This window comes from Polyodon spathula, chromosome 7 (assembly GCF_017654505.1).
Source record: "Polyodon spathula isolate WHYD16114869_AA chromosome 7, ASM1765450v1, whole genome shotgun sequence".
Classification (NCBI taxonomy): domain Eukaryota; kingdom Metazoa; phylum Chordata; class Actinopteri; order Acipenseriformes; family Polyodontidae; genus Polyodon; species Polyodon spathula.
The window spans coordinates 38,512,589-38,656,767 of record NC_054540.1 but is presented as its reverse complement, the minus strand read 5'-3'; the positions used below and the strand labels follow the sequence as shown (position 1 = coordinate 38,656,767).

The following is a 144,179-nucleotide window of genomic DNA, read 5'->3' as shown; positions in this document are numbered from 1 at the left end:
AGACAACGGTCTTTTCGTTCACATAAAGTCAGAAAAAAAAACAACATATGAATCCAAATTAACATGTATTTATACTAAAGTAATACAAAAATGACTACAAAAGATTTGGAAGTGAGTAGTTTTTCGAGATTTATGATTATACTGTAAATCCCTTTCACTAATCAGCCCCCAAATGTAGTCTCCCATCATGTTTTCGTTATACTGTCCTTGGTAGCGACGTTCAAAGTCCAGTATATCCTGGTGGAAGCGTTCCCATGTTCTCCTTGAATTTATCAAGATGAGCATCAAAGATATGGACTTTGAGGGACATCCTACAGCCCACCGTAGTTCTTCATCAGAGTCTCAACCAGCTCCACATAGTTTTCGGCCTTGTGATTGCCCAGGAAGCCCCAAACCACTGCGACAAAGCTGTTCCAAGCCGCTTTCTCCTCACTAGTGAGCTTCTTAGGAAATTCATTGCACTCCAGGATCTTCTTTATCTGTGGTCCGACGAAGACACAGGCTTTGACCTTTGCCTCAGACAGCTTAGGGAAGAAGTCTTGAAGGTACTTGAAGGCTGCCGACTCCTTATCTAGAGCTCTGACAAATTGTTTCATGAGGCCCAATTTGATGTGCAGTGGTGGCATCAGCACCTTCCGGGGGTCCACCAGTGGCTCGCACTTGACGTTGTTCCTCCCCACAGAGAACTTGGTCCGCTGTGGCCAGTCCCGCCTGTGGTAGTGAGCCTTGGTGTTTCTGCTGTCCCAAAGGCAAAGATAGCAGGAAAATTTGGTAAAACAGCCTTGGAGACCCATCAGGAATGCCACCATTTTGAAGTCTCCTATCACCTCCCAGCCGTTCTCATCATACTTCAAGGCGTCCAGCAAGGTCTTGATGCTGTTGTAATCCTCTTTGAGGTGCACCGAGTGAGCCAGGGGAAGAGACAGGTACTTGTTACCATTATGGAGCAGCACGGCTTTGAGGGTCCTGGATGATCTGTCAATGAAGAGGCGCCATTCATTCTAGTTACAGGCGATTTGACCAGCCTTGAACAGACTGGTCACATTGTGGCAGAAGCAGAGCCCATCTTGACAGGTGAAGAAGCTGGAAAAAGGTTGGTGGTGCTTCCTCTGATCTGCAACTTGCACACTTTCATCCAACAAGTTCCACTGCTTGAGCCTAGACGTCAAAAGCTCGGCATTGGACTTGGTGAGACCAAGATCTCTAATCAAGTCGTTGAGGTTTTTTTGGTTGGGGTAGTATGGGTTTCTCTCCTCAGCTCCACCTCTGAAATTGTCATCTGGATCTACAACATCTTCCTCGCTCTCTGACTTGCTGCTTTCTTCTAAAGACGGCTGCTCTCTCTCCGGAGGAGTGGGTACGGGGAGCTCATGGCAGTGTGGCACTAGGGGGATGGATGAAGCAAAGTCTGGATACGTTATAGCAGGTGCATTCTTGCCAGTCCGACGTTTGGAAGGGTCCACCATGCAGAAGTAGCAGTTGCTTGAGTGGTCAGTGGGTTCCCACCAAATTCTTGGTAGCGAACTTCATGGCTCTCTTTTCCCCTCTGTACCATCCTACAAAAATGCATTTATTTCACCCATGACTAATGTGTAAGTGATTCTCGCAACATTTTTCACATATGATATATTTTTTCAATAACATTGAAAATTGTAAAACATTTTAAAGTTAAAAACTTTTACAATTTTAAAAATTTTAACAAAAATTATAACATAAAATTCCGAGCAACAGTTGTCCATCTTACCTTCCAGAGTTTTTTTGCAGTGCTCGCAGGTGAAATGAGGTGCCCAGGATTTGTCTTGATCCCCGACAGGTGTTGGAAAACATGGATTGAGAATTGATTAGCAGTTTGCTACGCATGTGGACTGGCAGAGCTATACTGGTGTTTTTTTCTGAAAAGAGACTAATATTGCAGATAGCAGACTGTTTGGTTCAAATTGCATGTACTGCTTACAATTGATAGAGACCTTGTGTCTACAAGTTTCTTGCCCAGCATTGACTGCAAGCTAAAAAGATAACAATGCTGTGGACCAGAAGGGGCCAGGCTGTAAGACTTTGGAATGCAAAGCATAAAGGGGCTAAAAGGCTCCCAGGGACTGGCATTGGACCCAGAGGTTCTCAGAGAGATCGAAAGAGATAATGCCACTGGGATCAAAGGGGCAGATTTATGGACCTTTTTTCTCCAGGAGTGTGAAGAATGCAATGAGTTCAGAAGTTGTCACACTAGACTACACACACACACACACACACTAAATTAACAGAATAATATGTTGTACCTTGACCATTGGTTAAGTGTCAGAGAAAGGGGAGGTGGACCATCTATACAGATGGGTATTTAATGTCATGCAAACATTGTAATGATGAGTATTCTGTTTGTCCTGTACCTGGGACCAGACTCCCTGCATATCTCAATAAACCTGGCAACTGACTGAAGAAAAGGACTCTGTGCATTTTCTTGAATCTACTTACTCACCATCTATTTTTTGTAAGTTACTTCAACAGGCATGCCGAAATATGCCTTGTAGGCCTCACGCATCTTAGCAGATGCTTTCACGGAGTACTTTTTCACTCTTGTCTTGACAAATTGGCCACAGACATAGCAAAATGCGTCTGCCGGATGCTTGCATCCTCTTGATGCCATCTCAGAAAAATGCAGATATGTATCCACTTAGGCAGCTGGAACTAAACTGAACTGGTGGGCTTAAGGCCCCTGTATGTATACTACTATTTATATTACTGGAAAGTTCTAGAAGTTACTCCAAGTTTAGTCGGCACTGAATCTATCTGGAATGTTCTGGAAAATAGCTCAATTTCAAAATATCACTGTCCTGGTAACAAAAGCAAAGTTTGTGGGGAATAATAGCCATTTTCTATACTTCTGAGGCATAAACAATTAGGAAAAAACACTTACTACCCAGGAATCAAAAAAAAAATTAAAAAAAAATTATTACATATTGTTATTAAATCAGCCAAATTCAGAGTTGAAAGCACAAAGCAATTTGTAACCTGTCTCAGTGAAGTGAGAGAGAAAATGGCGATATGCTACTGTGTACTATGAGGACTTCCCTCTTCAGCAGGAGGTGAGAGGGACTTCCTCCTCACAGTAGGGCCCTGATAGGGCAGCTTTTTTATATATGTTCAGTCATTGGCAGTCAGAGAGGGCTTTTCCCGTTCGGTAATGGTTGTCATTCTATTAAAAGGGAACCATTCATGATATGTGGTATTGTGATATTGTGGTGGGGTGACCAGGGGTAACCGTAGTAAACCTGCTTTTAGAATTTGTAATGACTACACCACATTGGGTTTGGCAAGGACAAGGACCTTGATGACCTAGTAGTTAATAATGTCCCTATGCAGGTTCTTTTTATCCCTGGGTTCCAGTAGATGCTTGGATAGATAAAAACAATTTGTTATTGTTTCTCAATAGGGTTAAAATAGAATATTAAAAACCACACAACAACAAGTTTAAAAAACAAAAGATAGGGAAAGCTACAAAAAATAAAAACCACACCAGACAGTCCCCTCCTGTTGGTAGTTGGTAAACCCAGCATGTCTCCTTTCTATCTCACCGCTGTTCCTGGAACCTCGCTGTGGCACACTGGAGACTGGTGCTGGACCTCGACCCTCCACCCTAACTGATATCTCCAAACCAAGATGCTGGACCTTGAAAGTTGGGACAATTGTAAGTAGAACATTGGCGGACCTTGAGTGTGTCCTGACAGGACTACAAAGAGATCGCTCAGCGTAGGTAAGTACAAAGTACAAAAATAAAGTTAAAACAGTTCTGGAAAGGATTAAAGTGCAAATGACCCTTGGCCATCTCCCGAGACCACGACCTTGACCTTATGGAGAATGGATTTTCCAAGGAGTGCCAACCAGAAACAGCAAGGCAGTTACCTAAAATAAAAATCTATTTGTGAACCAAAAAATGTCTTCAGTGTCAATAATTCTCTAGCCCGTTACTACACCTGTGCAGCATAAGGAGCTTGCTGCCTGCTGCACTTAATTGTGTGGCAGAAAATGCCTCTGGGCCTCGTCTCACCTAGCCGTTCTTGATTTCCTCTGGGACTATTATTCAACCAATCTATTTGTCCAAAGGGAAATCTTTTGTTGGGTGGAACCCTGACTGAAGCTGCATCATTTCCTGAACTCTGGGTGAGACATTACCAATTTAATATTTTCTGCTGCTGGTTTAATTTTTTTCGTGCCCTGGGCAAGGACAATTTCAATAACAACATTTTTTTCTTTTTTCTTTTTGGACATTTGTATTGTTTTTGGATGAATTCTGCCCTGTGGAGAAGGCCTCTAATTGGACTTTTTTCATATCTGTTGCACATATTTATTGTTTTGTTGTTCTAATTGTGGATGTGTTTTTCTTTATTTGTTTCTTTGGCAGACTCAAAACTAGTATTTCAATTTTGTTTTCTCCACGCCTCAATTCACATTTATTACGGTGATTACTGTCTTACCCTGCAATTTTGTTCTTAGTTTCTGGCACTCAGCTCGCCTACTTTTTAATTTTTTGTAATTATAGGTAGAAATACAGTTTCTATCAACTAGTTAAAATAATTAATTTTCTGTTACAATTCAGATTGTTACAACACAAATCCAAAGAAATAAAAATATCCCAACCAAGTCCCACTACAACAACATCCCAAATTAGAAAAAACAAAAACTTTAAACCCATCAATTTGTTTCTGCAGTCAACCTTAGACTGTTCCCAATAGTGTTCTCTATGCTGCTGTTCCTTTCCAATACTGCTGTCTTCTCATTATTGTGTGCTTCTTCCCAAAACACTTCTCTCCTCCTGGTCCCTGTTCCTCCCTTTTTATAGTCAGTCCATGTCTATCATTGGCTGGACTGGCAGGTAAGGTGGGACAGTGCTTAACACAAACGTCAGTCACAGTGCACAAGAGAATTAACAGCAGTTTAAAAACAGACCCAATAAAAAAACACACAAAAAATACAGGCAGTTAAAATCCGTCACTTGTAACACTTGTTGCTATGTTTGTTTGTTTTTTATGCAGAACTAAAACCATGTTTGCACATTTTGAAAAGAGTTTTGCACTATTTTGAAAAGAGCTTTGAAAGTGCAGACAGCTTTAAAGTTCTAAGTGTAAAAAGTTGCCCAGGATTTTTACAATGAAAAGAAAAATTACAGGCAGGGCAGATGCCAGGTTTTTGTGGGCCCCAGGTAATGGACCTACAGTAGTCTCACCCCCCACCACCTTCACCCCCAAATCAAAAATATTTGTAAGTATGAAAAAGGTTTTCATAATCAGTGAGACAGCAACAAGATCTTGAGGAACTGCTAACCCACAACATTCAGGACAACCCATAACAGAGTGCTGACCAGGGAGCAAAAGGTCAAATGACATGCAATCCGTCCAACCCAAACTATTGGTTCAAGAAAGGGGACGTGTTGTAGCGGGCGTAATTGACTTCAAATCGTGTGAAGGCGTAAACTGCGGCCCAGAAAAATGGTGAGCCATTGTTTGACTAAAACCTTATCTGTCTGGTTTTATTTTCTCTCGACATGTATTTTCTTTTTGTGTTTGTCAGAACATATGACGTGGAACGTTTAAGGTATTCCATGTGGGTGAACAACGTCTGACCACTGTGCACCCGAATTGGAATAGAACAGCAGTAACCTGTGACAAGATTAATGTTTTGTTTCAAAAATCACTTTTTTCTGAACGGCCCTTGTAACACTTAATGAGAAACACAGCAAGTTCAATTCGCAACTTGACCCCCTTACTACAACAGTGTGAATCCTTCCGGGAGCCTCGGTCAAGCAAAAACTGAAAACGTGGACAGGCTCCTAGAAATAACAGGAGACGACACAGTAGTAGACATCCACCGCAGTACAAACTAAAGAGTTTTTTATAGCCCTAGTCCCATGGCGATTTTTATAAAACAATTATAGTTTTCTTTTTTTGGCAAATATTCGTTTGAATCCCAACCGTGGAGGGTCCAAAAAAAAAGTCCTACTGGGTCAGTTAAAAGAGGATCCGTTCACAAAAGGAATTAGTCTATTTGTGGGATTTCTAACTGCTTCCTAACACAATTTTTGAAGGCACCCACTAGAGGGGAGGCATGCCTTGATTTATTCTTGTCAAATAACAAAGAATTTTGTCCTGGTCTCTTGGTGAAAGTGGAAAAACTAGTTATGGACAGTAGTCAAAGTAAAAAATTTAGATTTTCTTTTCTGCAGTAATTTCAACTCTTGTCCGATAGCGACTGTATTGGAGGGGTCTTAAAACAGGTTGTTTCATTATGCTCCGCAGTTTTGTTAACTGGAGGGATTCCATCAGCTTTTTTTTTACATTCGAGGTAACGGTAACGGACAACATGTACTTGTGTTTAATTTTCAACTTCCCCCAAATAAAATGGGAAAACCCGGTGGAGAGCACGATGGATGAAATTTAAATGGTGGAGAATGACAAAATACTGCTTCAGAACTGCAAATTGCAAGGCACTGAACAAGGCCAAGAGACGAAGATAGAATGTCTGAAACATTGGTCAGGAACGACTAAAACTATTTGTGGCAAACATTGTCTCATTCACAATTTCTAAGAGGACAAATTTAGAAAAGTAAACCATGAAGCTATACATAAGAAACAGTCTTTAATGCATTGGTGTTAAACACTGGACAAAGAAAAAAAAATTTCTTCAAATATGTTATAGCCCTATCCTGAGGCTGATTTTTAGAAGACTGATCTAAAACCCCAGTGCACATTTTGAAAAGAGTTTTGAATCAGACTTTAAAGTTATAAGTCTAAAAAGTTGTCAGGATATTAACAATGAAAAGAAAAATTACAGGCAGGGCAGATGCCAGGTTTTTGTGGGCCCCAGGTAATGGACCTACAGTAGTCTCACCCCCCACCACCTTCACCCCCAAATCAATTTTCTATGAAAAAGGTTTTCATAATCCTATATCAGTCCCGTGCTAACCCGAACATTCAGGAGACATGAATTGTCTGACTTAAAAAAAAACAAAATCTGTACAGTAGGCCTCTATAAAAATCTAATGAATACCTGTAGCACACTTTCTTTTTACTTTAGCCTACCTGTAGCATAAAATAAATCATGCTGCTGCATTTTCCACATTATTGGACTGTATGAAAATAGTAAATTAATATTTTTAATTAAAACAAAATGATTTTAGTGCTTTTTTTATTGTAACCTACTTGATACACAATTAACAGAAAACAGAACACACACTTTACAGAAAAAAAATATTTTTTTAATTTACATAGAACATTTGACAACATACTTATTGCATTTTTTTTTTTTTCATTTTTTATAGTCTTTTCCTTTTGTTTTTGACATCCATATTTCTTATTTGGAAGTTCCAGAAGTTCAGCAGGTTTCATTTTTAATGATTTAAAATCGTATAATTATAATAGCCGTTCAGGCGTTAAGATGATAATAACAGACATTATGATAATGAGGCTCGACAAAACACTTGTCAAATGAAACTCTTGATTGTTGGAAAGTATGATGGAAATGTACAAATTATAGATTGTCTTTAATTGCCACATTGTATAATTAGATGTGGAGATCAGCCACTAGCTTTCGGCTATACAAAGAACTGGAGTGGACGAAAGACAATAGGGAGTGAGGAGAGGTGGGACAAAAGGTTGGGTCATACTTCACTTGCAGATAAAAGCCGTACATCAGCTGCAAACACTTCTACGGGTGCACCAGGAGGACTGACACACCCCCGAGTTCACAGACTTTTTGACACAGCAAAGTGCACTGCACAAAAAGTATGGTTTAACAATAGAGTAAACATATTGTAAACACATACAAACATATGGTTTCATAAATTTGCAAAGGGTGCAAACGGTTTGTAAAATTACTGTTTACAAATGGTTTACAGAGACTACAAACCAAATTAAGGTCTTCATGTCCATTTGGACATCAGGTTTACACATTTGTAAAACATTGGTTTACAATCTGTGCAATCATTAGCGCATATCCTGTTTACAAAGATTTACATGATTTGAAGTAAACCAGTTTTGGTTGTTTAAATAAGGTTTACAAACAGCAGGTAAACGTATTGTGCAGTACAGATTACAAGATTGCAAACATGTTTTTGTGAATGGTTTACACATACCTTTTAGGAGCAGGTAAACATATTGTGCAATACAGTTTACAAGATTGCAAACTTGTGTTTAGAAAAAGTTCAAACTGTTTAAAAATTGTGTTAACGTAATTGTATTTCAAATAATAACAAACATTTTTATTGTATTTCAAATATACTTTATTAGTGTTAAAAAAACAACACTAAAAGAACATTTAAACAACATTAAATAACATTTAGGATTTAAGAAAAACTTTGCCAAATAAAAGTAATAAAAAAGATGAAATACAAATGTGGTTGCATTAAACAGAAAAGTCAGTTGTTGCAGTTTACCCAATTCTTTTATTTTTTTATTTATTTATTTTTTTAATCAAATTAGCCAACCATGAGAATTCGTCAGGTAAATCTGGCCTATTATACTTTGAAAAAGAACCTCTTTTCGAGGAAGTTTACATTTTCTTTTCTTTTTGATCATGCTGTTTGCTAGATCACATGCGTTTTTTTTACTCTCTAAACCTTCCGGTATGGAGGATAATTTGTGCCAAAATTAAAAAATGAATTAATAAATAAAAAACGAAATAAAATTTGAAATAACTAAATAAAAAAAGAAATAAATAAAAATATAAATATTAAACGAAATAAATGGATAGAAATTGAAATATATTTATTTATTTTGTGATTTATTTATGTATTTATTTTGTTTTTTATTTATGTATTTAGTTTTTTATTTCATTTTTATTTTGTTTTTTATTTCTTTATTTCATTTTTTAATTTTGGCAATATTTTTGTCTTTTAATTTTGGCACAATCTTTTCACGCTTGTATTTTGAGCTAGCATCAATCATTCTCGATGAACGGGACAACAAGTGAATCGGTGATCTACTAACTTTGCCTGGTCGTGGTGCTTTTGTTTTTACGGAATTTACTTTTCTCTGTACTGTCAATGTCATAATGTTTGTATTGTTAAGAAAGGCTCAGACATCTATTATGACAATTTTATTTATGTTTTTCAAATAATGTATACATCATCATTGCGTTCTAAATAAACCATTTAACCATCATTACATATAGAAAGCAGTAGTTAATGTGCTTACGTTTCCATATAATATAACAAAAGCAGCAATCGTTAACTATTTGCGGTATGTAATGTATGTAAAAAAAAAAAAAAAAAAAAAGGCAATCTGCAAGCATTGTTGGGAATGGTATTGATGTCATCGTATTTAAAAAATACTGCTTGATACTCTCTGATTAATATACTGCCCTCCGCTTCTTTGGAAACTGTCCAGTTTGTTTCCATTACAACAATACTGTTAACGGAACGGTATCTGTGAAAGTACAATTGTATCGTAAAATATATGAATCCTACACAATTCCCTGTGTTACAATAATGCTGTACAACCATAATAATAATAGTATAGCTACACTATAAAACCGTGGTACATTTTTATAGGGATAGAGCTTCAAACAATCTACATTTACTCAATTGTATTAGTTCAATTTAGAACAACGTGTGTCATTGTCATCTTATTTACAATAAAATTGACATGCTTACATGTCTGTACAGGTTAGCCTAGGTATACGCAATAAAATATAGGAAGCTGAATTCAGGTAGTTTAGTCACTCATACTATTTGCATCCCAGTTTTTTGTTCTGTCCTTTAAGATGATAAACCAATTGATTGATCAAAGTTGGATGATTATACCTTTGTTTAAGTCCCTTTGGTTATATCATTTTGACCTGATTTTTGTCTGTGAGTATCCCACAAGAATCATCCCTTCTACAATTGCATGTAGCTTGGCCCAACATGGATTTGTGTGGCACATATGGCAATGGAGTTTGTACGTTATAGCTAAATATCCCTGTGCCATGTATTTACATATCCTAAATGAAATACAAACTGAAATTAGAATTTCAGTGTAGATGTAAAATAAAAATTCAGGCTTGCATAAACCATTGTGCAATCAGTTTTATATATACTGGTCAGTTTAAAGGGCTAGCACAAGGGCTGGAGAGAGTTGTGAAGAGTTGGGTGGCCGAGACCAGAGGCCGACCTCTGCGCCATGCCCCAGTGGTCCAGTACCATTGTGGAAGCGCGGAGAAGAGAAGGCCGTGCAACTAGACCTCAACGGAATCAATGGGACGTGCAAGGTAGGCCAATTTTTCGTCACTGTAATATGAGTGGACATATGGAATGGCAGTGTGAGAGATGGGGACCTGAGCAGGCTTTAAACTAGAGCAACCTTCCACTGTGGGCCAAGTGGTGGGTAACTCTGGATTGCGCCCCTTTGAACTTGCCCCCAGGTCGAAATTATTATAGTACCCACTTGCTCTGCGTTACTGGGGATGAATGTGATCACCGCCTTGGAATGAGCTGTAACTTACGAAAGGCTTGACCGGACATTAGGGCGAAGTTGATACCTATCCAAACCACTGCCCCATTGTAGGTAGTAGCAATGGACTTTTTATCTCTGAGTAGACCCATGGATGCTTGTCTGTATATTTTACTTGTTACTGATTTATTTACTAGCACACTCCTCTCTTTCTAATGTTTGGGAGACAGTCCCACCTTCCTACTGACGTGCTGCTTGGTGTCCCTGAAATAGAGGTCCAGGGAAATCAGAATGAATGGGTTAAAGTCCATCACACAAAATTGCTGGGTGCTTACCAGAAAGCAGGGAAGCAGTCAGAATTAGCTGCCAATAGGTCCAAGAGAAGGTATGACCATACTGCCAGGGATGCCTCATTGTTGTCTGGGGAACATGTGTGGTTGTTATATAAACGAAGGAGAGACAGGGGAAAGTTGACTAACCGGTGGGAGGTAGAACCATACGAGGTCTTAGGGCAGACGGACCTCCTTGTTCCCGTGTATAGGGTGAAACCAGTTGTTAGGGAGGGTGCTGTCAGGGTGTTGCATCGAAATATGTTAAGGTCTTGTATTTAGAATCCTGAGGATGGACCAGAGAGTAGGTCGCCTCCATTAGTGCCATGAGCCATAGAGCCCCCATTAATTTCTCCTCAACCTATGTGGGGTTATTTTTCCCCCCCGAGATATGGGAGAAGCTGCACCCCCATTGCGTAGGTCGACCTGGGAAAATTAAGGAAGACCACCAGCCAGGTATCAAGAGTAAGCACCCTGATGATGGTGGTATATGTTACTGTGGTCAGTGACAAAATTATCAGGGAAGTGTGTGACGGGTTTATTTGATATTTGTGCTCCTTTTTTTTGTGTGATGATAGGTATGATTTGCCATGTTTTTGTTTTCACCCAGCGCACGCACGTAGAACAGAGCGGTAAGAACCGGAACGCTAATAAATGAATGCAAATTGTTTGCAGGTAATTGAACTATTGCATATAAACGCTACATATGCAGAGACACAGAGAGAATTTGGGGACTCAGAGATTCACAGACCCAGAGACAGATTTACAGATCCAGAGTTCAGGGAGGCACACAGAAGAAAGGAAAGCAGATTCTAAGAGGCAGATTGGCGAGGAGATTTGGAAATAGAGAAAGACCAAGGAGAACCTGGAAACGAACAGAGCTGGGAGGCTAAAGACAGAGTGATTTAAAACAAGAGGGAGAGAGCCAACTGGATGAAAGTGGAGTGAACGTGTAACAGCTGGGATCAGTAAGTAGAATAAAGAGACGAGGTGTGTCAGAGAGACGAGAACAGGAGAACTATAACTGTAACCGAAAGGTGGACGGGCAGCAGTGGACGTTATAGCAGATAAAAATAGCTGGTTAAATAAGAGGTTAATTACATTGCAACTTTACTACTTTTGTGTACTGATAGATTGCTGAGGAGATCCTTGATTACACTGTGGGTTGTTGCATATGAATGTGCTCCCTGTCAGCGTTACGTACCCTGTTGATGGAAGCACTAATTACATCAATACGAGTGGCTTTATATGTGTGATGTATTTTGTTAGTGAAGGAATTTAAGCAACTTGCACTTTAGTTAGACGGCGCTGATTTGTACAACCATATTGACCCTTGGTTTTTTTATGTGCACCCGACCTTGTTTTATATTAGTGTTGATTTGAAATATTCTAGTTGTTTTTTTTTATCCATGAATGTACTATATCCAGAAAACTGATGATTTTAGTGTTATTGTGATTAGTTCTAGGGGTATTTTGTTGTTATGTATATTGTTTGATGTGTATAAGGTTAATAATGATAAGTTGGCTTAGCACTTCTTAGACATAGTCTTTCTTAATAAGAGCACGGATTTTAATAGTACGAACTACTGTTATTTATTTTGAGTTGGAGGGCCAGACTGGGAAAACCATCCCCCAATACTTGAGGCGGCATCGAAACATTGCTAGTGTGCTGTGTGCAACAAAGCCCTACCGTGTTAAAAGCTGACTGGTGGAAGGCGTCAGCAGCACCAACAGAAGACTGTCCATTTAGACCACCTTAGTCTTTAAGTTGGGCTCTGTGGTGGTGTGGCACCCCTTGTTGTGGGTGAGGTTAATTTGAGTGAATTGATTTCTAAATTGGGAACAGGAGATTGGAACCACGTCCAGTATCAATGACCTGGCTAGGAGAATTGGTTATAGAAATTATAGTTATCTGATTCTTAATTATTTAGATTCCTTTTATCATTATCGTATGCCAAATAAACATAATTGATTACTTACCTGATTGTCTTGTCTAGTGTGTTCTGCTGTTGGTCCCCTCTGTGAATATTTCGACCCTGTGTGACTAAAGAAAGTGTGTTAAATAAAATAATAAATATTGTCCTGTTGCTATTTGCACAGGACTGGTGTAGTTGGACTACATTTTATAGTGCCTGAAGGTGTTGGACCGTGGTCCTCCTTAGAGGACCTGTGACAATTATTTTCCTGTAACTCACTGTAGCCAATCCTATTCTATATATTTATATATTTCACAAATACATTTTAGGTTTTTTACCTAACAGTAACTTAAAAACCCAAACATGCACAAGCATGCTCTCAAATCCTAATAAAAAATAAAAAGTTAGCTGAACTTTTATTCTTTTACATGTTTTACAAACAGTTCACAAACTATGTTCACTTTGCACTGAAGAACAGTTCCATGTAAGTAGATGTTTTCTTAGTATTGAGATATTATTACTATTGGAAATACCCACAAAGTGACATAGTCCAGCACCGGGACTTTTTGGTGGGCCTTACCAGATAGTAAAGGCCTCTTTTGGTTCTATTGCATAAGTAATGACTAATGCAGCGAATTATTGGTGTACCTTCCCCCCCCCCCCCCCCCCCCCCCCCAAAAAAAAAAAAAAAAAAATAATAATTTAAATACATTTTAAAATGTGTTGTATATTTTATACTGTATCTTGGACTGGAAAGCATTAGGCTATCTGAGATTTAAAGTCTCAAGAAAAGTTCAGTTGCAGTTAGAGGACTTCTACCAGTATAATAACTATTCGATTTACTAAGATCTGTTTTAGTTTACTGGTTCATTTCACCTGGAGAGTGAAATTGTCCCCAACCATTGGCCTTTCCTGACAGTGACCAACCAGCTGCTTCCCATGATGACTGTCATGCTTTGCAAACAGGAAGATGCTTTGACCCCAATGGCACTGCTGGGGTGAAATGACCAAGGAAGTAAGTGAGCAACAGACATGGCTTGAAAACACATTTCTTTAACCAAGTGTAGTACAGTAATGCTGAAATATCAACATAGATGAGAGAAATTAACCCACAACCTGTATTCCTCCAATAAGAATTTCAAAGTCAGTTCAGTAGTCATCCTTTAAAAACAACTCGTGCTGTTGTAAACGTCACCTTTTTGAACTTAGCTGATTTAACACTATTTATGTAATTGTAACATTCATAGACATGGTAATCACAGTACAACAAACTCATTGCTCTTACTCATTACTATACTGCAGTGGAATTAACTACTCATTTTCTTCTATATGGATTCATATAATATAGGACAAAGTACAAGAATCAGGATATGCTGCAATTAACCCAATTTTAAACCTCAGCACAGATCTCCCTTGAATGAAACTGACACCAACTGAGATTTTTTAAAGGTAAGTTGAAAATTTGTTGCTGTAACTTTAGGGCTGGTTGAACATGAGGAACAAGTCTCCCACCTTGTTATATATGCTATAGCTATGCATTATCAAAAACAAAACTTAATAAATATCTGCCATTTTTTTATTTAATGGAACCCCCAGAAGCTCTCTGAGTAGCAATCACTGCTTTTCCTATGACAGATGTGTTTTCAGTGTAGTCCTGCAACTTCTTGAGTAGCAATCACTGTGACAGATGTATTTTCAGTGTAGTCCTTTGTCACGTTCGTGCCTCAAAGGGGTGGCATGTATCCTGCTGGGTTAGGTGAATGATATATTCATGCTCTAGGCCTGAGTTAAGTGAATTTAAGCAACCCAATAAACCTTTTAAGAGGAGAAAAAACTCACCGTTGTTAAGAACAAATTCTCAATTTAAAAATTATAATCCTATCTTTTAGGAGAGTCATCCATTTTAAGCATTTAGGAAAAGAGAAGAGTAGCTTCGTTCAGAGAGATCATGTATATCAAGAGTACAAGCCCTCAATTAAAAAAAACAAAAAAAAAACTTACAATATAATCTTATCTTTCAGGAGCTTAATTCTATTTGAATAGCTTATAACTGTAACAGGAGAGATGCCCTATGTGTATTAAGAGTCCAAGTTCTCAATCCAAAAACATTCAGTTTACATCATAATCCTATCTTTCAGGAGCGCAATCCTATTTTAATGCTCAAGTACTATGTTGTTCAGACATACAAATCAATCTTATCCACCCCTCTAAAACTAACAGTGTAAGCATATTCTACTTATAGAAGATATCTACTTTTCAAGCAGATAATTTGTGCTTACCCTTTTAAGGAGTAATTAATACAGAGCTGTCAGGTAATGTCAAGTAGGTGAGAGTTTTCAGGCACAGTTTTCTATTCGGGATTCAAACTGCAAAGGTTGCGTTCATCAAGTCACAATCAGGTTGAGTTAGGAGATTGAGAGAACAATTTAGTTTGACTCTGTCTGAGTATTTATCTCTGAAAGCTGTCAACTCATCGTAATTGACGTCACTACATCCTTCCATGCTATGTGGTTACAATGTGTTGAAAGTTGATATACCTGTAATGCATTACTGAAATCATGCTAAAAATACATATTGCATTTAAGTAAAACTGCTTATGATGTGTTAACTAAAGATGCATACAATGCATTAGCTTGTTTATATGAATAATATGCTTTTCTTCAACATTTTAACAACAATAATCATTTTAGCAGTCTGACATCTTAGCACTAGAACAGCTATGGCAGTCATTTTGACGGTTTTCACTTTTAATTTAAGTGAAATTACTCTGCTTGTGTGAAAGATATGTGGTTGTCCGTTCTTGACTTTTCCTAAATATATGCGTATATCGGGCTTCTGTCTCTGTATGTGATTACATCAACTACTAGCCCTGTTGCTGCCTTCCCCCATGCAGGCTACACTCTCCCCTGCCAGCCTCAAGTCTGCCCCGGACTTGCTCACCAGGCTACAGTCCAACGAGTGCATGCCGGGGTACCTGCGTCCACTTCTGACACCCATGTAGCGATCTCGGTTCCCACAGGCAGGCGCATAACACAGGGCGAGGCAATCCACACACAGGAGGAGGGCCGATGCTGTTGTACAGCAGTATTGATGCTATGCTTCAGTGCAAGAGGTCCTGGGTTCGCGCCTGCCCTCCACCTGTGTGTGTTTTGCCTGCCTGTGGGAACTGGGATTGCTACAATATATGTATATATATATATATATATACACACACACACACACACACACACACACAGTGGTTCTCAAAAGTATTCACTCCCTTGGACTTTTCCACATTTTATTGTGTTACAACATGGAATCAAATGGATTTAATTAGGATTTTTTGCCACTGATCAACACAAGAAAAGTCCAGAATGTCAAAGTGAAAAATAAAAGCTACAAATTGTTCTAAATTAATTACAAATATAAAACAGAAAATAACGAAACGATAGCAATACATTTTTTACTTCAGCAATTGGTTTATTATCAGATGAGCAATAGCAACTGAACAATGCAGATAAATAAACTTAGAAAAAAAAACATCTTACAGATGCACAAGACAGCACAAGAAGTTATAAAAAAAAAAAAAACTATAAATAATGCACTCTCCACGCCGCCTTTCTGCACAGGGCACAGCTGTCCGAAGTTTAATTTTTATTGCACTTACCAACCTGGCATTAGCGTCTCTTGAGGCTCTCAATGGGCTCTGCAGCTGTGGGTACATGCTTGGCAGTCTCCCTCTGTATCAAATGCTTCTTGCGAAGTTTATGTGCTAACTGTAAACTATATTCTCTCCTTGGTAAAGTCTTCTCTGTCCATTCTTTGTAAAGTACCCAGGAGTTGATGGCTGCTAGTTCCAATACATTGTAAAACACCTTAACAGACCACCGCCGGGAGCCAGCTTTCATGGAATACTTCTGTGCCATCTGATCCAAAACATCAACTCCATGTTTTGTTGCTTTGTAAAACTCCACAGTCTCTGGTATTTATTTTCACTAGTCCTGATGCTAACTGACTGACCAAAGCATCGCAGCTGGCAAGCAGGCACCGGCCTTCAGTAGGCTGATTGAAAACAATAGTCAGTTATTCTTTCAGGCAGAGAGTAGAGACTAATCTGATTACAGTTAAACACATTGTGGACTGGTAAATAAAAAAAAAATATAAAAAAAAAATAATATATATATATATATATATATATATATATATATATATATATATATATATATATATATATATATAATATACCTTCTTTATTTCTGCACTCCCGCATTTCATGCTTTGTGAGAATATTTAATACATACAGACAGAGAGGTACATGAACGCGCAATCCTGTGTGTGTTACACGACTGGAGAAAATTACATTTTAAAACCAAAAACCTCCAAAATGACCGCCGCGGGGCTTCTCGTGTTAAAAACTAGCAATTTGGAGCAACATTATTTGACTGTGCATGGGAAACTTAATGAAAAATATCCACCTGGTAGCAAAATCAACCAGCTTGTCAGATCATTGAAAAAACAACAGAAAGTGAACTGTTAGCTCGGTTGTAGAATGTCTGACAGAGGCATTCTTTGAAATTGCCTGGATATTGCACGCCACAGAAAGGCTTTTATAGATGCAGAAGGAATGTTTTGTGGCTCCCGGTAAAATTTTATATGCAATTTTCCCCAACAGAAAATTAGGGGGCTACAGTTATCTGATACTACATTGACGAGGAACGTTGAAGCGATTGGCCAAGACATCCGACAACAAGTCATTTCAGACGTTTCAACAGCCCCTTGTTTTAGTCTTGCTCTTGATGACAGCACTGACATATGCTGTGTATCACAATTATGTGTGTGACCTTGTTTCCCCAAAGATGAATGCTTCTGTGAGGAACTCCTGGGTTTGATTCCACTAAAAATGGAAACAAGGGGTGAAGATTATTATTATTATTATTATTATTATTATTATTATTATTATTATTATTATTATTATTATTATTATTATTATTATTATTATTTCTTAACAGACTCCCTTAACCAGGGTGACTTACAGTATACAAAAAATACATATCAAGAATTACAGTACAGTTACAGTATAGACTCCAGTCCTAATAAGAGCAAATATAAAACACAGTACAATTTGATACTGGGGCAGTGCAAAAGCAGATAAGTGTTGATAGTTACATTAGGGTTAGACAAGAGTGCAAGTGAAATACAAAATACTACAGATTGTGTTAAGTGCCAGATTAAGTACAGTAAAATAGGGAACAGATAAGTACAAGTTAAAGTGCATTAAAGGCAGAGTGCTATATTGTCCAAAAGGGAAGGGTTGAGTTTTCCATGTGTTGTCTGAAAAGATGTGTCTTGAGGAGGCGCCAGAAGGTGCTCAAGGACTGGGCAGTCCTGACATCTGTAAGAAGGTTGTTCCACCACTGCGGGGCGAGGGTGGAGAAGGAGCAGGCTCTGGAGGCAAGGGAGCATAGAGGAGGTACAGCCAGTCTTCTAGTGCAGGTTGAGCGGAGAGGTCTGGTGGGGGTGTAGGTAGATGGGTGCAGTCTAGTCAAGGCATCAGTAGGTGAGTACAAGAGTCTTGAACTGGATGCAAGTGGTGATCAGAAGCCAGTGGAGTAGAGTGGGAGAAGCGAGGCAGAGAGAACACCAGGTGAGCAGAGGAGTGGCGGATGCATGGAGGCCAGTCATGAGGGAGTTGCTGTAGTCTAGGTGGGCCAGTACCAGGGCCTGGACGAGGAGTTGTGTGGAGTAGTTTGTGAGGAAGGGTCAGATTCTTCGTATGTTGCTCAGGAAGAAGTGGCAGGTGTGTGCTAGAGTGGAGATGTGCTGGGAGTAGGAGAGGCAGGGGTCCAGGGTTACTGCAAGGTTCTTGGCTGAGGAGGGAGAGACCGTGATAGATTCCAGATGAATGGAGACAGAGAGATCAGAGGAGGGGGAAGATGAGGAGGGGAAGAAAAGGAGGCCAGATTCAGAGAGGTTGAGTTTCAAGTGATGCAAGTGCATCCAGGAGGAGATAGCAGACAGACAGATGAAGATACAGGAGGGGGTGTTGGGGTCAGAGGGGGGGAAAGAGAGAAAGATCTGAGCATCATCAGCATAGAAATGGTATAAGAAACCATACGATGGGATCAGGGGGCCCAAGGAGTGGGCGTAGGGAGAGAAGAGGAGAGGATTGTCTGTTGAGAGGGGGTGTGGAGTTGAGCCGCACCAGGTTACCTGGCAGGTGCGGTCAGAGAGATAGAAGGAGAACCTGGCCAGAGCAGTGCCAGAAATTCCCAGGTCAGTGAGAGAAGATATGAGAATAGAGTGATCGACAGTGTCAAAGGCAACAGAGAGATCAAGGAGAATTAGAACAGAGGAGAGAGAGGCAGCACAGGAAGAGTTTAACAAATTAGTGACAAACAGGGGAGCAGTTTCAGCGGAGTGAGCAGAGTGGAAACCAGATTGGAGATGGTCGAACAGAGAGGGGCAGTGTAGATGAAAGCAGAGCTGGCGGTGTACTGGTCGCTTGAGGGTTTTAGAGAGGAAGGGTAAGAGGGAGACAGGTATTTCTGGAGGGAGGTAGGGTTGAGGGGTTTTTTTTAGGAGGGGGATGATATAGGCTTGTTTAAAGGCAGAGGGAAAGATGCCAGAGAGAAGAGATGTGTCGAGAAGGGAGGAGATGAAGGGGAGTAGAGCAGAAGCTTGAAAGGGGTGAGTGGGGAGGGGGTCCAGGGTGAATGTGATGGGCTTTTGGCCCTGGAGGAGGGAGGAGAGGTCACAGTCTGAGGGGATAGGAGGAGGAGAAGGAGGGTGAGTTAATAGGAGAGGCAGAGGGTATTTGGGTTGGAGTGGAGAGGGTGAGTTTGCCGATATCAGAGATTTTAGAGGAGAAGAAAAAGGCAAATTTGTCAAAGGAGGGAGGGAGGAGAAGGTAGAGAATAGTTTCCGGGGGTTGTTAGTGGAGGATTGGATAATAGACTGGGAATATAAATGCACATTATGAATGTACTTCAATTATTTATTTATTTATTTTTATCAGAGTGGCCTGTCTTGCAAGAAACTCGTATCTGTGTGTACTGACGGTGCCCCAAGTATAAGAGGCAAAGAAAAAGATTTGTTGTGTCTAATGAAAAAAAAAGAGGGAATTCCACGTTTTTTGTGTTTCACTGCATAATTCACCAAGAAGCTCTTGTGAGCAAGGTGAAAAATGGCGAAATGCGAAAAATTATGCAGGTTGTCACCAATTTTGTGAATTTCATTGTTTCAAAAGCCCTGAACCACCATCAGTTCAGAGAATGATTGAGGAGTTTGAAACGGAGTACGACGGTCTGGTTATACACAGCAAAGTCAGGTGGTTTTTTCAAAGATGAGTGCTGGAACAGTTTCTCAGCCTACTTCCTGTAATTTGCAACCTCCTTGAAAGTAAGGGAAAAGAAGAAAAGGAACTTGATGATCCAGACTGGCTAATAAAGCTGGCTTTTTTTACTGACATTACAAACTCACTCAGTGTTCTCAACCTACAATTACAAGGCAAGCAAAAAATACCAACTGACATGCTCCATGTTGTAATGGCGTTTCAGAGCAAAATAAGAACATTGTTTGTTCTTGAGTTACAAAGTGCTACCTTTCTGCATTTTCCACAATTATCTTTCACATCAGATAATACAGGCCTACTGAATCATTATATAGCTGATTTTCTTTTTTTTTTTTGTACTTCTTTTGGACAAACTACAGAAAGAATTTCAGTCCAGATTTGAAGATATCATGGGTCTGAAAGAACTTTTTATTTTGTTGAGAACTCTTTTTCTTGCAAGTGTTTTATCCATATCACCTGCTCTCACAGACCTAGAAGCAGACCAAGCAGTAGTGGAAAATGACATTTTGAAAGCAGAGCTGAGGAAAGGAGTTTATGATTTTTGGAATGTTGTCTCTGATTTGCGCTATCCAGTCCTGAGACAAAGTGCTCAAATGGTGCTGTCTTTTTTATTAGCACATACACCCTCAAATCAACTTTCTCCACAATGAACACTGTAAAGGTATAAACTGACACAAGAATATTTGGACAGTCTTACAAGGATTGCAGTAACTGAACACAAACACTGCAGACAGAAGGTCAATGAGCAGCAGGCACACTTCCACTCTTTCTCCTATATATATATTTTTTAAATTGGCCCCTCATGAAAAAACAGTGAAACAGTTGTAAAGTACAAGAAGTTCCAGATGTTGTTAATTAGAGAGTACAAGAAATTCCTTTATTAGTTTATAAAATGTTCAGTGTGTGGTCAGGCTCATAAAAAGTGTTATTTTATAAGCAAGCAGGCTCTTTTCTTCTGGGTCAAGCAGGACCCCATCTGCTTCTGAGAACCCCATGTTGTTCATACAGTTAGGGTAAGTAAGTCTTGCTTCAGATCCCTTCTTTTCCAAGGCAGTGTAGCAGAACTGTCCCCTGCAATGTATTAAAATGTCCATTGTGTTCTCTCTATGCTTTATGCGCACCACGTAATTAGACAGAAATCCTGCCTGAACATCTGTATATTTTTCACATCTGGCCAGTCCTAAGGATCTTAACCAGCTCTGTGACACCTTCATGCGACATTGAATTTTCTGCTTTGAGTAGCAATCACTGTGACAGGTGTATTTTCAGTGTAGTTCATGTGACCGGAAGTACAGCACAATTACCATTGCAAAATCGAAATCACCTATAGCATAATGTGCACATGCAGGAGATGTAAATGGTTATGGCAGTACATATCAGGTAAGATTTAATTGAATTATTTTGTTGTTACTCTTTTTCTGAACAGTATGTATCCTTGCAATATATATTTCAAATAATTTGCTGCAGCGTTTCTGGTTTAAAATGTCTAAAGATACTCAGCATGATAGTAAGGCAGAGCAGATATACTGTATTAATACATCAGCTGGATATGACATTCTGCTAAAGAGCTTCCTGGTTTGAGCCAACTCTCTACAAACACTCTCAGTTCGATTTCATTTCACAGTTGATTAATGACCCAGGATATGTGAACAATAAACATCAAAGCAATCATGATTATTTTAAATGACATAGTGGAAATAGGTACAGTGCAGGAACCAGATAAGGTAAATAATGATTTTGTTGTAAATGTTACACGGTCAATTATCCTCGTTTCGGCACTAGAGTAAATTATTTTTTAAAATTTATTTAGAATACAATCCAGTACTGCAGTTTACATTCTAACAATATGTGATCTTTCAAGACAAAATCCATGGTAAATTATAAAAAATAACACTATGTGGAATACCATTAATGGTATTTCTTGTTGTAGTCTTCTCAATTAATTGATCCACATACTGTAATACAATAACAAAGCTGCAGTGCACCCTGTGGTTTTAAGATTCTGTCGGAGAGGAAAATAATAGGGGAAAAAGACTATACTTTTCATTTTTAGGGTGTTGTAAAAAAAAATAAAATAAAAAATAAAAAAACAACAACACAACACTAATGTGTAAAGGTCGTAAAAATGTCTACTTTATTGTAGTAATAGAATACAAACAGAGCAGTGAGCTCCGGTCTCAGTGGAATGTACCTGAGCTCCAGATGCTGGGTTGCATCATCCATTATACATAAAAGAGTTTCATTCCTCAATCACAAGACATGCACAGCATTTGAAATGCAAATAATTTCCATATATGACTGTTAATAAGTAGTTTAATTAATTTTTGCATGTAGCTCTCAGAAATATGTTATTATTAAGCAGATTATATGCATATAAGAAGCAGATAATATACAGTGAGAATGGAAGACAGGACGGCACAGCTCTGGTTGTTTTCGTCTTTGCACAATAAGTTTTCACCGGTGTTCTGGGTTATTGTTAGATTCTGTGGAATTCTGTCTCTGCTCATCCCATGCCCTGAACATTGTCAAAACTGCACTCACCCCTGACACACAAGAATAAGAAAAGACAGAAATAGATGCAAAAATCCTCCACTGTTCTGGGCTTTTATATAAACCCTTTATAGTACAGCATATGCTTTAATAAAGATTTTAAAATAATCTAACAGTGCTGATTCATAAAATGGTGTGACACAAATAAAAGTTCTGGTTGGAAATCTCCCTCCTGACCTATGAGGGTGCTAAATAGCGAAAGGGGAAGTCTTTGGATGGGCTGAGCTGACACTTCATTTCCTGGGTCGGGAAGTCGGTCAGCCTGGAAGGAGGCCAGACTCTGTTGCAGGAATGTATTGACCCGGAAGGTAAACGAGGTACCAGCTGTAAGCAATGGACACAGCTGCAATCGCTTACCAAGGGGTCATGCGTGATAGCATAAAGGGGCCGGAGAAACGTAAATCTTTTCCTTCGCTTGGTTTGTATTAAGGAACTGAAGGACCGTGAGAGACACAGAGAATGCTTTGTGAAAGTATTTGTGAGTGTTTTTTTTTTTTTTCATGTTATTAGTAATTGTCTTGTTTGTATCATTAGACGGCTAAAAGTGAATCCGGAGCTGTTGCCAAGGGCCAGCAAAAACCGGATCAACACAGCACTACTGTCATGATTAACATTGTTAGCACTAATTGTACTGCACCACAAGCACTGAGAGCACTCACTTTAGACTTTGTGAACGCGTGTGTCTAACTGTTCGTTAAAACATACGTCTGCAACCCCGTTTTTCATTGTGCAATACATGTTGGTGTGTATTGCAAAAGCTTTATTATTTACTGGCTGGTCATCAGACCATTGGATTTAAAAACAAATAAAACAATCTATTTCACCCATACTTTGTTGTCTGTTTGTTATTTGGGATTACTGCACCAGCACTGCACCTGCTATACACCTGCTACTAATTGCCACTTTGCCACACGTGGTGTCAGAACACGGGATGGATTGCAACATATTTACGGAGCTGCTGGAGGTGTTAGAGCACAGACAGGACATAGAGGAGAGAAGGTGAGAGGAGCGCTACACTGCGTTCACTGAACGGATAGGTCTGTTATTTTCCACAGTGTCAGCCCCTACCATACATAAGAACATAAGAACATAAGAAAGTTTACAAACGAGAGGAGGCCATTCGGCCCATCTTGCTCGTTTGGTTGTTAGTAGCTTATTGATCCCAGAATCTCATCAAGCAGCTTCTTGAAGGATCCCAGGGTGTCAGCACCAGTAATGTCGGCAGTGAAGGCGGAGGACGAACCAGAGGCATACTTGATGGCGTTTGATGGGCTGGCTACCACAGCGGCTTGGCCACAGGAGTTCTGGGCAAGCCAGCTGGGACCCTGCCTGATTGAAGAAGCTTAGGCAGCCTACCAAGCGATGAGCAACCTCAACACCACCAGCTACGACCTGGTCAAACAGGCCATTCTCTGCCACCTCAACATAATGGCAGAAACCCACCGGGTTTGGTTTAGGGAGTACCGAAGATCCCCGGAGACACACCACAGGGTGGTTGCACAACAGTTGTGTGACAACATGGTGCACTGGCTGACCCCCAAGAAGAAAACTAATGTGCAAATGGGGGAAGCAATAGTGGTGGAGCAGTTCTACCATGTGGACAGCACCGATACCCAGGTTTGGATACAATGCCACAACCCCGACACCCTGGAGGACGCCATGAAACTGGTAGAGCACTTCGAGGGCTCCCTAGTTTCTGCCCGGACCATTATACTGTCAACTCCTGTCCTTTGGACCAACCGACCCTCACCCGTCTCTCCTCCAACACCACCAACCCCCCGGGACCCAGACTCAGAGGCTCAGGACCCCAATGGGCTCCCTTGCCTCCCCTCCATGGAGACCAAGGTTGGCCACCAGCTAAGGTAGAGATGCTGCCCTGTTGTCATACCAGCAACAAGACTAATATTTAACCATTGTTCCCTCTGTCCCACCAACTTGTTTTAGGTGCAACCTACCGGGACATAGGGTCAGGTCATGCCCCACTGCTATGGAGTGTGACATGGTCTCATATAATTGGGCACCTGCGATAGGTAAGCGCTGGGAAAATGGTCAGGAGGGGACTTGTATGACTGATGTGGTTTTAGGCAATGTGAAAACCCAAGCATTAGTGGACACAGGATGTGAGCAAAACTTAATCAGAACAGCTCTCTTGGGCAGTGTGTCGTGGTGGCCACGAGGCCAGGTAGCCATCTCCTGTATCCATGGAGACATTGCAGCATACCCCACCCTAAAATTATATTTATTGGTAGGACCGATAAAACGTCACCTGGTAGTAGGGGTGGTGGAAAGGTTGCCACATCCAATTATTCTGGGCAGAGACTGGCCAAAATTTAAAGAATTAATGCAAATAATTGCAGTCTCAGCCGCAAATGTAAAAGTGGCAGAAAAAAAGATAAAGGAACAAATTGGTGATGTGTTTCCTTTTCAAGACGAAATATTTTCTCTTATTTTCCATCCTAGAAAAACAAATAAAGAGAGAAAGACCACAAAATGGGAGGTAGCATCACTGAGACAATGCTGGGGTCTGGTGGGAGAGTGCTTGAATAGTAACAAACGTCAGTCAAAGGGAGTCAGATCGCAGTGTGAACAAGAGGGCAAGGTTACTGGGCCATTCAGGGCAGATGCTACTCCAGCCCTGCTCAATATACCAGACATGTGGTACTCAAGCGTGGACATAGAGTGGGGCCAACATAGTGACCCGTCACTAGTGCACGCTTGGGGGCAGGTTCAGTCTATTGATGGTAAGGATGTTGATGGTGCTGGGGCGCTAGTATATCCACACTTCAGTATCAAGGGGCAATTACTGTATAGGGTAAACCTAGTCGCGGGCACAGGACAGCCTGTAACACAATTGGTTGGTTTCCCCATCTTGTCGGATCGAGGTCATGAGGCTGGCGCATCATATCCCTTTTGCAGGACCCCTCGGAGCTGACAAGACAAGGGGGCGGATATTGGCTCGATTCTATTGGGTAGGTCTTCATACTGATGTGTTGAAATATTAGACACATGCCCAGACTGCCACCGAGTAGCATCGGGTCGAGTGCACCCCGTCCCTTTGGTTCCATGACCGATTATCTCCACTCCTTTTGAACTCATTGCAATGGACATAGTGGGCCCTTTGCTACCTTCTGACTCTGGGTATATGCATATAATCCATTTCACCTGTACTTTGTTGTCCTGTTTGGTCTTTGGGATTACTGCACCAACACTGTACCTGCTATACAAGTGCTACTAACTGCCACTTTGCCACAAATGGGTATGCTTATTTAAATTTTAATCAATCTCCACCACACTTTTATTAAGAATATAAGAACATACGAAATTTTACAAACGAGAGGAGGCCTTTCGACCCATCTTGCTCGTTTGGTTGTTAGTAGCTTATTGATCCAGAATCTCATCAAACAGCTTCTTGAAGGATCCCAGGGTGTCAGCTTCAACAACATTACTAGGGAGTTGATTCCAGACCCTCATGCTTCTCTGTGTAAAAAAGTGCCTTTTGTGTAAATTTGTGACCCCTGGTCCTTGTTTCTTTTTTCAGGTCGAAAAAGTCCCTTGGGTCGACATTGTCAACACCTTTTAGAATTTTGAATGCTTGAATTAGGTCACCACATAGACTTATTTGTTCAAGACTGAACAGATTCAATTCTTTTGGCCTATCTGCATATGACATGCCTTTTAAACCTGGAATAATTCTGGTCGCTCTTCTTTGCACTGTTTCTAGAGCAGCAATATCTTTTTTATAGCAAGGTGACCAGAACTGAACACAATATTCAAGATGAGGTCTTACTAATGCATTGTAAAGTTTTAAATTAAACACTTTTCACAATGTATCCAAGCATCTTGTTAGCCTTTTTTATAGCTTCCCCACATTGTCTAGATGAAGACATTTCTGAGTCAACAAAAACTCCTAGGTCTTTTTCATAGATTCCTTCTCCAATTTCAGTATCTCCCATATGATATTTATAATGCACATTTTTATTTCCTGCGTGCAGTACCTTACACTTTTCTCTATTAAATGTCATTTGCCATGTGTCTGCCCAGTTCTGAATCTTGTCTAGATCATTTTGAATGACCTTTGCTGCTGCAACAGTGTTTGCCACTCCACCTATTTTTGTGTCGTCTGCGAATTTAACAAGTTTGCTTACTATACCAGAATCGAAATCATTAATGTAGATTTGGAATAGCAGAGGACACAATACTGATCCCTGTGGTATTCCACTTGTTACCATATTATACACTTAGAGCCTCCTGTAGATGTTGCGGATAATAATTCAATAAACTCTTGATTTGATACAAATATCTGTCATGTACTGTGTGATTATTGCGTGATTGTGAGGCCCCTTTGTAGTTATTCTCCTTCGCTGTTCATGTATTGTTGCAGGATTGCAATAACAGGATCTTGCCTATTTGGCTGACATACCACAAAACTTTTAGTTCCTCTATTGTTTGTTCTCACCCCTGTAGCATCAGAGTAGGTCATAATATCATTCTGTGTGTGAAAGTAATAGAACTGAAAAATACAGAAGGGGAATCTTAAACAATTCTCTGTGTCTTCTTGGTTTCTGGTCACAAACTCCCCCACTGACAAAGAATGCTTTTTAAAAGAGCCGTAAACTAAATACTGGACAAATGGCTTATCTTCACGATCACTGAATTACTTTTTCAGTGCCGTAACCCAGACAGATCTGGATGCTTTGAAACCTAAGACAGGAACCAGTCCATCACATAAATCCAGCTGTCTAAAGACATCTAAAATCCTAAAAGTACTTGTAATCAAATTTCTAACTTAGTCTTGATTGATCACCAGAGAAAGACTTGGATGAATATTTGAATATTCAATTTATTGAGCAAGCAGTGGCAGAGTTTGAGATGGAATATCCCAGACATAACTGGACAAAGAGTGTAACTTATTGGTGGAGGAATTGCTGTTTCAGTGGAAAACCTAAATAAATAATAAATTTACAGTATAATCGTAAATCTCGAAAAACTACTCACTTCTAAATCTTTTGTAGTCATTTTGTATTACTTTAGTATAAATACATGTTAATTTGGATTCATGTGTTGTTTTTTTCTGACTTTATGTGAACGAAAAGACACAAAAGCACCTATTTTCTCATTGGAAATAGTGATATTTTGAAGTTGACCTGTCCTGATCACAAAAGCAAAGTTTGTGGAGAATAATAGCCATTTTCTAAACTTTTGAGGCATAAGCAATTAGGAAAAAACATTTACTACCCAGGAACAAAAATTGTGTTACATAGTGTAATCTTTATTTTTATATAGCACCTTTCATAGTAGACAGCCATCATAGAGAGCTTTAGAAGATACAAGACTAGGGTGTGTGAACTACACATCAGTTGCAGACTCACTTACAACAACATTTCACCTGAAAGACAGAACACAAGGCGGTTAAGTGACTTGCTCAGGGTCACACAATGAGTCTATGGCTGAGCTGGGATGCAAACTGGGGTCCTCCTGGTTACAAGCTGGTTTCTTTAACCACTGGACCATACAGCCTCCTGTGACTCTTGTTCTTTGCAAAGACATTTCTTTTGTACCCTGGAGTAAAGACAAAATGATAGGAAGGCAGACCCTGGAACCTGGACCTGTCCTTGCCAGCAGGAGAGCCTTCGAATGCCTGTATTGTTGAAGACAAAGAACATCTGGAGGAGAGAACGCACGTCCATTAAGTATTCAACGAGTAGTATTTTAATCCTGTTATGAACTTGAGAATAAGCAGACCTTAAAGTAAAGTTAATGTTTTGTTTTAAGTGGAATGTAAGAAAAGTACTATTGCTTTCAGTTCATGCTTTGAGTTAATGAACACTATAGCATGTGTTTGTATGTGAATTATACAAATTGATGTGGGTTTTACAAGGCAACTGTCATTCTGCGTTAGAAGCTAGAATCCAAATTTAGCTGTACTGATAATAGATAATTCTCGATAGGTTGTCTTCACGCAAAGAGCGTCTTTATCTTGCAAGAGTGAGAATTGTTTTCTGAACCAAAACTATATATATATATGAAACTGATTTAACAATGCTTTGATTATGAAATATTAATGAAAATAAATATTTGTGTTACTAAAGATACCCCTGTTAAGACTAACCTTCATCTTAAGTAGCTGTCAGGAATGTAGTTGTAACCTTTAAGAGAATCTCCCATAGATTGAGTTGGATCGCTGATCAACCAGTGGGAGTGGGGTGTGTTGTTTAAGCTTTCTTTAATGTACTGTTTAGTTTAGTTATTTCTTCCTTTCTGTGTTATTTTAGTTTAGTTGTTGCACCTTTTAATTTTTCCTTTATTTTTATTTTTAATTAAACTGTTCCTTTGTTTTCACTGGAAATGTTTTCTAGTCTGATTATTTCGATAAAAGTCGAGTTCACATGGCTTGAATTCAAAACAAGATATTTTGTTATTACAATTTAAACTAGTCCAAATACAAATATACCTTTACATACAAATATACACCCCCGACAATTACTCTGCCGCTGCCATTAGAGCCAGAATCACAGTCTTGTAAGTTATAACAATAGATGTACGCAGGGGTTCATTGTGCCTAATTGCATTGGATCCCAAATCCAGTACCTTTTCATTTGTCAAATGAGAATTATACGATTTGCAAAAGATGTACCGTATGAAAAAAAAAAAAGTATTTATTGTCTCAGAACAGAATTGCAATAAAAACACACACTTTCCTGTTCCATGTATTGAATGACAAAAGCATACCAGTTAGGATGCAACACCAAAAAATGTTTGGTAGAAATTATGACAAAAAAACTTTATATATTTCAATTTATAGTAATTATTCAAACAATTGGGTTGTCAGTACATTTTATCTCACTGTCTCAATGTATGAATCCTTGAATCTGATTTTTTTTTTTTTTATAGACATCAGTTTACAGAAAAAAATAGTGTAATTTTAATTTGATATCCGAGTGGAGAACAATGCTTTGCGTTCTGTTTTATAAGGCATGGTGTTATGGAATTGTATCTGGCCACCTGCATATTTCTATGTTGCCACTCCCAGAGGTATAAATTTGATACAACAATAGGAGTCCTTCTTTATAGCAAAGCCTCGTGTACCACACTCTATAATAAAAAGGTAACAGTGTTCTGTATACTAATAGATCAAGTTTAAATACATAACTGGGAAATAAAATGGCTTGTGAAAGTATTGACCCCCCTTGGCATTTTTCCTATTTTGTTGCCTTACAACCTGGAATTAAAATTGATTTTTTAGGGGGTTTGTATCATTTGATTTACACAACATGCCTACCACTTTGAAGATGCAAAATTGTTTTTATTGTGAAACAAACAAGAAATAAGACAAAAAAACAGAAAACTTGAGCGTGCATAAGTATTCACCCCCCCCCCCCCCCCCCCCCCCCCCCAAGTCAATACTTTGTAGAGCCACCTTTTGCAGCAATTACAGCTGCAAGTCTCTTGGGGTATGTATCTATAAGCTTGGCACATCTAGCCACTGGGATTTATGTCCATTCTTCAAGGCAAAACTGCTCCAGCTCCTTCAAGTTGGATGGGCTCCGCTGGTGTACAGCAATTTTTAAGTCATACCACAGATTCTCAATTGGATTGAGGTCCGGGCTTTGACTAGGCCATTCCAAGACATTTAAATGTTTCCCCTTAAACCACTCGAGTGTTGCTTTAGCAGTATGCTTAGGGTCATTGTCCTGCTGGAAGGTGAACCTCCGTCCCAGTCTCAAATCTCTGGAAGACTGAAACAGGTTTCCCTCAAGAATTTCCCTGTATTTAGCGCCATCCATCATTCCTTCAATTCTGACCAGTTTCCCAGTCCCTGCCGATGAAAAACATCCCCACAGCATGATGCTGCCACCACCATGCTTCACTGTGGGGACGGTGTTCTCGGGGTGATGAGAGGTGTTGGGTTTGCGCCAGACATAGCGTTTTCCTTGATGGCCAAAAAGCTCAATTTTAGTCTCATCTGACCAGACTACCTTCTTCCATATATTTGGGGAGTCTCCCACATGCCTTTTGGCAAACACCAAATGTGTTTGCTTATTTTTTCTTTAAACAATGGCTTTTTTCTGGCCACTCTTCTGTAAAGCCCAGCTCTGTGGAGTGTACGGCTTAAAGTGGTCCTATGGACAGATAATCCAATCTCCGCTGTGGAGCTTTGCAGCTCCTTCAGGGTTTTCTTTGGTCTCTTTGTTGCCTCTCTGATTAATGCCCTACTTGCCTGGTCCGTGAGTTTTGGTGGGTGGCCCTCTCTTGCCAGGTTTGTTGTGGTGTCATATTCTTTCCATTTTTTATTAATGGCTTTAATGGTGCTCCGTGGGATGTTCAAAGTTTTGGATTTTTTTTTAAAACCCAACCCTGATCTGTACTTCTCCACAACTTTGTCCCTGACCTGTTTGGAGAGCTCTTTGGTCTTCATGGTGCCGCTTGCTTGGTGGTGCCCCTTGCTTAGTGGTGTTGCAGACTCTGGGGCCTTTCAGAACAGGTGTATATATACTGAGATCACGTGACAGATCATGTGACACTTAGATTGCACACAGGTGGACTTTATTTAACTAATTATGCGACTTCTGAAGGTAATTGGTTGCACCAGATCTTATTTAGAGGCTTAATAGCAAAGGGGGTGAATCCATACGCAAGCACCACTTTTTCGTTATTTATTTTTTAGAATTTTTTTAAACAAGTTATTATTTTCATTTCACTTCACCAATTTGGACTATTTTGTGTATGTCCATTACATGAAATCCAAATAAAAATCCATTTTAATTCCATGTTGTAAGGCAACAAAATAGGAAAAATGCCAAGGGGGGGGCCAATACTTTCGCAAGCCACTGTACCTGTAGTTGTAAACTACATCTGAGTCTTTTTAAGAAAAAAAGGATAAAAAAACTATAATAGCCAAGTGAACCTACTGCCAGTGATAATGGCGCCACTGCCAGTAGCAGCAGCCAGCTGTGTGCCACATCAAAAAACTAAAAAATATGACATTGAAAAAAGGAGGGGGGTGGGCAAGTAGATTTTTAAATTGGACAAGAGGGTTTTGCTAGCATTTTGTCCCTTGGAGAAGACATTTTTTCCTAATCTCACCTGAAAGATCCTCCAAATTAACTTTTAAGCACAATAGCTGCTCAGGTTGCTAGGATATGCTCTGCCTGGCCTCACGTTCAGGAGTGTGATCTGAGATGAATGAACTCAATGGCCTACTTATATTTTCTTCTATATTGTATCTATAACAAAAACATTGTCATTGTAAAAAAACAAGTTAGAAAAGCGCAACAGTCATTTAAAGTGGTGATATCAAACACAAAGCAACAAGCAAATAGGCACAATTGGACAGGTGCTGGGGCCCAACGTTCACACAATTGTTGCTTCTAACTTGGCATCTTTTTCGTTATAGATATCACTTCTTTTTTAATTCATCAAATAATGAATAAAGCGAGGGAAAGATATTCGAGAATGTGTATGGTAAATAGACAGACAGACAAGACAAGAAAGTAATAAGTAGAGTAATATAAGAGAAATGAGAAAAGATTTGAAAGTAAAATAATGGTAGAGGGGACTTTTGGACAGTATTGAAAGTGTAAACATTGTATTCTTTTAGTTGCAAATGTACATCCATCAGTGGTGAAATCAATATGTCTGTTTTGGTAGGTATTAATATATTGATATTTACATAGGTACAAAACTACAATGTTATGAATGGTTAAAAAGGTACATATGCATGTCAGTGCTAAAGGGTAGTATTCTAACACATTTTAATGCTAAAAACATTCTCCTTGTTATAGAGGTGTTATGAACTTAGGCCAATTTAAGGCATTTGTAAAGCATTAGATCATACATTAAATGCATGTACCCATTTTCCAGTAGCACCCACAGCAAGGAGACACACACACACACACACACACACACACACACACAAAGAACACGCTGTCCAGTGGCCATGCCCCCCTGCTTGTGCCACAGTTCTGACTGAGGTCGCAACTGTCAGTCTCACGCGCAGGAACACCCAGAGTATGAGCATAGCGGAGCGAGCCAATTGTATATGGAGCGGGGGAGTGAGCGGTGTAGTTCCTTGAGCGGACGTTTCCGGCCCTCTCCTTTATAGCACTGAGAAGAACTGAGCATGGTTTTATTTTTCTTAAATATATGTTTGGCCATGGATTTTGGACAAAAGAATTACACAAAAAAGGTGACAAATACAGATGCAGTCACTTTACAGTATTTTCCATCATGCCTGTGCATGGTAACCATTCATTTTCCAGTTTCAAACCACAATTAGGCACTTTTATGTTTTACAGACTTGAGAATTGCATTTTTTTTTAAACTTTTATTTTTCTTTTATATTCAATTTGATTGACGTGGCACTTTATTAATTATGATTGATATATATGATTGATGTACAGTGCCGATAAAAAGTTTGTGAACCCCTTAGGATTTTCACATATTTCACATATTTCAAACCTAAAATGTTATTAGATCTTAACCTATGTCCTAATAATAGATAAAAATAATCTGATTAAACAAATGACACAAAAACATCATACTTTTTCAGCATTTATTTATACACAAATGATTCAACGTTCAATATCCATGTGTGAAAAAGTATGTGAACCTTTAGATTCAGTAACTGGTGGCACCCCCTTGAGCAGCAATGACTTCAACTAAGCGTTTCCTGTATCTGTTGGTCAGCTCTTGTTCAGTCTTTTTCTGATAGTTGAGTCATGAACACTCACATTAGCTAAGGCGGGAGTGGCCTGCTGATTCTTGGACGTTTCTCTGGCGTTCTTTGTGACTTCCTTGATGATTTTCCGATTTGTTCTTGGAGAGATTTTGGTAGGATGATCGCTCTCCTAGGTAGAGTGACTGTGGTCTTGAACTTTCTCCATTTGTATACTATCTGTCTGACAGTGGATTGGTGGAGTGCCATCCCCTATCCTATACCAACCAGGCCTGAAAATTATTATTTTATTTCTTAGCAGACACCCTTATTCATCATCATCATCATCATCATCATCATCATCAAAGAATTATTTTACCTTAGTTTGATGACTTATATCTCATTGTGTATAAGATGTATTTATGTTTTTATTTTTACATTTGATGTAACAAAGTTTCATACTTTTGGTACTGGTATAAATAGCAATTCTAAGTGATTTAGTTTTGCCGCTGCAACATGTTGAAAACAGTTAAACTCTTGGAGCTGTGTAGAGACTCTCTGTAGTTTCAAACAAGTTTTTCTAACTTGTATGTGGAACTACCGTTCCTCTCAATACAGTAAATTTAATACGAAGACTGCTCTGGTTGTGAGCTGAGGTCAGAACCACTGTTCGATTGTCATCTCGTGCTCTGTTCCTAACCAGAAGCCTGGATTCTAAACGGTCATTTCGAACTGTCATTCCAGCATTTTGTGTAGTAAGCAAAACGGGAACTGTCTTTAACCTAGTATAGACGTAGATATCATGTTTAAAAATTAAAATACATGTTTGCTAAAAAAAAAAAAAAAAAAAGTATGGAATATAGGTTAGCTGCAATTACTTTAGTAGCCATTGGATGGATTTTTGCCTGTTTTGTTCACTCACATTTACAATATATAAAGCTGTATGGAAAAAAGGCATTCCGTGTTAAAAGCCTCCAGCTTCAATAAAACTACACATTCAAACAAGAAAACATTGCACTGTGCATTCAGCTTAGACACAGCACAAAAAATAAATATTTACAGTTCTGGACTGCTTATTTATCCTACTTAAAAAGCACCTGAAGGCAAAATACAAAAAGTTTGGCAAATGTACTGTACTAGTTTTCTCTTTAGAAATCCACTCGAGTTGCTTTGGTAGAACATATCAATATTTAACTGTATGGATTTGTAGTACCTTTGGCTACCAACACAAGAGAAATTAAATCAATAAAGTAAAGTAATATGTCCTTTTGTGAAGCTACGTACTGAAAAACATAGCCGCAGCTTGTCTGAAAAGCAGGAGTTATGCAGATCTCTGTGAATGTACCTTAACTTAGTACTTTAATTCCGCTTCTGGGAAAATAGATGTGTAGGCAATGTGCTGTGCTGTATATAAAGGTTGTTTTAGTTAAAAAGGATTGTGAATATACAGCAGTACTTCTTATTTATCTTTGTGCCGGATTACACAAGGTCAAAGTAGGACAGCACGGTATTATTTTGGTAGTCCCATAGAGCCTCTGAGACGGGATGATTCAAACAGAGAGAGAAAAAAAGCTGAGAGCAAACACACAGCAGAGCTGGAGGTGGGAGGGCATTGCAGAGGGTCCCCTCCGAATGAAAGCCTGCTGCTGTTGAGTTCTGATTCACGCCTGCATTGTAACCGTTAGAAGGCTTCACACTGGGGCCTATGAAACTAGAGATCATCTGAGATGGAAAATCAGGGTTCATTGCAACAGGAGGCAAAGGATGTGAATGTGGGTTTTGTTCGGGATTCTCAGTGGGAAGCTGTCCCTGACAGAAATCTCTGGCAGCTAAGGAATACATTGAACTTAAAGCCCCTGTTTCCCACCATTTGCTGGCTGACTGACACTTGTGGAGACAAGCGTGACACCAATATACAACAAAACACATGGACACTCAGAGAAGCACACACATTTTTGGTTTGTTAGTTACTGGACCTGATTCATTAAACAGGGTTGAACTAAAATTTTGGAAAATATGTATAGCATTCTTTAAAGTGCAGGCATGAGACCTGTGTATAATAAGATAAGTTATAATAAGATTGCCTGTGTTGGAAAGTTCGGCTCGTGATCAGGTGAAACAAGCAGCCGTTGAAATAGTGATCCTCTTAAGCACTTTTATTTAATAAAAATAAACAAATCATTTTTAAACAAATAATAACAATACACAGTTCTAGTTTTGACAGAACCCCCACTGGCGCTTGTTTCTCAGCCCCAGTCTCTACAGGGCTGATCTTACAGACCAGGGGCAGCCTTTTATACACACACGCCTGCATCATTGAAACCAAACTGAATAATTCATTCATTCATTGGCCCACCAATCAAGGCTCACATTTGACACCACATTTTCACATGGAAAACAAGGCTAAAATGAACCTTTTCCTGGATTCAGAGACCACCCACAAATTTAACAGTATTAAACATTTCTAAAGTAACACAGTTAACACATTTAAATATGAAAATAAAGACAATACTGTTATTGATGTAGCTGGTGCAATAATATGCGTTTATACTGTAGAATATGGCAATGAGAGGAAACAAGTAGTGGTACATTTTATAAGGAAAGCAATAAATCAGAAAAATACACAAATTTACAACTGACGGTTCTCAGAAAGCAGAGGCCCTTGAGTGACAAGGAACTGGGGTTAAAACCCCATCCCTAGTACCCTCGTGGAAATGTGGCTGGAGTCTTAAAGTAATTATTTTATCAAAATTAGGTAATTAAGGCTCCAGCCACAAACTATAAAAAGACGCACTCCAGGCTTATTAGGAGGAGTGTATCAGAAGAGAGACGTAAGTCTGTGGGAAAAAGGAACTAAACAACTACTATGTATGCTGGTTTTGCAACCTGCATACTATTTATTTACTGTTTGTTTGGCCCTTGTACCCTTTTTGCTTACTGTTTTTGTACATTTATTTTACTTTTTATTTAATAAATGCGCTGAGCGCTTTTGAATTTCAGTTTTTGCCCCGCAATACCTTGTTTTGACTTGCTTCCTGAACCTTACGTCACTACCCACACGCCACACAAAGCCACCTGTGACAGTCTATTAATAAAATCCTCAGGAAAGGAAGGAGCTTTATCGAATACACAGTGGTAACCACACCCTGATATTTAACTGTTGCAATACTGTTGCAGGGCGACAACGCAAAATGTCATTTTTGTAATCCTGTTTTTTATGACTACAGTAAATCAACTGCATTTCATTAGTCCTGCCACCAGGTGGGAAAGGGAGCAGAAAATTCATTAAACAAACCAGCAGCAACTGCTAAGGCCAATCGTACATTTTGTCAGAATGTTGCTAAAAGGCACATGGTTTAGTTCCGCTCCAATGTGAATTGGTTGTTCACGATCGTTCAAATGGGAGGAGTTAGTTATTGAACTAAACACAATATTGCAGGCTCTATAAAAAGTGATTACAAGTGTAAATACCACACAAAACATTCACCCTTTTTATACAATACAAAAAAGATAGCAACAAAAAAAAGTGTACTAAAAACTCTTTGAAATAAACAATGGAAAGTTGCAGTTTTTACAATGTTACACCAGAAACCACAAAGTTTACTTTTATGATTTCCATTACATGAGAGTAGATGTTGAACTTCATGCTGATTTGAACTCGCCTCTTGCCAAGATAAGCACCAACTAAGATGTAGCTTTGCAGTAATCTAGTGTGATCCACCTGCATCTCCATCCATTTGTGTTGTTTTCCATCTGATGATGTAGATATCCTTCCCTCTGGTGTTGATTGCTGAAGTGTAATGCTGGCTCCAGGGATCAGCTCATTTTTCCTCCCCAGTGCATCAGCACACACAACGGCTGTGATGCTGGCTCCGGGGATCAACCCAGTGCGGTCTCCCCATTGCATCAGCATGACAACCATCTGGATTGAGCTAAGTAGAGTACATCTCTGGGGTCTTCAAGTGGGCACCTTCCATCCTCGGTGTTTCGTTGACTAGCCCACGACACTTCAAGATGGCTCAACAGTGACTCTGGCGTCCCAGCATCACCTCCCTCCATCCCCCACTCAGCTCAGCCCAGCTTACTTACCTGTACATCAGCGTTGCTTTCTTTCTATTGTGCTTGAGATCCCCATCCAGAATCTTTCCGTCTCAACCACAGCCAGTTGCTGCTCCTTTCTGCTGCTTCAGATAAGTTCTTCCCTGTGCAACGCAACTCTTGGCCACTGAACCTAACGTCTCCGGGAAACTGAGTTGTAGAGTGTGCCACAAATCCTCCACAACCCACCTCCACTGGATAAACTCGGACTCTCCATCCTTGCTGTTCCACTTCAGCAGCTAGTTGAGCATACCAAAGTTTCTTCCTCTCATACTCCTCATCCACAGCATCTTCCCATGGCACTGTTAACTCTACCAGATGAACAAGGCATGCTGATCCAGACCACAAGACAATGTCTGGTCAAAGGTTAGTGGTGACAATCTCAGGTGGAAAAATAAGCCATTGACCAACATCTGCCATCTCCACAATGGAGCTCACAAAAAAAAGAAAGAAAATACAAAAGAGTTTTCATGTTCAGACTATGGGGGAAGACAAATCTGAAACTACCAGATCTTTAGCCACCCATTGCCAGGGAGCTGTTGTAGGTGAATGAGGTCTTTTTTCACTGTAACAAGCAGAACTGCAAATGAAACAGGTTTGATGATTAAAAAAGATCCTTTTCAATTTTCCTTGTGTGAACATGGCATGTCAGCTTGATGCTGACCTTGACAGATGATCTAGGGGTGGAAAAAGAATTAGCAAACCGTTGCATTAATTGGCATATGCTCCAAAGTAAATTGTTTACTAATTAACGAAGTGAGTTGAATATTTGAGGCTAAATAAACATACGCAGATAATGTGCCATAAATGGCGTAAGCATGAATGTGCATAAAAAACAATAAGTAGTAGAAGGAGTACACGTTATTAAAACTATTACATTGAAACATGCATCCCTATTAGCTACTGCAGGGTCACAAGACCAAAAATTGTTTGTACTCTTGCCCAGTCAATTAGTCAATAGCATCCATCTGACGCCACCCCACAAGAAACAAAAGATTGACCAACCACAGCATATGAGATTTCTATGGGCCATCAGGGCAACAGTTTTCCAATATAAGCTGCAACTTAAATCAATATTTGTATATTATTACATGTGTTTATTTTGTACATACAGTCCTCCATCTTTATACTGCCCCCATACAATGCCACCTTCACATTCCGCCTTACAATACAATGCATGATAATATTGAAACTACCATAAAATAAATAGCATTTTTACCTCTGTGGCACCCTTGAACAATATGTACAGGCTCTGTCTCGCACAAAATATTGACTTTAATATGGTGCATTCAAAAATAATCTCTCCCTCAATCTTTGCCTCACTGTAACAGAGCCCCCAACTCTCCCTCAATCTGTACCCTTCAAACCCCCATTGTAATGGAGCCCTAAACTTCCCCTCACTCTGTACCTTTCTATACTTCACTTTAACAGAGCCCCAAACTCTCTTTCAACCTGTACCCCTCTAAATCTTACTATAACAGCCCCCATCACTTCCTGAAATGTAACCCTCTTTCACTCACTGGAACAGAGCCCCAAATATCCCTCTAAATGCATCCTTGTACACCCCTCTAGCTGTGAGCGAGTACCAAACTGCCTCATAACCCTCTGTATCTCATTGTACTTCTTGCTAAGTCTACAACTCTCAATGTTCCTTCTTTAAGTCCCTTGCCTTTTCCCACCCCCATCTCTTAATACTTGTTTTTTCTCATGCTTCCATTCTCTTGCTCTCTCAACTTCAAATTCTCTGCCTTCTGTCCCTGCCTCTGTTTTTCTTTCTCTCTTTCTATAGCTCTCCCCCTGCAGAGAACACTGTCCCTGGAGTGACCTTTTCTTAATGAGTATCAGATCACGAGTCAGGAAAAGAGCTTTCAGTTCAGTATCTTAACAACAAAATAGGCATCACATTGCAAGTCCCTGGACAGAGCCAGAGAGAGAGAAGGAGAGAAAGAGGAAAGAAAAACAAGGCAACGTTCATCTACTTCTACCTTCCAAACTTAAAGTAAGTGCTGAGGACTGAAGGGATTTTCTTAAATGGGGAAGAGTGGAGAAAAAACAAACAGAAGGGAAGGAAAGATACTATGAGAGCTGGTTTCAGCACTCTAATCAGCTGCAGTCACAAAAAGAACCCGCTCTCAGCTTCCAGAGTTGCTTAGTAGTTGGTGGATTTTTGTTTATTGCAAGTTTTTTAACAAAGACCTTTTGAAGGGATGCCATGTGTTGGTCCTAGTAAACGGCTTCTAGTTGGTTTCTTGAATTGACTGCTCCTTTTTTGTGGGAATGTTCTATAAAAGGATAGTCAACAAGTTATTTTGAAAAGATTACTGGTACTGATTAATCTTCCATTTACTGGGTATGACTGTGGTGCTATAGGCTCCATTAATATGAGTGTCACTTCTGAAAATGTAACTTCTTCAGAAAGTTGGACCTGGTACGATAGTTGTGTCTACAACTGTTTTTCTGATTCTCCATTAATGTTTATTGCAAAAAGTATACATAATAATAGTAAAAGAAAGGTAAAACATGACCAACCATTGTCAAGCGTTCTCACTATATAGTATAAGCACAAAAATTGCAGAAAAGGTGACCACGGTAACCTTTTGTTTTTATAATTTAGTGTTAGTTTTAAAGTGGTTTTGACTACAGTCAGACACAGTGGGTTTTGTCACCATGGGCACCAGTCCAGTAGAGGTTGGGGTTTTGTGGGTTTTTGGAGCTTATAATGAATCTCATTTGCAGTTCTTGCACGTTTAATCTAACTGCACTGATCTTGTTTTAATGTATCATGCCCCAGCTCACACACAGCACATTGGCATGAAATTAACAAACAAGTGTATGCAGCACAGATTGTGTTAAAAAATCCATATATTCTTTTAATGACATTTTTTAAGAAAATGTTGCTGCCTGAAAAATTGAGTTAGACAACAAACATATTCAGATATTGCACTTATGTGTATAATGCTAATTTCAAGGTAACTTTACGATCTTCAGTAATAGTGCATGGAACTAAGAAAGTATAATTAGAAAACCACTTGATAAGGGCCATGTTTAAGGATTTCTTTTAGATTCTGTAATACTGAAGAATTAGCATTTGGAAATGTTTTTGTGGAATTTGTTTTTTTCCTTGTCTAAGTATCTGTGAAGCTGTTAACATGCAAGACCATCACTTACACAGTGTTGTTTTGAGAAATTAAAAGTTGACTCTTTGATTTGATTAAATGAATATGCCCATCAATTAATTTATTTAATTTGTATCAAGCTCCCTTTTGAGTTGGAGTTTGTCATCTAAATTCAGATTTTAAAAGTGGTATAAAAGATGTTGCAATGTTTGAAAATACTTTAAAATAAGATATGGAAATTAAATCAACTCAACGGCAGAAAGTAATTATTAGTCTTTTACTTGGCTAAGTGTTTGATTAAGGAAAAATAAATCAAACAGTTTTAACAAACACAAACACTTGAAAAGATTCAAACAGAAACAAAAATATCACGAACACTAAAGAAAACGTATGTCGGTCAGGCTGGGCAATCGCCTTTACTTATCCTATCTTTTAGGAGTTTGGCTTTTACTTTTAAACTCCTTTTTCTCCTCGCTCGCTATTGTTCATCCTCTCGAACACCCACTCCGAGTGCAGAGAGCTGCGGCTTTTATGCATGAGACTATTTCCCGATTAGCAACAAATTAATCACTTAATTCATTCTGGAGATGGCCACCTTCTGCACGAGGTTTCTATTTACACCCTGGCAGAAGACGAGCTGCCAAATCTCGCCTCTGCCAGAAACAAAACAATAACAAATAAAACGCACGGCTACACCGTCATATAGATACAATAAATCATAACAAACACAACATAATAAACTGCACAGGGCTGTAGGGGTAGCCCGTTCTAAAAAATAAACAAATACATGTACAGGGCTCCTCGTCCTGCTACACATAGACTGGTTTTCTGGAGTGTGGCCCGTGAATGTATACTATAGTTTCTACATTTAAAGCTGAACATAGCCTCTGTATTTTAAAGGCAATACAGAGTGAGGTGCAAGGCAAGCCATATAGTCGGGAAGTGCAGGTTGGCGTTCTGGATGTACATTCTACAGGAAGTCCAAAAAATCCAATGTCAAAACATGCTTTGATGTTTTAGAAATAGCGGGTACAATTTTTGACACCACGTCTTAAGACAACCAGTCAGCAAGAAGTAATTTGTGCTCAGAGCTTAATTAGACTTCTTTAGAAAACATGTGTGATAGTGTTCCAAAAACTGTTATTTATTTATTTATTTATTTTTTTGGAGATTTACAGAAACACATTTTATAACTAGTTGTTTTTTAGGGGCAGAGGATTTTTTGGAGGGTGTCTGGTATTTTCTTTTCTGTCAGTTACACTGTAAATTTTGGATGTTGATATGTGGATTTATAGAGTTTTTTTTTTATATTTTACTAGGAAAAAAAAAAAACTATTGAGATGCCCTATGTCTGTTACCCACATCTTTGGATTTTTTAAAATGTATTTCCTATTTTTTCAAAATGTTTTTTTTTTACTGGTATTTTATTACGGTACAGCGGTTGAGAAAGCAATCTTGTATACTGTATTGCCTTATGTTATACGATTAAAATGGTATGCTGCTGTTTTTGGTATATCTAAGTGTATCCATGCGGACACCCAGAAGGTATTGTTATTCTAAATATTTCTTACTTGACAACAACTACAAATTGTACAAACCCTTCTCAATTCACTTAGCAATAGACCTTTTTATTTTAATTACAATGTTTATGGATAAAGTGCTGGGCTACAGTGTGGAAGACAGTGGTTTTGAGTAACTCAGTGGGTGGGGTAATCAGGGCTGCAGTGAAAGGCAGTGTGTTTGATGAACTCAGTGATTAGAGTGCTGGGCTGCAGTGTGAAGACAGTGGTTTTGAGGAGCTCAGTGGCTGGGGTGTCAAGGCTGCAGTGTGAAGACAGTGGTTTTGAGGAGCTCAGTGGCTGGGGTGCTCAAGGCTGCAGTGTGAAGACAGTGGTTTTGAGGAGCTCAGTGGCTGGGGTGCTCAAGGCTGCAGTGTGAAGACAGTGGTTTTGAGGAGCTCAGTGGCTGGGGTGTCAAGGCTGCAGTGTGAAGACAGTGGTTTTGAGGAGATCAGTGGCTGGGGTGCTCAAGGCTGCAGTGTGAAGACAATGGTTTTGAGAAGCTCAGTGGCTGGGTTGTCAAGGCTGCAGCGTGAAGACAGTGGTTTTGAGGCGCTCAGTGGCTGGGGTGTCAAGGCTGCAGTGTGAAGACAGTGGTTTTGAGGAGCTCAGTGGCTGGGGTGTCAAGGCTGCAGTGTGAAGACAGTGGTTTTGAGGAGCTCAGTGGCTGGGGTGTCAAGGCTGCAGTGTGAAGACAGTGGTTTTGAGGAGCTCAGTGGCTGGGGTGCTCAAGGCTGCAGTGTGAAGACAGTGGTTTTGAGGAGCTCAGTGGCTGGGGTGTCAAGGCTGCAGTGTGAAGACAGTGGTTTTGAGGAGCTCAGTGGCTGGGGTGTCAAGGCTGCAGTGTGAAGACAGTGGTTTTGAGGAGATCAGTGGCTGGGGTGCTCAAGGCTGCAGTGTGAAGACAATGGTTTTGAGAAGCTCAGTGGCTGGGTTGTCAAGGCTGCAGTGTGAAGACAGTGGTTTTGAGGCGCTCAGTGGCTGGGGTGTCAAGGCTGCAGTGTGAAGACAGTGGTTTTGAGGAGCTCAGTGGCTGGGGTGTCAAGGCTGCAGTGTGAAGACAGTGGTTTTGAGGAGCTCAGTGGCTGGGGTGTCAAGGCTGCAGTGTGAAGACAGTGGTTTTGAGGAGCTCAGTGGCTGGGGTGCTCAAGGCTGCAGTGTGAAGACAGTGGTTTTGAGGAGCTCAGTGGCTGGGGTGTCAAGGCTGCAGTGTGAAGACAGTGGTTTTGAGGAGCTCAGTGGCTGGGGTGTCAAGGCTGCAGTGTGAAGACAGTGGTTTTGAGGAGATCAGTGGCTGGGGTGCTCAAGGCTGCAGTGTGAAGACAATGGTTTTGAGAAGCTCAGTGGCTGGGTTGTCAAGGCTGCAGCGTGAAGACAGTGGTTTTGAGGAGCTCAGTGGCTGGGGTGTCAAGGCTGCAGTGTGAAGACAGTGGTTTTGAGGAGCTCAGTGGCTGGGGTGTCAAGGCTGCAGTGTGAAGACAGTGGTTTTGAGGAGCTCAGTGGCTGGGGTGTCAAGGCTGCAGTGTGAAGACAGTGGTTTTGAGGAGCTCAGTGGCTGGGGTGCTCAAGGCTGCAGTGTGAAGACAGTGGTTTTGAGGAGCTCAGTGGCTGGGGTGTCAAGGCTGCAGTGTGAAGACAGTGGTTTTGAGGAGCTCAGTGGCTGGGGTGTCAAGGCTGCAGTGTGAAGACAGTGGTTTTGAGGAGCTCAGTGGCTGGGGTGTCAAGGCTGCAGTGTGAAGACAGTGGTTTTGAGGAGCTCAGTGGCTGGGGTGTCAAGGCTGCAGTGTGAAGACAGTGGTTTTGAGGAGCTCAGTGGCTGGGGTGTCAAGGCTGCAGTGTGAAGACAGTGGTTTTGAGGAGCTCAGTGGCTGGGGTGCTCAAGGCTGCAGTGTGAAGACAATGGTTTTGAGAAGCTCAGTGGCTGGGTTGTCAAGGCTGCAGCGTGAAGACAGTGGTTTTGAGGCGCTCAGTGGCTGGGGTGTCAAGGCTGCAGTGTGAAGACAGTGGTTTTGAGGAGCTCAGTGGCTGGGGTGTCAAGGCTGCAGTGTGAAGACAGTGGTTTTGAGGAGCTCAGTGGCTGGGGTGTCAAGGCTGCAGTGTGAAGACAGTGGTTTTGAGGAGCTCAGTGGCAGGGGTGTCAAGGCTGCAGTGTGAAGACAGTGGTTTTGAGGAGCTCAGTGGCTGGGGTGTCAAGGCTGCAGTGTGAAGACAGTGGTTTTGAGGAGCTCAGTGGCTGGGGTGTCAAGGCTGCAGTGTGAAGACAGTGGTTTTGAGGAGCTCAGTGGCTGGGGTGTCAAACTAACGGGACAGTGAGGAAATTGACGATGGGCTTGATGTGTGCTTAGCGACCTCAGGCAATAGTGAGGAGCAGGATTTAAAAATCAGCTTTACAATATTTTTTTAATGTAATGCTTGGGAGGACACAGTGCTAACAATCTTCCTTCATAGCTCTCCAAGAGCAGCATACAGTGGCTTGCGAAAGTATTGACCCCCCTTGGCATTTTTCCTATTTTGTTGCCTTACAACCTGGAATTAAAATGGATTTTTATTTGGATTTCATGTAATGGACATACACAAAATAGTCCAAATTGGTGAAGTGAAATGAAAAAAATAACTTGTTTCAAAAAATTCTAAAAAATAAATAATGGAAAAGTGGTGCGTGCATATGTATTCACCCCCTTTGCTATTAAGCCTCTAAATAAGATCTGGTGCAACCAATTACCTTCAGAAGTCACATAATTAGTTAAATAAAGTCCACCTGTGTGCAATCTAAGTGTCACATGATCTGTCACATGATCTCAGTATATATACACTTGTTCTGAAAGGCCCCAGAGTCTGCAACACCACTAAGCAAGCGACACCACCAAGCAAGTGGGAAGACCAAGGAGCTCTCCAAACAGGTCAGGGACAAAGTTGTGGAGAAGTACAGATCAGGGTTGGGTTATAAAAAAATATCCGAAACTTTGAACATCCCACGGAGCACCATTAAAGCCATTTTTAAAAAATGGAAAGAATATGACACCACAACAAACCTGGCAAGAGAGGGCCGCCCACCAAAACTCACGGACCAGGCAAGGTAGGCATGTTGTGTAAATCAAATGATACAGACCCCCAAAAAATCAATTTTAATTCCAGGTTGTAAGGCAACAAAATAGGAAAAATGTCAAGGGGGGTCAATACTTTCGCAAGCCACTGTAATTTTGACCTAAACAACCCCTACCTGAACCTCACTCAAGCACTGCCAATAGTACAGAATCGTGTGCTGGTTTTGTGGTGAGGAAAATCTGAGGCCACCAACCATTTCACTATTATCCTGAGATGGGATAAAAGCAAAGTCTCCAAGGCATTCAAGGCAAGTTCATAATGAATAAAAGAACAATAGGTTCTAAGGAAACAAATGTGATTATAATGGTAATTATTAAGGGGAGATTATTTGCATGTTTCCTGGCAGCTAATTATTTCCTATGGTATAGGTCAGCTTTACTCAAATTGCACTATTTACTACAACTTCAATTATGTGGCCTACAGCAAATAAATAAATAAATAAATAAAATATCTAGGGATAGTACCAGGACTCTTGCCTGTATTTTCCTCAGCTTTGGTTTTATTTATGGGGTTGCTGTATCAAGCAGTGTTTTGAAAAATGTTGCTATCTCATTATACAACTTTCAAGTATTCCTTACCTGCTCACAAGCTTCATAGCTCCTTTATTCGATGTCTCTAGTGTGTTTTATTTTGCTCCCCAAAAAACTTCAGTGTTGAAATTAGGCAGTTCTTGTTTATACTGGTGTTGCCATTGGTGACCATCAATGGAGGAGTTTCCATGTGTGGTTACTTACACAAGTGAAGTGGCGATGCGTGTGCATGTTTGGGAGAACAGCTTGACAGGATCAGGTTTGTAGCCAAAAACAACGGCCACAGAGAGGGATTGGATAAATCTCTTTTACTCGTGAGCATGACTTGAAACACAGGAAATCCAGGCTCATTTTCACATGGAAACCTGCATTTCACATGTAAACGTCCACAGCTCCCAATCCAGACAGCCATATGTGGAAGGTGTCTGGCACAGATCTCTGTAATGCTATGTCTCCGCCAGTGTTCAGCCGTGGTGATCTGCAATAGCTGGGTTGGACAGTTACAATTTTCTTTTAATAAGTCGTGCGATAATTTAGTTTAAATATTATTCACTACTAACGATATGCCATCCCACCAATGGACATCTGAAAAACAATTTGGGCAAGAGTAATAAATTATATTATTAAACAACCAGGCATGAGGCATTTATTTATTTATTTATATAGCACTTTTTACACAAAAGTGTCACAAAGCACTGTACAGTACATAGCAGAAAAAAGAACAAACCACAATACATTTGTATTTACATATCACAGCTTTATTACATGAGCTTAACACTGTGCTTTAGAGTTTCACTCAAACAAGATGTCACCTGACAACCATGGATTTCCAGGTGAGATTCTCTGGGTGTACCTGTTCTCTGTGCATGAAAACCACATTTTCCCGAGCTGTCTACAAAAACTGCACAAGAATGCTACGCATGGCTAATTTGCATAGAGAACTCCTCCTTTCCCTTTCATTTGCATGACGTCAGGTGAAAAGAGGGTCCTGATGAGTAAAATAAACTAAGCCGATGGAAACCTGAATGTATAGGGTCCTTTTTATTTGGCTTGAGCACAATGTCTCGAAAATTTAGAACACGCATGAAAACTCCCCCATTTAGGAAAATCAAAACCAATATGCAGAATCAAACACCTGTACCTGTTTTAACTGTAATAATATTCTCTACTACTGCTGCTCATCAGACATTTTTAAAGAAAAAGCATTAAAGTAATGGCATAATTGGGGATGTGATGGCATCATTTCAGATGGTTTCTCCTTGTAAAGATGTTTTGGGTTGTAAATACAGCAAAACTCACAGGGTTAGCGATGGTTCTACCACTCCAGCTGGGCCCCCATCCCCCTATAAGGCTTGTTTGCACACTCCCTACTCTGTTTGTTTGTCTCCTGAATGCACTTAACACTCCATGGGGCAGAGGGGTTTAGTGTTTCTCTAATTAACATGAGCACTCCAGTCTCTTACAGCTGAGGAGAGTTCGTTTGAGTCTTTGGTTGAGTGGTTATTTCACCTAAAGTACAATACACTACATTATGGATTTAAAAAGTGCTTTTTATGAAACCAAGCTAAAAAATCCTAACAGTCTTGATTTAAACATCTGCACATATTGTAAGTCCCTGATGTACTTAGGTAGTATTGCTTTAGGATGTATTAAGGATTAAAAGGTGCTATATAAATTAAATGAGATTGATTGATTGATGATAAAGGCCATGCCACCTATAGCTTTCAAATAAGGGAAAATCAGAAGTTCATTACCAGCTGAGCAAAGGTCACAAATTGGCACATAGTCTGTCAAAAATTCAGAGAGATATTGAGAAGCCAGTACCTGTGCAGAGCAGAACATCAAGGTAATACAGTATGGTACTATTTATTTTTGTTAAACTAGTATTGTTTACATTCAGTGAAGAAAGTAGAAGTAATAACAGTCCTATTTTAAAATATTTTTGAACCGTACTGAACATAAGTATACTGTACATTATTTGTATATAATAATGAAAATAATACAGATGATGACAATGATGATGACAAATATATTCTAAAGTTCAATTCTTTAACAATTACTATGCATATTTAACATTAATAAAATTTTTGATCTAGACAAGAGAAGAAAGTTTTCATAAAGTTACTACATAAAACCCAATTCACTGGTCACTTACAAGGGCTTGAGTAGTGTAGTGGTGCTTGTGTAACAAGGAATTAGAGACATAAAGCTGGACAGCTCGAGAAGAAAATAGCTACACAAGACGTATGACGTAAAACACTCTAAATTCTCACGTCTCACTGGGTCAGGCTGGTCCTGAGCGGCTATTGAGAATGAGAGAGATAAGGACGAAACTCTCGGTCCAGGTTGTTAGCCAGGCAGCTTCTCTTAGCTGCAGGTCAAAAAAGGAGAATGAGAAGAAAAACATAAAAGACACTCTCGATGACATAAAAAACAAAGGGATAGATCCGTCACTACTCAGTGCAGCATCCTCAGGCAGCGTGGCTGGCAGCTGGACGGTGTGGAGAGTTAGGATAAAGTGTCTCAGGTCCGTGTTGGAGAGACGAAAATAGAGAACCCCCCACTTGGCGGGGCCCGGCTTGGCAGGTGGGGACTCGGCCAGCCAGAAGGGGCAGAAAGGTGCTCGGACCTGAAAAGAAACTAGGGAGATGGGATAGCAAGGTTGTGGCCAAGGGAGGCTAGAGCATGAGCTGCGACAGGATAGTTGTGGCCGGGGATCCTCTCTAGCCGGCGAAGAACCACCGGGGACAGCAGTGACTTGGGCAGGAGGCTGACCCGGTCAGTTGGGGGAGTGAAACTCAGTCCCCCCCACAGAGGAATCTCTGTGCGGACGGAGCGGTATTAGAAATAAGAGGAAGTGGAGGAGGAGGAGAAGAAAACAAACACAGACGAAGGGCTGAAACAATGCTGAGTGTATAAATAACAAAGAAGGAGATTGACAAGTGAACTGACCTCCCCCCAACCCGGAAGTAGTTTGTGTGGCTAATCCCACCCCCACTGAGTGCTGCCAGGGAGGATAGAGAAACCGAATACAGCTATAAAACTATATGGGCAAGAATTCCCAAGAAACTAGTCGGTTACAGACAGTTAATTGACAATTTACTGACAAATTGTGACTTTCTGCTTGCAGCAGCTAGGACTATTACCTGAAGCTACTATAAGAAAACTTCTTTCAGCATGTTTTGGTTTTAAAATTAAATCTCTTGAAGGACCAGTGCTGTTGCCTGAACTGGTTGCATTTCCTCATTTTCAACAGCGTACCTCACATATTTTAATAACAGTATAATAGTTAAGAACAGTATTTAAGTTGATCAACAAAACTGTGCCGAACGCCCTGCCTTGCGATTTACAGTATTTATGCCACAGACAAGCAGTGGGCATGCTCTTCTTCGCCTGGTCGTGTTAACTAGCATCTGATTTACTGGTACCATCCTAACAGCGAATCAGTTTTGAAAATTCTTTGTTAGTACGCCCTTCTGTATATTCACTGTGCAAAACAATAAATAAATAAATGTTATGTTACTTAACCCTGGTTCCCTGAAAGAGAAGATGACCAACCCTACATTAGGTATGGGATATTCTTGCCCTTCAGGTAGGTATTGCTGAGCTGCCGAAAGGCCCCTTCCTGGGATGACGCACTCGGTCCCGCCCACCGAGGGAATAAAACCGTCACTCACAGGAAGATCCTCCTCTTTTTCCATCGAACTCGCGAGGGTGACTGAAGCGACCTCGTGGGTGGTGGTCGTCTTCTCTTTCAGGGAACGAGGGTTACAGTATGTAACCTAACGTTCCCTTTCATACCAAAGCTGACGCGAGGGAGAAGGAACAGCAGCATATGAGGGACGCACAACACTGTCTAACCCAGAGGTTAGTGGTGTGAACTTACACCCTCAAGGACCCTTGTGCCTACAGAAGGCAAAGCAGGGTCTACCACATTAATACGGTAGAACCTGGAGAAAGTATGCGGCGTAGCCCAGCTGGCCGCAGTACAAATGTAAGAAATCAAGGCACCTTTTGAAAGAGCCCAAGATGTAGCCAACCATCTAGTGGAGTGTGCAGCTACCCTACCAGGTAGGGGCAAGCCAACACCATTATAAGCAGTGTGACAGACGAAGAGCTGGTCAGATTGACGCAGAGCTCTTGTCCTAAGCATGTAGCATCTCAATGCCCGCACTTGGCAGAGGAAATTTAATCTCTCATCCTCCGTTGAAGCAAATGGAGGTGGATGAATAGACTTCAGTTCCACAGACTGGTTAATGTGGAAGGCTGTAATCACCTTGGGGAGGAAAGCGGGGTTGGTGCTCAGTGACACCCTGCTGCCATCCTCCCAAATACGCATGCAGGAGCAGTGCACAGACAACACCTGCAGCTCACTGATCTGCATAGTGGAGGTGATAGCCAAGAGGAAGGCTGTCTTCATATACAGGTACTTCAGCTCTATGGAGTGTAAATGCTCAAACGGGGCCTACGTAAGAGCCTCTAGTACAATATCAAGGCTCCATCGTGGAGAACAATCTTCCTAGGAGAGCGTAATCACCGTGCACCTCTAAGGAAATAGGTAGCCAGAAAATACGCACCCAGACACATAGAATCTACGGGGGGATGGCAAGCAGAGATAGCCGCTAAATACACCTTCAAGGTGGAAGGTGACCTTCCAGCATTAAGCAGTTCTTGCAGAAACTGCAAAATGACTTGCATAGGGCAAGTGATGGGCTGCCCGGTTCCGGGTACCAAAGAGAGCCTTTCACCTGACTGAGGCGATCCAAAAGAAGTGGAATTTCCCATGGCGCAGGGTTCTCTAACCAGACTTTTTTGAGTAAAGCCGGGAGCAGTGGTATACATGGGAAAGCGTACAAAAAGGCTTGGGGCAATTATTGCGCAAGGGCGTCTACCCCGAGTGGACCGCCTAAGCAGTGGAGGGAGTACCACATGGAGCAATGTGTCGTCTCTGCCGAAGCGAAGAGATCGAAGTGTGCCTTCCTGAACCATTCCCAAATGCGCTCCTCCGTCTGAGGTTGTAGTTGCCACTCCAACGGATGCAAGCCACTCCTGGAGAGGAATTCCACCTCCCAGTTCACCGGTCCGGGAATGTGCGTCGCCCATAGGGACAGCAGGTCCCAATGAGCCCATATCAATAGCTTGAAAGCTATTAACATTGCACACCATGCGCTGAGTATCGTATGCACCTTGTGCACTATGTAACGTGCAGTACCGTATGAGCACTAGTGTAGTACCAATTTACATGTGCACCGTGCACCATGTACACTGTGTGCACTGTGTATGCTGAGCCCCGTGCACACAGAGAATCCTGTTTTTCACTGGGTACCATGCAGCACCGTGAGCTAGGCTGAGCAGTGCTTATGCAACGAGTGTAACGTGCACCGCATACAATGCTTGCACTGTGCGTCCCAAGCGCCGTGCGCACTGGGTACCGTGCACTGTGTACCGTGCAGCGCTGTGTGTTACCGCACTAGAGTGGTAGAGGTATTAGCACGAATGCACCGCACACACCAAGTACTGAGTGCACTAAGTGCACCACGGACCGTGCAGTGCTATTGTGCACTACCGCTGAGGCACTGGGCACCATGTGCCGCTTACACTAATCACATGTGCACCACCGTGGTACCGCAGCACCGGGGAGGCCGCTACGCAATGTGCCTACCCTAACCGCGTGGCCAACACACACACCTGGTCAGTGCGTAGCATGTACCAGGGGGGAACGCAGGGCCAAAGCTGCGATGGGATGAGTTTAAGCAGACAGTAAAACACGGTAGAAAGACAGTAAAGGGAGAGAGAGAACACCGGTTGTTTACAAGGCCCGACTCAGCAAGGTGGGCGGGCCTCCATGGCCGGCAGGGTCTATTCGACAGCGGGGATGTGGCAAGGCCTAGCCCAGTGGAGGAGAGTGCAGTTGGACGAGTCACTCGTCAGCAGGGATACGGCAAAGCCTAGCCCCAAGGAGGACACGTGTACTCTCAGGAAGAATAGACAATCATTCGCGGATGACTGCACAGGCAGTCGCTCACATGCGTCACACAGATATAAAGAGCGGCCTACCACGCAAGTGGGAAGGCCGCTGAAAGACAGAAAGGCAAAAAAGGTACAGTATTAACAAGATGCAATGCATGATGCTGCAGCTGTCGCAGAATTAAAAAAAAATAATTGTAAACTCACATCTAGTTTATATAGCTAGTACTGTACAGTATCAAAGTACTGTAATCTGTTTGGAATAATTATTTTAGTAACACTCCTGTAATATGTCAAACTTGCTAGGCTTCTTGCAAATGCTTTTATTATTATTATTATTATTATTATTATTATTATTATTATTTATTATTATTATTATTATTATCTTGACGCTATCAAGGCATAATTACACCTCACATTCAGTTGTTGTGCACAAGCTTTTACTGAACTGCAATGACATTAAAATAATAACATCATGGGAAGAGGAATGCACTGAAAATATACGGTGCAATTATCGATATTTACTAGAACGATTATATTTTGTGTGCCCAATTAGTCAATTGCTATTTTGAGGCTTAACTGACAGCCCTAGTGTGTACTTTCACTACAAAAAAAAATATAGCAGGGAAATACAGTACCATAGGATGTACATCCAATCTACCGAATGTAGCAAATGCACAACAATGAAAGCAAGAACATCTTCAAATATGCCATTCCGTACTTGGCACCCGGTGGAGCTAAAAAATGTCAGCAGTCAACAAACAAGGTCACTTTAATAATGTACTTTTTTTCAGTGCTGCACCCTTGCTATACTGTCCTCTGTTCCACCCTCAATTATCGGTACATAATTTCAATATGGCCATTAAAATGTGGACGTTATAGGATATTATGCAACCAGAAAAACAGGCTACCTCGGGTAAAATTGATAACGGTATTGAAATGTGTTTTCTTAAATTATAAATGAAATAACGACAAAAAGGGAATAATAAAAAAAGAATATCATGCCCATACTGCTCTATTCCATACTTACAGGTTTTAATTTATTTATTTTGCAGACTATTTAAAAAAAAAAAAGAGAATAGTATGTGTGTAAAGCAAATACTTTAAATGTATTGAAAGAAATACAGATGCTTCATATTTTGTAATTATGTACTGTTTCTAAGTACATTTAAATACATAAATAAAATGTGTAAAGCAGGAGAAAAAGCAATCCCATTTTGACAGACAACTTTTTTAAAGTCTGTAGCTTCCTTGTACTGCAGACCATATCTGACAAAAAAAAAAAAAGACATAACTTGTTATACTTGTTATAACTTGTTATTTTTTGCTTTTTATTCAGTTAAAAAAAAGAAATTGAAAAATAACAGCTCCTATCGTGATAATCGTTGTATCGTGAAAGAGTGGGCTCTCAACTATTCGTATCGTGGAAATTTACTCATTTCATCCCTAGTGGTGACAGGGAGGGAGTTAAAACCCTCCCTGCAAAAACATGTGGGAATGTGGCTGGAGCCGTGAATTGAATAAATGATTAATTAAGGCTCCAGCCACAGGTGTATAGATAGGGTAATCACGGGTGAGAAAGGGGTCAGTGTGGAGGCACTGCTAGGTTTATTTAGCCCCTGAGAGATTTATTTACAGTGCCAAGAAAAAGTTTGTGATCCCCTTGGGATTTTCACATATTTCATATATTTATAACCTAAAATGTTATTAGATCTTAATCTTAATAATAGATAAAGATAACCTAATTAAACAAATTACACAAAACATGATACTTTTTCAACATGTATTTATCCACAAATGATTCAACATTCAATATGCATGTGTGAAAAAGTATTTGAACCTTTAGATTCAGAAACTGCTGGCATCCCCTTGAGGAGCAGTGATTTCAACTAAGCATTTCCTGTAACTGTTGGTCAGTCTCTCACATCGGTTTTGAGGAATTTTAGCCCATTCCTCCTTATAGAATTGCTTCAACTCTGTGACATTTGCTTCAGGTCCTGCCACAACATTTCAATGGGGTTTAGGTCAGGACTTTGACTAGGCCATTCTAAAATTTCTTCTTCTGCAGCCATTCTTTTGTAGATCTGCTTGAATGTTTAGGATCATTGTCTGGCTGCATGACCCACTTTCGGTTAAACTTTAACTCAAGGACGGATGGCCTGACTTTCTCTTCTAGAAAGAATGCAGAATTCTTGGTTGTGTCAATGATGACAAGCCGTCCAGGTCCTGAGGCAGCAAAGCAGCCCAAAACCATCACACGCCAACCACAAAGGTTGATGGTTGGGATTAAGTTCTTCTGTTCGAGCACCGTGTTTGGTTTTAACCAAACATAACATTTTTCATTGAGGCGAAAAGGTTCTACCTTTGATTCTTCTGTCAAAAGAACATTGTTCCAGAAGTCTTGTGGATCTGTGTGCTCTTTGGTGAACTTCAGATGGGCAGCAATGTTCTTTTTAAAGAGCAGTGGTTTCCTCCTGGCTATCCTTCCATGAACACCATTCTTTTTCAGTCTTTTTCTGATAGTTGAGTCATGAACACTCACATTAGCCAAGGCGAGAGTGGCCTGCAGATCCTTGGATGTGTCTGACAGTGGATTGGTGGAGCCCCAAATCCTGCGAAATGGTTTTGTAACCCTTTCTAGACTGATGAGCATCAATTACTATTTTTCTGAGGTCCCCAGAGATTTATTTTTATCGTGGCATGATGTGTTTCCACACACCTGTATGGTGAAGACCAAACTCACAAAGTTTCTGATCTTTATATAGGGTGGGGCCCCCCAAACTCACCCCTGAAGATCTACCTAAAACCACGGGTTTGCTTACTTTTTTATATACCCTGTATCTTAATTACTCATTCATGCATCATTTTGTTTCAAAAGACATGGAATTGGTTAATATAAACCCTATTGGATATTTTGATTCAAGAAGGCTATCATGGAAAAACTATGGAATTTCCATAATTATCAATTGGGGTTTACAAACTTTTTCTCAGCACTGTACCTTAATAGGATCCTTTCTAATAAAACTAGGTGCAACAAGGGTCGGGAGGTAAAGTAAAGCGTAAATATAATCAATTGCTACGCATGCTGGTTACTTGTTTGGTTTTGTCTGTCTGCTTGTTTTGGCCACTGTGCTGTTTTGTGTTTGTGCAAATGTTTCATTTTCTTTTGTTTAAAACTTGTATTTAATAAAGAAACGAGCGCATTGGCGTCTCGCACCACAGTACTTGCCTTTTGTTGTGGTTTACTTCATCTGGGTCTGACGTCACCACACAAGCCATTTGTCACATATGCTGACATTTAGTCCTTATAAAACGTAATGGAAAAGTGGAGAAAAAAAAATGGGCCTGCGATGGTTGCAGTTAGAATTGTATGTATGCTGGGGGCGTGTTTACGCTACAACCTAACTTGCTTCCAGTTTATTGTTACTATGACTGGCTCCAAAAACAACAGGGCAAACCAGTGACTGGATAATGTTTTGTTGGGTGGGTATTTATTGTGCAGAGTTTCCTAGTAACTGTAATATTACTTGTGTAATAGAAAATAAATGACTTATAGTTAATATCTCAGAGTCATGTTCGGGTCTGAGTAAGAGCCATGATAAATGCAATTTGAGTCCTACACATCTGACAATAGGGCATACTTTTAAAATAAGTTAATGTTACTTTTGCATAAAATGAAGACTTTAAAAACCCCTTAAAAAATACACCCTTGTGTGTATTACCCCCTTTAACTTTTTGACGACCTGGCAAATAAAGCATTTGTGTTTGACAAACACACAGCATTAAATTATGAACATAATCAAAGACATTGTTGTTACAATGAAAACAGATTTCTGTAGGAGATTTCAGAAACAGTAACTGCTTTTCCATAACTTTTGTCTTCAGTTTCAGAAATCTTACAAATAATCATATAACAAATATTATTGTCAAAAATATGTATGAATCTGTAAGTGATATGTTAATCAAACACATGTTAATTTGTAAGATTGCTTTAATTTCTGCATCTGTGTAACTTCTAAACAAGATCAAAAATGGAACCCGTACATACCAGAAAGAGGCTTTTTTTAATTTTTATGGCACAACATGCTTGGTGTGAAAAGCCTTTAAGGTTTACATTTTCCACAATGTTATTGTTACTGGAGAAGACCAATCTGCTAGTAGTTTAGCTTGGAAGCAGTCTGTTGGGATTGCATGCTGTGATGGATTGACAGGTTACATTAGCTGACAGGATAATCAAGTGTAGCCTGCCTGAAACAACTATTTTGAAGGAACATCCTTCAAAGTATGCCTCTACGCTGTCTGAGTGATGGGAAACTAATCAGTACCACAAGGATCGTTTTTTCTTCCTGCTTAGATTCATGCAAATTCTGAAATGGAAATAAGATGTGTTATATTTACCCATGTCCATTTCTTGAAGAAACAATGACTTTGACACAAAACAAGCATTCTGTTAAATGTTTATATAGCTGAATGAATACAATTCTGTTGGCAGCTTAACTTTGTGTTTTAGTCTCATTCAGTACCCTGTCTCAATGGACTACTTTCATCGTGTGGTTCTGTTTAGCAAAACTGCTTTGAAAGAATGAGATATCTGTTTCTGGGGCTATAAATGCAGGGTATATATTACAGTACAATGTTTGGTTTATGTTGGTTCAGTAAAGCAATGGATTTTGCACTGATTGAATAGCAGAGAGATCAGGAATTCAGTTTTCACTGTGGTAACAGCCTCTCAAATGTTCCGTGCCAATGAGCATTTTTATAGTATGTCCCAAATGATGATAACCCTGGACATGCTGTACATTGTTAAACTTTAGTTGAGGTACAAAAGAAAAGTAACCCAGGCCTAAAGTTACCTCAGTAACTTTTGATGCTAGACCTGTCTTTAAATAACAATTGCAGGTTAAACCAAAGGTGAGCAAACAAACTTTTATCAAGGCTGCATCTTCAAAAAACAACTATAACCTCATGTTGATAGTGGGTATGAGACTTATTCAGATAATTTGGAGCTAGTGCCCTCCCACAAGGAGAACAAAGGGAAAAAACTTTAAGTGACAATTTCCCCTACTGGAAAAATACAAAACCTACACTGCATCAATAACAAAAAAAATAGAAACATAACACACATATCTTCATTGACTGTAATTCTCTCTGTAATTACTGCCTCTGTTTTGGGTATTATTGCTTTTGGTTAGTGGCAACTAGTAATTATGACCAAGACTCTTTAATTCTGATTTAATTTTTTTTTATAAAAAAAAAAAAAAATATATAAAAAAGAAAAGAAAATGGGTGTAAAACAATACAAATAGTTATGTTCCAGTTTTTCTGGTGAGTACCAGGTCACCGATTGTTACTCTAGTCTTAGTGAATGCAAACCGTGTAGACTGTGAAGTTAAACTGTATTAGTACTTTAGTTCAGTGTGTTTATCAGACAACCCTGCATTACGCGGAAACAGTTTTTTGGATGAAAACGTGTAAATAACTTGTAGCTTTTGTAAGAGTTGGGAATTTTATCCAAAAAAAAACTGTTTCAGTGACTACACTATGTAACACAATTTTTGTTCCTGGGTAGTAAGTGTTATTTCCTAATTGCTTATGCCTCAAAAGTATAGAAAATGGCTATTATTCCCCACAAACTTTGCTTTTGTGACCAGGACAGTGATATTTTGAAATATCACTATTTCCAATGAGAAAACGGGAGCTTTTGTGTCTTTTCGTTCACATAAAGTCAGAAAAAAACAACATATGAATCCAAATTAACATGTATTTATACTAAAGTAACAGAAAAATGACTACAAAAGATTTAGAAGTGAGTAGGTTTGAGATTTACGATTATACTGTAAATTTACAGTATAATCGTAAATCTCAAAAAGACACAAAAGCTCCCATGTTCTCATTGGAAATAGTGATATTTCAAAATATCACTGTCCTGGTCACAAAAGCAAAGTTTGTGGGGAATAATAGCCATTTTCTATACTTTTGAGGCATAAGCAATTAGGAAATAACACTTACTACCCAGGAACAAAAAAAAATAAAAAATGTGTTACACGGTGCTATTAAACTATCATTATAATAAAAGCAATCATGAGATACTATCAGATTCATTAGCCAACTTTTCCCTTTGGAAAAAAAGGCAGAGGCTCAAAAATCATATCTAAAGATAATTATGATGAAATGCATATCCCAGAAATAGGGTAAAATCTTGAATTATGTTACATGTATTTTGAAAAGACGTCACCCTTGATTATAAATGAGGTATTTAGTCACATCAGGCCCATCACTCGTTTGAGATAATCTCTTGGAAGGGGGACAAAATATCCCCCAATCTTTTCACTTGCATGTATAACCACAGGGTGAAAAACATAATGTCCTTCTACAGGGCACTGTGGCCCCAGATACTTCCCCAGAATTTGTTTAATCTTTTGAGGGAAAGGGAACAAGGACAGAGGAAACACTTTTCCTCTGACCTGAAAGGGTCCTACCTCCCCTCCTGACCCCTTAGACCCCGCCTCCATCCCCACTACCAAGGCTGCCATGGAAATGAAAACCAATGCTGAAAGAATGGTTGCAACCCATCTCCGCTCTTTTCTCTAGCATTTGGAAGCAAGTGAATGAACCTCATTCATTAAGAAGTAAAAGGGAGGGCTGGAAGGCACCCTGGGAACAGGGGGTGACCATGTTTAGAGGGAGGGTAGTGAAGGGTATAAAAACTATATCATTATATTTTTAACATAAGGCCTTCATAGACTGCTAGTGACTAGTTTCAGTGAGATGCTCCCCCAAGACCAAGCATTTTTTGGCTCTATTGGCCCTATAAAGAAAATCACTAAAAATCTATTTTTTACAGTAGCATCTTAGAATTTGCATCTTTTTTTCAGATCACTGGGAAACACTATGAAGTACTTCAGAAACCATACAAATGTCTCTTTTTTCAATGTTAAGGTTCTTTTTTATTATTATTATGTATTCCACTTAATCTTTTCAAACGGTAGTTCCTCACGCCAAGTCATGAGCGAAGTGTGACGCTCTACACAGCAAGGATAGTTTACGTGTTTTCAGGGTATTGGTGCAGTAAAAGTAAATCAGCCAAAAGCACCATTTCACTTTTAATTTGTAGTTCCCAGCACTCTTATGTGAAATTCAGAAAAAAGTCAATACCTGTCATATAGTAAGAGAAATAAGTCCCCAAAGTAAAGTAAAATGCATTTCTTCTTTTTCTCCTGTTTTTTTTTTACAGATTTTTGCAGACCCATATGTATATTGTAGGACAGCCGAGTTTCATGACAATTAACTTGTTTTGTCAACATGCAAATATACTAGGAAACACGTTTATTTTGATGTCTGGGTCATATGCAGTATATTAAAGGATTTATTGATATTTTGAAATAGACTAGTGCTCAAATCGCACATAAAAAATAAAAAATTCAAGCGTCAGTCTGTAAACAATCATTTGCTCAAACATAACAACTCCAAAATGCACACAAAGCAAACCCGTGTCCACATATAAATTAAACCAACACTAATTTTCCCCCTGTGCAGGGCAAACATAACAACTCCAAAAAGCACACAAAGCAAACGTTAGATTATTACCATAACCCTGATTCCCGAAAAAGAATGACAACCATTATCGAATGGGAAGAGCCTCTCTGACTGTCAATCACTGAGCATATATAAAACAGCTGCCCTATCAGGGCCCTACTGTGAGGAGGAAGTCTCTCCCACCTCCTGCTAAAGAGGGATGTCCTCACAGTAGCATATCGCCATTTTCTTTCGAAATCGAAGGTCAGCTGGGGACACGACCTTGATGGGTAATGGTTGTCATTCTTTTCAGGGAACCAGGGTTATGGTAATAACCTAACGTTACCTTTCAAGTGGAATGACAATCATTACCAAATGGGAAGCTGTACCAAAGCTGTCGTGGCTCCAGATTACTGATAGTACAGCCTCACGGCGATAGCCTCATAGCCCTCATGACGCCTGCAACACCCTAGAGCCCAGAGAGGGTCTCGCTTGGTTTGCAACATCCAGGTGGTAAAAACATGCAAAATATCTGACTACCTGTCCATGTAGCAGCATTGCAAAGCTCATCCAAGAAGGCGCAATGAAAGAGAGCCCATGAAGTCGCCTGGCCCCTGGTAGAATGGACCGTAATGTCCCCTGGCTGGGGAGTCCATCTGTTCATACGCCAAGCATATTGCATCTGCCACCCAGTCCGCTAGACATTGCTTCGATACAGCTTGACCTCTAGAGCGAGACCCATAGCAGACAAACTGCTGATTGGACTGTCTCCAGGATGCTGTCCTATCCAGGTAACAGCGCAGAGACTGGACCAGGCAAAGCATGTGCTGTTTATGGTCCTCCTCTGACTCGTGCAGGTGAGGTCTGAAAGTTTCCAAAACCACTGGTTGGTTAATACGGAATGATGAGACCACCTTTGGCAAAAAGGCTGGGTTTGTTCTTAACCCCTTGTGTTCCTATGTCGAACATTACAATTTTCCCTTTCCAGTCCAATGTCGGAACCTGTCTGATATCATCCAAAAAACTTAAAGCACAGATCTTTAGTCATTTTTTCTCCGGAAAAAGCCGAGAAAACCTTTCAATGGCCAAGTGAGACAGATAGGAGCCAAATGAAACTGAAAAAAAGGGTGTTTCTCATTGCCCCATGCATTACAGAGATAACACGGACATAATAAAGAAGATAGCTGCTTCCGCATTCAGCAAATCAAAGAATATTACTGACATTTGCAGAACTTTTTGAGATGTTACAGTAATAAAATAATAACTTGGATTGCATTATTGAGGAGTTTGGAGATAAAACGAATGATCAGGAGAGGATTTATCAATATGCACAGCCATAAAGAGGTATGTGCAAAATACAGTGAACAAAGGGTGGGCCTTGGTTATAGATACAGTACTGAGTGTTTTCTTGCTATCAATGCCTTTTGAACCTGTTTTACTCTGAAAAAAAAAAAAATTAAACAGCGAGTGTGAAAATAAATTGGACCTGACGTGCCTGACCAGCACTGAATGAATGGACCCCTAAGGATTAATATTACCTGAGAGTCATTTCCAGTAAAAGCCATTCACTTGTCATCGATGGACAGCGCATGAAGCTCATTTACTCTTCTGGCAGACATAACGGCTAATAAAAATGTCACTTTGAAGGAACAGGGCACAGCTCTGCTGAGACCATGAGCTCAAATGGGGGGCCCATAAGGACCCCCAGCAACAGCTTCAGATTCCACTTAGGGACCATGCTTTTCACAGAAATCCCTCCAAGCCCCTTTAAGAAATTGCACTGCCAGGAACTGTGCCCTAGGGGACACAGAGTCAATTTTATCGTGGCACACCGATATTGCTGCCAGGTAGACCGTCAGAGTGGACGTTGATTTTCCTACATCAAACAGGTGTTGCAAGGTTAGGATTGTCTCAATAGGACAGGTCACAGGATTGTAACTCTCAGCAATGCACAAGTCTTGGAAAACCTTCCATTTATATGAATACTGGGTTCTAGTGCTAGATGCCCTAGCAGACTTTAGTTTCTCTACCACTGCATCTGGCAAACCTCATCTGGATATACAGCTCCATTTAATGGCCAGACCCAGAGTTGGAGCTGGGCTGAGTTTGGGTGTCATAATAACCCCTCCACTTGGCTCAGGAGGTCCTTGCAGAGCGGGAGCTGCCACGGTTGTCCCAACAACATGTTGAAGAAGAGAGCAAACCAGGGACACCTCAGCCATCTGGGTCCAAACAGCAAAACCTGGGCTTTCTCCACCCTGATCCTCCCTAGTATCAGGGGTAATAGCGGTAGGGGAGGGAACGTATACAAAAGCCCCTGTGACCAGGGGTGAGCTAGCGCATCTACTCCCAGAGGGCCCCCTTCTCTCCCCATAGACAGAACCATAGGGGGCAATGAGTGGACTCAGCTGTGTCAAAGAGGTCGACTTGTGCTGAACAAAACCTCTCCCAAATCTGTTTCACAACCTGAGGGTGCAGTCTCGACTCCCAGCTGTCTAGAGTTCCTCTGGACAGAAGGTCTGCTGCTCTGTTGTCCACACCGCCCTGAACACAAGTTTCTGTGCGTCCAAGACAGGAGTCTGTGCACTTTGTGGTGTAGGCCCGGTGAGTGCAGGCCGCCTTGGTGGTTTATGTATGCTACCACTGTCGTGTGTCCGTCCAGACCAACACGTGTTTGTGCTCTAACTTCTGGTGAAAATTAGATAACATCAGGCTCACTGCTTGCAGTTCTAGGCCATTTACATGCGCTTGCTGCCAATGTCACTTCCACTAACCTCTTATTCCACTCCTGTTCCAGACCGCTCCCCAGCCCAGGCTGGAGAAGTCCGTTGTGACAACTTCCCTTCTGTGAGGGGAGCCAAGGGGAGATCCGAGGCGCAGACTGCCGGGGTGGAGCCACCACTGCAATGTCTTTCGGCATTGTCTGGACACTTGCACCAACCGGTATCAATCGCGGACCGGGTGCAACTTAAGCTTATTCACCCAGACTTGAAGCGGGCGCATTGCCAGCAGCCCTAGGGGAAGGATTCTCAAGGTGGCTGCCATCAGTCCCAACAAACTTTTAGATATTCTGACCTGTAGAACAAAACCTCTCTGAATTAGGAGAATGTGACTTCCAACAACCGAATCTTGTCTTCCAACAGTGAGGCAAGCATGCTCACACAGTTCAGTTTTATCTCCACGAACACTGTGGATTGAGATGGTACGAAGTTGCTCTTCTGTTGATGTATGGAGAGTCTTAACTTTGTCACATGATCTATGACCTGTCTGGTGTGCGCCTCGGTACGTGCTTTGGAACGTGCGCAAACTAACTAATCATCCAGGTAGTTCAATTTCCGAATACCCTGCAGCCTGAGTGGAGCCAGTGCTGCATCTATGCACTTGGAAAAGGTATGGGGTGCCAGCGAGAGGCCAAACAGCAGCTCGCAGAATTTGTATGCGTTGTCTTGAAAGGCAAAACGCAGATATTTTCTGTGTGTGGGACGGATCGGGAAATGGAAGTAGGCATCTTGCAGGTCGATCAATGTGAACCAATCACCCGGCTGGATGGACTGGAGGATACGCTGCACGGTCAACATGTTGAACTTCCATGTCTGAGGAACATGTTGAGGACCATGAGGTCCAGAATAGGTTGGAAACTGCTGTCCCTCTTGGACACCAGAAAGTACCTGGAGTAGAAGCCGTTGAGGGTATTGCTTGAGTTTACCAAGCGCACAGCATTCTTCTGTTGAAGATTGGTGATCTGCTGTTGATGGAGAATCGAGCACATTGGTTCGATGGTGGTAGGGAGCACAACCTTGAAGGGTGGCGGGCCTAAGCAGAATTGCAGATCGTAACCATGTCTCATAGTCGACAGCACCCAGGAGTCCTGGGTGCAGCCTTGCCATGGGTCGTGTCTTCTGTTTAGTCTGGTTGTGAGGAGGGAAAGTGGCAGCCGGAGCCCCTCAGGGGCAGTCTCCCCGGGGCTTGGGAAGGGCCTCGGTCTCCAGCCAGAAAATTGGTTACCTCTAGCCGGTGGTGGTCCCTTACCACTAGCTCTTCCTCTGCCTCTGCTTGCTTGGTCCGAGGTAGAGGGCGGCGTTCAGGCCCAGTTGCCCCAGCAGGCTGTGAAGGCCTCCTAGGGCGCTGGTGGTAAGCAGGAAGGAGCGAGAATTTGGAAGCAACCTCCTTGGCCTTGTGGGACCTCTCAATGCTCACATCAATGGTCGCTCCGAACGTCTGCCCCGGTGTTATAGGGACATCTCACAATGCAACCTTCTCTGTCTCCACGACTTTGGCTTGGTGTTGGCGAGTGGCCACCAGCGATGCTAGAGACCTGTCTGATGCCTGACCTAAATCCCCCATCAGGTCTGTCATCGCCCCCATCACCTCCTGATACTCCCCAGCATCCGTCTCCATTGGCCATTCATGCAGCCTCACCGCTAGCTGCAATTGGTAGAGCACCAGTATGGCCATTGTGTTTGCCACTCGTACTGACAACACTGCTGATGAATATGCCTTTTTATGCATGTGCGTCAGTAGTCTTGCATAGCTTGATTGGGCAGGTAGAGTCTTTGTCCCCTCTGGTGAAGGTGGATCCTTGCACCAGCACAGTGACCGTGCCCCCAATAGGAGGGAACGTGCCTAGGGCAGCTTCTTGGACTAGTGCAGTGTGTAGCAGGGACTCCGCTGTTCTGGAGCCTGAGGGAGCGGATGTTGGGTTCCTCCAAGATGAGCGAACCAGCTCTATAAACAGAGGGAGGGCTTGTTGTGGGTCCCCTTTCTGTTTCAGAAATCGGTTCCCCTTCCCCTCCTGTTCTGCCGGCCAGGGAACGTCCGTGGCAGCAGTTGAGCACTGCATCAGGGCCCGGAACTCCTCCCTTTGGGAAGTGTGCAGTATGGGCGGTATGGAGCCCCCTGTTGTGGCCTGCTCAACTGAAGTGGCGGGGTTGGACATGTCTCACCTCGATGCTGTAAATGACAGCTAGCATGGGCTTGGGGGTCTAGGTGGGGCCGGGGATTGAGAGTGGGAGTGGGGAAGCTGGGGCTGCATCGTAGTAGGGGGCAGTCTACCCTGAGACTTCAGTAGGGTCTCCAGCATGGTTTGCTGGGCCCTCACCATTTGCGCAAGCTCCTCAAAGCGCCGTTCAGCCAAGCTTTGGCGTCTCTCTAGTGATTCAGAGGGGCAGCGCCTGTGCTTACATGGGGAAGAACAGCGGTACCTCTGCGGTGACCTCCTAGTCACAGTGGCGGGCGGGGTTCCAGTGGCATTTTGGGGAGGACCCCGGACCAACGATCTCATTCTCCCATGAATCGAGGAGAGAGAATTCGCTGGGGAGAGGGCTGCCCTCCTGCGCTTCGTTCTTTTGGAGAACTTCTGGCAGGGAGAGCAGTCCAAATCACCCGCCAGCGCCCTGGCCACATGGTCTGGCCCTAGACATCTGGCACTAGAAGTGTGCCCATCCTGCTTAAGGAGTTTGGCCGCACACTGGTCGCACTGGTGCAACCCAGCAGAGGACCCTGCAGAGTGCACTGACATGATGCAGGGCATCGGTGCCGGTCTGTAATTGGCGCTGAGTAATCGGTGTCAGTATCAGCGTCGAGGTGGGTGCACCAATCGGTGTCGGTGCCAAAATGAGCGTGGACGGTGCCAGGCTGTCTATCGGTGCCGAGGAAGAGCGCACTCGGTGCCCAGCAGTTGGTGCTGAGTTAATTGGAGTCAAAGTCGGCACCAAGGAAGGTGTTCAAGTTGGTGCCGAGTTAAATTGGCATCGGGGTCGGCACCGAGGAAGAGTTGATATAGCTGAGTCAATCGACGTCAAGGATGAGTGTGGCAATGCTAGGAGAGCCTGAAGCTTGAGAGGGGCGCATAGGCCTGAGCTGGATGGTAGCTGAGGCCGAGTCAAGCGGCGTAGAGGACTACACCCTGAACCCACAGGGTCACCCTACAGCACCACAATAGCTCTAGCAGCGGTAATTAACTACACAAGGCAGTGAAAGAGAAATAAGCTGATCCCCAATCTCAATAGAGGGGTTGAAACCAAATCTAATCAGTAGAAACTACCGATGCGAGACTAAGGCAATGAGCAATCTCAAAAACACTTATAATTATAAACACACAATAATTGCAGCTTACCATTTTTATGTCAATTTGTAGGTCGAAACCAGACAAATGAGCCAATTTTCGGTATAAAGAGAGCATGAGGCAATCTGTGTCCTGTCTCAGGGAAGTGAGAGAGAAAATGGTGATATGCTACTGTGAGGATGTCCCTCTTCAGCAGGAGGTGAGAGGGACTTCCTCCTCACAGCATGGCCCTGATAGGGCAGCTTTTTTATATATGCTCAGTGATTGACGGTCAGAAAGGCTCTTCCCATTCGGTACTGGTTGTCATTCCACTTGAAAGGGAACCCGTTTCCACATATAAATTACACCAACACTAATTTCTCCATGTGCACGTCAATCACCCTGCTACAGGTATGTTTAAAAGAAAATAGTAAAGAAACGATAAAGGAAAGAATGTACACTTATTGCCCAAATTGACTGGCTCTATGGGTTCTGTGGACCTTTGGAAATTGTTCACGTATGATGAACTCACAATTAATATGCGCCACAAGTAGAACCGGGTTTATGCCAATCTGCTTAACCGTGCCAGACTTGGAGCCACCAACAAAACTGATCATTTTGTTTAGTAAACAACTGATACCAATCAAGGGAGGAGATACTTACAGCTGCACAAAATAAATGATCTAACACATGAAATATTTAGATGGAAATTCAACCTGTCTCATGCTTACAGTAGACACCTGTAACCAGATACAGACCGCTATGCTTGATAGTATGCCTGGGGATGACATTCATCTTGTGGCAATGGAAACTGTAGAGTGTCTTCCGTCCCTCCGGGAAAATGTGCTGAAAAAACTGAAAGCTTAAAAGGCTGACTGCAGTTGTACAAAATGCAAGTGAAAATAGGCTGTAAGCTGATGCTTCAGAAAAATATCTACATTGTTACTGGTCTCATCAATGGTGCAATAGGGAAAATTCAAGCTGTTCACCACTGATGGTGAAAACCATACCCATCCATTTCAACAATGGACACACACATACCTTTGAATGCATGAACAGAGCCTACATTGTTCAAGAGCAGTTTCCAGTCATCGGTTTTCACGCAAGCACCATTCATAAATGCCAGGACATGACACTCAAAACAGTGATGCTGGACCCTGGTAACTCCATTTCCTCCTGTGGCCAAAGATTTGTGGCACTTTCTAGACTCACTTCTTTAAGTGGTGTCCACCTTATAAACTTTGACCCCACCTGCATTAAAGCACTTCCATCTGCAGTTGCAGAGTAAAGCAGGCTGAGAAGTCTTTACTGCCCTGAATTGATAAGCTTGAAGGAGACCAACACGCACAAGGGATCTATGGTGAAGGATTGTGTGTATTTCGTAAGTCACACATTCAATTAGAGGCTTGAGCAATACTCATCTCACCTGCTATGCAAACACCATGTTACAGTGTCTTCTTCACTGCCAACTTCTGAAAATGAAGTGAACAACAAGCCCTCAAGACTTCTGTTACCAACTATGATCAGTTGCCATCCACTACATCTCTCAGTACTGTGGACATTTTAGTTTTAAAGTTACAGAATGGTGTAAAAATGTGTTTTTACAAATTATTCATACATTTTTTTGCACTCAAATAACAAAGCAAAACCAAAAAAAAAAAAGAAAACGGCTGGGGGATTAAATACCTCATTTGGTAGGTTGGTAGAACCAACAAAATCGATCAAGTAATTACCGAGATGTTTGGGCCTTTGTTCGTGCATGCTTGGTTAGGTTCTTCAGAACTATGAAAATACGCCTGCGCACTTTGGTCAAATGTTTGAACGTTCGGTCGCCCATTGATTCACTTGTTTACTTATGTCTGAGCCAAGTTGAGGAGTGATCCAGAGTGTATAATTGCAGGCCAGAGACCAGCTACGCATAGGGTGACCATCTTTTTAAAATGCAAAAACGAGACACTCCATTTAGATTTTTTTTGGTGTCCCTGCCCCGCTTTTACTCTTCGCAATGGTGACTTGTAGTGATTGCGAGAGTGAAATGATTAGAATGGAACCAGCATAAAATATTTTTGAGCTAGCTTTTCTGTTAAGTCTGTATTTCAAATAGGTTTATTTGTAGCTTTTATTGTTGTGGTCTATTTGGCTGTCAGTGTAGTTGCTGTTCTGTCTCGATGGCAGTGCACTGTGTTTATTAATTTTTAAAAAGGGAAACTCAGGAAAGTACATAAATGCAGCACTCCGACTGAACACTTCACAGCATGTTGATGCAGAGGCGTTAACGGCATGATTTCTGGGAGCGCGCCTGGATATATACATACATTTTTTAATTGTTTTAACTGGCGAGTGAGCGAGTGTCGGGCATTATAAAATAATGCGGCAGGGGCGATGGTATGATGCGCTATAAACAGGTATGTTATGGTTTGACTGTGGCTCTAAACTGTAAGATTACACTGTGTCTACGAATTCGGGACAAATGCAGTCCCGAGGCATGAAGCCCGGGACCGGGACTTGATCTTTACATTTGGGACTGTCCTGCACAATGAGGGATGGGTGGTCACCCTAGCTACGCAGTACCTCTCTTTTACAAATCAAGGGCTGCATTAAAAAACTAAATAATAACAAAATACCTGTAATAACAAATAATAGACTTATTAATTGTTTATCCCAATGTAAGAAGAAACATAAAGCTGAACAAAGAATAGCAGCAACGCATGTTTATGGTAATAGATGAACCGCATTTATTAAGTTTTGTTTGTATAATTTAAGTGAATCGGCAACTTATTTTTGTAATACTGCACATAAGCCTTGTTGCTTTTGCTAGAGGGACATAGTCTAAAAAGTCAAGCTGTTTACTTCCTGCTTTGCTGTTGTGGTCTAGATTGGAGACAGACACACAAGTTTGCAATGTAAACAAGGTTGCATGCACGGTAGAATTACTTTGATGTTAAATAAAACCTGTTTCATTGATTAACTATGATTAACTATGCATCAAAGTACTTAATAAGTACCCACGCTTACGCAGGTCCATGACAATGTATCACCAACAATTCACCACAAACAATTTTTCACCAACAATTCATCACCAGCGACAATTCATCATGGAGGGTAAATGATCATATCACAGCTGTTTAAAATGCTACCAGTGAAAATGACCGGTGCGGCACTTGTAACCCTAAATCTAACCCTAACCCTAACCCTAATCGGTGAGTTATTGTCTGTGATTAATTTCTGGTGATGAATTGTCACTGGTGATGAATTGTTGGTGATGAAAAGTGCGCGGCAAAGTGTCGGGATACCCGCTTACACAAGCTATGTATATAGATTTACAAACAATCTCAGACTCAGCGTCTGTTGACAATACAACAAATAAAAAAAATCCAGTGTTGTGTGAAAAAAGACTTGCAAGTCCACTCGTTTTAGAACCGCATTCAACAAAAGCTCGTCTTATTTGAAATCCATCAGTTTTTCAGTGGCAGTTTTCATAGTTCAAAACACAAATTGCAATACTAAGGTAAGCATATCTTGTTCTGTTCAAAATTAAATCCTGGTTACAATTCTAACTCAAGTTAAGCACAAAACTGGCATTCTGTGATTCTTGAAACGTGAAACAGTAATTAAGTCACACTGGGTAAGGGCTTCTGGTATGAAATAAATAGTATTCAACACGTAAAATTTTAAAAATTCTGACTGACATGAGAGTGACTGTACCGGCTCCTTGTCCAATTTTTTAACAGGCGTTAAAAAAACACACACACACACACACACACACACACTATGCTACGTGGGATAAGGGCCTCCTCCCTATACTGTAGCATTTTGCTTCCTATCGTGAATCAAGTAATATTACTGTATACTATATATATATATATATAGATATATATATATATATATATATATATATATATATATATATATATATATATATATATAAGAAATGGACACTGTAGGCTATAAACGGGGGTCACAGATTACTGTACTGTGCAAGTTATTTGCTATGCAGATGTGCACTCATAATATTATGTGTGTGTCTGTAGTAGGCCTGATTTTTAAAAAAAAAAGCTAAAAAGCATTCATAGAATTCTGCATTTGGAGACAATTAAACATAAATAAGTTCAGTGCGTTTCTAAAACTCAGAGCACCACCTTTTTAGCACCAGCTACCTAATTTCTTTTAAGAAAACTCAATATCCCATATGGCACTGCGTTTGTTACGTTAAGGTCACAAACGCATTCGCTGCTGTTTACGTGGCTGTATGCACTACAGCCCTGCAGTGTGCATTATTAAATGTGAAAAGAAAACATTTATGGTAAGTTTGTCGTCTATTCTATTTCTACCATTATTTACACTGTGTACTGTTTTGCGTGTTAACTTTATTTCCTTTAGTTCATATTACATACAAAGCTTAACATTACCAATGAAATAGTCCAATCAATTATATATTGTTATACTAGTACTGTAAATCATTTTTTGCAGGAGTTATTTAATATATTTGTAAAGTTATGTTCCCTTCAACTTATTATTATTATTATTATTATTATTATTATTATTATTATTATATTATTATTATTATTATTATTATTCCACATCATTGCACAGTCTCCGCATAAGTAAACAGAAAATGCAAATACACTGTCTATTAATGAGAAGTCTATGTATAAGTGTATGTTTAAAATATGATCATACTTGGAACTGTTTGCTTTAATAATAGAGGATGTTGCAAATACTACAATGGGTTTCAAACCGAAAACTTACACAAAGACAATGGAAAAAAAAAAAAAAATATGTGCTTTCCATTGCATATTATACAGATATTTTGACTCAACATTGCAGTAAAAAAAAAAAAAAAAAAAAAAATAGAAATTAAAACCAAAACAAAAAAAAACTACGTTTTAAATGACAGAAAGCCGAAAAAGACAGGAAACTGACAAGTAAAACCGCCACTGTGCTGTTACTCCAGCACACACTGCTTAACTGGTACAGTAGCTGGGTTCACTTCAGACAACATACGTAGTCACAAGTTTTGAAAAGTCACTGTCCTTTATGATTAAAACCAAAACAACTTTAGTAATGACTGTTGACTATGTGTAGGGTCCTGCGTTTTACGCAACCTGTTTTTTTAATTGTAATTCAACTGCTATCACCTAGATGTCCTACAGCCAGTACAGTTATAGTAATCGAATTCACAATTAAGAAATCAACACATTACGCTTTGACTAATTAGAAAAATAAAAGCTAATTATGAGTATAAATGGTAATTTAATAAATTGATGCGTTAAAAGAAAAATTGAGAGACCTAAACATGGAGTCAAAAACTTTGCAATCAAAAAGCATTTCACTGAGCAAACGCACGCAACAATATCCACCTGGTGTTCTGTACAACGATGGGTATACACTTGCAATTTATCTTTGGACCACACTTGAAAGTCAACAATAAACTGCATTTATCATCAGAAAAACACAAAACGAAAGTCTGAGATTGACAGCTATGAGACAGCTTCCTCCATTAAAGAAACGTATGGGGGACAAAAATTATGAACGCCAACGAGATGTTATTTTCAATTTGACAGAAGTGTTTGTTTGTGCTAATATTTCCCTGGAAAAAATTGATAATCCCAAACTACTTGCATTTCTGAACAAATGTAATAAATGCGGGAGCAATTCCTACAGCAGGTCAATTGAGAAGGGAATATCAACCCCAAATTCCTGAGTTGCACAAGATGAAAATTGTACAACTGATAAAGGTGTCTGACAGTGTATCTGTAGTTACTGATGAGTCAACAAATGCAAAAGATCAGTATGTTTTGCACATTCAGTTTGTTCTCCAAGGACTATCGAATATTCGAATTGAAAGTAATATTAGCTGATACAGTTAATCTGCACTCTGTGAATTACTTATCGGTGGCACAGGGTGTTGTGAAATGTTTAAACGCATTTGAAGTTAATTTTAATAATGTGACTGGATTTGTCTCCGATAATGCAGTTACATGACCAAGGCGTTCAATGTTCACTGCCAAATACAGTACATTTCACTTGTAATAGCCCATGCCAGCAATATCTTGTTGCAACCGTTAAAACTGCGTTTTGAAGACCACCTGCAGAATCAATGCAACAAGAAGGCTGTACTTTACCCATAACGTTACCACCTGAGCCATGCATAACATCATGCTTTTTTATTTTATTTATTTGGTGGTCAAATCAGGCAGGCTGCACTTGTGGTTTGAAAGCTGCCCGATAAGTAGTCTCGCAAGGCCAGATTGGAACACTCACATATTTTAATATTAATTAGGCATTTGAGTTTTGAAGGAGAACTTCTCTCCCTAAAAGAAAACTACCGAATTACCCAAAAGATACTACTAAAATAGCTATTATTTCAGCCTCTAACCATGTCAATGATCTGGTACAGTTAGTATCTATTTTACTTCATGTTTGCATTTGATCAGATATTACATTTCTCTTTGATTTTGCCCCTGGATGTGCTTTTTTGTATTCATTTCCAGTAAATTTATATCGCCTCATTTGATGGTAGTGTTGTACAACCGAAGTAAAGTCAATGCAAATTAGGGATATAGGTTTTTTCTTTTGAAAGGAGTTCCGCTGATAGGAAATTTTTATATCTTCATGTAAGTATTTATGTTATTTCTGCTTGCAGTGCAAAGGCTGAATACAGCTATATCTGATTTGGCTGCTCGACACACATTTATATTCATTCAGGGGTGTGTTTTGTTCAGGCACGCTTACATTTGGAAAACATTTTGTGAAATTTAATTTACAGACATTTCAAAATTGATGTGTGATAGAAATTAGCACCATATTAGCACTTACCAAATTAAGACTACCACATTTTGAAAATATTTCTTATCATAATCAATAGATTATTAATCCATCTCTGTCATTATTTGTTGCAGTAAAAGGCATTATGAGGTTACTTGTCCCTGACTGAGGAACATTTTGTGACATGACTTGTGCATATTTTGAGCCTAGATTTTATGAGAAAGTAGTAAACAGATAGCCTTAGCAGCTAAACACCTTTAAGAGATATCAGAAACACAACACAGAAAAGTTAAACAAAAAATACTGAAGGGCCATAACAGTACCAGTGTACTATAGCAATGGAAAACACACATTGCACATTTGTTTGTACTGTGTTACCTTCCCTTGGGCTAAAGTTGGCCGTTAATACGGTACCTTTGTTCTGGCAATGTATAATACATAATACCTGATACCTAAATATAGCCTGATCAGCACGCATTGATACAACATGATTTTAGCTGGTGTGAATAGGCTCGAAGTGAATCCAAAGAAACAAGCTTTTTCAATTAAGAAAAATGCCAATTTCCAAACGCCCAAGGTAGGCAAAAGTACACCTCAAAGAATGATGTGCAGTCTTCAAGAAGTTAGTGTACTTCATTTAAACTTGTTGTGTGTCTATCTTAAGTCCAGCCCCAATAGCAGTAGGCGGAGGTGTGGGTGGCAAGGATAACTAATTTGTTGGAAGAAATTAAGGCTTTTATGCATACTTTGATGTCTCATTTTTAAAGTTTTTTTAAAGTTTTAAGCATTTCTCAATGTCATATGAGAATGTATGCCAATTAGGATGTCAAAAGATAACCTACAATGGTGCTTATGAATCACTTTTATAATGCTTGGCAAATGATAAGCTTTTTTGATATTGGGTACACCACAATGATATGATGTGCTGTTCTCTGCATTTTTGTTCAAGTGATGGCCAGAAATTAAACATTTACTAAGGAAATTATTTCACATTTGTAGACAACGAAATAATTCCATAAACCTAAGCCATTCTGTATTGTTATAACACATGTATTTAATTAGTTAGTTTTTGAGGCTTTTTTTCTCAGGTTATCTGTTTGCACTTCCTGGGTCATTTCACCACAGCGGTGTCTTCTGGGTCAAAACATGTTACTGGCCTCAAGCATGTCAGTCAATAAGAGAAGCAGCAGATTGGTTATTGCCAGGAAACCATTGAATAGGTATGGGAAATTGAACTCTCCAGGTGAAATGACCCAGGAAAACAGTCAAAAAGCAATGCTTTGAAACAGGGTTTTGTTTAACCTAGTGCAATACCAGATATCATGTTTTGAAATGTATTTGAGATGTCTATAGTTAAACTCTCTCCATAGTGGAGACATTTTTTGGAACTATTTATAAGCTACAAATAGTAGTGTAGGGTTTATTTGGAGGAATGAACTTTATTGCCACATTATTATTTATTCCATGTGTATCAAGTTCTATTTAGGCTGAGTTCTAGAATTTGGCAGATTTCAAGGTAATTTTACCTGCTGTAATTAGCATCCATTTTCAACAACTTCATCCATCTTTTAATGACTGCAGTATGCTGTTTAGCATTGTGAGATGTGATACATATTAAAAGATGATATTGTTGAAAAATGGCGCTGAGAAAAAAATAGATGAAGTGTGGCAAAAATGACCACAATTTCACATAGAAAAATAAGAATTTGACAGTAGACAAATACATTTCTGCAAATTTACACTTTGGTATTTGGTATTAAGGTGAAACATCTTCCATAGAAAATATTACATTTTTGACCATCATTCACAAATTCAAATCTTATAGACTACACCTTTAAACTGATTAGGACACAGCATATCACAGCTTGGGTGTACACTAATGAAGGCCAACATGATAGACCTCAGTTAGGGCCATGTGACTTCCCTGGGTACTACAACCACAAGTGCAACCAGCAAATCTAAGCGAAACTCGAAGGCAGAGGTTCAAAATAAAGCCAATCCGGGACACGAGCAATACATAGGAGTAAGAGAGGCAGGGACATGCTGGCATCTACTGCATCTCATTGCAGTTTTCCGCAGAGGCAGGGAGGGGGTCTTGAGATGTATATGAGACAGAGAAGAGGAGAATGTGGAAGTGTGAAAGTAAATGGGAGATAATAGGAGCAGTCGAGAAAAAACAGAATCGATCTCTTTGTGACACAGCCTTCGAAGACAAAGTGGCTGAAACCAGCAAAAAGAAAATAATTTGCAGATTAAATAGAAGAAAAAAATCAACAAGTTGTCTGAAAAGAAAATAATTTTACATAAAATTGGTGGAGAATAAAATGAGTATGCTAGCAGGAAATCAATATAAACAACGCTGAATGTTCTTTTTGGCAGCTGGTCTGGGACGATTAAAACGATGCTTAGCCAGGCCTTCGTGGCAGGCTCTTTCATCATCATCTTTTGGAGCATGTGAGAGCACTGCGAAATCATTTCTTGGCACAGTTCCTCTTCTTCTGAGAGCACTGAGATGAGAAATCATTGCTTGGCACAGTTCCTCTTCTAAGAGCACTGCGAAATCATTGCTTGGCATAGTTCCTCTTCTTCTGAGAGCACTGAGATAAGAAATCATTGCTTGGCACAGTTCCTCTTCTGAGAGCACTGAGAAATCCTTGGAACTTAACAGCAAAATCTTAAAATCTATTCTATACTGCACAGGCAGCCAGTGTAAAGAGGCCAGAACAAGGGTAATATGTTCACTTTCCCTGGTTTTAGTCAGAATTCTAGCGGCGGTGTCCATAACAAGCTGCAAGTGATTGTATTTGTGACAATTTGTTTATAAGATTCTTTTGTGTAGCTTCACAAAATGTTTTGTAAATCATAATAGTTTACCAAAGTAAAAGCATAGCAAAAGGATTATTTTCAATGGACCATGGGGCTTACAATAATGACATGTTTTTTTTGAGTAATTTCTCTATTTTGAAAGGAAAGCAAGTGGTAAGGGTACGTGATGATTTTCTGTAAATATATACTATGTTAGAAGTGATTTATGTAAAGTATTTTTTACTTTCAGGTACATTTCTCAAGTAACTTTACACTTTCAACTTCACAATTATTTCCAGTAGACCCACATCCTGTGATCTCAGTGCAGTTTGGAAGATACAGGGTCAGTAACTCCTGCAAATAACTAGGTGCTAATCCATTCAGGGCCTTGGAAGTTAACAGCAAAATCTTAAAATCTATTCTATACTGAACAGGCAGCCAGTGTAAAGAGGCCAAAACAGGGGTAATATGTTCACTTTTCCTGGTTTTATTCAGAATTCTAACGGTGGTATCCTCAACAAGCTGCAAGCGGGATACCATGCGTTTTGGGACACCAGGAAAAAGTGCATTACAATAATCAATTCTACAGTGCCTATAAGAAGTATTCACCCCTCTTGGACGTTTTCACAGTTTGTTGTGTTACAACCTGAAATCTTGAAGCATTTAAGTGGGATTATGTCTGCCGCAAACCCAACAAAGCACATCACTCAGGTAAGACCATTCCTACTGTGAAGCATGAATCATGCTATGGGGATGGTTTTCATCATCAGCGACTGGGAAGCTTGTCAGGGTAGAGGGCGAAATGAATGGAGCTAAATACAAACAAATCCTTGAGGAAAACCTGCTTCAGTCTGCAAAAGACCTAAGACTGGGACAGAGATTAATCTTTCTGCAGGACAATGACCCCAAGCACACAGCGAAAGCAACACTGGAGTGGCTTAAAAACAAGAAAGTGAATGTCCTACAGTAGTCCAATCAAAGCCCAGACTTGAATCTGATTGCAAATCTGTGGCAAGACTGCTATCTACCAATGATTCCCATCCAACTTGACAGAGCTTGAACAATTTTGCCAAGAATAGGTGAATATTACAGATCCAGATGTGCAAGTCTGGTAGAAACTTACCCCAAAAGACTCACAGCTGTAATTGCTGCCAAAGGTGGTTCTACCAAGTATTTTTCATTAACTGTTGTTTCACAGTAAAAATTATCTTGCCTCTTCAAAGTGTTGAGTAAGGTTGTGTAAATCAAAGGGAAAAAAGTCCCATTTAAATGCATCAAGATTTCAGGTTGTAACACAACAAACTGTGAAAACGTCAAAGGAGGGTGAATACTTACTATAGGCACTGTAGATTAAACAAAGGCATGTATTAGTCTCTTGGTATAAGATACGGAAATAATTGGTCTAAGTTTGGCTGTATTTCTCAAATGGTAAAAAAATTATTTAGTAACTTACCTAATACGATTCTCAAATGATAGATCAGGATCAAAGATGACCACTAAACTCTTAATTTCTAGTTTAAGTTTTGATGACAGACTGCAGTGGTCGAGCTCATGTAATCCCACAGGTCCAAGAAAAGTAAATATATTACGAAAGATAACCACGTATTAGGCCTGATATTTATTTAGTTATAAAACAAATGCTGTATAAGATGCCTGTGTTATAAAGTGCCAGAGCAGCTCTTCTTCAGTTCAGATACTGTATCAAAAGGAAGAGACAGAAATGGAAGTTAGACTGAGAAGTTGTTTACAGTTTGGACAAAACTGGCACTGTATTTACTGTAGAAATATTGCATGAATCACTAGTATAGGGAATTGGGGGACATGTTGTAGGAGCGTTATATTCAAGGCGCATTATAATCGAGAGCCTTATAGCGAGTGAGCACTCATTATAATTCATTTCACCAACATTAATGGCCAAAAGTTTTGCGTCACCCTATAGACTTAACTAATTTTGGTTCACAGAGTTGACCGACATCTGTTGAATAATGTTACACTAACATATTGCATTACATACCGCTATGTAATTTCCATATACTTAACGAAAAACTGACATCAGTTTTAAACTGTGCTGTTATTATGGCTTTCGGTAGTTTTGCAATATCATTTTGTAGTTTCTTGATTACATGATGTTAAATTAAAGATCTACATTATTTTCATTTAGTTATTTTTTTTTTTCTTTTTTTACTATTATGGCTCAGTCCTAAAATTCTAGGTGATGCAGAACTTTTGGCCATAGATGTAGAGAGTAAAGTTGTCCCCACCAACCCCTTCAGTTCTGCCTTTCCTGCCGGTAACCAACTAGCCACTTTCCCTAATGACTGACATGCTTAGCAGCCAGTAAGATGCTTTGACCCCAAAGACACTGCTAAGGTAAAAGTATATAGAAATTGAAGAAGTTACAGATTTCCTGGAAGACAAGGCAAGCTAATTGAGAACTTTCTTTTAACCAAGTGTAATACCAAATGGTCTAAATTTCCAAACTGAAAATGCATGTATTTGAGACTTGTATAGTAAATGGAAGTGCACAACAGGTACGGTGATTATTTTGTTAGTCACAATTATTTTAAGATTACTTCTTGTTCTGAAGCATGTGGAACTCCATAGACCTGCAAGTGTGTGCACAGTAAATTCCAAATTCTGAGCTAGCCACCCGTCAAGATTCAATACATATATTCAGATAAAATATTCATAAAAACGCACTCAGTGCTTGTCTCGTCTCGTCATGTGAGACTATTAAAAGTACATCTAGCTATTCCATGTAAAGAGATGCTGCAACCTGAAATGAAAAGTAAGTCAGTGGAAAAGTTGTAGCTCATAATTAATTGAATGGCAGTATTGAGCTCCCTGGTGTTCTGTACCTTTCCAGTAATTTGAGCACAGCGAAGTGATTAAGAAACATGATTGCTCATAATGCTTAAATCTCACGCCGATTCCTTTTCATTAAATGTAGCTCCTCTTATTCCAAGGTGTGAAAAAAGTGGAAGGCACAGATACTTCATGTGCTGCCTCATCCTCATTGATTAGAAAGTACTGTGTGTGATTAAGTATGGTAATGCCTCATTTTTTAATACACACCCTAAAAAGTTTTCAATATAAAGTGGCTCTCAAAAGTATTCACCCCCCTTGGAATCAAAATGGTTTTAATTAGGAGTTTGCCACTGATCAACACAAAAAAGTCCATAATGTCAAAGTGAAAAATAAAATCTACAAATTGTTCTAAATTAATTACAAATACAAAACAGAAAACAATTGATTGCATAAGTATTCACCCCCTTGAGTCAATATCTGGTAGAGGCACCCAGCAATCACTGCAATGCCACTCCAGGACATTAACCTTTTTGTTTTTAAGCCACTCCAGTGTGGCTTTGGCTGTATGTTTGGAGTTATGGTCCTGCTGGAAGGTAAATGTTCTCCCAAGTCCCAGGTCTCTTGCAGACTTCAGCAGGTTTTCCTCCAGGATTTCTGTGTACTTTGCTGCATCCATTTTGCCCTCTATCTTCACAAACTTTCCAGGCCCTGACACAGAGAAGAATCCCCATAGCATGATGCTGCCACCATCATGCTTCACAGTAGGGATGGTGTTCTCAGGATGATGTGCGGTGTTTGGCTTGCGCCAAACATAGCGTTTAGCGTTGAGGCCAAAAAGCTCTATTTTGGTCTCATCAGACCATAGAATCTTCTTCCACTTGGTCCCAGAGTCTCCCACATGGCTTCTGGCAAACTCTAGCCAAAATTTGATGCAAGTGTTTTTTTAACAGTGGTTTTCTTTTTGCTTCTCTCCCATAAAGGCCAGTTTTGTGAGCGCCTGGGCTATTGTTGCCATATGCACAGTGTCTCCCAGCTCAGTCGTGGAAGACTGTAACTCCTTTAGAGTTGCCATAGGCCTCTTGGTGGCCTCCGTGACTAGTGCCCTTCTCTCCCGTATACTCAGTTTTTGAGGACGGCCTGTTCCAGACAGATTCACGGTTGTGCCATATTCTCTCCATTTCTTAATAATGAACTTTACTGTGCTTCGGGGGATATTCAATGCCTTGGAAATGTTCTTATATCCTACCCGATTGGTGCTTTTGAAGAACTTTATTCTGTTTTTGCTTTGAATGTTCCTTCATCTCCATGATGTAGTTTTTGTTAGGAAATGTATTAACCGACTGTGGGACCTCCCAGAGACAGGTATATTTAACCTGAAATCATGTGAAACACCTTAATTGCACACAGGTGGACTCCACTCAACTAATTATGTGACTTCTATAGACAACTGGTTGCACCAGAGCTTATTTAGGTGTGTCACAGCAAAGGGGGCGAATACTCATGCACTCAATTATTTTCTGTTTTATATTTGTAATTAATTTAGAACAGTTTGTAGATTTTATTTTTCACTTTCACTATGGACTTTTTTGTGTTGATCAGTGGCAAAAACTCCTAATTAAATCAATTCTGATTCCATGTTGAAACACAATAAAATGTGGAAAAGTCCAAGGGGGGGTGAATACTTTTGAGAGCCACTGTATCTGATAAACAACGTATCAAGTGGTGATGAAACGTTATTTAACTTATGTACCTTAAGAATCATATTTTAACATACACTGCAGCTTTAAAAGTCTGATGGATAATGCAGCAATTACTAAACATAAATACTAAACTGTTTTTCAAAACAGCAAGTGAATGGGGTGTTTTGTCATAATCCACTGTTATTAATCAATCGTAATACCCTGAAATACAAGCCGGGATTGTAAACTGCAACCTTTTAATGGGCAGGGGTCGACACCACCAAGTTGCGCTACGGACACTTAACAAAATTACCGGACTCAGTGACGGACATGGGGGGTGTATAGCAAACAGCAGAGCACAGTCCAATTTAAAGCACATTCTCCCATATATATAGAGGAACTAAGCACACGAATATCAATGAAGAGCAGCACAACTGTATATAGCTACAGTAGTTATCTAGGCATCATAATAATAATAATAATAATAATAATAATAATAATAATAGATTCCACTCAATTAGTGTTTTTGAATGTACCTTGCCGCCGCAGCTACATCGAAGTCTTTTGTGCTTGGTGTTGCAGTTGCAATACGTATACATGCATCAATACAACAGTTCTCAAGGCGATTCCTTGTGGATGTTTTAATTGAGTTCATGTGGCTGAAGCCTTGTTTGCAGCAACAGTTGTCAGGGCTCATTGTCAGTAAAAGAAGTGACAGCCTTGCTAGTTCACTGTATTCATCCTCACTGCTTGACTTAAACAAAATACACCATAATTTGGTAACGTCACTGCCACAGACGTCTGGGTTGAAAAGTGTCTTCACAGCCTCATCCTCGCAGTACAATATTTCAACTTTGCTGGAGTTAATGTGCTTTATAAATCTTACAGCAAGTTTTTTAATTTCTGAGACTAGTGGCTTTTGGTTGCAGGGGTCCAAATAAAGCATGCATTTCACCAGCTATTTTTCAAGAAACCTGCACTTGAATGCCTGTTCAAGTTTTTTTTCCATATTCAATGAACGTTGCTTTTACCTTGGCAATCTCCATTTCTGGCAAGTAGTGCTGCTCCTCACACTCCCTCAGTATCTCTGTGACCTTGGCACTAGGGATAGATAGGTCGCTTGGAGTTATGAAAGATTCCTGTGTAGAATCCTTATTTGATATTTTGGCAACTTGTTCTGTAACTCGGTGACCCATTCCCAAATGCCTCTCTCTCAAAGCATTGCACTAGAGAATCCCGCAGTAACTCAAACCTCTCAACGCAGGCAGCCAAACTTAACCAGCGAATTTTTTTGTAGTTAACCAGGTTTGAGTATTCCTCTTCATTCAGCTCACAGATCTGTCTAAACTCCTTTTTTCTTGCAGCCCCACTTAAATGCCTCAGGGTCATTTTGATCGTGTCTTCCACAAAGTCAGGCATGACTGATTCAGCGTCTTTAGCCATTAAGACTTGGCGATGAATCATACAGTGCTGGACAAATAAATCGCCATAGCGATCTTTCAATCGCCTGAAACACTTTCACGTTGGGCTAGCATTACAGATGCCCTGTCCAATGTAAATTCCACAGTTTTCTCTACAGGGTACTTGTTTCGGTCATTTTCCAAACAACCAATGATGGCTTCACTCAGATTTTGTGCATTACAACACTTGGTTATTTCAATTAAGCTAAAAAACTCAAAGCGAATTTCACCTGCGTCAACATTCACAAAATGATGATAAATTATTATTTGACTCTTGTCACTGTGGTCAGTGCTCTCGTCGCACATTAAGTTTACAAATGGTGCATCTACTGCTGCTTGAACAGTTTCACTGGAAAGATAGCCACCTAAATCCTATGCGTTTCTTGACACAGTTTTTGCAATGCAGTCTTTGAAAGGGAGCAGAGTTTGGGTAAATTTTTTCAGCCATTTCTTTGAAAACAACGCCTGCTGTAAATGGCAGTTTGCTTTTGCTAAACTGTAGGCAAGGCAAAGATCATTCTGTGCATCTTTGAGATTGTGGTTAACAAAGTCGGTCATTGACTTTACCTGGCTTCCTCTGTTGGCTTTGGCCTCCTTGATGAATCTATCCTTCTCTACACTCGACATGTTTGAAGTCTTAGATATTTTTTTTGCACCATTTTTCAGCATGGTCGTGAGCTACTGTTGACTTGAGTTGTTTCATTACTTGGCCGCATCTTGCGCCCTCCATAAAATAATCTGTGGGTCTTTCAAAAATGAACTATTCTCTTTCCCAAGCTGGGTTGAACGATCTTTTTAATTTCAACGCCATGTTTTTTTCAATGTTAAGAAAAAGAAAACAGTGCACAATGTGAACGTAACTAACGCTTAATCGGATTGTATAACAAGGCTTCAGTAGGCGGTTCAGTGTCATCAAGATTCTGCAGTAACCATAGTTACGGTAGAATATTGTCATTGTCAATTTACGGAGAGAAGCAGAGGCCAAATCTAGCCTGTTCGCATTGCAACTGCAATATGTACATAGATAAATCATGCCTTTTTTCAACAGAGATTGTAAATCGTACTTTTTTAAAATAACTTACAACTGACCTCAAACTTTTTACCACGGACACTGGTGTCCATGTACGGACACCTTGCCGATCCTTGTTAATGGGGTGAGCTGGTTACAGAGTCTAACTATGTAATATTGCATTAAATTTCACTGTATGAAGATGATTATCCGATGACTGCCTCTTTTATCTTTACAGAATGCAGCGGCAGTGGATGATGGGAGGACTCGTGTTGGTCCTGCTGGTTCTCTCAGCAATGGCAGTGGATGCTGGAAAGGCAGAGAAACTAGGTGATGCACATATCACAGGAAAAAGAAGGTTATGAGGAGGTTATATAATGCACTGTGATACCACACTTAGAGGACTGAGTCCATTTGTGTTAACCACATCACCAAAAGATTTTGAACCTGGCAAGAGTCCCACAAAGAGCAGACTAACCCCAGAGTTTAAATGAATAATCTATGACGATAACATGAAAGAATCTATTTAGCCTAAAACAAAGAAGTCTTAGGGGGGATTTGACTGAAATCTTAAACCATGTAAAATGGAGATGATCGTTTACCCTAACCAGCACAGAAACCAGGGGACATAGTTGGGAAGTAAGTGGAAATAGACTTAGGAGACACTTCTTCATGCATAGTGGTGAGGGTATGTATTGGGTTACCTCGTCATGTTGATGATAAATCGCTGGGGTCCTTTAAGCCCAATTTGACAGTTTCGAGATTAATCAGCCACTCAAAGCAAAATGAGTTCTGGGAAAACCTGAATCTATTCAGCCATTGTATTCCACTGTTTATGGATCCTTTGGACCTGTTATCTCAAGTAACACCTCATCGTGTGTCTGCGTTTTGTTTTTTAATGGATAACCAAGGCATGACTCCTAGGTTAGACTTTGTCAGCACTTGAAGGAATGGCATTCTTTTAACTAGTATTGTGTGCTGTGTAGGACAGAGCTAATTTTAGAAATGCCCTGGATTTTTACCATCTACCACACCCCAATTTTTCTTTATTAAAGAAACTATAAGTAATATTACAGGTAAAAAGCATACAAAAGATACATAAAAGAGAAATGTACAAAAATATAAACATGTTTTATCCAAATATTGTAACAGATACAGTGCAGTACTATATTTTTAATATTCACAATCAACATGAATTACCTTATTTCACGGAATTGGATTTATTTTAAATCCTAATAGAGACCCTTCTACTTCTTATTTAGCAATAAGAACAAACAATTGAGGTGACTACACCCCGCCTTGTGCAGCATGCATAAAATACATTTTCCGTGTCATAAATGGACCAGGGTGAACAGCAAGCATTTAAATTTGTGCTGTGTGCATTTTATCCCAGAAAAGTATAACAAGAAAGCAAAATTGTCATGATATATTATCTTAAAACCAGCATTCACAGGAACATCTTGTATGTAAACAGGGACTGGGATTGTTCAACACAGGCAAGCCGTCACTGCAACTGTTTTCTCTGGTCCGCGCTGTGGTGGGACAGTGGTGGTGCGGAAAAAGAAAATTCATAATACTTGTCCTTTCTGTGTATCTTGTTTTCTGTTGGTGCTGTGGATGTGAAAATACCCATATTTCATAATCAATATATTGGTTTAAAAACAGGTACAAGAAGATTGAAGTTAGCTGTGAAAACTGTAGCTGAGCTACAAATATATCTCAATGTTTACTGTAGACTTTTTTATTTTGTTTATTTTATTTCCTAAAAGAAAAGGACCTTTAACTTTGAATTTGTCAGTTGTAACTTTATAAAAACATGTAAGGCATAATAATCTCCTTGGTCCAGTGATGGTCTTTTCAACTTGCTAGATGTCCGGTCTATGCTGTCATTTCTGTTTTTTCCAATCTTATAATAACATTGCATACTTTTGTTTGTGCTGTTATCCATTCTTTCCTTTTCTTGTCTCTTGTTATTCCCAGCATGCATCTTTCCATACTCCATTGAGTCGTTTGTAATTATTGAATCATTTTTTCATTTAGGGTCCAGGTTTCACATCCGTAAGTTAGCACTATCAGCACGCATTGGTCAAAGACTTTCCTCTTGAGGCCTAAGGGTAGTTTCCCTTTCAGAACCATGCTTCATCTTCCAGTGGTACTCCAGCCCATTTTTGCTCTTCTGGATCGCACATTTGGTTCTCCATTGCCAAAACTAACTGTCCTAAGTATACGTAGTTATTGACTTCTTCAAAATTGATCCCATTGACTTCAATTGCATGTGTAGTGGTAGAGTTATTGAACATGACTTGAGTCTTCTTCAGGTTCATTTTCAAACACGCTTTGATGCTAGCCTTGTGTAGTTCTTGCATTCTTGTTTGCAATTCTTCTGGGCACGTTGTAAATGTGAGGATGTTGTCAGTAAATGATGATTCAAGTAGGTTTCATTGATCTTTTGCCCCTCATTTTCCCAATCCAGTGTTCTGTCTCCTAGGGTGGACATGAAGAGCTTTAGGGAAATTGTATCACCTTTTTTTTTTTTTTATCTTGATTTTGTCTCTTTCTATGGAGTCTTACTGTGGATGCTGCATTCTTGTATGTGGTGCTGATCAAGCCTCTGTACGTTTTCTCAATTCCTTGTTTTTTCAGAGAGCTTAGTACAGATCTTGTATAAAGTCAAAGGCTTTTTCATATCAATGAATCCCAAGCAAAGTGGTAGTTCTTACTCGTTGCTGATTTTAATCACTTGCTGTACAACTTGAAGATGATCCATTGTGCTAAATACCCTCCTGAATCCTGCTTGCTCATTTGATTTTGCATAGTCAAATTTATCTTGAAGTCTGTTGGTGAGTATCTTGGTAAAACTTGTTTAGGTTGTAGGAAGTAAGCTAAGAGGTCTGTAGTTCTTGAGGTCTTCTTTATCTCCTTTCTTATGTAAAGTATCACAAATGCGTTGCTGCAGTCGTTAGGCACTTTCTTTTGCTTAGTACAATCTGTAGTAATACGGTATAGTATTTTTGTCAGTTCTTCACCTCTTTCATTCATGATGTTAATCGTTATGCCATCTTCTCTGGGTGCCTTTGCTGTCTTCATATGTTTTATAGCTTGGTTCACTTCTTCCGATAGAACACCTGGAACTTCTTCCTCGGGTTGCGTTTTTTCCAACTAGTTTTCATCATCTGCTATGTTGCTCTTTTCATCTTGATATAATTTTCTGTAAAAGTCTTCGACTGTCTTTAACATCAATTTGCGATTCTTAATGACAGTCCTGTCCTCTTGTTTGATTTCTTTGACCTGTACGGGTAAGACCAAACTGACCAGGTTTCTTACTTTTATATAGGAGAGCGCCACCTAACCTTTGTCCTGGAGATCTGCTCTTTGATTGGTTAATTTGGTAATTATTTACCCACCTGATTATAGTTACCTCCTTGACTGAGCTAATGCAACTTGAAGTTCACTTAGTTTTTGCACATGCACTGATTCTTATTTACCTATCTTTATTCTACTACATGCATCAATGTCTCTAAAAAACACAGGGAAGTTGTAAATATAAATCCTTTCTTTTAGTAAAGACTGGTTTTGAGTAAACAAGGATTTCATAGTAAAAACTTGACATTTCTAGAATTACACTAGTGGTTCACAAACTTTCAAGCGCAACTCATATTTTACAGCACCTCACTGTTCCTTGAGCACTGAACTCGTTTCGTCAACCGTCCTGCAATGGACCAGTTGTACTAACTAAGAAGAAATGGGATCGGATATTGGCTCACTGGATGAGGCTGCACTCATCTGTAATCTTGATCTAATCCTGGAGTTCACCTGCCATAACTGGGGAAACTGACCTATTGCTTGTTAGAGGACACAAATGCCCTGTAGATAGCGACAACCTTTCAGTTGTGCATTTCTGCAACTAGCATTTGTATCGAAGGACAGTTGACACAGGACGGACCAGACGGAATGCTCTCTCAGACCAGATCTGGCCCGCGGGCCTCCAATTGAAGAATTGCCCTACAGTATGAGCTAATATGCTTCCTCGTCACTTCCACACAATCTGCTTTGAATATGCTTTTGAAAAAAAAAATTTCTGCTTACTAAGCATGTCAAATAATGATCTAAGAAGAAATAACATACAGAACACACATACTAGGATATTAAGATCTGTGTTGATAATATCCTCATTAAATAAATAACCAGTTAACCTGAGAGGAGATTAAACAGATTCAATTAAGTAAATGATGTTTGACCATTCCTACTCCATTAAGCAAACCTATTGTCCTGGCAGGGAACTCTGATATCAAGCATTTTAGGCGTTTCCTTACAAGACTTAATTGTCAGTTGAATAGCTAGTTTCTTATTCATCCATCAATAAACATGGCTTCCCTATGGCCAGCCTTTCCACTTATCTGCCAAAGGCCAAAGAATGTAGTGTAAAAAAATATGTATATTGTAGTAGTGTTGTCTAGCCTGTCTTAATAAATCCGTTGCATCCATTTTCTGACTGAACGAATGTACAGTTTGAAATCACGTAGCTGAAAGGCTTGCATATATACAAAATAAATAGGGGATCCATTTCCTCTTGTAGGCAAGAAGGAGCGCAAGTCAGACTGTGGGGAGTGGCAGTGGAGTGTCTGTGTGGCGAATGTTGGCGACTGTGGCCTGGGAACAAGAGAAGGAACCCGCACAGGGAATGAGTGCAAGCAAACCATCAAGACCCAGAGATGCAAGATCCCCTGCAACTGGAAGAAGCAGTTTGGAGGTGAGTGGAGGCTGGGTTTGGTTTGAGGACTGGGATTTCATATTAATATTCATGATACATCCTTGTCGCTACAATGATTTAGTAAAAGGGCATTGCAATTAAGGCATGTTTTAAATTCGTATCCCACAATTTCAGTTTTATCCTATTTTGCTAATAGTAGGCCGCTCATAAAAATTAAAAATAAAATGGAAAATTATGTAATGGAAAAACTTGATAACCCAGAAAATGGTAAGTGATTGGTAATAGGATACAAGCATAGTTTATCTAATGATATGAAATTATAATAATAGCCTTTTAATATTGCACCTGTGAATCCAAATGAGTGTCTGAAATGTTTTTTTTTTTTTTTTTTAAATGAACAATGCAAACCAACCAATGACTATTATACAAAAACAATGAAAAAATGTTACTGGTGATAAATCACAAAACCAGAGAGCCATGACCCTCTCTGCCAGTCATTCCAGACGCCAGCAGAATTTGTGATTGCAGGACTTTGTCTTCATGAGAAAGAACTTGCTTTACACTGTGAAAGGGAAATGTGGTGTAACTAGAGACACTTCCAATTGAGACAAGTGATACCTGGTCCATTCAAACTTACAAGTTCAAACTGATATTCACAATAAGAGTGCTTTAGATTTTGAATCGCAAGTCCACTCCTTAGTTTTGAGATTTTCCTCCCCAAATTAAAATGGATACCATACACTGGATCGCATCTCTGTGTTTAGGGGTAGCAGTTACCTTGTGTTTTTTTAAAAACTAGCTGAAAGCCTGATTCTTTATATGCCCGTTTAGGGGCAAACCCTGAAACATTGGGTAACCCGTGCTGGTGGGTGACATAATCATGAGATTCGAATAAGCTTCTTGCAAAGGAGAAAAACATGTCGTATAGCCGTGATCCGGCACTCACCTCTCCAGGACGAAACACCTGGATTTGGGGGGGTACCCCCCCCACATGCAAACGGAGTGGGAACACAATACCGGACGGACGCAATTAGCTCAAAACGATGTTAATCGAGTTTCACCTGCGTCCTTGGGGTCGTGAAGTGAGCGCAGGACATCCCATCACACTCGTCGGAGGTCCCTAGGTGAGCAAGTCCAGGGCGTCCCCTTTCTCATCACAAAGTTTTAGTGTGCAAAATAAAGTTATTTTCATTTTCAATTTGCAAATTTCCTGCAGTTTTGGACTTTGCCCGTAACATATATACTTAATGTAAACACTTGTGATTGTGTGTCATTAGCACACATGTGAGTAAAACATTTTAAATAATGATACATATAATATATGTTATACAGTATATGTAGTATATCACACTCTAAATATCACACTGAAGTTTGTCTAGAAAATAGAAAAATAATCTATTTTCTAAGGTAATAAATAATTCAAACAAAACTCAATAGAGCCAACATTATAATTCAAAGTAATGTCTACTGGTACTTTTAAAAACAGGTCAACACAGATGCAGTTTTAGACACAAATGTAGAACACAATTTTTTCTACAGGCTCCTGTATAGTGTGCGGTACATGGTATTAGTGTTGCGTTGTGCGTTGCTCTGCAATAAAAATGTGCCCCATAAATGACCACTGTTCTGAATGCATGTCCATCAACAGCAATGGTCAGTGTCTGTGGAAACATGATCTTGCAGTGTTTAGGAGTGTTTACCTTTGCTGTGTCCCGTGTTCATGACCCTGCAATGTTTATGAGGGTTTACCTTTGCTGTATCCCATGTTCATGACACTGCAGTGTTTAGGAGGTTTACCTTTGCTGTGTCCCGTGTTCATGATCTTGCAGTGTTTAGGAGTGTTTCCCGTGTTCATGACCCTGCAATGTTTATGAGGGTTTACCTTTGCTGTATCCCATGTTCATGACACTGCAATGTTTATGAGGATTTACCTTTGCTGCAAATGGTTTTAACATGCTCTCAATTGTTTAGATAATTTATATCCACACATCATAGGTAAATGAACTAGGGTAGCATTTCTCAAACTGGGGGTCCTGATCCATAAGGGGTCATAACCTTAAGATTAGGGCTTTTGATTTTCTATTTTAACCAATAAAACATCTGATACAAAAATGGAAACACTGGAAATGGTTACTCAATTCAATGGACTTCACCCCTTTCTGACTTACAACTATCATTGGTTCGCTCAGAATACTTTAAACCCACCCAAATAATGAGTGGCAGCAAATTCTACCTTTCTATTGGAGACTCCGCTTGCGAGATTTAAAATGACATTACAATACAGAAGAAGGCTTGTTTGTGGCATTTAAAGCTACAGTACAGACAGATAGTGAGAATTTACGAAATAATTGCAAATTGCATCGAAATGTAAAAAAAAACCCTAGAAGAATGTATCTGTGACCATAAGGATTTTGTTGTGGAAGACAGTAAAGGAAAGAAGGTACAACTAAATGTGCAAGTACTGTCTGTCGAGTTACTACTATTGCCACAGCAAAAAAAAAAAAAAAAAAAAAAAAAATGCCTTCGCATTTTGAAAAGTAACCAAAAACAATAATTTCATACAGTATATAGAATGTGAAAGCACTGAAAAAAAAAAAAAAACTATTTACATAAAACTCAAAAAATAGATTTTAAATAATAGTAAACAGTAAATGGTGTACTATGAAGCCAGACCTCCTGCCATGTTTACAAAGTGTCCAGATGTGTCCAGATTTTTGTTTGTATATATAGCTTTTAAATTAAGGCTGTAAATCTATGTTTAATTAACTAAACGTTTAAACCCAGAGTTAATCGGTCATTTAACTGTTTAAACAGGCAAACTATTTGTTTCAGTAGCTTCACATTTCTATATTTTACTTGCATTATTTTAAGACCCATTTTAATCCGTTTTGTATTTTGTGTTTCTGAGAGATTCACACAGTCAAACATAATAAGCATATATGAAAATATAATATGAAGTAAAACAGATCTTACCTTTATACTTGTCTTTTTGCCTTTTTTCAGAGAATACATTTAACTTTTTTTACATTAAACTGCAGTCCTCAAACTGCAAATAATCCATGTCACAAAACTTCAGTCCCAAAACTTTAGAAAACTTTAGTCCAAAATGAAAAGACTTTCTTTCATTTGTTATGTATTTACAAAAAATAAAATGAAAACATAAAGGGAAGAAACTTAGATAGCGTACTTCAACGATAAAATCCACTTTTTAGATTATTATTATTATTATTATAGAATCATTAGTTTGTCAACATTTTCCCAGCCTGTTGAAAAAAGTCTCTCGACTGGTACTGAAGTAGCTGGCATGGTGAGGTATTTGCGTCCAATTTTTGCCAGTCTCGGGTATTTGTGACCATTCACTGCCCACCACTTCAGTGGGTTACTTTCAGCATCCAAATCGGGTTCACATGGGTACTTCTCAAGCTCACGTTCATTTACATTTGATGCGGGTAGAGCTTCGCGCTCTCTCCCTAGAAGAAAAGACAGAGTTGAGCGGGGATCCTCACGGCCTTTCTTTGCAGGTGGGGTTGTTTCGCTCTGTTTGAGAGGTGGAGGCTTCGTTATCAACGGCTGCGAGTGTGTTTTCAGTGGCTGGGAAGATCACTGTGTGCATTTCACCCTTTATCGCCCCATACGCTAGCTCCTTCAAATCAGCATCTGTAAACTCCAGCAACTTGTAGCATGGGTCCAGTACAGCCGAAAGCATCGATACTGACTGTGCATCAGTAATCTCAAACCTTGTTCGGATTTCCTCAGTCACGAGCCGTTTGAACGTTTTGATGGAAGGCAAATCTTCATTAGAAACAACAAGATGGTTGCTGATTAACCCATGCATTAGTGGATGTATGAAAGATGCAAATATGTTTGAAGTGGTCTCACCAGACAGAAGAGTTGTAGCACAGTACAGCGGCTTTAATGTACTTGCTAGAGATTCAGCAATTTCAAAGCTCTCATCTTTCATTTCAAGTGTGTGGCATTCTGTAAGTCTGGTGATTCTCCCATCACTTTAAAGACAGCACAACCTGCCCACCTTTGTTCCAAGAGACACTCCAACTTGAGAAAGTCAGTGTTCCTGCATGTTTTAACATGCTGAACAAGCTGTGACCCACAAGATGTCGTGCTTCTCCAAGCAGACGATAGAGGCGGTCCGTTTTAAGACCAGCCTGAACTGCAAGCTGTAGAGAATGTGCAGTGCAACCAACATCCTGAGCATTGCAGTTCATTTCACCAAGCCTCTGCATGCTTGAAGCATTACCATGAACAACAGCTACAACTTTGCCGTGAAGATTCCAAGATTCTGCTACGTTTTTAACAAAATTGGCAAGTACATCAGACATATGACGTTCTTCTATTTCTGTTGTACACAATACTGCAGTTTTAAACTCCCAATCATCAGTAATGTAGTGCACGAGAAAGGAAATGTAAGAATCTTGTGCTCTTGATGTCCAACAGTCTGTTGCCAAGATTACGTGTGTAGCTTTATCTGGGGCTTCTTGCAAGTTAGTTTTCAGTGTCATACAGACTGTGTATTCGATTTAATACGGATGGCCGTGATGGTACCTTGTAATCGGGCTCAGTGAAAGACAGCAACTGGCAAAATCCAGCACCTTCCACTGTGTGAATGGGCAAACAATCTCGTGCAATCATTTCTGTAATTAATTCTGATATCCTTTCAGCTTTTACCGAGTCACAAGTCCACAGGCATGTAAATTGTATAATCTGTGCCTGGCTTGCAGTGACGCTCTGTGGATGCCTCAGTCGAAGGTGATTCAGCATTGTACCAGTGGAGCCTTCCCGATAAACTGAACTGCTTGAACAAACTGTACACCTGACAGTACTTTCGTCAATTATTACAAGAAAATCCAAACTGGACTTTTCTTTTTAGATTTAGACATGTCATTCATACACATGTTATTACAGTCTTTATTACCGCATTAGAGGAAATAGTTGATTAATGCACATCACTTTGAATTGTTGAGGACCGATCAGATGAGAGAACACCACGATAGGAGAGGAGGGGAATTGGGGGTTGATGCAAATGTATAAAGGCAAAACTACTGTAAGTTACAGATGTAGAAAAATACATAAATACATATAAGGAAACTATATTTGTCAGGTGGGGTTTAAAAGTATACTAATTTTTTAAAACGAAAATATATATATTTTTATTCACGTTTACCGTTTAAACTCCTGCAACCTTACTTTAAATGTTCAGGATTTTTTTGTGTTTCACACGGTTTCTCAATCTGCCACAATCTTTGGGCAATGTTATGATTATTGCTGCAATCATTGGCGAACTCTGTTTGCTTGCAAGTACTGTACTTCAGTTCCCAACTGCGAAAGGTTGGCTGGGAAAGGTTAGAGGCAATTTTTTTTCTGACAATAACGTGTGTTTCTTAAATGTCTACATAACCCTGAAGAAGAGACTATGAAGTGGAACATAATCTTTAAAGAAGCAGGCGTTATGTACAAATCAGAGGAATCTACAAGTAAATGGTATCGGTGTCACAGGAAATAAGTTAACATTTGCCTTTTTTGAGCCTTTCTGCGCACGCGTAAATTTTAGACGTTAAAGACAAGGTTCTGTGGAGATTTATCCAAGATTTTGCAGATGCCATTTGTATTTTTTTAAAAAACGAAAACAGGTATTGCAGACCGTATTTTTTTGTTTAAAAAAATAACATTTGTTGTCTTATTTATCAATGTATGTTTAAATTTTTATAAATACATTTTATTTCTAGTAAAGCGCTTGCTGTGTTTGGATGTGTAGTGTGGTTTTTAGCAAAAATACATATTTTAAAAACATTATTTTGTCAGTGTAATTTATGTTTATGCAGTTAAAATCACAACTTGCCAGATGTTTATTTCCTTTCAAAAATATTGTGTCATATCATACTGTGGCGTAAGAACATAAGCATTTATTGTATGTAGGCTCAGGTTTAACTAAGTTGTTATTTTCACGGTAAAATGCTCGGTTGTTTTGTATTTATTTTTTTAAGTAAATGTTATGGGGAAGTGGGTACAAACACTTTTATTGAGAATACTGTTTTTGACGTTTTAATCAAGTCTACGTGTAGGAATATCGACATCTGTTTTAATATATACAGAAAACGTATATGTTTTTAGTGAAATATGGTGTTTTAAGAGATATATAGATAGATAATTTGAGAAACGCACAAAATGATTGGCTTCCTGTACATACGATCATACGAAGAAACACGCAGAATTCATATATATGGACGTGTATATACACACACCTGTATTATGGATGATAAATTTGAGTGCAGTACTTTCGGATGGATGCTTGTGATGTGGTCTGTTTTTGTTTTTTGCATATTTTATAAAAATTAATTGTTTTAGATTTTGCGTCTTTTTGGGGTGGGCCTGGGCAGTATATATTACACCGTGTAACAATTTTTTTTTTTTTTTGGTTCCTGGGTAGTAAGTGTTATTTTCTAATTTCTTATGCCTCAAAAGTATAGAAAATGGCTATTATTATTATACTTTCCAGTAATATAAATAGTAGTATAAATACAGGGACCTTAAGCTCACCAGTTCAGTTTAGTTCCAGCTGCCTAAGTGGATACATATCTGCATTTTTCTGAGATGGCATCAAGAGTCTGCAATGGTGGCATTCCTGATGGGTCTCCAAGGTGGTTTTACGAAGTTTCCCTGCTATCTTTGCCTTTGGGACAGCAGGGACACCAAAGCGCACTACCACAGGCGGGACTGGCCACAGCGGATCGAGTTCTCTGTGGGGAGGAACAACGTCAAGTGGGAGCCACTGGTGGACCCCCGGAAGGCGCTGATGCCACCACTGCACATCAAATTGGGCCTTATGAAACAATTTGTCAGAGCTCTAGATAAGGTACTTAGATAAGATACTTCTTCCCTAAGCTGTCTGAGGCAAAGGTCAAAACCGGTGTCTTTGTCGGACCACACATAAAGAAGATCCTGGAGTGCAATGAATTCCACAAGAAGCTCACTAGTAAGGATAAAGCGGCTTGGAACAGCTTTGTCGCAGTGGTTCGGGGCTTCCTGGGCAATCACAAGGCCGAAAACTATGTGGAGCTGGTTGAGACTCTGGTGAAGAACTACGGCACAATGAACATAAGAACATAAGAAAGTTTACAAACGAGAGGAAGCCATTCGGCCCATCTTGCTCGTTTGGTTGTTAGTAGCTCTATGTAAAAAAGTGCCTCCTATTTTCTGTTCTGAATGCCCCTTTGTCTAATCTCCATTTGTGACCCCTGGTCCTTGTTTCTTTTTTCAGGTCAAAAAAGTCCCTTGGGTTGACATTGTCAATACCTTTTAGAATTTTGAATGCTTGAATTAGGTCGCCGCGTAGTCTTCTTTGTTCAAGACTGAACAGATTCAATTCTTTTAGCCTGTCTGCATATGACATGCCTTTTAAGCCCGGAATAATTCTGGTTGCTCTTCTTTGCACTCTTTCTAGAGCAGCAATATCTTTTTTATAGCGAGGTGACCAGAACTGAACACAATAATCAAGATGAGGTCTTACTAGTGCATTGTAAAGTTTTAACATTACTTCCCTTGATTTAAATTCAACACTTTTCACAATGTACATTTTTATTTCCTGCGTGCAGTACCTTACACTTTTCTCTATTAAATGTCATTTGCCATGTGTCTGCCCAGTTTTGAATCTTGTCTAGATCATTTTGAATGACCTTTGCTGCTGCAACAGTGTTTTCCACTCCTGCTATTTTTGTGTCGTCTGCAAATTTAACAAGTTTGCTTACTATACCAGAATCTAAATCATTAATGTAGATTTGGAATAGCAGAGGACCTAATACTGATCCCTGTGGCACACCACTGGTTACCACACTCTAATCTGAGTTTTTTCCTCTAATCAGTACTTTCTGTTTTCTACATGTTAACCACTCCCTAATCCATGTACATGCATTTCCTTGAATCCCAACTGCGTTCAGTTTGAGAATTAATCTTTTGTGCGGGACTTTGTCAAAATCTTTCTGGAAATCTAAATAAACCATGTCATATGCTTTGCAATTATCCATTATCGATGTTGCATCCTCAAAAAAACCAAGCAAGTTAGTAAGACACGATCTCCCTTTCCTAAAACCATGTTGACTGTCTCCCAGGACCCTGTTACCATATAGGTAATTTTCCATCTTGGATCTTATTATAGTTTCCATAAGTTTGCATATAATAGAAGTCAGGCTTATTGGTCTGTAGTTACCTGGTTCAGTTTTGTTTCCCTTTTTGTGGATTGGTATTACGTTTGCAATTTTCCAGTCTGTCGGTACCACCCCTGTGTCAAGAGACTGCTGCATGATCTTGGTTAGTGGTTTGTAAATTACTTCTTTCATTTCTTTGAGTACTATTGGGAGGATCTCATCCGGCCCAGGGGATTTGTTTATTTTAAGAGCTCCTAGTCCCTTTAACACTTCTGCCTTGGTTATGCTAAAGTTATTTAAAACTGGATAGGAACTGGATGACATGTGGGGCATGTTGTCCGTATCTTCCTTTGTAAAAACTTGTGAAAAGTAATCATTTAATATATTTGCTATATTTTTTTCTTCATCTACGATTTTGCCATTTGTATCTCTTAAACATTTAACCTCCTCTTTGAATGTTCTCTTGCTGTTGTAATATTGGAAAAACATTTTGGAATTGGTTTTAGCCCCCTTAGCAATGTTCATTTCTATTTCTCTCTTGGCCTTTCTAACTTCCTTTTTGACTTGCGTTTGCAGTTCCGTGTACTCTTTCTGTGTACTTTCTTTTTGGTCCTTTTTTAATGCTCTGTAAAGTGCCTTTTTTCGCTGAATATTTTTTTTAATTGATCTATTAAACCATTTTGGCCATTTAGTTTTACATTTAGATTTGTCTACTTTAGGGATGTAATTGTTTTGCGCCTCTAGTACTACATTTTTGAAGAACAACCATCCTTTTTCTGTGGGTGTTTTCTCTATTTTACTCCAATCTACTTCTGTTAGTCTCTCTTTCATACCTTCATAGTTTGCTTTTCTAAAATTGTAAACCTTAGCTTTAGTCTTTACTTTTGGGGTTTTAAAAAACACTTCAAATGAGACCATGTTGTGGTCTGAGTTTGCCAGTGGTTCTCTGACCTCTGTTTTAGTTATTCTGTCTTCGTTATTTGAAAAGACTAAATCAAGGCATGCCTCCCCTCTAGTTGGTGCCTTGACAAATTGTGTTAGGAAGCAGTCATTTGTCATTTCCACCATTTCTATTTCATCGTTCGTGCTACCCATCTGGGTTTTTCCCATTTTATATGGGGGAAGTTGAAATCCCCTATTAGCATGGCTTCTCCTTTGCTACATGCATTTCTAATGTCATTGTATAACAGATTATTGTGCTCACCGTCTGAATCTGGCGGTCTATAGCATGCTTCTATTATTATTCCCTTTGAATTTTTGTCCATTATTCTGACCCATATTGATTCGGCTTTATTTTCTTTGTCCAGGTTTAACCCCTGGGCTTCAAGACTGTTTCTTATGTATCGCGCTACCCCTCCTCCTCTTCTGTCCTGCCTGTCTTTCCTATACAGTGTATACCCACAAATGTTATATTCGTCCCCACCACTTTCAGACAACCAAGTTTCGGTAACACCTATCACATCATAGTTACTTGTTAGTGCAGTAGCTTCAAGTTCTAGAATTTTGTTTCTGATACTTCTAGCATTTAGATAAATACATTTAATGGTTGTCTTACCTGAGTTGTTGTCCTTGTTTTGATGCGGTCTCCCTTCTGTTTTTTTGTTGATTTCTCCCCCCTTCCTTTCTAGTTTAAATGCTTCTGAACCTGCTCGAGGATCTTTTCTCCAAGTAGACTGGTTCCCTTGTTATTTAAGTGCAGTCCATCCCATCTATACAGATAGTCCTTGTTGTAGAATGTGGTCCAATGACCAAGATAGGTGAAGAATTCTCGTGTGCACCACATCTTCATCCATTCATTTTGATTAATTATTTCCAGCTGTCCATATGGTCCTTTGCAGGGTGCCGGCAGTATACCAGAAAATACCACAGTTTTGGTTTTCTCTTTTAATTTCCTTCCTAGCTCTCTGAATTTGTTTTGCAGGGATTTTGGTATGTCTCTTCCAATGTTGTTTGTATCGATGTGGACGACTACTACCGGGTCATCTCCTGTTCGTTCTAGGAGCCTGTCCACGTTCTTAGTGATGTGCTTGACCGAGGCTCCCGGCAGGCAACACATTGTTGTAGTAAGGGGGTCCAAACTGCGAATTGAACTTGCTGTGTTTCTCAATATGGAGTCCCCAACAATCATGACCTCCCTTCTTTTTGCTGTCTGATCACCACTGTCAATAGGGTCCTGGATGTTGTTCCTTTCGTTCTCTTGTTGTTGGTTCTGCTCATCAGGAAAGAAGCCATGTCTTGCCGAAACCAGGGCTAGAACCAGGGACTTTCAGATCTTCAGTCTAATGCTCTCCCAGCTGGGCTGTAGGATGTCCCTCAAAGTCCATATCCTTGGTGCTCATCTTGATAAATTCAAGGAGAACATGGGAGCGTACTCGGAGGAGCAAGGCAAGCTCTTCTACCAGGATATACTGGACTTTGAATGCCGTTACCAAGGACAGTATAACGAGAACATGATGGGAGACTACATTTGGGGGCTGATTTGTGAAAGTGATTTACAGTATAAGAACATAAGAACGTTTACAAACAAGAGGAAGCTATTCGGCCCATCTTGCTCGTTTGGTTGTTAGTAGCTTATTGATCCCAGAATCTCATCGAGCAGCTTCTTGAAGGATCCCAGGGTGTCAGCTTCAACAACATTACTGGGGAGTTGATTCCAGACCCTCACAATTCTCTGTGTAAAAAAGTTCCTCCTATTTTCTGTTCTGAATGCCCCTTTGTCTAATCTCCATTTGTGATCCCTGGTCCTTGTTTCTTTTTTCAGGTCAAAAAAGTCCCTTGGGTCGACATTGTCAATACCTTTTATTTATCGTAAATCTCGAAAAACTACTCACTTCTAAATCTTTTGTAGTCATTCTTGTATTATTTTAGTATAAATACATGTTAATTTTGATTCATATTTTTTCTGACTTTATGTGAACAAAAAGACACAAATTCGCCCGTTTTCTCATTGGAAATGGGTAAATTTCAAAATATCACTGTCCTGGTCACAAAAGCAAAGTTTGTGGGGAATAGTAGACATTTTCTATACTTTTGAGGCATAAGCAATTAGGAAATAACACTTACTACCCAGGAACAAAACTTGTATTACATAGTGATATAGGTGGGAGGAGTTTGTGACTTGACAGCTGTAATAATCTAATTGCACATAAAAATAAATCTTAATGCTTAATTGTTTCTGATATGTCGTAACCAATATACAGAATATCGTATTTATTTCTATTTCGGTAATATTTGTACAAAGAAAACCTATAATGTAAATGTCTGGCAATTAAAAACTTAAAATGACTCTGATGATGGTTTAAACTGGGAATGTTAAATAATAGATATTGTCAGATTATTTTAAAAGTGTTATTATAACGATTTAACACAAGTATAATACGCATAAAAATAAATCGCACGACCACGTCTTTGTAGTAGCTTAAAGTTAACTGCTATTATTAAATAAAATACAACATGATACAATAAAATGTGTTATTAATATTATAACAATGTGTTTTCGATTTCAACCACATATAACGTAGCTTTAATAAAGATCATGACAGCATTTTTAAAAGTAAAACAATTTTCCAAATTAAAGTTTACCGACAGAAAATGGAGACTGCTCAAAAAGGCAAACGCTAACTTATTTCACGGCTAACTTATTTCCTGTGACACCGGTACTATATGTAAGTTTGATTGCTTTGTTCCATTCGTTCCAAAGCAGAAACATAAGGGATACTAATGACAGGCTTTCCGTTGATTTAAACACTTCCACCTCTGTGAGTCAAATACTATGCCATGGTTTCATTTTGTAATCTGGTTCGTTATTTTACAGTGAGTCTTGCTCCCACCCCACACACACCTTTAGAAAGTCTCTGGTTCCATTGACTGCAGGCATAATGATTGTGTGAAAGTTTCACTTCCTATGACAGAGAAAGAATGAATCTTGGTTATAAATCTCCCTCCTGACTTGTGAGGGCGCTATGCATAGAGTGCCCTAAACTGGATGGTCTGACAATTCATTCCAAGAGAAAGGTGGAGTGAGGCAACGGTACACCAAGTCATCGGCCCAGATGGAAAGCAATGTGGCAACCACGGATTGGAGGAGAAACGGTTGCACCCGCTAACCAAGGGGACATGACTGACAGTAGAAAAGGGGACATGGCTAGGTGATCTGTTCCTTTTGTAATAGTTAAGAGCAATCCGAGACAGGAGAACTGTAAACTTACCATGAGTGTTTTGTTTGTTTGTCGTGTCTAATTATGCCTGTTTGTTCTTGTTAGACGGCTAACATAATCCGAAGCTGTTGCTTAAGGCCAGCAACAGGGGCTTTAGTTATGATGTGCTGTTCTTTATCAGACAGTAAACTAAGCTTCAAGTGTGCAGTAAAGTACATGGTCCTAACAAAATCATTTAATCTCTGGACTCTCTGCTCAATAGAGATCATTGCTAAACCATTCAGTCTTTCCTGGGACATGTTTGACCGCAAGTACATTTTAATCAGCTTCAAGGAGGAGAAACTCCTCTCACCTGAGGCGACAATGACGGGCAAAGGCAAGAGTAAACACAGGGCAATGCTGAAATTGACATACAGCTCCAACAGATTCTCCTTGTAGATGTAATCCAGCATTTCTGCTAGAGAAGAAATGTGACCTGGAAAAACAATGACAGCTGCCCTCACTTCAAGGACCAAGTCCTGGCTGTCAATGACGCTAGGGTCCGCTCCAGGTTCCTGCATGACTCCTCCAGTGTGTCTCCCTGAATGGCTTTCTTCATGTTATCTGCTGAATATAAAAATTGGTCCACTTCTGTGAACCGCTCACTGACACTATTCAGTGCTATGTCAACTAGGGGAAGGAAAAAATCTTGCTTAAAGCGCTGTTCTGGTGTGAAATGAGTTTCCTCTGTGCTCATAGAGGAAATGGCGAGTTGTTCTTCTCTGTCTCTCCACTGGGAATGTCATGTCTATCTGCATTTTCTCAGCTATTTCTCTTACATCTATCTGGACTGAGACAAGTCCACCATCCCTGCATTCCTGGAGAAACTGTTTAACACAGGAGTCTCGAACTCAATTTTACCAAGGGCCATATCTTAATTTAACGTTTGTTTTGCGGGCCACAAAATGCACATCTTTAGCATATACACATGCATTTTAATAAATGATATTGAAAATGCATATTTATATTCATATACATACACATGTATTTTATATATGACTTTTTAATTTAAAACACATGCTATCTGTCTAATCTGCCTTTACTGCCACATCACTTTCACTCTTTGCCTTTTTAAACATGTTCTGCTGTAGATCAAGGGTTCTTTTTAATTCGGCCAGCTTTTCTTGCCTTTGCTTTCCTTCAAACTCGCCATACTTTGTTTCGATTCATAGTGCCGCCTTAAATTGAATTATTTCATCACCGCAACACTTCCCTTACTTTCCTGTTGAGTTTTCGATTCTTTTATCTTTCGTTTTTGAGCTCCACTAGGATGCATGCGCTTCGTTTTGCTAGCTTTCACTGACTGAAGCTGGCCTAGTTGCGGTAGTTCAAATGCATGACACGCGCTGAATGAAATACCGTTTGTAAATAGAGAGACGTGCAGACTGGGTGTGCGTGTGCTCTAATCTAACACTGCTACTAGGCAGCAGGGGGACCCCTAGACTCGCGGGGCCCCACTCAATGGCGTGGTTTGCGTGTTGGGAAACCATGCCCCTGTATGTATGTATATATGTATGTGTGAGTGTGTGTGTGTGTGTTTATAATATATATATATATATATATATATATATATATATATATATATATACAGTGGCTTGCAAAAGTATTCAGACCCCTGACCAATTCTCTCATATTACTGAATGGTACATTGAAATTTCATTCTGTTCGATATTTTATTTTAAAACACTTAAACTCAAAATCAATTATTGTAAGGTGACATTGGTTTTATGTTGGGAAATATTTTTAAGAAAAATAAAAAACTGAAATATCTAACAGTGCATATAAAATAAACAGCATGTGTGAAAATAAATTGGACCTGACGCGCCTGACAAGCGCTGAATAAATGGACTGCAAAGGCTTAAGTATAGAAGACTAGCTAAATTAGTAAACCTGATTATAAAGAAGTGAACTGATTAAATATGGATGGGAATTAGACCACATTAAATCTAAATCTTTACAAGAAAGAGAATGGAGAATTAGTATGCAAAGAAGGGCATTAACGTTGAATATTTATCTCAGATGATCTTAATCTATTTACCTTCTAACCAGTATCCAGTATCAGAATAATTGCAAACATCATGCAACAGTAAGAAAGCTATTCAAATTACTGTAGTGAAGCATATCCTAAAAGGGAAATGTTCTAACTGGAACCACCTTTGATAATCTGGGAAAGCCTGGACAAAATAAACCCAGGAAGAGATAGAATAAATTACAGTAGCTAAGGAATAGAGCGAAGAACCAAGAAAACAGCTATGTTAAACAGGTACTTAAAAACAAACAAATCTGGACATTCAGTCTAATACTACAAGGGGAACGGCTGAACAGCAGTGGTTACAGTATTCAGAATTTTCTAATAGTCATAATAGACATAATTTAAGTTGACTAATCTGACTCCATTTAAATGTACAAAGACTAATTAACCCAAGTGCACAACAAAAAAAGAACTACATAAATGAACATTATACGCAAATAAACATAATTATATTGATTTCAAGTAAAAGAATAATACATTAACGAAAGACATAATTAAATCACAATAACTAGGTACACAATCTTGAAGACAGATTAATTGTTCTTGCCCAGCAACTTAACCCTCAATACAATAGGACATAAAATGCATCAATCAAGTCCCAACAATTTAGCAGCAATCAAGCATTTGACTAGATTAGAATAGCAGCAAATGGTAATTTAAGCACCCACTTATACCATAACTTTACAAACTATGAAGACGGCCGTGGCTAATGTGGGTATTTTTGTGCGTTTTGGTGGTGGTTGGCAGGGATGGTGGTAGAGTGGCTGGATGTCTATGGTGGTCAGGAGGCAGAAAGTGCCTCCCTGCCCACTACCATAAAAACACACAGAAACACCACAATATTTACACGCAGAGCCCTGCCCTGCCACAAGCGCTTTAGCAATAACTATTAATTTAAGCACCCCATTATATCAGTATTTTACAAACCATGAATGGCTTTAGCAGTAACTATTAGTTAAAGAACCCCATTATATCAGTACTGTACAAACTATTAATGGCATTAGCAGTAAATATTAGTTTAAGAGCAGGTGTTAAAACGTCATGCTGATATTGGACTCAGCTCTCAACAAGATAAGCACCAACTAACTTAGTGTAAACTAATGTGATCAATCTGTGTTTAATGATGTAGATATCCTTCTGCCTGGTGTTGATGGCTGAAGTGTAATGCTGACTCTTGGGATCAGCCTATTTTGCCTCCCCGGCACATCAGCACACACAACGGCTGACATGCTGGCTCCAAGGACCAACCACTGTGCGGCCTCCCTAGCGCATCTGCATGACAACCATCTGGGCTAAGCTGACTAGGGTACTTCTCTGGGGTCTTCAAGTGGGCACCTTCCATTCTTGGTGTTTCATCAACTAGCCCATAATACATTAAGAGGGCTTGACAGTGATTCTGGAGTCTCAGCATCACCCCTCTACATCCCCCATTCAGCTAAGCCCAGCTTATGTCACAGGTGCAGTGACCAGGGGTAACTGTAGTAAACCTGCTTTTAGAATTTGTAAGAACCACGCCACATTGGGTTTGGCAAGGACAAGGACCTTGATGACCGGTAGATAATTTCCCCTATGAAAGTGCTTTTTATCCCCGGGTTCCAATATACACACACACTGGAAGCTTGGATAGGTAAAACCAATTTTTATTGTTTCTCAACAGGGTTAAAGTAGAATACCAAAAACTACACAACAAGTTTAAAAAACAAGAGACAGGGAATGCCACAAGAAATAAAAACCACACCAGGCAATACCCTCCTGTTGGTAGTTCTCTAAAAAATAAAAAAGGAAAGGTTACTGTCTAAAATGGTGTATAAGCCAAAAAGGAGGAATCAGTCTCTGATAGCTCCAGGGAGTCCCAAGAGACCCCTCTCAAATAAAGGATAAGCCAAAAAGAAGAAATCAGTCTTTGATAGCTCCAGGCAGTCCCAAGAGACCCCTCTCCCCAACGTCCGCTTCCCTAGCAGCCCAAACCTGCTGCGGACCTCACCATGCCCTCCGCCCAGACCTTCAGCTGGCCAACACCTTCGATGAACCTGGAAAGGAGTGGGGCAAAGAAAATGGCTGTCAGGAAATGTACACTCGGGTAAGTAGAATTACCACCCCTACCCAGGGATTCTGGTTTCTTCCTCTTAGCCTATCTTTAAACTCCATGTGTCTCCTTTCTATCTCGTCGCCGTTCCTGGAACTCCGACATGGCACACTGGAGACCAGCGTTGGACCTCGATCCTCCATGCTAACTAATAAGTATCTCCGGACCTGGATGCTGGACCTCGAACCTTGGGACAAAGGTAAGTAGAACGCTAGCGTGTCCTGGCAGGACTACAAAGAGATCACTAAGCATAGATAAGTACAAGGTACAAAAATATTAAAAGTTAGAGCAGTTCTGGAAATGATTTAAGTGCAAATTAAATAATGTTATCTCTTCTCGCCCTCAGACCCTTGGGGAATGGATTGTCCAAGGAGTGCCAACCAGACACAGCAAGGCAGTTACCTAAAATAAAAATCAATTTGTTTGTAAACCAAAAATGTCTTCAGTGTCAATAATTCTCTGCAGCAACCTGTAAGCGCAAAAAAGGTAGCTCAAACACAGTCCAACAGTGGCAGAAAACAGAAGAAACAAAAAACATAAAATCCAAAGAAACAAAAATCCATACAAAAATATCCCAACTAAGTCCCACTGCAACAGTCCCAAATGGAAAAAAAAAAAAAAAACTCCAAACCTGTTCCTTTGTTCTTGCAGTCAACTTTAGACTGTTCCCAAGAGCAGTTCTCTCTGCTGCTGTTCCTTTCCAATACTGCTGTCTCCTTGCTATTCTTCCAGACGCATTGTGCTTCTTCCCAAAACACTTCTCTGGCCTCTGGTCCCTGTTCCTCCCTTTTATTAATCAGCCCATGACTATCATTGGCTGGACTGGCAGGTAAGACGGGACTTCCTATTGACTGTGGGGAAAATGCTTAACACAAACGTTAGTCACAATGCACAAAAGAATTAGCAGCAGTTTAAAAAAAAAGATTCACTAATAAAATACAACAAAAACACAGGCAGTTTAAAAAAAAGTCACTTGTGACACTTACCTTCATTTATATAAACAATGCTTTCTTTATGCTATGCTTGAGGTACCCAACCAGAATTGATGTCTCTGAGAGACCGGGTTGTGGAGTGTGCCACAAATCCTCAACAACCCACCTCCACTGGGTAAACTTGGACTCTCCATCCTCGCTGTTCTGCTTCAGCAGTGAGTCGAGCATACTGGGGTTTCTTCCTTTAAAACGCCTAATTCACAGCATCCTCCCATGGAACTGTTAACTCTACCAGGTGAACAAGGCGTTGCACTCCAGAAGTCAAGCATTCTCCTCCCACTACCCATTTTGACGCCCTAATAATTACTTCCATTGCCATAGTAAAAGCCAGTGGAGAAATGGTATATGGTACTGACATTATTCACATTTCTAGACATTGCCATGTAGTGCTGAATTCTGAAGTTGAAAAACAAAATTGCAAATCTCCAAAGTAGTCTTTCACTAAGTTTGTTAATGTCCTCGGTACACTGAAAAAAAACAAATGTGGCGCAAAGAAGCTCATGTGGTACTGAGCCGAATGCATTAGTTAAATCCAGGAATGTCACATGGAGCTCCTCCCTCTCCTTTTTAGCTGTTTGAATTTGCTGCCAGATCACACTTGTACAATTAAACATTGCACAACTGGGCTGTGACCATGACCATCTTACCATTTACATACAGCATTCATTTAAAAATCACAAACTTAGAACTGGTAAAATAAAATACATAAAGGACTACCAATAAAACTAGTTTGTTTAGTTCCATTTCATTCTTATTATATGATTATACGATTGTATAATTATTTCAAGTACCACCAGTTTTGTTTTAACACATTCTAAATTCCTGTCTATTATTCATAAAGCCAGGTATTTCAGAGCGATTAGTTGCGCAACCAACTTGCTCTTGAAATTGCACAACTTAATCGCCTGCAACTGTTTTGTCTACCTGGGTTACTAGTTGAGCAACAAGTCTCCCACATTTAGAACTGTGTGTAGTGTTGGTTATTTCCTTCAGCTGTCATTATCTTTATTAAATTATGGCTTCACTAATTACCCATGAAGGACTGGCTGTTATAGTCATCTCATCTGTACTGTTTAAAATGCAATATTAAAGGCAGAAGCGAAGCCACGTAAATGCTGGACAAGGCCTTGTCTGAGGACGCAGGTGTTATCTTTTTAAATAGTTGACATATTTTTAAATGTACCTCCTCTTTACCCCAGGTAAGTAAACAACAGTAACAACCAATCATATTTTGCAGCCGTGCCCATGATGAAAAACATCACTACAAATCGCTCAGCAGATGGCTTGAGAGCTTGTCTCTACAGTAAGCAACCAGTTGCGCAACTGCTTACAACTGTTTGCAGAAAAGTCCACATATAAGCGATTCTGTTGCACCAACCAAGTTGCACAACTAATTGCACAGGTGTGGACCTGGCTTTAGTTAAAATGCGAACCCCATACAAAGCAGAATAATCAAATTTGCTTTAAAACATATAGTTTGTGCAGCATTACACTTTCAACCCATTTCCTTAACCCAAGACCTTTATAACTTAGAAATTATATTATAATAGTTACAGACAATATCTCTTTGCTCACGTAACAATGTCCAGTAGTATAATACTGAATGAGCTTTCTCACCATCGGCGACACACAAAGTCTGCAACCTGTTAGATTTACAAAAAACAAAACCAAAGTTAAAAAGATAAAAGACCAACGGTAGAGCGATATTTCACACAAACACACTACATGAACCACAATAGACAGACACAAAGCACAGACATGGTTTATTTTGTTTTAAGCTGCAAACAGAAGTTGATTCAATCAACACTTCCGATGCCATCTTGCTCCCGCTCTGACGACAGCTGTCAATCACTAGAAATCGACTCTACACTCTGAAATTCAGCAGGATCATCCACACGGATGCAGCGGTAGGAACACAAAACAAATTAAATATTCACACACACAATTTAGGCCATGATCAAACGAATAAATAGTGAATAAACAAAATAAACAATCATAACACATAATAAATCATAATAACAATGTAAGTGATACTAAATGACAAACAATATTGTGAACCTGCAAATAAAAACACATTAAAGTAACACCGTATTACAGTAACTACATTGTAAGAACCCAGGCCTCCAGAGCTGAAGGGCACGAGTGGCTAGTCAATTACTGTGCCATCAGACCTCCATTTGTTTCTAGTTTTTTCCTATTTAGCTGCTGAAGACTGAATGTCAGTGTAAATGAGTTTCAAACGCTTCCTCCCTGCAGGTGAATGCAAGTATGACTTCCAGGCTTGGGGGGAGTGTGACCTGTCCACTGGCAAAAAGGCCCGCACTGGAACCCTGAAGAGAGCCCTGCTGGACGCTACCTGCCCTGAAACTGTCAGTGTGACCAAGCCCTGTGGAAAAACTGGCAAGACGAAACCACAAGGTGAGCCTAAACTCCAGAGAGGTATCTCGGTAGGTCGTGCTAGATTGAAGTAACCCAGCTGTGAATGCTGCCTACAGACAACACAAGTGTCTGGCCACTTTGTTAGGACTACCTAATATTGGGTTTGGCCACCATTTGAACCGGTCATGGATATAGTCTCAACAAGGTGTTGGAAGGAGTTCCTTTAACTTAACTGCTGCAGTACTGTTTTAATGCTTGTGTGAAAATGCACACAACCATCATAATATTGTGTCAACACACTATCTATAAGCAATATGTGTGGTTTAAGTCAGTAATGTAAATACTGCTTGGAAACTCAATCTTTTTTCACCCGTGAAATTAGCAAATGCAACTGATTCATCACAAACACGTGACATTTTCATAGGGCTACTGCAGTGCATACTGGGGCATGTATTGACCAGGATTATAGTCTCATAACTCAATGCATTTCTAATGAAAGAAGTAAAGTGAAAAGTATCTGCACACCCCTAATGAACAGTAGACTGTGGTAAACAACAGAATGCAGGTCATTTGCTGTATGATCTCAGGCAAACATGATTTCTCAGTACACAAAGTCACTATGCAAGTCAGATTTATTAAATAGTTCATGGGGATGATTTCAAGAAATTTCTATCTGTCCCACTGTTATCCAAGCAAAGCGATCCTATCTACTATTATACCAGTATTGCAGACAATCTCATAGAAACAGTCCCCTGGTCAGGACTGTTTTATACTTTTGAATATTTTGTCTTGAAACTCTAAGAATAGATTTTTTGGATATTAGACTAATGTGTTTGGTGTTTACTATATGACACAGAAAAATTGGTAAGCTGACCAAATGCAAAAAACCATTAATAGAAAAATCAACATCAGAATCAATCTTCAAATCAAAAACCCTGCAGCAAAATAATGATATACTCCAGCAGCAGCCAGGGAGGTTGACAAATGGAAGTCAAAGTAAGACAAATGCTATGCTTATGCCTTTTTCAGTGTTACGAGTTCAGCTGTTTGTACATTAGGAAGGGTATTAAAGTCCACCTCTTTTAGAATACATTTTAAATGTAGCTGACTGATAAAATGTCATATATGCCTCTTTATGAAAAGGTTAGAAGTTGGAGAAAAGTTAGGAACATAAAAATAGCAGAATAGAATATTAGTGGTACTGGTAACCGTAGTAATACATACAATATATATGTTGTGATGGTATTTCATTTTGTAACAGGACAGAGGCTGGGTGTAAACCAGTGACCACGCACACCACAAGCAAGTGTTTTAACTCTTATGCAAGAAAATTAGTCTCTTCTGCAATCATGGTTATAGAGCTTTTAACCTCATCCCATCTCAATGACAGGGGACAGAATCCATAACACTTCCTGTTATGATTGTCAAACTGTTTTTATTATACAAACAAGTTTATGCATATGGATGTTAAAACATTTTGGAGTATATTTTCAACATATTAATCCAATCTTTCATTATTTTAAGAGATTATGGACCCTATTGTCCAATGTGTTGTAATGAGGCATGACTTAACTAATTTTATAAAGTCAAAATTATACAGTAATCACACTTTACATTTTCCTTTTGTTCTTAAATACATTGAATAGGCCTTAAAGTACACAATGCTAATAAACTAATTCCAATAAATCTTACTTAAAATATATTGCCATTACTTTGTAGATCCCAAAATTTCCTATATAAAAGATATTCAAATTATGTTAAATGTGTATTTGTTTTTAATGGTAATATTTTATTACCATTTGTTAACAAAAAATGAGGTCAGCGTCTTTTGCACTCTTTTCCATGTTGCACTTCCCACTGAAGGAATGAGTTGCTTCTGGGAATTGGAATTCTTGTTAAAAAAAAAAACTCTTCCTGAGCTTTATATTTTTTGTATATTTCTCTTTTGGCAATGACTTGCTTTTGAGTACCAATCGATACTTTTCTTGTGAGTGACGACTTGTCAGTGACCACCAATCGACACTTTTCTTTCAGTAGTGACTTATTTCTTTCATGTGACTTTACTGGAAATACAGCATTGAAGTATCTGCAAGGGGTGTTGGATAAATACTCTTCACTAACAGTTTCAAACAAACTACCATTACAAAATCGAATTCAACTTTACTAGAATGTGTGTGAAAAATGTGAGCTCTAAGTATGATGGCAATACATATTAGGTAAGATTTACAGGAATTGATTTTTTAGCACAGCTCTGAAAGAAATAAATTCTATAGCAAATGTGTATTTAGATTTTGAAACATTTGGTACTGCACTGGGTTTAAGAAAGCTCTCAGTGCTTGTTTTATCTTCCAAGTCTGTTGCTGCTTTACTTCCTTGTTCATTTCATCTCGCAGTGACTGGGGTCAAAACACCTTGCTGGCCGCAAAGCATGTCAGTCATTAGGGGAAGCAACTGGTTGGTTACTGGCACAATTTCACACTACAGGGAAACTGACCCTCGATGACCCAAGCAGCTTGCAAACAGATATTTCTTAACCTAGTGTACTACCAGTTATCATGATTTAAAATGAAAATGTGTTTCAAAACTGTATATTTGAGACATATACAGTGAATAGATCTGCATGGTGGGGAAAATGTAATAAGGGGTCATGGAAAATAAAGGTACTTTATGTCTGTTTTGAGTAGTGCTATAGTCAGTGTTGGGGAATTACGCATTACTATAATCTGATTACATTTTCTGTAACTTGTAACTGCAATGGTAGTGAAATGTGGTAATGAAACACAGTTAGATTGTATTACTTTTTTTTAAAAAAAGGACTATAGCTAATGCAAAACATGGCAAGTGCAATATCAAACCCTATGTCGCACACTTTTTATATAATCTTTTTTTTTTTAAACAAATATTTTTTATTTGTTTTCCAGAAAATATAGTAACATGTGAATATGAACAAATGAACACAAACGAACAGTGGGAGCTCTAAAACACACAAGGCAATGCAGTGACAGGAATACAAAACTAACTAGCAATCCAAAATAACAATAATTACACATTGTATGTATGCATACACAAATAAAGGGAAAGAGGAGGGCCTAATTAAGAAAATTTCTGAGATAAGAAAACACGTCTGACCATGTCGTTACAGTTTTTGCACTGGCATGGTATACTCTATCAGTACTTCTCTCCACAAGCACAATATCTGTAAATGAAAACAACCAAGTGCGATTTAAGGGTATCTCAGTCTCCATCCAACCTCGTAAGATTGACTTTTTAGCTGCTGTTAGGCCTGCCAAAAAAAGTCTAAGTTTCTGAAGGTTGAAGTTAATTTGGGAGTCATCACAGAGAAGGAGCAGTCGGGGAACCAGTGACACTTTCACTCCAGTCACATCAGAAAGCACATTAGCAACGTATTTCCAGAACATTGAATTTCAGGACATTCCAAGAACATATGTAAATATGTACCAGTTACACACTGAGTACATTTATGACAGAGAGGGTCTGGAGCAATCTGCATCTGATATCGCCGGTATGGTGTTGCATATATTCTGTGCACTAATTTAAAGTGAATTAACTGATGTATTAGATTTTTTGAGGACGAAAAGACATTGTCCCATACAACCTCCCAGTCAGGGCTGCCGCCCAATTTATCCAGCTCTCTGTCCCATGTAGTGGTAACTGGAAGGGGGCTAGTACTGGACGAAAGAAAAAAGTTATATAAAGAGGATACTAAGCCTCTTGTAGTGACTGTTGAGGCAAGTATATCGGGGTGAGAGCCTATGAAACTTTGGGGAATTGCCAAGAAATTTGAACTTACTTCCAGATATCTAATAAGTTTGCAATAATTGGGCCCATTCAAAGAGAGGTAGTCCTGCCCTTAGGAGCTAAAAATAAAAGATCCTGAAGTCTGATTGGCTTAACTAAGGATTCCTCAATTGGTTGCCATGAAACTGACGCGCCTGAATGCAGCCATGTTTTAAAATACCCTTAATTGAAAAGCCCAGTACTAAGATTTAAAATTGGGTACAGCCAGGCCGTCCGATGTTTTATAGTGTTGTAAAGTAGTCAACCCAACTCTTGGCCGCCTAGCCTTCCAAATAAAACCTGTTATAATTATACTGATTTGTTCCAAGTACTTTTGTGGGAGTGAAATAGAGATCATTGAGAATACGAAACTGATATGAGGGAGTATATTCATTTTTTATAATAGAGATCCTACCTTGTAATGTAACCTGTAATGGAGACCATCTATTCAAAGCTGCTTTAATTTTATTTAGAACTTCAAGCATATTTTCTTAACAGATCTGCTGGAAATTAGGAGATATCTTAATGCCTAAGTATGTAAAACCTGTGACCTGTGGCCGAATAGGGATATGAGGGGAGAGAAAGGGTATTTGTAGCGATAAGCTTTAAAGGCATATCATTAGATCTGGACCAATTTATGTTATATCCAGAGAGTATACCAAAATTATTAAATACATTTAACGTATCGAGGACTGAATTGAAAATATCGGATAGAAACAAAAGTATGTCATCAGCATAGAGTGATATATGATGCTTGGAGCCATGTATAGTGATGGGAGCTATATTTGTACTTTGTCTAATAGCTTGTTCCAGCGGATCTAAGGAAAGGACAAATAATAATGGTGACAATGGACAGCCCTGTCGAGTGCCTCTGCCAAGCACAAACTGGGGGGATAGCATTGATCCGGTCTGCATGCATGAGTAGGGTTGCTGTATAAGGTGCGGATCATATTTATAAAGGAATGGCCACAGCCAAATTGTTCTAAAACTTCCCAGAGGTAATTCCATTCTAGGCGATCAAATGCCTTCTCAGTGTCCAGAGAGAATATAGCACAAGAGGCAACTTGATGCAGAGCTTGGTCTAAAATATGAAAGCGACGCTGCATGTTGCCTGAAGCAAAACGGCCTATCAAAAAAAAAAAAAACTGTCTGATCATGATGTATTAGGTTACCTATGCATTTCTCCAACCGCCTAGAGAGCCTTTGCAAATAATTTTAGGTCTGAGTTTAAAAGTGAAAGGGACCTGTAACTAAAGGGTCTTTATCTTTTTTAACAAGCAACAAAATCAATGCCAATTTCTGATCTCTATCGAAGGAGACATTTTGCAGTGAAAAATGTATGGAATTGAGTATTAATCATCCAACTTGATCCCATACTGCCAGCAATAGCGCAGAAGGAATTTTGCTTCTGCATAGTTCGAGCTGCTGCCTCCAACTCTTGCAAAGTTAAAGGAGTATCCAGAGCTCAGCCTGTTCAACAGTTAAATGAGGCAATTCCTATGGATCTAAAAATTCCTCAATTTTAGCCAAGTCTGCACTAGCTTAACAGGTGTAAAGCTGAAAAATAGCTCCATGTGATATGTGAGATTTAATAAAAAAAAAAAAAAAAAAAACAGGGTCAACACAGCAGTTCGAGCCTATATTAAAACATTTTAGACAGCAAGAAGTAAACAAACTAGATTATGCATGCATATGCTCTCTATGGAAGGCCATCTCGGTCAAAAAAGCATTGTGCAGCTTTAGAGAGAGTCAGAATCTCATGGGACTGAAAAAAAGCAAGTATATCATTGTATACATTATATATTTTTGTTTAGACTTTGTTATGTGGAATGTAATAAACAACAACCAAAACAGTGAGGTTTTTTTTCCTCTTCGTTTTACAACGCCATCGCCACGTTTGTTTTATTTGAAGTGTTTAAAGTTACATTTCAGTTTTTGTTTGCTTGTTCAGAAAGGCACAAGTAAACCTCATGTTATTACTTTATAAAAACATGGCTATGCCCACAGTTTACTGAATGACAATGGCAAGGAATGAAAAAAAAAGTAAATAAAACGCGATGTCAATTTTATGTACTATTTATTTATGTACTATTTGTTTCTGTTAACTTGAGCTGTTATTTGTTTTGTAGTTAATTCACTGGGGTAAAGTAAGGCATACACAACTTATTCTTTACTCCTGGGGTATTTTTTTATTTTAGTTTTTTTACTTTAATGGGTTACATATTGTAACATCTTGCTGTAAAATAAAAGCACACAAACAGGGCCCCTGCCCCTGCTGCTATGCTGTCTCTGCCTGTGTTCTGAGCAATATAATGGCTTCTATTACTTTTTGAAAACAAACAAATATCCAAACAGATATTTAAATTATGAGCGAATATCCGAACATGAAAATCTCCTGTGTTCGTCCCAGCACTAATTGTACGTACAAAAAAACTATAGAAATAACTCAGGATTTCCAACTGATTTCTATCAGTTGCACAGCTAACATTCTTGGATTCTTTACCAAATCTTTTTATTGGGACTGCAGGGTCACCACAATGACAATGGAATGGTTCTGTACTGAAGGGAATTCCAGGGTTAGCTACAAATGTATCACCATTGGTAGAGCGGTACTACAGTGGTAACAAAATATTTTACTAATGGTATGCACCAATTCATACTTGGCTTAAAAATTAAGTAGATGGGTTTTGAAGAATAGTGCTATTTGTCTAAATAACATACCTATACTTTTTCTTTTACTGACAACTTCTTACACTTATAACTTTAACTCAAAATGGCCGCTCTAGTGCACTGAGGTTTAAGATCTGTTGTCTAAATCACTGTAGAATGAGTGATTAAAAAATAATAATAATTAAAAAAAAAATAATAAGCACTCTGGATTTTCTGTTCTGTACCACATCATGCATTATTATTGCTGTGTTACCTGTTTGACAGTGTGGGCAGTAATCCTTACACTATCAATGCACTAGAGCAGCCATTTTGAAAAAAAAAGCTTTGAAGATTTTTAAAGTTATAAGTGTAAAAAGTTGTCATGTTAACAATGACAGATGTGTTATTTGAACAGTTGTAGCAGCACGTGGGGACAGGTGACACTATATTTAAACAGTTGTAGCAGCATGTGGGGATGGGTAACCCTGTTTCCTACGCTTTAATACCATTTATTCTACCACTGATAACAGCCCTGCTTCTGTTTCATTAATGCTCTATATCCTTTGCTCTAGACCAGTGGTTTTCAACCTTTTTTAATCTCAAGTACCAGTATTTCAAGCAGGGACCACCAGGTGTACCAGTAACTATGTGCTATCTTAAACTTCTGTTGTAAAACAGAGACCTATTGAAATTTATAATTAAAGTTTGGGAGGAGGGTCAGACACCAATCTTTGTGTCACCAAATTGAATCATTCAATTTACACATTAGCTAATTAAGATTGTTAGCCCTATAAACACCCTCTTCACTTACCTCCTCAGTTGCGTTTCGATTTCATTGTAAATGCACGCATCATGGTCAATATTCTGGATGATGATCTGTTTGCAGTTTTCCCAGAGCCGAGATCCACTCAACCAGTTCAACCAGCCCTTCCCGGGACAACTTTGGTCGGTGGTATATAACCACGCCGAACTTCTCTGCCCAGATGTCTGCTTCTCCTGTCTGCCGTAGCTCCTGCCTGGCCACTCGTTCCTCCGCAACTCCAGACACCAGAGGCTGGACGATCCCCAGGCTCTAGCATTATCTTCATAGCAAAAACATCACTTTAAAATCTACAGCATGTAAGGAGAATTTGTTTACCTTTTTTCTCTCCACTCTGCAGCATCCTTCCCATAGCAGGCGCTATGATGTCAGCACAGACCGTTGCTTTACAGGTCGCTCCCCGTGTTAGCAAATCTCACAAAAAAACAAGCCCAACCCATGCCAGTATGGGTGTTTTTACAAATTCCAACCCGTGACTCTCCCTGGCCACAATGGGCATCTAGCAGGCACCCATAGTGGTCCTTTCTCTGTGAAATGCTTTTCCTGTGGGAACTCTGCCTGTGGGAGCTCCTAATAAAAATCTGGAACGACGTTACTTTTACGTCAACTGTCTCCTGCTGCACAAAGACATTCAACTGTTCACAGATGCAGCTCCTCTCTCGGCTTTGGAGGATACTACAAGGGAAAATGGTTTTCTGCTCCTTGGCCCAAAAATCCATTCTTCTCCACTTGGATAATTCAGCTACACTCCAAATTAACAGGTCGTTCATCCTCCCACCATATAATGAGAATATTCAAAAGGATTATCTGGTTATCTGTTACTCATCAGTTCATTCTCAGAGCTCAACACATTCTCGGCCACCTGAATGTAATCGCCGATTCTCTTTCTCCTTTCCAAATGCAGAGATTCAGAGCATTAGCTCCCGGAGACGACCTCCTGCCAACTCAGATTCCTCCCTTTTCAGACCTGACATTCATGTGAGCCACTAGCTGCATTCCTTAATTCTGCAGGCTCAAGAAACAACTCTTCTCAACATCACTCCCTGCTCACTGCAAATATACTAGCTATCTTGGAACTGCATTCTGTTCCCTTCATTTTTAATGCCTGTAGTATCATCCTATATTATGTCCCTTTCAATTTCCAGCATCCAGTTTTTCTACAAACTCATTTTTGGCATCCCAGCTCTATACTCGGCAACTTGCACATTTCACTAATCCTAAAAGAATCTCTTTCTCCCCCTACTTGCTTACCTATCACCATCAACATACTCTTTTGGTGCCTCTCATCTGCTCTGGTTACTCCTCCCAGTTTTTAGATAAACCTTAAAGCCCTTTTCTCTAGCCTTTTTGGGTTCCTTAGGTGCTCCAGTCTACATCGCTGTCAAAGTCAACCCCCAGATTCACCCCTGTATCTCCGACCTAGCATTCACCTTATCTGATACCTTTTCCTTCCTGCTCAAAAGAAATAAAACTGACCATAAAGATTAGGGAACCTCTCCTATTTCGTTTATAAATTAAACTCCCATGTTAGCCTATATGACCCATTTCTCTCTTATCCGTCTTACTCAGGACGCATCACCCTCAGACCCGCTGTTTATTAACAAAAATGGAACAATCGTCACCCGCCATTGGTTCTTCTTTCACCTTCGCCAGATTCTTTCCAGGTCCGGATTCACAGCTGAGCAGTTCTCCGGTCATTCCTTCAGAATCAGAGCAGCTTCTTGCCACGGAGTTCCAGACTCCCTTATCAAGTGGTTAAGATGTTGGTCCTCCAGTGCTTACCAAGTTTACATTAGAACAAATATTACAGATCCTAAAAATACTTTTACAAAAATGTACTCCCATGGATTCCCAGAGGTTTATTTCCAAAAAATGGGTTTTGTTTTCCTCTCCTGCGTGGTGATGTTCATTTGTTAAAGATTGGCTAAACCTTCAAGTCAGCTATATTTAATAATAATCGTGGCACTGAGACCGACTTATTCTCTTTGGAGGTCTTCACCTCGTCTATTTGGTCAGGCAGCGAGCCCTCAAACCAAGTTAGGTTTGATGCGAAATGAAAGAGTATATACAACATAATTCTCTGTAAAATCGCATAATCTGCATTCTCCACAATAAATAGTTGTACTAAAATATTTCATGTTTGATGTTTGTCCCAAACTACTGAATTGAAATTTATAATTATAGTTCGGGAGGAGGGTCAGACACCAATCTCTGCATCACCAAATTAAGTCATTCAATTTACACATTAGCTAATTAAGATTGTTAGCACTATAAATACCCTCTTCACTTACCTCCTCAGTTGCGTTTCGATTTCATCGTAACCCACCACCTCCCCTTCTCCAACTTTCTTAAAAACTATTTCTATGTTTTATCAGTGGGAGTCTCCGCCTAGTCCATTCGGCCAAGTAGCAAGCCCTCAAACTAAGTTAGGTTTGACGCCAAATGAAAGTGTATATACAACATAATTCTCTGTAGAATTGCATACTCCACATTCTCCACAATAAATAGTTGTACTAAAGTATTTCGTGATTGGTGTTTGTCCCGAACTACTGAACCCTGTTATAGTTATTTTTCTCACTGAAAATGTGACGGCATCATCTGATTATTTGACAAGAGTTCACTACAATCAACAACACAGAGTGGCTGCTTTGGTTCCCCATCAGTAACTTTGAAAGTTCACAACAAATACCTCTCGTCATAATTTCAAATTGCTCTGTGATTCAGTGGTATAAACAGATTAATACATTACAATGGAGTGATTGAGGGAGTATTGTGGTTGAGGAAGCATACCATCATAAAGAACAACTGCCAGTGTTTACCAGTTGCATAGCAGTACTGGTACCCATACCACAGGTTAAAAACCACTGCTCTAGACGATCAGAGGTTTCTAATTCTTTGTAATGGATTTCCTTGAAAATGAATAGGTACTAAGTGTGTACTAAGATATTCCTATTTCCCTGAGCAATTCCCTTTAAGATGGTTTTTTTTTTCTTGACAAATATTAAATTAATCCAAAGAAGGCCATTAATTATTGTGTTTGTTTCACAATAAGAAAAGCTGACTGGAATCAAATTATCCTTTTACCTGGGGCTCTGACATTTTTGCTGGCTGTACAAAGGCTGTGAACTGACAACGAAACTACATATTTTATTGTTGACATAACACTGTAACAATGTTTTTTTTTTTTTTTTTTTTCCTGGGTAGTAAGTGTTTTTTCCTAATTGCTTATGCCTCAAAAGTATAGAAAATGGCTATTATTCCTCACAAACTTTGCTTTTGTGACCAGGACAGGTAAATTTAAAAATATCACTATTTCCAATGAGAAAACGTGAGCTTTTGTGTCTTTTCGTTCACATAAAGTCAGAAAAAAACAACATATGAATCCAAATTAATATGTATTTATACTAAAGTAATACAAAAATGACTACAAAAGATTTAGAAGTGAGTAGTTTTTCGAGATTTATGATTATACTGTAAATTTACAGTTTTAACATTACTTCCCTTGATTTAAATTCAACACTTTTCACAATATATCTGAGAATCTTGTTGGGCTGTTTTATAGCTTCCCCTCATTGTCTAGATGAAGACATTTCTGAGTCAACAGAAACTCCTAGGTCTTTTTCATAGATTCCTTCTTCTTCAGTAACTCCCATATGATATTTATAATGCACATTTTTATTGCCTGTATGCAGTACCTTACACTTTTCTCTACAGTGTGTGGTATTTTAATTTCCCATCATTACTGCATATAGTCACATGACATAATCACTGCACAGCACTATGTGCATGGTGAATAGTACACACAGACACACAGCAGAGCTGTACAGTTTAGTTAATTGGATTTTTTTTGTAGGAAGTACAAATAATAATTATGAAATCATTTATTTTTATTTCTTAAGAATATTGTAATAATCGCGGTAACAATATGCTATGGCATTTGAAGTTGCCATAGCACTCAAGCAAAAACCTGCCCTATCCTTGCTACAGATTTCATCGTTCCCAAAAATACTTTATTAACCAAAAAAAAAAGGATACATTAATACATGCTTATGAACAGTAAACTGTGGATGCAAGTCGTCAATGTTTCTAATTTGTTCAATACCCTGATGTTGAAGTTAAAATGCCTTCAACATTTTAGTACAGAGCAGTTTCGAAGCAGAAAGGAGAAATTGCATCTTGAATTGCTTTAATCAGAAAACTGGGGACATTGGGGAAACACAGCCGCGTGTGTTTTTCTGATAACAAACAAGCTGAAACTCGGAGCAGCTGATTCAAATTCAGCGCCGTTTTGAGACACGGGCGAGGGGAGGAGCCGACAGCACAGCAGAACAACGCAGTTAAACGAGGCAGTCTTCCCAGCGACAGCGAGTGGAAGCGACAGCGAGTGGGAGAAGTACAGGCGTGGAAAAGTACAGAGCAGTTTCGAAACAGTTGGAAAGCAGGTTGACAGCTGCAGAAGAAACTAAACTTCAAAAAAAAAAAACCTCAACATGGTCTTCAAGCCTGTAATCTGTGACACCTGCTTGATGTGGGAAATCCGAGAAAACCCAGCGGAGCTAAACCAAGTGTGCGCAAAGTGCCGCGCGATCCAGGATTTGCATAAACTAGTAAGTATGCTAGAAATGGAGCTGGAAGAAGTGAGACAGCAACAGGATCTTGAGGAACTAGCACACCCACAATTCATGGAAGTCTGCATCACCCCTAACAGACTGAAAGCCACCAGGGAGATAGAAGGTCAGAACAGCTGGGTTCAGGTAGGCAGAAGCAGGGAAAAAAAGAAACTTCGTCAAACACCACCACCAGAAATCAAAACAACCAACAGATTTGAGTCACTTCAGAATTGTGATGAGCAGAACCAACAACAAGAGAATGAAAGGAACAACATCCAGGACCCTATTGACAGTGGTGACAAGACAGTAAAAAGAAGGGAGGTCATGATTGTTGGGGACTCCATATTGAGAAACACAGCAAGTTCAGTTCGCAGTTTGGACCCCCTTACTACAACAGTGTGCTGCCTTCCGGGAGCCTCGGTCAAGCACATCACTGAGAACGTGGACAGGCTCCTAGAACGAACAGGAGACGACCCGGTAGTAGTCGTCCACATCGGTACAAACAACATTGGAAGAGACAGACCAAAATCCCTGCAAAATAAATTCAGAGAGCTAGGAAGGAAATTAAAAGAGAAAACCAAAACTGTGGTATTTTCTGGTATACTACCCGCACCTTGCAAAGGACCATATGGACAGCTGGAAATAATTAATCAAAACGCATGGCTGAAGATGTGATGCACACGGGAAGGCTTCACCTATCTTGATCATTGGACCACATTCTACAACAAGGACTATCTGTATAGACGGGATGGACTGCATTTAAATAACAAGGGAACTAGTCTACTCGGAGAAAAGATCCTCGAGCAGGTTCGGAAGCATTTAAACTAGAAAGGAAGGGGGGAGAAATCAACAAAAAAACAGAAGGGAGACCGCATCAAAACAAGAACAACAACTCAGGTAAGACAACCATTAAATGTATTTATCTAAATGCTAGAAGTATCAGAAACAAAATTCTAGAACTTGAAGCTACTGCACTAACAAGTAACTATGATGTGATAGGTGTTACAGAAACTTGGTTGTCTGAGAGTGATGGGGACGAGTATAATATTTGTGGGTATACACTGTATAGGAAAGACAGGCAGGACAGAAGAGGAGGAGGGGTAGCGCTATACATAAGAAACAGTCTTGAAGCCCAGGTGTTAAACCTGGACAAAGAAAATAAAACCGAATCAATATGGGTCAGAATAACAGACAAAAATTCAAAAGGCATAATAATAGGAGCATGCTATAGACCGCCAGATTCAGACGGTGAGCACAATAATCTGTTATACAATGACATTAGAAATGTGTGTAGCAAAGGAGAAGCCATACTAATGGGGGATTTCAACTTCCCCCAAATAAAATGGGAAAACCCGGTGGGTAGCGCGAAGGATGAAATAGAAATGGTGGAAATGACAAATGACTGCTTCCTAACACAATTTGTGAAGGCACCCACTAGAGGGGACGCATGCCTTGATTTAGTCTTTTCAAATAACGAAGACAGAATAACTAAAACAGAGGTCAGAGAACCACTGGCAAACTCAGACCATAACATGGTCTCATTTGAAGTGTTTTTTAAATCCCCAAAAGTAAAGACTAAAGTTAAGGTTTACAATTTTAGAAAAGCAAACTATGAAGGCATGAAACAGAGACTAACAGAAGTAGATTGGAGTAAAATAGAGAAAACACCCACAGAAGAAGGATGGTTGTTCTTCAAAAATGTAGTACTAGAGGCGCAAAACAATTACATCCCTAAAGTAGACAAATCTAAATGTAAAACTAAATTGCCAAAATGGTTTAATAGATCAATTAAAAAAAATATTCAGCGAAAAAAGGCACTTTACAGAGCATTAAAAAAGGACCAAAAAGAAAGTACGCAGAAAGAGTACACGGAACTGCAAACGCAAGTCAAAAAGGAAGTTAGAAAGGCCAAGAGAGAAATAGAAATGAACATTGCTAAGGGAGCTAAAACCAATTCCAAAATGTTTTTCCAATATTACAACAGCAAGAGAACATTCAAAGAGGAGATTAAATGTTTAAGAGATACAAATGGCAAAATCGTAGAGGAAGAAAAAAAAATAGCAAATATGTTAAATGATTACTTTTCACAAGTTTTTACAAAGGAAGACACATGGCAAATGACATTTAATAGAGAAAAGTGTAAGGTACTGCACGCAGGAAATAAAAATGTACATTATAAATATCATATGGGAGATATTGAAATTGGAGAAGGAATCTATGAAAAAGACCTACGAGTTTTTGTTGACTCAGAAATGTCTTCATCTAGGCAATGTGGGGAAGCTATAAAAAAGGCTAACAAGATGCTTGGATACATTGTGAAAAGTGTTGAATTTAAATCAAGGGAAGTAATGTTAAAACTGTACAATGCACTTGTAAGACCTCATCTTGAATATTGTGTGCAGTTCTGGTCACCTCGCTATAAAAAAGATATTGCTGCTCTAGAAAGAGTGCAAAGAAGAGCGACCAGAATTATTCCGGGCTTAAAAGGCATGTCATATGCAGACAGGCTAAAAGAATTGAATCTGTTCAGTCTTGAACAAAGAAGACTACGTGGCGACCTAATTCAAGCATTCAAAATTCTAAAAGGTATTGACAGTGTCGACCCAAGGGACTTTTTCAGCCTGAAAAAAGAAACAAGGACCAGGGGTCACAAATGGAGTTTAGAAAAAGGGGCATTCAGAACAGAAAATAGGAGACACTTTTTTACACAGAGAATTGTGAGGGTCTGGAATCAACTCCCCAGTAATGTTGTTGAAGTTGACACCCTGGGATCCTTCAAGAAGCTGCTTGATGAGATTTTGGGATCAATAAGCTACTAACAACCAAACGAGCAAGATGGGCCGAATGGCCTCCTCTTGTTTGTAAACTTTCTTATGTTCTTATGTTCTTATGTAATCAAAATGGGACATGCAGGTTTCAAGTGCTGTTCATTTGCAATATATAATTTTTAAAAGTTAACTTACAGCTGTATCTTCAGTACAAAGTACAATAGTTTTCATTGCTCTGTAATTGGAAATTGATTTTCATTTTACTGTAACTTCAATAAAAACTGACAGTATGTGTTTGGCTTTAGTTTCCTGATAATACAAATTACAGATAATTACTGACTTTTCTTTGCTGGTTCCTTTAAATTCGTATCAATGGGAATTTACTGTATTTAATTATATTTTCTGATTTTAGTTTTTAACAGATACATGACAGAAAATATTTTAAACATTATTTATTCTATAAACACAGAAAAAAGTCAAGATACAGTTATGTATGTGTTCACTTACCCTTGTTCTAGGTGCAGTACACAATTGTTTTTAGTTTTTTTTTTTGAAATACTAAAAGAAACTTAACTCTGTGAAGTATTTTTCAAATCTGGAGTTCTCTTAAGCAGCACCACAAAGAATGGGACAGTAGACAAAACAGAAGCCTGGGAAATACAGATTTTTGTCCATTTAAATAACAGTAACACATTCTACAAGAACATACCAGTAGGAGAAAACTACAAACAACAGTTAAAAGCTTTGAGAATAAGCCTGGATTAAACTATACAGTCTCCCTGTTGCTTCTGTTCTATTATGTGATGAGAGGAGTAGGAGAGACAGGGCACTGCTTAAGCAAGGCCCAGATACCGGCACAGAGAAATGAAATTGCACAAAGAGAAAAATGACTGAGGGGATTGGAAAGATAAAAGGAAAGCTTTTAGGGAAGAAGGTGTAATTACTTGTCTACTAGCAGCAAGATAAGGATGTTGTGTTATTGGTGACTCAGTGGATAGAGGGGTGGAGTCCTGCAGGGATGATTAACAGATTGCTAAAAGCTATGGGTGAAAAGTTATCTGGCTGTCTGCTCAGCATGAGATGCCATTTGCAATTCTAAGCAATAACCTTGGACAAGGGAGTTTTAGACTGCTGCAGGGCTAAAATGAGGTGATGATTACCTAGAAGAAGAAAAAACAGGGCGAGGGCTACGGACGGAGAGTGGAGCAACTTGGCTGAGAGACACAAAACAGCGATACAGAGTGCTGCCTTCCACCCATCTCAAGTTTCTGCTAAGTAAGCAACATGTGGCTAAAACAAAAAAGCTATATTCAGCAAAAAAAGCTTTACATCTCTCTGGAAACAAGCATGTTAAATATTACTCTAGACTAGGTAGGAGATGCGGCCTATTTAGAAATGTCAGAAAGTTTCACCTCAATGGGTTTTCAGGCCTCCATGTTAATATCGCTTAACCAATTTCGGCATGCAGCTCATAGAAACTCCTTGGGCACAATCTAATGGCACCCACACCTATGACTTATGATGGATGCTATATAGTGGACATGTGACTTGGTGTTTTATATGATAAAGAACTCATACTGGCTTCATAATAGGCACACATCAATATTCTGTGAGGTCAGGTTTTTGTGCATTTATCGTAGAAGAAAAATTAACCTTTATAGCTGAGGTTTTGAATCTGTAATGATGGCAGCTGAGGTAGTGATTTTTATATCTGCAGGGTTCTATAAGTGCTGCATGCTAAATTTGTTAGTTACTTTGGCCCCTGACCTAATAAGGCCATCGTACTGAGGTCATTGTTCATATTAGTTGCAATATGTTTTTATTCTCAAAATATCCCTATATAAATAAACTGAATCACAAGCAGAATTCTTTCTTAAATGGAATACCCTGCAAAACCTTGCTGCAGGTTATACCTTTTGGTTGGGCTCTTTACCAAATCTTGTTGCTTTTATTTTGTAGATTGTAGTAGATTGCTATAAAATAGTCTTTGTTTAATATAGCACACACAAACCATTCTTTTGTAAACCACCTCTCCAAGTTTACTACTTTATTGTGCACCATATAGAAAGCACATTTTCCTTGTTGAAGTTTTTATTTCTACTTTTTAAAGGTAAGCCCACCGTATATCTGAAGTGCAAAACAATGTGTACATTGTATCATTGTTGAACATTAATCTCTACCCCTAAATAACATTTTAATTCCATAGTATATTTATAGACCTTATAGTTTCCATCAGAATGGTTTGTTAAATTGACTTTTTCCTGTTCAGGTGTGTGTGTGTGTGAGTATGCTATATGAAATGGGGAAAGCATAAAACTTAACAAAGAGTTTAGACAAGATAACAAAGGAAGAATACATATGGATCAAGCACAGGGTTTCCACTTCTAGATACCTACTTTGAAATGTTGCACGAACCCCGATCTTTTTCAGATTGTCTTGAAGTAAAGAGCATTGTGTGCATTGCAATGGGATTTCAGCTTGGGAATGTAATACACACACACACACACAGAAATACACATGCACATAGATATACACACACACACACACACACACGCACGCACAAAGCTGCTTCTAACATAAGGTCCATGTTGACTGCCAGAACGACTCGGTCTCACTTGCTATCACTGTTTTTACTGGCCGATAGTCGTATTGACCATGCTGAAGCAAGCGGAAAGCTAACTAGTGAAAGTTTACATTATCCACCACTTTTGTCTTTAGAAAATAGACACCGGTTCTTAGATAATTACGTATTCCACCAAAAGAATCTGTCAGAATAACTAATGAACTAGACTAGCAGATGGAGTCTTACTGTGTTTTCCAAAGCTTTAGAAAATACTGAATCGGTGGGAAAAACAGCAGTGCAGAAAAAAAACGGTTGAAATATTCGATCCTTCAGCGGATCTCCTTTGAAAATACCCCTGTCACAAAGACGGCTGTAGTGGGTGACGTCAGACCAGAAACAGGAACCAACACAGAACGCAGGTTTTGCAATGGTGAAGGGGCTGATGTGCAGTTTAATAATCAAACAGACAAAAAATAAAAGGTTAAAACAAAAATACAGCACATGGCACTTGAGGCCAAAATAAAGAGAATTAACACTAAACGAATTAACACTAAACGAATTAACACTAAACGAAACAGACACTAACAAACAGCGGACGAACAGACAAACACTGAGTTTAAGTCAGTTATTTACTTTTAATTCTCTTTTTGGTTTCTCCTCTCCTCACCTATTCTCCACTCACAGAACACACAACCCAGAGTGAGTGAAAACATGCTGCTTTTATGCAGCTGTATCGAGACTCGATTGCTAATCAGTCATTCAATTGGAGTCTCGGTACAAATGCACGTGAATTAATAAAGTGCAATTCCCTGTGCTCGCATATTATTACATTTTACCTGCACGTGAAGTGCTGTGCAATCCTTGTGCCTAAATACAAATATACATTTTACACCACTTGTGTTACACAGACCCATTTATATCCCATGTACCAATGACTGTACACCAACATTAACACACTATATACAACATAAAAGACAAATAAATAGCACAGGTGCGGGGCACTTTGCCATAAACCCCCATTGTGTTTTAAAATGAAAATACATATTTACTAAAACGTGTTTCTTTCAAAATTGCACATTTGATACGCGCATGTTGGAGAAAATGTATGGGACTATTTGGTTAGCTACAATTACTTTGAGAGCCACTATAATGAGGAAACTTGAAAAGGCAATGACAGGGTTTTCCGCCTGTCATATACCAAAAACAAACAATGGAAAATCCTGGTAAAAACAAGCAAAGTAAATGACAAAAGGGAGTACAACTTGAGGCTAGTAAACCAAGTACTTCCACCAGCGTACCCAGAGCTGAGGGGGCCAAGGGGGGCATGCCCCCTCACTTTTTGACAAAAGAAGCATGTGGACAACGGGAAAAAAGGCGCTTTTTACACCACACACCACAACTTTGTTTAGTTGCGGTTATACTCTGCATCCCACATAAAAACCGAGGCACGGTCATATCATATAAGAATCTACCTTATTATGCCGATGTCTAATGTTACTGCTGAGCACAGATTTTCGAGTCTTCGACGACTGAATACATACCTAAGATCATCCATAACTAAGGCTGTATTTTGTTCATGGTTATCATGGATTTCATAATTTCCGTGAAACGTACTCCTTGCCATGTAATATGAAGTTTACCTTAAAAATTTCCTTTTCTGAATTCCCCTTTTCAGATAGGAGATAGTCATTCAAAAGATTACAGTGCTGGTTTAAAAGCAACTCACATTCACTGTTTCAATTAATAGACCAGTTTGCATATTTTAGAGTATGAACCATCTTGATAAGCAGCAAATGAATAAATGTGTTTAAAATTCTCAAGAAAACTAGCCGTTTCTGGTATTACCATATGAAGAAGGAACAAACAATTGCCAAAAGCGATATTACACTATTATCAATGACAACAATAACAACAACTACAGTCTGCTATCAGACCCCCCTAATTACTTTTCTTTTCTGCACAAAGCAGTCTCTTCTGTGCTTCATACCCCAGGGATTATTTAGATTCCAGACAGCTCCTCTCTTGTCAGGCTCTGTGAAGCCTGCTTCATCTCTGATTCAGCTCAGGCACTGGAGTGCAGGACAGCGATTAGAAAACCAGCATGCTTCTGAGCGGGGGATGATAAAATCACCTGGCCAGGCCAGCAGAGCAACACACAAATCATATTTCCTTAATCTGCATCTCTCTCTTCCGGGATCAAACCCAGAAAGAGAATCCTTTTCAAGAAATGTATACAATGAAAAAGAAAGAAAAGCTGGTGTTAATATAAAGTAAAAGCTCTCATCAGACTGCAACAGCTCTTGGCCAAGCTTGTTTTTTTTGCATTAATAGCTGTTGTGATGACTGTTCCGATAAGAAGGAACTGCTCTGTGACTTTACTCCCAAATTGACACCCCTCTGGAAATCTTACCAGAGGGGATACAATCCAAGGTGATTACAGCAGGAAGGGAGAACTGCCTTGTTTCTTCTATTTATAATTTGTTTTTATTTCTAAAGGATGGCAGTTCTCTAGTCTGTTTTTTACCCCTCTGTGTTTATCTAAGCAGGACCATAATGTACAGCTGAAGCATCTTTAAAGGTCAAGTATGAAAGTGAGCGGCATCAAAGGAGATGAATTTAGTAAACAGTATCTTACCTTGAATGTATTTGCTTTGCTTAAATCTTAAATTGTTGGTAGCGAATAAAACATGTGATGGGTTGATTTTTCAAGTAATATATTTTTTTTTAACCAATATATAACAAATAACCCATCAATCTAACTAATCCAATAATGCAGGTAGTACAATAAAACAACTAAAATAAACTAAAATGAAATGTCAAACGTTTCGACTAGACAGGTTTTTCAATGTCTTCAAAAGATTTCAGCACTATTTAGTGTTTAATAATTATGGATGATAATAAAACAACAACAACAAAGTTTTTTAACAACAGCCCCATAAGTGAAGTAGTGGCCAGGAGAACACCATGCATACAGTATGTTTATGTTACGGTAAAAGTTTGAATCTGGTCAATCTTAAGTTTTACCAGTAAATGCCAACATTTAGCAAATAAGGTGGTAAATGTCTGATTATTATTAAAAAATACATTGCTGTTCAGATATTTACTGGTTAATCTTGTGTTTTACCAAAGCTTGGTAAATGCAATATTTATTTCTGCATATAAATGGTCAATTAACAAAATAATCATTAATGTCTAAGAATATATTTATTTCTGCATAGACATTTCCATTAACAAAATAATCATTAACGACTTACAGTAATGCACAATTGAACAATTTAAACTAGTTTAACATGGTACTGAACAATATTGTGATCCACTTATGTAAAACAACCAACACTGGTAAATCTGCATATAAAGCAGTTCACAATGGTATTGAAGGATAGTGTACTCCAAATACGTAGTAGTTTGATTAAAAAAAAACAAAACAAAAAAAAAAAACCTTCTGTTAAATGCAAATTAAATCATTTTGGACCTTTTAAGAGAAAATCACACATTGGTATGACATAAAACACCACAAAGACAGTAAATAAATAGATATATTTACTTATTGTAGCATGTTGTGCCTTACAATGCATGAAAGCAAGACATTCGGTGATTAGTCAGAGGCACTTGGTTATTCTTGACATTTACCAGTAAATGTCCGAAGTAAAGCATTATCATGTTTATTTTGGAAATCTACCATTTGGCTTGGTAAATGTCGACAATTATTTATTTATCTATGTTGTTTAGTTGCTTTTTCTCATCTGATCATAAACCAATTGCTGTTGAAAAGTAAAAAATGTATTGCGATCGTTTCAGTTTTATAAATATGTATGTTGTAAACCAATGTCTGTTCAGATGTTTATTTACATTTTCTTGTTTTGATTTGTTATATATATATATATATATATATATATATATATATATATATATATATATATATATATATATATATATATATTTCCTTTGGTTGTTCAAATTGACCATAGCTGAAACTGACCAAAAGCGACCTGCCTTGAACAAACTTGATAGATAACCTTACCAAGGCTATTTATGCAAAGTTTTGCTTCAGTCGGCATTACGGTGTCAGAGAAAAAGTCATTTGAATATTTTTGACAAATCCAATATGGCCATCAAACCATGTGACCAATCACCTTCTCTTGAAGAAATCTATATCTAAGGCATGATGGTAGTCTGTGCCCCAAGTTTCACATCTCTACCATAAGAGAAGAAGATTTATTTAAATTGTCCAGAATTCATGGAAAATCCAATATGGCTGTGTGGCGGAGTGTCCCGCCCCTTTGTTATTATTGTTTTTGTATTATGATGTATATGTTAATATGACGGCGAAAGCCAGTAGTTTTGTATTATATACAGTACTGTGCAAAAGTTTTAGGCAGGTGTGAAAAAATGCTGTAAAGTAAGAACGCTTTCAAAAATAGACATGTTAATAAATTATATTTATCAATTAACAAAATGCAAAGTGAGTGAACAGAAGAAAAATCTACCTCAGGTCAATATTTGGTGTGACCACCCTTTGCCTTCTTCTAGGTACTCTTGCACACAGTTTTTGAAGGAACTCGGCAGGTAGGTTGGCCCAAACATCTTGGAGAACTTACCACAGTTCTTTTGTGGATTTAGGCAGCCTCAGTTGCTTCTCTCTCTTCATGTAATCCAAGACAGACTCGATGATGTTGAGATCAGGGCTCTGTGGGGGCCATACCATCACTTCCAGGACTCCTTGTTCTTCTTTACGCTGAAGATAGTTCTTAATGACTTTCGCAGTATGTTTGGGGTCGTTGTCATGCTGCAGAATAAATTTGAGCCAATCAGATGCCTCCCTGATGGTATTGCATGATGGGTAAGTATCTGCCTGTACTTCTCAGCATTGAGGAGACCATTAATTCTGTCCAAATCCCCAACTCCATTTTGCAACTCCATGGGTGTACCAGGGTCCCACTGTTTTCTGCTAATTCTGAGCTGATGGCATTGCTGGACATCTTCTGATTGCGAAGGGAGGTAAGCATGATGTGTCTTTCATCTGCTGAAGTAAGTTTCCTTGCCGACTACTGCATCTATGGTCCTCAACATTGCCCGTTTCTTTGTGCTTCTTCAAAAGAGCTTGGACAGCACATCTGGAAACCCCTGTCTGTCTTGAAATTTCTGCCTGAGAGAGACCTTGCTGATGCAGTATAACTACCTTGTCTCTTATTGCTGTGCTCACTCTTGCCATGGTATATGACTTTTGACAGTAAACTGTCTTCAGCAACCTCACCTTGTTAGCTGAGTTTGGCTGTTCCTCACCCAGTTTTATTCCTCCTATACAGCTGTTTCTGTTTCAGTTAATGATTGTGTTTCAACCTACATATTGAATTGATGATCATTAACACTTGTTTGGTATAATTGTTTAATCATACATCTGACTATATGCTTACTAAATCCTTGACTTTGTGCAAGTGTACCTAGAAGAATTGATGCTGTTTTGAAGGCAAAGGGTGGTCACACTAAATATGGATTTGATTTAGATTTTTATTCTGTTCACTCACTTTGCCTTTAGTTAGTTGATAAATATAATCTATTAACATGTCTATTTTTGAAAGCGTTCTTACTTTACAGCACTTTTTCACACCTGCCTAAAACTTTTGCACAGTACTGTATGTATAGATGTGTTTGTGTGCGGTGAGACTAAAGTCATCTAACATTATTATTTACTTTTTGAGACTGGCGAAAAAGCTGGTCTTATAATTTGTAGTCAGTGGGGATGGGATTAAAAACCCTTCCCTAGAACTCTTGTGATAATGTGACTGGAGTCTTAATAAGGTAATTTATTAATGGGTAATTAAGGCTCCAACCAAGAATATAAAAGACCCACTCTAAGCTTAGGAGGCACGGAGTGTCAGAGGAGCTCAGTAATGAACGAAAGTGGGGACAGGAGATAAAGAGCATAAGAAAGGAAATAACAATTGCTAAAGGCGCTGGAAACCCGTACGCTACTTGTTATTTAGAATGATTTGTTTGTTTGGTCAACTTGCCCTTTGTTTTGTGTGTTGTTTTGTCAAACTGTTTGTTTTGTTTTTCATTTAATAAATATACTGAGCACAACAGCTCAGTTTTCACCCGCCAGCAAAAGCATGTTTTGGTTTCTGTTCCTGGTTCTGATGTCACCCCTACAAAGCCAGCCTTTCTCAGGCTGCCAAACCATGTGACATATGACCTTCGTTTTCGCACAGACACATCTTCCCAAAGGCCTCTACCACCACTAATCTATGAAGATTCACGAATCTACAACCTTAAATGAATTCTGCAATATGTGCAAATTTACCAAAAAAAGAAATAAATATATTAATAAGTAATCCCAGCAATAACAATAGGCTTCTCAGCCATTCTTGCTTGGAATAATAATAATAATAATAATAAATAATAATAATAATAATAATAATAATAATAACCTAGCAAGGTCATGACTAGTCATATTGCGCATACTTACACAGTTTATCGATAATAACTCCAACTCTAGCCTCTGCCATGGAGTATTTATTACTGTTACCTATCACTATACAAACTTCAACAAACAACTTGATAGCTTGGATGCTACCAAGCTACTGACCCCTGGAGGCGCGGCACAGCCTGTATAGTGTCCACCTGACTGGTAGGGGTCACTGTAGCGCAGTGAGACTGAGTGCTTTCACTAGGTGAGCCGCTGGGGACCCATTCCGAAACTGACCCATTAATAAAAAAATAAAGAGAGTCAGGATTAAGTTGAAAAATATTTTGGCATCATATATTTAGGAATGTAGATGGTGTGTGATTTACAGTCAATAGCTTGTTCTCTTATTTAAATGTGTTAAACTGTTCAGATTGAAAAATAACCAGTTTTGTATGTGCTTTGTCTTCATCATTCAGAAAAGGCAAAGTGATGTGTTTCTTCTAAACACTAAAAGGTTTAACACTTTTAAATGTTTGAGCCGAGACAATATCAGATTGTCATCAGTTTATCTATCAAATATGTTTAACAGGCTGATTCCAAATGATATTCAGTGACACAAGTAAAAGTAGCACAAGACTCACTAGTCATTTGAAGAATGGTACCACAGTGGTCAAATGTTCATACTTTTACCAATAGTATCTCAGTAAGAACATAAGAACATAAGAAAGTTTACAAACGACTTTGACTTGCTCATTTTGTTGTTAGTAGCTTATTGATCCCAGAACCTCACCAAGTAGCTTCTTGAAGGATCCCAGGGTGTCAGCTTCAACAACATTACTGGGGGGTTCCAGACCCTCACAATTCTCTGTGTAAAAAAGTGCCTCCTATTTTCTGTTTTGAATGCCCCTTTGTATAATCTCCATTTGTGACCCCTGGTCCTTGTTTCTTTTTTCAGGTCAAAAAAAACCCTTGGGTCGACACTGTCAATACCTTTTAGAATTTTGAATGCTTGAATTAGGTCGCCGCGTAGTCTTCTTTGTTCAAGACTGAATAGATTCAATTCTTTTAGCCTGTCTGCATATGACATGCCTTTTAAACCTGGAATAATTCTGGTCGCTCTTCTTTGTACTCTTTCTAGAGCAGCAATATCTTTTTTATAGCGAGGTGACCAGAACTGAACACAATATTCAAAATGAGGTCTTACTAATGCATTGTATAGTTTTAACATTACTTCCCTTGATTTAAATTCAACACTTTTCACAATATATCCAAGTATCTTGTTGGCCTTTTTTATAGCTTCACCACATTGTCTAGATGAAGACATTTCTGAGTCAACAAAAACTCCCAGGTATTTTTCATAGATTCCTTCCTCAATTTCATTATCTCCCGTATGATATTTATAATACACATTTTTATTTCCTGCATGCAGTACCTTACACTTTTCTCTATTAAATGTCTTTTGCCATGTGTCTGCCCAGTTCTGAATCTTGTCTAGATCATTTTGAATGACCTTTGCTGCTGCAACAGTGTTTGCCACTCCTCCTATTTTTGTGTCGTCTGCAAATTTAACAAGTTTGCTTACTATACCAGAATCTAAATCATTGATGTAGATTAGGAATAGCAGAGGACCTAATACTGATCCCTGTGGTACTCCACTGGTTACCTCGCTCCATTTTGAGGTTTCACCTCTAATCAGTACATGTTAACCAAACCCTAATCCATGTAGATGTGTTTCCTTGAATCCCTACTGCGTTCAGTTTGAGAAAATCTTTTATGCAGAACTTTGTCAAAAGCTTTCTGGAAATCTAAATAAACCATGTCATATGCTTTACAATTATCCATTATCGATGTTGCATCCTCAAAAAAATTAGTTAGACACGATCTCCCTTTTCTAAAACCATGTTGACTGTCTCCCAGGATACTGTTACCATATAGGTAATTTTCCATTTTGGATTTTATTAGTTTCAATAAGTTTGCATATAATAGAAGTCAGGCTTATTGGTCTGTAGTTACCTGGTTCGGTTTTGTTTCCCTTTTTGTGGATCGATATTACGTTTGCAATTTTCCAGTCTGTCAGTACAACCCCTGTGTCAAGAGACTGTTGCATGATCTTTGTTAGCAGTTTGTAAATAACTTCTTTCATTTCTTTGAGTACTATTGGGAGGATCTCATCTGGCCCAGGGGATTTGATTATTTTAAGAACTCCTAGTCCCTTTAACACTTCTGCCTCTGTTATGCTAAAGTTATTTAAAACTGGATAGGAACAGGTTGACACGTTGTCCGTATCCTACTTTGTAAAAACTTGTGAAAAGTAATAATTTAATATATTTGCTATTTTTTTTCTTCGTCTATGATTTTGTCATTTGTATCTCTTAGATATGTAACCTCCTCTTTGAATGTTCTCTTGCTGTTGTAATATTGGAAAAACATTTTGGAATTGGTTTTAACCACTTAGCAGTGTTCATTTCTATTTCTCTCTTGGCCTTTCTAACTTCCTTTTTGACTTGTGTTTGCAGGTCCGTGTACTCTTTCTGTGTATTTTGTTTTTAGTCCATTTTAAATGTTCTGTAAAGTGCCTTTTTCGCTGAATTTTTTTTTTTTTAATTGATCTATTAAACCATTTTGGCAATTTAGTTTTACACTTAGATTTGTCTACTTTAGGTATGTAATTGTTTTGCGCCTCTAATACTACATTTTTGAAGAACAGCCATTCTTTTTCTGTGGATGTTTTCTCTATTTTACTCCAATCTACTTCTGTTAGTCTCTGTTTCATACCTTCATAGTTTGCCTTTCTAAAATTATAAAACTTAGCTTTAGTCATTACTTTTGGGGTTTTAAAAAGCACTTCAAATGAGACCATGTTGTGGTCTGACTTTGCCAGTGGTTCTCTGACCTCTGTTTTTAGTTATTCTGTCTTTGTTATTTGAAAAGACTAAATCAAGGCATGCCTCCCCTCTAGTCGGTGACTTGACAAATTCCGTTAGGAAGCAGTCATTTGTCATTTCCACCATTTCAATTTCATCCGTCATGCTACCCACCGGGTTTCCCCATTTTATATGGGGGAAGTTGAAATCCTACATTATTGCTTCTCCTTTGCTGCATGCATTTCTAATGTCATTGTATAACAGATTATTATCCCCTTTGAATTTTTGTCTGTTATTCTGACCCATATTGATTCAGCTTTGTTTTCTTTGTCCAGATTTAACACTTGGGCTTCAAGATTGTTTCTTATGTATAGCGCTACCCCTCCACTTCTTCTGCCCTGCCTGTCTTTCCTATACAGTGTATACCCACAAATATTATATTTGTCCCCATCACTATGAGACAACCAAGTTAATCTTAGTTACTTGTTAGTGCAGTAGCTTCAAGTTCTAACATTTTGTTTCTGATACTTGTAGCATTTAGATAAATACATTTAATGGCTGTATTACCTGAGTTGTCCTTGTTTTGATGCGGTCTCCCTTCTGTTTTTTTGTTGTTTTCTCCCCCCTTTCTAGTTTAAATGCTTCTGAACCTGCTCAGGATCTTTTCTCCAAGTAGACTGGTTCCCCCTTTTTATTTAAGTGCAGTCCATCCCGTCTATATAGATAGTCCTTGTTATAGAATGTGGTCCAGTGATCAAGATAGTTGAAGCCTTTCCGTCTGCACCACGTCTTCAGCCATGCGTTTAGATTAATTATTTCTAATATCCCAGAATCCCAGTAGTGTGAACCCATACACACTGCTGGAAATTCATTGCAGAATTATGTTACTATCAGTACCAGAGGCTACACAGTTTGTTTTTTTCCTAAGTCCATTCCTGGGGATGCTCTGCAAATAGCTGAACTGTGTGTAATTGTCAGATTATTTACTGTTCTACAGTCGCACTTACTGGCCAGGGCTCAAGCGGACACTTGCAGAGCTGGCAGTTGTCTTCCAGAGGCTGTCAGCTCTTGAGCTCCTGGGTGTAAACTTACATTATAAAAATGTTTTTCTTCAAGCTGTTACATTGATATTATTATTGTATTGTTTAACTAATAGGTTTTCAGAGCAGTCTTACATAGTTCTGTTTATCAATTGTACATAACACAGCTTACTTTCATTTATTCTCATTAATACAGATTCTAAGAAGCCAAAACATGAGGGAAAGAAGAAGGACCGGACCCCTGTGGAATAATGTAGCCTTGAAGATGGGGAGGGAGCCTCTGGATGTCTACTGTAAACCTTTCTCAGTGACCCCCAGTTTGTAACTGGTTTCCTACCTGTGATAATGTATGTCCACTGTTCAGAGAAACTGTTCAGAGAGACTCTTAAAAACAAAACAAAAAAAAAGAAAAAAATATATAGTTTTTTTTTTTTGTTCTTAAATAGAAAATTAACGTATATTATGGGGAAAAAAAGACAAGGTAAAAAAAAGGACTTGCCTACCTAACTTGTTGTTGTGTTTTTATTTGATTATTTAAATGGGTGAAATGTGTGCTTTTAAAAATGAACAATTCTAAATATTAATATTTTTCTAGCTTTCACCATGAATAGCTGGTGGAAGATGTTGTGTCCTTTTCTATTATCTATTGGTTGTGGTGTCATTGCTGTTTCTTTTCTGGATTATCACACCACACCCGCTATCTTGCTAAATTTCTTCTTCTTGAACCAAAACACCCAGCTCTTCTATAGTATGACCCGCTGTAACCCACTGTGGTTCCATTCTAAAGTGCTGAAATTCTCAATCTTGGATTATCTGTACAGTACTAGAATGAGCTGTCATTTTTGTTGCAGGCCACATTGTCCCTGAAAAGTTTAGTAAAATGCATTATCTTTACCCAGTCTTTAGAGAGCATGGTAGGGCGTACTTTCTATTAACACATTACAAAATGAAGTTAGATTTTAGAGCTTGGAGCAATTGAAGAATCAGCTGAGATAAACCCTGTACAATGTGAACAGGAGAAGGGGCTAAAGTGCTAGAGAGCAAATGAACAGTTCTGCAGATTTAAATGTTAAAGCTTCTTTAAGATGGACAGGCATTACAAAAACACTTTTATTGGTTTCTGGTCAGAAACATTAAGGTACTTGTTTACTGCTTTTTTTACTTTAATTTAAAGTACTCATTGATGTACTAAGGTGAGTGGCACATATTTGTACCATAAACACATACTGTGTATATTAATGGTATGATTTCCCACTGCTCTGTGTATGTGCAGAATTATGGATTGAAAATCAAACAATAATCATTAAGGATTAAAGAAATTCCGATTCATCTTATTCTATGTACAGATATCTTATATGGCAAAATTCTAAAGATAATAAACAACTTTTGTAATATTTAACAGTAATTCCTGAGTACAGTCTTTGCCTGTGATTTATAATAAGCTAATACATTGTGTGTAGGGTCCTATTATAATAGATAATTTCTTACAGTTTAACAGCCAGATCCATTCAGATTCTCTTAGTGGCCCTCCTACCCAAACTGCTTGAGATGATTTCTCTGTTACAATAACAGTAACCCTACACACATATTAAGTGTTACAGAACCTCAGCAGTGTTTAAAAGGAACATATTACCATTGCTGCATCCCAGTGCTGGCCAAATGTTTTCTTACTGCAGGCCACATTGGCTAACTCAAGAAGGTAGTGGTGTTGTGGTAAATAAGAAAACTGTGTAAACTTCCATTTAATGGAGCTGAACAGATAGATTGAACAGATAAACATGAACAGATCCATTGTTATTGACCCTCAGCCAACCAAGCCCCCACATACAGTTATTTCCCATCTCAGACCCTGCTGAACAGTTCTGTGAGTGTCCTTTCGTGGGCTAGGACAAAGGCTATTAGCACCGCCCTGCACGTCCAGTGTGCCTAACAACAGAACATTAACATAACATAAACAACCAATCACAGAACACATAATCCAGTGGCCACACCCCACTGCTCAAGCTGCAGTTCTGACAGAGCTCTCAGTCTCGCGCGCAGCAACACAACACAGACGCTCACCATTAAAATATCTTGTCTTTAACCCAGGATTTATATATCACTGGAGAGCAGAGGAGAGTAAACCCTGTATCCCTTATATGAGAAGTGGGTAAAGGCTATATTGCCCAAATTAAAAGTAGGTGAATGCTGTTTACCTGCGTATACGCTTGACTACACCACAACAAGAAGGGTAGAGGACCACACAACACATAGTAAAACAAATTCAGTCCAATTCAAGCTGAAACTTTTCAGGCAAGTCTTCCACAGTTACAGAAAAAGGCACTGCAAATAATCTTATGTCACTTTCTTTGGATTTGAAGTCCAGAAACATGTCTTGGAATGCAGCCAAAAGACTCGGCACATATTCTTTGTATCTTCCATAGTACATGTGTTCTGAGAGTTGCATTTTTTCAGTGAGTTATGAGGGAAGGGAAATTTACACAGTTGGATTTCTGTAACTGCATGGCAAAAAGTTTAAGCTTGGTTTCAAAGGCTGTGACAGCATAATACAAATGGGAAATCACATGTTTTTTGAGGAGAGATCCATGACCCACTGATGATAAGACTGACACTGTCATAAAGATGTCAACAGGGTTCATACAGGCCATGAAGAAAAACATTTTCAGGAATTTTTCAAGGACATCATATGGCAATTTTAATAAATAAAAATACCATCCATGTACCAATGCATTGAAAACAATGCAGTATATTCAACTTTTTCCATGATTGACCATTAGAGCTTGAGGTTTAGCAGAATTCATATGGCTCTTCAATGCAGACTCTTCCATACTTGCAAAGTCAAAGCCACATTTTTTGCACCGCACATGGGTAATATTCTTCAGGTCTGGCAGTAGCCAGTCAGCATACAGATTTGTGTCATGCCATGCAGAGTTGAATTTGCATTTAGCTGGCATTTATTTTGAGTTTCCTACCAGCTAGTGTACTACTATTATTTGTTATTATTATTTGTTTATTTAGCAGATGCCTTTATCCAAGGCGACTTACAGAGATTAGGGTGTGTGAACTATACATCAGCTGCAGTCACTTACAAAAACATCTCACCTGAAATACAGAGCACAAGGAGGTTAAGTGACTTGCTGGTCACACAGTGTGAGTGAAGCTGGATTTGAACTGGGGACGTCATAGGAGGCTGTATGGTTTAGTGGTTAAAGAAAAGGGCTTATAACCACAAGATTTTAAATTTTACTACTATGTTTTATATGTAGTTTACTCGTATACAAATATTTCAGTGCTGGCTGCTGTGCCAGTAAGATCTTCACACTACAGTTCAGTTCAGAGTCCTGCGCAGGTTACAGACCATTTACCATTTGAAGGGGAGTACACAACCAGGGATGGGCAGTATCGAAAATACATGTAATTGAAATGTGTATTCCCATTACATTTTTCAAAGGCTATCACGTATATGTTGTGTACAGCAGACAGCTTATTAGTATTATAATCGATAGTAGCCATTGACAACGTTCTATTGGTTCTTCCAGGAGTTTTTAGTCTTATTGTTTACTAGTAAGATTAGGTTTATTATGTACAGGTGTGCACACCTCTTAACTTACTTCACAGCACACAAACAGAAAAAAAAAGACATTGAGTGATATACATTTATTAAAAGTACCTGGAAGAAAATGATGAAAACAGGCAAATTCATCAAATACGCACCGCAATACCAGTCCAGCAACTTGACAACAACGGAGAAATGTATCCTGTCAGTCAGACAACAAAAAGGGACCTCAGTGGTATAATGGAAAGCATAGACAGGTATTTAAAGCGACACAAACATGAAAGTTCAATTTACTATGGACTTATTCTAAACAGTTACAACTGATTTAACAAACAAAACTACACCAAAGTGTGCATAATATAAGCCAATAATCGTATCTTGGCTTCTGATGACATGGATAAAGGACTTCATGACATTTATCTTGCCATCAGAAGTATTGATATGATAACAGGCTTATTATGTGCGCTTTGGTGTAGTTTATATCTTATATTATTTAAGTTTATCTATAATAAAAAATATATGTATACATTTAAATCCCTTTGATGTAGAAACTAAATATTTTGCAGTTACCATACTTTGTTTGAGTAGTAGGTATTCATTTTTAAACTGCACTAAGAGCCAACTGCACAGTTCAAGTTCAGTGACTGGAAACATATAAATCATAATGTTTCTTTAAATAAGCTCTTCAACTCATTATAGTAATACTTACTTGATGCAAAACAACAGATATGGGCCTTGGGAAATAATTTCTATCTATATATATTCTCCATAAAAAAATAAATAAAAAAATAATTGGAACAAAATTTAACCATAACGTTAACAAAATTACAGAACAGCTTAGATAAAAACGATCAAGCTCAATACATCATCTGAAACTACTTTGCATTAATACAATTGTTTATTTACAAACACACAAACACACACAGTACTGTTTCTGGTACTGAAAAAACTTTATCTTTACATTTTGTGGATATTTAACACTTTGTCAACCACATAGAGCTCAGTTAAAAAAGCCAAACACACATTAAAGTAGAAAGTTAAAGCCCAGAAAACACACGCTTATGAATTTAATTTATCATATCAGCCCAGTTTTTGAAACATATGCATTATTCACTGTTTCATTTATTGACAGAATACATTTGTCTGGTTGACCTAGGGAAATCTTACAATTTAGTATTTTGATGTGGTATTTTCCAAATACAATTTTATTTTGTATTTAAAATACAGTTTATTTAGTTTATATTTGGTATTTTGATACTACAACGTTTTTGGGTTCCAACCTCATGGACTCAAATGGAGGCAGTGATTGTGGTCAACCCGTATTTATTCACAATAAAAATAGAGGGGTGAAAGAGCACAGAAAGGGTCAAGACACACACACACACACACACACACACACACACACACACACACACACACACACACACACACACATCTCTTTTCCTCTCATTTCCCTCAGCAAGGTTTGGGGGTGGTTAATGGCGCAGCTATAATCGGAGCCTGTCTCACGGCTGACAGTAGTAAAGGTGGGTGGTTCTCTCGCTCTCTTATTATCTCCTCACACCTATCAGTTTGTCTGTCATCTCTCTCTCCACTTCGCATCATTCTTGCAACTGTTATATGCTGGCCTGTCCCCTCTTGCTTCTCAGATCTGGTTGGAGGAGACCTCTTGGCAGCCTTTGCTCTCCACCCAATCAGCATCCTCTCCACCTGTCCATCACAGAGGTCCTCCAAGATTCCTGCCACCTCTCGAGCCCGTTATACTGCCCCCTCTAAACAGTGAACTGTCCCGGTCACTGTCACACTTACTTCTGGAACCTCTGAGGGGGCTGGCATGCCCTCTTACCCCTCTGGCGCTCCTTCTCCAGATCCTCTGTGATCAGCAGCTGCCCAGGGGATGGACTGTCCTGAACCGCCCTCTCCTCTCAGCCCCTTCTTTCACATGGTCCTCCAGCAGTAGAGCCCTGTGTCTGTATCTGCTCAATGCCCCTAGTTGTCTCAGTGTGTCCACCAGACTCTCCTTAATGGGGCTACCCTGGTCCCGTCCCTCCCTCTTCTGGGCCGGTGCTTACCCCTGGTCGGTAAGGCCTCTCCCAATGAAGTGCGACCCCCCCGCCCTCTGTATCGCATCTGTACCTGGTATACCACGTCGGAGAACCGTGCCAACACCTTACATGGTCCATCCCAGTGGATATCCAGTTTCGGGCTCCTCCTTTTCTTCCTTTTAGGGCAGTGCACCCACACAAGCTCCCCTGGCTCAAAGTCCAATCCCTAACTCCGGACGTCATACACCTGCTTCTGCGGCATGCCAGCCCCCTTGAGATGGTCTCTCACAAACCGATGAACCCCGTCGAGCTGGTCCTGGAGCTACTGGGCATACTCCGGCCCTGCTGGTGAGCACGGTTCCTCTCCTGGAGGTTATCCAAATACGAGGTCCACCGGAGTCAGCTGCTCCCTTCCAAGTATGACCAGTCCTGCTGATCCCGACTGGTCCACACCGTTCAACCATGCCATCGCTTTGTGGGTGAAGAGGGGTGGTGCGGGTCTTGTAGATCACCAGCCTCTTGCATAGCTCCCTGAACACCTGCAACTTGAAGTTGCAGCCTTGGTCTCTATGCAGCTCTAAAGGCATCCCGAATAGGCAGAACATGCCCTCCAGCAAGGCAGTAGCAATGGTGGTTGCACACTAGTCTGGCAAGGCATAGGCCTCGGGCCACTTGGAAAAGTAGTCCATGGAGACCAGGATGAACTTGTTTCCCGCGGTGGACTTGGAAAAGAGGCCAAACAAGTAAATAGCCACCCGCTCCAGTGACGCACCCCCTTGATAGCGCTTGAGGGGGGTGCATGACTGTCCAGGCAGGCCCTCTGGCCCCAATAGCAGAAAGCCCTCAGCATATGCAATCACCCTGAAGTCTTGATCACCCAGAAGTGTCCCGATGCCAGACAGCAGGAACCACCACTTGTCAGCGGTCCACAGTTGATGCCAGGCTCTTTCCCTCCTTGGAAAGGGGTGCCACCTCCTCCAATGTCGGCCGCCAGCCCTCAATCAGTCTGACCATGACGGTGCCAGGTTCCAGGTCAGCTGCCTGCAGCTGTTGCAGTTCGTCGGTTGGTACTTCCTGCAGTGGCCCGACACTGGCTTGCTCCAGGGTCACCTTGATGGCCTCTCTCTCTTCGAGGTGGGTGCAGTGCCGACACTGTTCCTCCTCACAGAGGCGGCAGGATAGAGCATCTGCATTTCCATGCTGCCTTCCAGCCCGGTGTGTGAATTAAAACTGGTACATCTGCAGGGCCTCTATCCACTGGGCAGTCTGTCCCTCTGGCTCCTTGAAATGCAGTAGCCACTGCAGCGACGCATGGTCCATCCGGATGGTGAACTGCCATCCATACAGGTACGGTCGGAAGTGGCGGACGACCATGATGGTAGCAACAAGTAGCTCCTGGCGGGTGACGCAGTAGTTGCGCACTGTCCTGCTGAGGGCCTGTCTGTAGTATTGGACTACCTGTTCCCCTTCAGGACCTCTCTGGGACAGGACAGCCCCAATTCACACATTGAATCAGAGGCTAGAGCAGCACTCATCTCACCCCCTGCTATGCAAACACCATGTTATAATGTCTTCTCCACTGCCAACTTCTGAAAGAGTCATTAAAACAGAGTGAACAACAACCCTCAGGACTTCTGTTACCAACTTCTGTTGTAATCCACTACATCTCTCAGTACTGTGGACATTTGCCATTTCTTTTCAGTTACCACAAGGCATGACATGCTTTGTACACATTGTTGGTACCGCACATCAAATCAATAGGTGGGGCATGTTTACTCTCTGCATTTACCTGATGGTACACATTCCATGTGTTCGGCACAACTATTTAATATGGAGCACAAGTGGGCACCCATTGATGGTGACAGATGTGACCACTGCCAAAAAACTACACCACTTAAACGTGAAGTCCTTCAGTCAGCAGGAAGAATGCTTGCAGTCCAGCTTATGCTTTGTCAAACCAAACCAAACAGAAAATTACAAAGCAAAAAAATGTGAAATTTACTGGTGTGCACAAGAGTAAAATTAATGTGGTCAACTGCAATTACAAACTGTCTTCCACTGTTATACACAAAGGAAGAGATGTCACTTCAGGACACTACGTGTGTGTCCTCTCAGTTCCTGGCAAAACCCAAAGTTGGTGCATGCAAAACACACATGTATTGAAATCAAACCATTGCCAAGAAATGCAAAAGACATATGCATGGCCTTTTATGAACAGATGTAATCCTTTAAGATTGGAGTACACTGAACTAAATTGATCAAATCACAAGATTAGGAGGCAAAAAGCAGAATAATTTCTACAATTAATATGTTCATGTAATTCACTTCAGCACATTATTTTTTTACACCGTCCTACGCTGCCGGCTACCTAGCCTGCTCAGCTATCCTTATTCATGGATCTGCCCAAGGGTTCCCCTCCCTCACTGTCTCGCTCTGAACCTCCGTTCCGTTCTGTTTGGTCATGGACCAGCGTTTCCGCGCACTCTATGCGTTTAAAAGGGCAGATCTGAGGAAACAACAGAGCGTTAATTTATAGGGCTAACAATCTCCCAAGACGCGCCTCTCAGCCATTCAGAGAGGGGGAAAGTCCACACACCCACTTTCCCACCTCCCCGTGTCACTGCCATGACTCACAGGTGGTTGTTGGACAACTGCCGCCCTCTTCCTGCAGCCCGTGAACACACCAGCAGAGTCAACACAGATCTCTCCCTGTTACATATCCTTCCCCTCAGAATGACACCACCGGTTCATTCGAAAATCTTACACCCCCATGCCTTCCCGAGAAAAAGTCTGCGTTTTGATGCAGCTTTCCTGCTCGGTGGACTACCCTGAAGGCACAGGGCTGCAAGGCCAAGTACCACCGTGTGATTGTGGCATTGTTATCTTTCATCCGGTGAAGCCATGCTAAGGGGGCATGATCTGTAACCAGGGTGAAGTGTCGCCCCAGGAGGTAGTACTGGAGTGACTCGACTGCCCATTTTACCGTGAGACACTCCTTCTCAATGGTGCTATAATTTTTCTCGCAGGGAAGGAGCTTCCTGCTGATATACAGGACTGGGTGCAAGCTTCCCCGAACCTCCTGCGACAACACTGCCCTGAGACCTGTCTCTGACGCATCCGTCTGCAGGGTGAACCTCTTACCAAAATCCGGGCTGCATAGTACTGGCTTACTACACAGCCTCCGCTTCAAGGCGAGAAAAGCCCTCTGGCACGACTCCGTCCACTGAACCGTATTTGGGGCAGCCTTCCGGGTGAGGTCTGTCAAGGGAGCAGTGAGCGTAGCGAAACTCGGGATGAACTTTCTATAATAGCCCGCTAGTCCCAAGAAAGAGCGCACCTGGGTTTTGGTTGTAGGAACCGGCCAGTCAGCCAAGGCTTTCACCTTAGCAACTAGCGGTCTGATCTGGCCGCCCCCTACTCAATACCCCAAATACTCCGACTCACTCTTCCCAATGGCACACTTCTTTGGGTTAGCAGTGAGCCCCGCCTCCCGCAAGGATTGCAGCACCGCCGCTACCTTACACAGATGACTCGGCCAATCCTCACTGTGGATAACCACGTCATCTATGTAAGCAGCAGCGTACTGCTGATGGGGCCGCAAGATGCGATCCATCATCTGCTGGAAAGTGGTGGGGGCTCAGTGCAACCCAAAGGGCATGGTCCTGAATTGGTACAACCCGAAGGGAGTTGAAAACGCCGTCCTCTCTCTAGATTCCGGGGTCAGGGGTATCTGCCAGTACCCCTTTGTTAAATCCAGTGTCGTCATAAAATGAGCCGTGCCTAGACGCTCCAGCAACGCATCTACTCGGGGCATCGGATAAGCGTCAAATTTCGATTTCTCATTGATTCGTCTGAAATCAATGCAAAATCGAGTTGACCCGTCTGGCTTATCGACTAAAACAATCGGACTGTTCCAGTCACTTTGGGACTCTTCTATTACTCCCAGTCTCAGCATTTTGTCAATTTCCGCTTTTATTACCTGTCTTTTACGCTCAGGTATACGGTACGGCCTCTGGCGAACTAGCGCCCCCGGCTCAATATCAATGTGATGATGGGCTACTCGAGTCTGCCCCGGGACTGAAGAGAACACGTCAGGAAACTCCGCCACCAGACCGTGAGCCTGACATTTCTGTGTTGGTGTCAGATTCTCAGCAATCTGTACCGATCCTTTTCTTGCCAACACAGAAAGATCAGGTCCCAGGTCCGTGACGTCATCTGCATGCGCCACTAACAATGCCTCTGGTTGCAACCAAGGCTTTAAGAGATTGATATGATAAATGTGTTTCTCTGTCCGTCGCTCCGGCTGGCAGATCTCATAGTCCACCTTCCCAACCTGGCGTGTAACCTCAAAGGGTCCTTGCCACTTAGCCAAGAGTTTCGACTCAGAACTGGGTAATAACAGAAGTACCTTATCCCCCGGCTGAAATGTGCGCAACCGGGCTCCTCGGTTATATTGTGTCTCCTGTCTGTGCTGCGCCTGCTGCAAATTGTCATGCGCCCATTTCCCCACAGACTCAAGACGTTTGCGCAGGTCCAACACATACCGGACGGTATTGGTCGAATTGTCCTGCTGCTCCTCCCACATCTCTCTGACCAGATCGAGCACACCCCGGGGTCTCCGCCCATACAACAGCTCGAATGGTGAAAACCCCGTAGAAGCCTGGGGAACCTCTCTGATCGCAAAGAGAAGGGGAGGAATCAGCTGGTCCCAGTAACGCACATCACTACGAATAAATCTGCGCAACATGTTCTTAAGGGTCTTATTAAAGCGTTCCACCAAACCGTCGGTCTGAGGATGAAACACCGAGGTCCTAATGGTCTTAATTCCCAAAAGCTTACATGTTCCGCG

At 39.7% G+C, this 144,179-nt stretch overlaps 1 protein-coding gene across 1 annotated transcript; it reads left to right on the top strand.

Annotated features, from left to right (window-relative positions):
* The first annotated feature begins 39,200 nt into the window (after positions 1-39,200).
* On the top strand, positions 39,201-134,295 carry ptn (pleiotrophin). The gene is made up of 5 exons (XM_041255485.1): positions 39,201-39,294; positions 81,898-81,989; positions 86,236-86,409; positions 106,089-106,250; positions 133,926-134,295. The coding sequence occupies exons 2-5, from the start codon at positions 81,899-81,901 to the stop codon at positions 133,979-133,981; spliced, it is 483 nt and encodes a 160-aa protein (XP_041111419.1). The 5' UTR covers positions 39,201-39,294; position 81,898; the 3' UTR covers positions 133,982-134,295.
* Positions 134,296-144,179: the final 9,884 nt, after the last annotated feature.

Excerpts from the sequence above, each read along its gene's own strand:
- ptn (XM_041255485.1), top strand. The coding sequence starts at position 81,899 with ATGCAGCGGCAGTGGATGATGGGAGGACTCGTGTTGGTCCTGCTGGTT. Across the intron at positions 81,990-86,235 it reads TGGAAAGGCAGAGAAACTAG|GCAAGAAGGAGCGCAAGTCA; the intron begins GTGATGCACATA and ends TTCCTCTTGTAG. Across the intron at positions 86,410-106,088 it reads CTGGAAGAAGCAGTTTGGAG|GTGAATGCAAGTATGACTTC; the intron begins GTGAGTGGAGGC and ends TCCTCCCTGCAG.